We start from the raw sequence: 144,179 nt of genomic DNA on the forward strand, positions 1-144,179 counted from the left end.
AGGCTAAGTGTTTTTTTAGTTTTTGCCGTGTTTGCTTCTCTTCTTTTAGAGAGAGCTGCAGGATGTTGCTCACCTGTGGGATTGTCACAGAATTCGCTCCAGTAGGAATGCAGTTTCCCCAAGTGGACAGCCACTACTGATGTACAGACTTCCCCACCTGTTTGGGGCAGTATCCCATCAGCAGATACAGGCTTGTAGAGAGGAATGCCTGCCAAGAGGTCCACATCCATGTGATGAGACTGTTTTTGACATTTGTTGCCTTGCAATGTCAGAAACTTACCTGCACCCACCTACTTCTTGAATTCTACCTTTTCTTACAGGCCTACGTCCAAATAACTGACTGACCCAGCTGCTCTGGAGAGAGGAGTTATTTTATTTTATCTGAATACGTTTTAGAGGCCTGAGGAGGTAAAATACCAAAATCCAAAATAAATAAAGCAGAAATTATAAGAAAGTTAAAAAATCACAATATTAAGTTTACAGTATTTCACATATATTTTTGTGTCATATCCTGTCCTGTCATCTTGTGACCCTTTTGATTAATCCAGTGACTTCTTGTGGGGGTCCAGACCACTGACCCCCAGACCAAGAATAACTGGCCTAGTAGGCCTAGAACCACAGTATACTAATACCAGCAACAAAAAGCAAAAAAAAAAACCTGTCAACAATGAACATGTATTAATGTATTAATGATAACAAAGTGTGTTACAACTACTTTGATTCTTACACTATTAATAAGATGTCTCCCTGGACATTCCCATACAACATGTGAAAAAGAGCCAAAGGTTCCCTGGGGGCAAAATGAGCAATATGAGTCTGAAGTTAATCCCATTTGATGTCTGATTCCAGGTGTTAGATATGCTCTGAGACAGAATTTTAAATCAATTTCAAATCAAATCAAATCAGATTTTATTTGTATAGCCCAAAGTCACAAAACACATTTGCCTCTGAGGGCTTTACAATCTGTACAGGGAGTGACACCCTCTGTCCTTAGACCCTCAGTTCGAGTGAGGAAAAACTTGCCCACTAAAAACCTTTAACAGGGAAAAAAGGTGGAAGAAACCTCATGAAGAGCCACAGAGGAGGGATCCCTCTCCCAGGACGGACAGACGTGCAATGGATGTCACGTGTACAGGACAAATCAACACAAACATATTGTGTATATATTGATGATTATGGTTTTTTAATGCTCTAATAACATTGTCCCAAATCGTGTTCCATTCTAAGTTTTGCCCCAAATCTGATAAATCCCCGTCCCAGGCATATATTTCTGAGAATTCAGCTTATCATAAATATATGATACTATAGATAGGCTTTACAAGCTGATCTTATCCTAAAGTTGAAAAACAGAGTATTCATATCGTGCTACCAGATCTTGAAAATCAAGAATATTATTAGCCTTGCTAATGTCCTGGAGCACTTTAATACCTGTATTCTCCCAACCTCTATTAGTAAATGGTTTTCCTGATTATTGTTCCATAGTGGGGACGATTTGTACCACACATTTTTAACCTTTACAAATTTTTCAGCTGCTCTGAACACCTGAAGCACATGGGACAGAATTTGACCATAATACAAACCACTTTTTTTGGAAGATATACCCACAAGAAGAAAATTCTGCAACCTGGTTGGTGCTATTAGATGCTGCTCTATACTTCTCCAGGCAGGAGTTTCTGCCAGTATCCTGTTGGGGTTGCAAGTGGCAACATCAAACTGATGAAGGTAATGCACGGTCATTAACATTCATTTTAATGACCGCTATTCGTACAGGGAAGGATGCTGGTAGGTGTTTCCACCTGTTTATATCTTCTATTTTTTTCAGAATTAATGAATAATTTGTTTTAGCCATATCTGATAAAGAACTACTTATTCTGATCCCTAAGTAAATGATTTCCTTTGAAACTTAATCTGAGGAGGAAGAGATCATTTGCTTTGGTCTGTATTAATCAGCATAAGTGCTGACGTTGAGAGATTAACTTTGTGTCCTGACAAATATCCAAATCGTTCCAGTACCTTTAAGACATAGGGTAGAGTCTGTTGAACATCTGCCATATAAACTAATGTGTCATCTGCATAAACTTTGAATGTGATGTTGCCCCTATTGTTGGTTAGGGGAATATGTGCAGAGTTCCTAATTAAATGTGCAAGTGGTGCTGTGTCCTTTTCTGTAATTCAGGCTGTTCCCAGACAGACAGAGACCTGAACAGATGACCGACTTTCAGATCTGCCAGACTAGAGGACACAGTAGTCAGTGAATTTAAACTTTAAAATTGTCTGTTAGTTGTTATTTTTGTCCATTAATGCCTGTCTAATTAATGTTTTGTAATCAACATGGCAGTGGCAATTGCAATTGTACCTGTATTACATCTGAATGTCATTTTATTATGAAGATTATTGAAAGTCGTTAAGTATGTGTTTAATGTATATAAACTGTGGGCTTTGTCAAAAAAAAACCCTCTGGTTCAACTGAACATTAACGTATCAATGTCTGAGGGGCTGTGGCACATCAAAGACACACTTTTAAGAGCACAAGCAGACAGCTATGATTTAACATTGACATAACTGCTCTTTTCTAATGTATAAAACTATCACACTGAATCATATTGTCAAACACCTGACCATAACTGACAACTGGCCTCTGGATTTACTATAACATTACCATATATAACATTGCCAGCAAACTCAGCAGCCTTTGAGCCACACGGTATATTTCCATTGCTCAGATCTGAATTTGCTGATATGTGATATAACCACAAGATTTTTTTTTCTGTGTCAGGCAGATAACTTACTGCAATAGCTTCACATCAAAATTAGTTTTAACAATTTGAACTGCATGGCAAACTGCAGCAAGATTCCCTCGAGGTTACCTCATGGCTTCTTATGCACAGTTAAATAGCTATGAACTGTACAACTTCTGGAACAGGCTGGTATAAAAAAGTGCGATTTACCTCAGCATTTCTGACACAAAACATTTCTTCAAATCTTCTTCTGCCTACGTTTAAAATATTGAAGAGTGCAGTTTGGTTACATTCAGAATGTCAATATGGACCCTGCCTGGAGTGTACACCAATTACATTTCTCACTACAATATCCATAGTGTAACAGTTACTCATCATTCTCCATCTCCACACGTAGCTCTGGGTAGGAGTTATATGTACAGGGTAACTCCAATACTGATCTACAGGTGTGTGCAACTGGTTGACGCTGGAGTCCCTCCAAAGCTGTAAATAGGACTTTTATTTTTGTGACACAGATTATATCAGAGCCTGTCACAAATCTCAGCCACCTTCTGTGGCCTACTTCATTCAGTCCTCGTATGTACTGCTGTAAAAATCCAAGGGCTTGTCTCTCAGCTGGAGTCTCTGGACTTGCTTCAGTTAGCTTCAAGACCTTCCTGCAAGTTGTTTTTTTTTGTCTGTGTACATGCTCTGTATTTTTGCTGTTGGGGTTATGGTGGTCTTCAGGAGTTGTGCTGCAACTGCTGACATGTTAACATGACATGTCAAGAGCATACTTTTGCTGCTGGAAGAGCTTTCACTCCAAGGCGATCCAGCAGATCTAATGACTTATCCTGGCCATCACTATCAAGGTCTCTCTCTAAGGCAGCGGTTATGAGCTCTCTCTCACACTGACTCAGGTACAGCATCAAAGATTCAAACAGTGAATCAGTAGACACAGCATGCTCTCCAAATATTAGTGCTGTGGTAAATGCTGGGGCAAGGCGCAATGGGAAGTATCCCTGATCCAGAAATCCCTTGGCCAATTTTCTTCCCACAGCTTTCCACTCTTCCTCCTGCCATTTTGGTGACAGGGATGGCACCCTCATTTCCACCAGCTCTGCTGCAGAATCCAAAAACTCAGCAGCATAGGCATCTCTGGACACACCATCAAAGGGTACTTCAAAATCGACTCATCTTTGAACTGACAAATCATTTCCTCTACAAAATTTACTCTGTGAAGTTTAAGACTCACGTAATGTTCATCAAAGCCTGCATCAAAACTTGAGTAGTCGTCAGTATGTTGATGATGGTCCCCTGAAACAGGGGTGGATGTGGAGGGGGCACCGTTGATGACTTCCTCGGCTGGAGTGAAAACTCGGACAGCATCATCCAGCTGAATCTCTGAGGGTGGGTCATTGTGTGCATTACCACTTGAATGGACAGCATAGTCAACACAATCTCCTAAGACAGGAGTGGATGTGGACAGGGCAACACTGAAGACTTCAATTGCTGGTGTGAAGACTGGAACAGCGGCATTCAGTTGGACCTCTGAGAGTTGGTCACAGTGTGCACTTGAATGGACAGCATAGTCAATATCATCTGCTAAGACAGGAGAGCTTGTTAGTAAAGACAACACTGATAATATCCTCAGTGGAAGAGAAAAGTGGAACAGTGTCATCCAACTGGATCACAGAGGATACACCTACAAGGCCACCAATGATCACCTCTGAATTATCAGACTCACAGGTGAGATCAACAACGTTTGAGTCTTCAACTGTACCAGATTGTTCTCTTTGTGGTTCCTTCAGTCTGGCTGGCTGTTCTTTGTGCTTTGATGACACTGTGTACAACTCACCAACAGTACTACTCTCATCAAGGTGTGATTCCTTAAAGTCATATCATGTAGGAAGTCTTCCCATTTTCATTTCTTCGATTCACCACCTGGGAAAAACAGTTCTTTGGCATGTGACAAAATATCTGTTCTTTGATACCTCAAGTACCCTGGTGCCACAACCAGAACGTTTCTCCATTTGTTTTCCCTCATGGACCCACCCTAACTTAATTTTTCTTGAACCCTTAACAGCATTTGTAAAACGATCACAGCTTGTTTGTTTTTTTTGCACTCTTTGCAGGCCGGGGTCCCTGTTCAGACTCCTCATCATGACTTGCTGTTGCTGTCCTGAGTTTCTTTCAAAGTTTTTTTAAGAAGGGACATCCTTGAACTATTGTCTTTTTGTTATTCTTTGTCCAGACAGTATCGCCTCAGAGCAATCCTGTCCCCATAAACTGGTGCAAGGTAGGCATATTCTATTTCTCTAAAAAGCGATGAGTCAATCTGTGAAGAAACATTAAAAAATATAAGCTAACTGTAAATGAACTGCCTGAGTATCAGTATACTGTTATATACTATGGCTGAAGGAACCTCTGCAATTCTCTTAGCATCTTAGAGTAAACATTGTGATTCTGCAGTGATGTCCTGGCCAACCTCATCCTCTGCTCCCCTCTCCTCCTACAACTCCTCCTCCTCTCCATCCTAACTTCCTCCTACACCTCCTCCTCTGCTTCTTAACCTCACCCCTCCTCCTTTGCTTCTCTCCTCATCCTGTCTTTCTCTACCTCTTCCTCTCCTCCTCCTCCTCTCCTGTTCCAGGAGAGAGATGGACTGATCTAAAATCATATTTCACATACATATGCACTGTGTGTGTGTGTGTGTGTGTGTGTGTGTGTGTGTGTGTGTGTGTGTGTGTGTGTGTGTGTGTGTATGTATGTATGTACTTCAATAATATATATTTTAATTTAAATTGGAATGGTTTAGTGTAAAAATGATCTTCCCCTCTAATTTTACAAATCATATTACATTTGGAGTATCAGTCAAAATAATTACAGTTAGATATATTTTTGTTTAAATTGTGCAGCCCTTTTATATACCAAATAACTGCAATCATGACTTTTCCACACTTGGGTTCTTGCCATGAAAAGTGGAATTAACCTCACCTTGTCTTGTTGCATTTGGTCAATGTCACAAAGCCACAGTCGTAAATAAACCAAGCTTTTAATTTACTCATAGACATATATATGAATGTACCTCTTCGTGGATGTGCAGGTAGTGGCTCTGAGTGAAGCAGTTGCCAATGTGGCACCTTTCCTCATCTCATAATATGAGATCTTTTCTCGTAATTATGAGATTTTTTTTTATCCAGTGAATGCAATGCGCTTCACAAGCTAACACTGTCACTACTGTCATCATCACATAATGGACATGTGTCCATTTGTTTTAATGAGTTCATTCTTCATCCATTTCCTCCTCTTATCTGGATCCAGGTAACAATAATTTATTTAATCATATCAATAGGAATTATTGTTGTATACTGCTGGGATGTATTATTAAATCATGTGCAAGATTCATAATTTCATATGTGACCATGAAATTAGCATTCAATTGTATTTAATGTTACAAAAAAGTTTAGATATTTGATTTCTAAAATCTCCTAATGCAGAGACAACATCCTTTTGAGCATCCATCAGGAGGTGGTGATCAGGGAACGCCTCACTCAAATGATCTACTCTGTTCAGATCCTGCAGAGGGCGCTCTCTATCCGTCCTGTTTCCATTTGGACCGTTCAGGATTATTGAATGAAATGAAGCTTCTCTGAAAATGAACTAAAGATTCAGAACTTCAGGACTTTATTCAATTTCAGCTTTATGCTCTTAATTCTCAGATGATTAATTAGCTGATGAATTAAACGTGTAATCTTTGTCACATCATCGTGGCTGAAGATTCTCTGGCTCCCGCCCTCCTCAGACTTAGTTTATGTGGGTTTGTTTATTCTTTTAATATAGTTCCATGGTGATCTTCTAATAGTTTATTTTGTCCTACCAACAGTGTATATGATATTTAAGCTTTCCTGCTATAATTTCAGTCAATTTGAACAGGTCAAATTAGTTTTTGGATATGAGTTGGTCAGTTTTATCAGCCTATCACAGACATATCAGCATTTGTGTCCTTGTCTGATCTATGAAAAGCTTTAAGAAAAAGATGCTCAGGATCATTTTGATCTTATTGAATATTGGTGGAAATATTTTACTCCCCCTCTGCCCCAAAAATCCAGTATAGCTTGGGCTTTCATTTCTTTTCTCCATGAACTGATAATGCAAAATGGTTCATATTTACACATGTATTTTTACTGCTTCAGAGAACTGGCAAAAACATATTTTGGGTAACAAAATAGTTACAGTAACAGACTTTACTTCCTTTTAGACATAAATGAATCGTATGTAAGTGAAGTTAAGTAAAAATGATTTGCTTTGGTTTTTCTGTGAATGGCGCTGGGGGACTGGCCTGGCCTGGCTCCAGCAGGCCTCTATGGGTGGTCCCACATGCTGTACAAAAACAGGGCTGCACATATTTACAAAACTTCACCTCACTTACAGTACCTGCATCCGTCAGACGCACAACAAATCACGTCCATTCAAAGACACACACACACACCTTTGAACCACTTGGCCATCACGACGGTGAGACTCTGACGAGGAGTGAGGCCGACACATGCCAGCAGAGCCCTCCATACCTCCCGCTGGCAGCGCTAACAAAGAGTTCCTCAAAGGCAGCACTGGCTGAGGGGGAGAGAAGGGCTTTTTTTTCCTCCTCCCCAAAAGCTCTTCTGCGTGATTTCTTCCTTGGAGTGCACACTCCTGAACTTTCAACAGCTTTCAACTGCCTAATGACAACGCTTCCGCAACTTCTGACTCAGAGAGCAGAGCCATTGTCACAGCTACAGAGCTCGTATTGTCCTTCCAGCCTGGAGGCCTTGGCACTCAGATGCAGACCAATTAATTCACTGACAATGACCACGTAGAGTTCTCTTCTTTATTTCTGTATGTGCTTTTTTTACTAGAGTGTTTGCTTTATTTCAGAATTCAGCAGGAACTTTCACTCTTTTACAGGCTAAAGTGCTTTAAGAGGAACAAAACCTCGGAATACGTGTCCTGCACAGATAATCTTAGCAACCATGATGCATTTAGATGATGGCAGGTTTTTTACTCTGCTGAATGAGGGAAGACAATCCACAATGATAACATGTTTTTAAGACATCACCAAGCTTCACCATTTCTTTCAGAACTTTGTGTGTGGTTTCTACCTGCTGCATCCAGAGGATATTTTTCTGGTTGGTGGTGGCTGATTTGTCTTGATGATGAGAAAGCGCTACCCTGCAGGCTCCTCTCTCTCCTCTATAAAAGGATTAGTAAAGTCTGGCACTCTTACATAACTGCTGCAAGCTCCTGTGCCGAACAGGCTGAAGACTTTACGTGCTCAGTTGCTGCAACTTCGACGAGAAAAAGAAATTCTACCACCAACTGTTTTAACCTTTTAATGTCTGTTTCACAGCAGAGGCGTCAAACACAGGAGGGTCCTGCAGTGCTCTGGATGGATAGATCCATGTGTTCTTACATATTTACTGAGCTACACACCACATGCTGCATTGTTGGGGAAATGGAAAACACCATGTAGCCCACATATGTAGTGTGGTTGTGCTAGCAGCATGACTCTAGAGACAGAGTTAGTTCTGGACAACTATTGGATGGATTTCCATTAAATTTGGTTCAGACATTCATGGTCCTCAGTGGATGCATCCTCATGACTTTTCTTCTAGCACTGCCATCAGGTTGATGTTTTCACTTCTCTGGTGTATCTCTTGTGACTTCCAGGAGATGTATCCTAATGATGCTGATGATTGAAACCAAACTAAAACCCATCAGCTTTACTGTGGCTCTGCCCAGAACTGAATAAAGTTAATCACCAAGGCAAAACCAAAGACTGAAGACTAAGACAGGTTAAGACAGACAAAGACTAACAAAACAGTGACACACAGACCAAATCTCTGACATGTAGATCAAATTCATGTGTTTTATTTAACGTCAACATCAACCTCTGTTGGCCTCTACACCTTGTTGCACACTGCGCTGTATCAGGTTTAGTGGAGATTAATGGTTTTTAGGTTCCTCCTCAGATAGACACTTTTAATATTAGTAATGCCACAGATCTTATTAGCTGGTCTGATGTGTCATTTGTTCTCACTGTTTGTATTAAACTGTCATAAATAATTATATATCCATGTTTACATTGCTAAACATAATGTCTTTAAAGATAAATTGTCATTGCTTGCTTTTTTATGTGCAGGTTGTCAAATATCCAACTCTGAGTCTAGAGGTGAATCTAATTGTCTGGGAATGTAGAACAAGGACACAGTCTCTGAAAAAAAGAAAAAAAAACCCTCCAAATGTCATTTTTCACCACAGATGAAATTTCATTTGTCTCCATTGTATTGTTGTGGTGCAGAAACAAAGCCTGACTGCGTTAAACCAAAACTGTCTGCATGGTCAGATTTCACTTACATTTCAGTGTGAAGCAGGCTTTTAAAACTATTAAAGAATGCTGAACCAGAAGACATCATCCTTGGTACAGTGTGCCTTATTGTGAGGACGATGTGAACTGAACTCTGTCTTGGCTTAAACTGTTTGGTTGCAGTTATGAAATATCGCATTTGGCGGTGTCCTTGAATGCACCTATATAAAAGAATAGTCTCTGCCTGCATGCAAAATAACTGCATAATGAGGCAGCAAAATGTGGAAAAGAAATAAATTAAAGGAAGTTTCTCCAGGTTAGTCGTTATCTGCTGAAATAAATAGAGACCAGGAATGAAGCCAGAAGATCTGACTGAAAACCACTGGAAAGAGACAATCTGCAGTGACATAATGTATGGGAGTTAATGGGGTTTAACAGGCAAAACCACTATTAGTAGAATGTCACTGAGGTGGCTGAATGTAAAGGATTTTTTTTGTCATCATCATGTTTGTTCCTGCTCTCTTCTCCTTCTTCTCGGAGCGGACGTGCAGAGTTGCAGAGCTCTGAATACGTGCATGTTCCCTCCTGAGAAAACCATTTATTGAAGCTTAAGCATGACTAAATATATCACAAGATGAAAGTCATTGGGCATGTCAGAGGCACAAAGCATGGTGGGTAATTTAATGTGACAGCAACCCCCTCCACACACACACAGACACACAAACACACACACTTGGCTGAACTTGACCTTTTCCATCCTCCCTCGGTGTTCATTTCCAGAAGTTAATGCTGCATGTTGCACCTTCTGCAGGGTTAGTCAGCACTGATACAAGAGCACTGATTATCATCTTCTGACACTTTTCAGGTATACCTTCAGTGTCATGGCAAGCCAAAGTTGGTATCACCATTCTGGAACACTTTCCAAAAAGGTGTGTTTTAAAATAAGCTTATGAGTTTTAACTAATGGTTTTATTAATGTTTAAACAGCTGGTTTGTAGATCAGTTATACTTGTGATGTATACTTTAAGCCATCAAGTCTGTGGTTATAAATGTTAATAAGTCATTCATAAAGGGTTATTAAGATATTGTTGTTGTTTTTTTTTTTGTTTTTTTTGGCCTTTTAAACTTTATTTTCGATAGAGACAGCTAAAGAGTAACAGGAAATGTAGAGAGAGAGATGGGGAACGACATGCCGGAAAGAGCCACAGGTCAGATTCGAACCCTGGGCTGCCAAGGACTGAGCCTTCAGTCAGTCAGAGTTAGTTCTTCTATTAGCTGTCTGTCCACCACTTTGATCCTGATTTTTACAGACCTCAGAAGATAATTCTAAATTGTTTAGTGAAATGTCTTCACAATAATTTAGATGAATTAATTTGAAATTGGGTACAGATATTTATGTGAGGGATGAACACTATGATTTTGGCCTTTGTCCAACACTTTGATTTATGACCAAATACCCATAAAACTCAGGAAACTCCTCCATCTATAAGTACTAGTAACTAGCTAATTTTATCATGCTATCACACTAAACTAAGATAGCGAACATGGTATAAATGATTGTGTTTAGATTTGCAAAACTTTCACAAGATTCTTACATGTTGTTTCAGGACACAGGAGACGTTTGCTTTCAGGACTTTCTGTTTGCGCCTCATGTGAAACCAAAAGTCAACTTTGATTTTCTCATTCTATCCCTAACTTTTATTTCTAAACCTAACCAAACTTCATCATCCATGAACACCTCCCTCATTGACTTTGTCACTCATATACCATGTTACTTTGGGCTTTGTCAATTGCTGTCTCTGACTGCAGATGTGCTTCAAACTCAGCAGAATATTTTTAAGTGAACATGTACCAGAGTTCACAGAGTTCAACTAGAAATGCCTGGTATAAACATTATAGCTGCTAAACATTACCATGTTAACATTCATTATAGCAGTATTATAACAGTTATCATAAGCATTTGAACCTAATGAAGTTAGAATTAAGCTTAAACTTTGCCCCAGTACAGCCTTTATAATAAATATGGTAGGTTCAATCATTAAAGTTTGATCAGCGATGGCGGTGATGGTTTTCAACAAAAGTGATTTTGTGATTGAGTAGTGATTTTACTTTCTGTCTTCATTTTCTCTTCTAAATTGCTTTGGCCAACCTTGTTTGAAACATGGCTGACCACTGGTTAAAACTGTTTGTGTTTGTCCCCCATTAGACTTCGATACCACGTTCCCACACTTCAGAAGTTAACATGATGAATACATTCTTATTCTTACCAACAGGAATGGTGGCCAAAACTAAGAAAATGAAGTCCCAGGTTGCTTGAAATGGCAATTCCCTGTAAAATATTCACTAATTAGTCAAAGATCTTTTTGTGCAGGAAATCAATTGGGCCTCCAAAACTCACTCAAGCTTTGGGAAGAGTTAAATGGGACACCAAGTAGAGAAGAGAAGGGAAATTCTTGTTTTTTTTTCTCTAGGAAGTGGTGTACTCCACTGTACTCACAGAGGCTCCACTGTTTGGTGCCCAGAAGAGAGCAGTAAGACAGGCGGAGGGGCCCCTTCCCTACAAAGTGGAGCAAAAACACAACAATCCCTTTATTCAGCTGTTTGGACCTGCCATCTGAACAGCAGCTTGTCATTAAATTAACATCACAGCAGGCGCGCGCCCTGGCCCTTGCTTCCCAGAGCATTGTGGTGCACTGAGGAGGAAATTCATTCTTTTAGAGGATACCAGGTCAAAAAGCAGGGGTGGTATAGATTCGTCCCAGCGGCCTTGGCGTTGAGGAATGGGAACAGTCGCCGCGCTGCTGTGTTCATACTCGTGAAGCTGAGCGCTGAAAGGACAACCTTTTAATCCCTGGCAGCCGTGAAGGACAGAGACAGATTTGCTTTTTGTTTGTGATGTTGTGCCACTTTCTACCACATCCACCCGAGGACAGGACTGTAGCCCACACCGAGGCCTCCAGGACCACTGGTGAGGCTGCAACACATTTCACTGCAGTGACTCCGTGTTGGCCCAGATCGTAGACTCATGTGTTGTGCACCTGTTGGGGAAGTGTCTTGAATAAGTTCCCCAATGGTTTACCAAGGAAAGATTTGTATGGTAGTAGAGCAGTGCCTGGCTCAGCCACCAAAGCAGTAAATTAGCTCTGAAACACTGTTTAAATGAAACAAAAGCTAAAAGTCCAAACTCAGATTTCAAAGAAAATGGAATACTGTCACTTCACCTTCTCCATACTTAAAAATAAATACATTTAGTCATCCTATTGATGGGTCATGGACTTCAACCTGTGTGAATGGGTTCATTGATTTCAGTCAGCCAATTCTCTTTGAAAAAAGGGAAGAGGAAGAAAAACCTTTCTGGCAAAAGATCAAGACCCCAGATCACCAGAGGAAGAAAGAGAGAGAGAACACTCCATCTGCAAGAAAATAAAAGAGGAATACCCTAGGTTAAAAAAATATTCATATTTTGTTTTGATGTCAGTCACTTAAATGGACTATATTGTACTATAAATCAGCATCACTCCATGGACTGGTTTGGATCAAATATCCAGTGGTACATCCAAAACTGTAAATATAACAGATTTGCTATCATGAAGGATTAGTTCATTTTGACAGATTAATAGAGATGTTTGCACTGTAGCTTTGAGTTTCCAGACTGTGAAAAGATTGTGAACATAAAAACGATCGTGTCTGGATAATGACCCCAGATTTGCAAAACTATCACAAGATTTGTAAGTGCTGTTTCAGGACTTTCATCTATTTTTACAGTAAAAACAACTTGCAGCTGTGGTTGCCAGAATTTTACCGTAATAAATACAGTATAACCTTGTCTAATATTACAGTAACAGGACATTAGTACTGTTAATTTAACATTATAACATATAAAGTTGGTGTTTTATTCCGTATCTTAAAATCTTATGATGTCTGTAGATTCTACGGCCAAACCATGACAGTAAAAGGCTTCATGAGCACCGGCTGTACACTAAGATTGTTTTGGTTGTGTGTGGTCTTGATATACATGGTGAGGACACGCACTGTACAGAAAAACCTGACCAGTTTGGTTCTTTCACAAAACTGCTTCATGCTCCAGTTCATGCATATCCACTTTGGAGTACAATGCCTTTTTTGAATGACCAAACACATCAGGTGCTGTCTTAAAATGTTCCCTTTCAACAAAATAGACCATATCCCATAATGTCCCATTCTTGCTTTGCTACATACCTAAAAACATTTGCATCTTCACTGAGTTCAGAACTGTATTAGACCGAACACAGCAGATGTCTTTCCACCATAATCCGAGGTTTCTGCCTTTTAAAGAAAATGTTTCCTTGCGACTGTCACCAAAACCTTGGACATAGTGGGAATTGTTGGGTAAAAAATATTATAAAGCGTTCTGTCCAGACTCGCTTTCTGTGAAAAGTGACGTGAGGTAATTTATTTATTTATTTATTTTATGATTTGAATTGAATTAAATTTAAAGTGTTATAATGAGCCTTTACTCATAACTTCTACAAACATATTGCAGATGGAGAAAACTGGTTTTGATTTAGACCTTTACAGTACATCATCCAATATTCCTTATAATACTCCAGGGATAATAAACCTTGTGTCATGTTTTTAACACAGCCTCAGCAATTATTCATTTAGATTGTTTAATCAAAACAATCTGCTTCCATTGTTGCTTCTCTGCCTTCCCACTCACAGGACTCCTTGTCTCTATACTGGCTACCTTGTTGGTAAAACAAGGGGCAGCACAGACCACTGGGCAATCAAGTTAGAAAGGCTAGTGAAGCAAAAGAGGTCAGATAGATGAACTGACCACAACCCTACTGTGTCTGTTCCTTCCAATAATGTCGCCTCCACATGACAGACCCTGAGGGGAAAGTCTCATAAGGACAACTTTTTTTTATTTTTCACATTTTGACTTCCAAAATCCAGAGTGCAAAAAAAACAAACGTTCCTCTGGATTCAGTTACAAAGAACGCTGTTATGTTGTCTATCACTGTCAATAGACGACTCATGTGAATGTGGAACTGTGGCATTAGTCACGCTGGAGCGTCAGGGCCCTACTTGGAAGCTTTCGACTGTATTTGCTGCAGTCTGTCTGGTCTTATCTTGCCGCGCCACTCTGTCTTTAATCTTGTTGCCTCAGAACTGCATCAGACACAAAGACGTGTCTCTCGGGAATGTCTGGGAAGAAGCAGGACAAGTGATGAATGGCAGCAGGGAGTGCTGCCAAGGCTAAAGCATGACGGGATGCGACCCAGGGCTCTTTTAAAGGGGCAGTTTGGGGTTTTTAAGGAGTGTTTCTGAGTTCAATGACTCCAAACATGCCAACACCAGTTGTTTTGTTCTAGGGTTTGTTACAGTATAGCAAGACTGATGGGAGTCAGAGTGGCTAGATGCAGTTTTCTTAGAATGAAGGTTTTTAACTTGATACAACAGATAACATGTAACTGTTTACAGTCGGATCTATAACTGACAACACTGGTTGGCGACGCCAGAATCCTGTGGAGCCAGTGTAGCAGAGCCAGCCTAAGACATTTTTGGTTGTTGACCTCCCACCCACCAGCCTGTGCCACACAAATTACCTCCACTACAGTGTGGGCACATGACACTAATTTATTTCAAAGCATGAATATATATTTGCTGATAAACCAGTGCATTTAGGAGCGGCCCTTGAGAACTTGCGACCACGTCTAGCTGTGATGTAACATGGTACTACAGTGCCCATGTTGTCACCATTAGTTGTCAGACCACGCCAGATTATTAGACTCAGCTAATCTTCAAAGTGATTTCACTTTGATTGTGATTGTGAGTGATTTCAATTTCAGAAAAACAAAAGAAAATGTATCCATGACCATGATGAAGACCATGTGATTGTCTTAAAAGCTACAGAACAGATACTAAATGGACCTGGAGCTGACATTGTTTTGTCAACTCCTGTTTCCATGGGATGTTATTTGAACGCCAATACCTGTGTGTTCATTCATTTAAAGATGCTCTGTGGCATTTTTGGTGCCCCTTAAGAGGAGCAGGTCGTGAGCACTTGGGTGATGTTCTACAAATTCTTGCCATCTGCAGAGGACGATAATGCAAATGTGTAGTGGACACAAGCCATACTATTCCACTGACAGCTAGTGGCAGCGATGAGTCTGATGTAACAATGCCAACAATGTATTCATCATGTTCGTTTAGCCTCAAGGTTTTGTGGGAAACCCTAGATATAAACATAACTACTTGCTTACATGTGAACTCTAGTAATGGATATTATTAAGAAAGAGGCTCTGATGCTGTTTGTTCCAGTTTTTTATTGTTTCCTGTCATTGAACATGAATACTTCATCAATGCACCTGATAGCTAAATCCTATGGATGGAAATCCATGGTTGCAGATAGGGACAATGAGATATCCAGCTATTGTACTGTAGACACAAAACTCACTACAAATAACTACAGGGACATTGTCACTGTTTATGGAAACTATGCAGAGACTGAAAATGATACTGAGAGATTACACAGGATGCTTTGCAAATATGTTAATGTGTTAGCATGAGCATGAGTTTTGATGAGTTTAAACGAGTTGTGGATCCAACTGGGTCTGTGCCTCGTCCTCATGAAGGTTGCCGAGCTTCATTCCCGGTAGTAAATTCGTGTGCACACTACGTCATCTGCCCCAAAAGTCTGGAGGACACAAAGAGAGAATTCTGCATTTTAGACACCTGACAGTGATCAGTCCTTACAGTTAGCTGGCAAATATGTATTTTAAAGTATTTTAAATAAGTAGAACCAGGCTCAACATTTGCTGCAATGTAACAATTGTGTTTCATCTTCCTGACTTCTGAATCAAGGTGTGGGGCCACATCAGACAATTTCTGTAATGTTCTAACAACACCGCTCACCTCATGCATTGATTGGACAGCTTTTCTCTCAAGGTGCCTTTTTTTCATTTTACACAACTACTTTTACCACTTTTTGTTCATACAACCAAATACACAATGAATACCTTCAATTAGAGACTGTCCAAGTGTGCACCCTTATCCCTAATTGTACCAGACTTTGGAGAGATTAGGGTGGCAGTGTATGTGGCCATACCTATCAGGTATTAACACTTTTGTCTTTAAACATGGCCCAGCCGACACATTGTACAAATCATATATTAGTTTCTACTCTTTTCTGTTCCCCTTAAATTGTTCCCCTTTGAAATAAAAGAACAGATATTGTAAAAAAAAAAAAAAAAAAAAAAAAAAGTGGAGTTATGACAGTATTGCCATTTTGTTTGCAGTATGAGTAAAGTAAAATTCGGGGGGTCTCAACTGAGACAATGGAAGTAGCAGTGGTGTGACAGGTTCCTTTTACTGCACCAAACAGTGGCCCATCTGATTGGGGGTTACCAAGCAACAACCTCCATGGCGAAGCCATTGTGGAAGTACCAGAAATTGCAGTTCCTCAAACATCCACTTGACTGGCTACAGAACGGGTCAGTCTCCATAAGCCCCCACCAACACTATGTTTATTGTTTTTTTTAAAGAAAGTATACAATCACAAGAACAGTAACATCACAAACATCCCTCCTCCCCCCACCCTCAACAGCACAAACATTCAAATGAAGAAAAATTAAATAAAATAAATTAAAAAAAAACAAAGAAAACAAACAACACAAAACAAACAAAACAAAATAAATAAATAGTTAGGACCCCCCCACACACACACACACACACACCCCCACCCCCCCACCCCCCTCCCCCATTCTCTCTGTCTCTCTCTCTGTCTCTTTCAGGATTATGCCTGGTCAGGCACGGTATTGGTTGAAGATGTGCTCTGTCGTCCAGCAGATTCTCATGGATCGTGGCTGCTGCTGTGGTCCTGCATGACGTCCACTACATATATTATTACTGTCATTACTGCTACCATATCTCCATTACAGTTTATAGTTAGTTAATGATTTGCTGCCACTGTGCATCTGTGTATCTCTATCTCTATCACAGGTTCCACTGCTACTGTAATCATTTTATCATTCATTGTAATTCATTGTCATTTTATCATTCATTGTAATTCATTGTCATTTTATCATTCATTGTGATTCATTGTCATTTTATCAGTCATTGTAATTGTACAATATTTTTGTGTTGATTTGTTCTGTACATGTGACATCCATTGCACGTCTGTCCGTCCTGGGAGAGGGATCCCTCCTCTGTGGCTCTTCCTGAGGTTTCTTCCACCTTTTTTCCCTGTTAAAGGTTTTTTGTGGGCAAGTTTTTCCTCACTCGAACCGAGGGTCTAAGGACAGAGGGTGTCACTCCCTGTACAGATTGTAAAGCCCTCTGAGGCAAATGTGTTTTGTGAATTTGGGTTATATAAATAAAATCTAATTTAATTTGATTTGATTTTGTTTAAATTAAGATGCTTAACAGCATGGCTGCTTTGATTGACTTGCAACAGTAGGTGCCATTACAGATGGCTGAGCATGAGATGGTTTGAGCAACCAGGCGACATTCAGCCTGCCTCAGGTCCGCTGATCTTTGGCAATTTTTAGATTAGCCTTACATTTCAAATACGTCATTGGCTGCATATAAGGTTAAAGTTCACAAAGACATGATAACTTGCTATTGCCACACACATGTGAGAGAAAAGCAGCTGTAGCAGCTGACGTACAGTCCATGCCCCAGTATTTACAGCACCCCTCTCAGAAAACAGTTCCAACATCCCTGTGCCTAAAGCTAAACCTCAGAACATCAAGGAAATTCTATTAAACAATGATGCATGTGTCACAACATGTCAAAATGATGGCCATGAATCTGGGTTATATGAAAACCGAAGAAACGGCTCAATAACTGATTTAAGCTTCTCTTGAATGCACCCACTTGAGTACAATCGTCTAATGTGCCATCATTTTCCGATTTGATTTCAGGATGATGTAGCTGGAGAAAATCCACACGACTTTGCTTTTAAAGTGTTTTCAGACTAAACCAATTAAACGGATCATGCAAATCGTATGGAAATGTGCCCCAGTTACAGTGTGAACTGCCACAGACAATAAGAGCATTGCGTTATGATCGCTAGGCCTCCTTTGAGTCTGCAGCTGAAGCTCTGCATTTGTTGGGTTTTCTCTGTGTCTGGGGGCTTTTTTAGAAACAGATATGCTTCGCATTCAGACAGCGTTGGTGATGGTTTTTCCAGTTGCTTGTCCCGAAAGAAAGAGGTTGTCTGGGTGCAAAGATGACTCATGCCTATGTTTCTCTGGAGGTTTAAAAATCTTCCAGGATTTTAGTGATGTAGTATTTATTCAATCAGCATCACACATTGAAACATTTAAAAAGATATTTATATAAGATATTATATTTCAGTGCTCTAATTGGCATGTCATTTTTATAAGCAGGTGTTCTTTAGGTATGCTGTAAAACACAGCACTATGCACTATTCTGAGCTTCAGAACAAGTCTCATAAAATGAAAGAAACTGTACAGCAACTCTCCAATGTCTGATTGGTATAACTTGCATCATTCATGCCTCACCATCAGTGGCTCATTAATCGGCTGCTTGGCTACAAGCTGATTAGCGTTGACTAGTCCAATTACATTGATGAATATTACAACCTCTGAGTGAGACTCTCAGATGGTCAATGCATTGCTGCAGTAGCTCTCCCCACTACTCCAGTGTTTATGTGTGCTTGTTAAGGAGGGTTAGTTTTACCAACAGAATCCTGCTCAGACTCTCCCAGGGGAAGAAGAGCTCTTTTCAGCTGTGTAACCATTTGCTGTGAATTCATACATGGGTTTGGAAATTCTTTTTATATAGAACTAATATGCAGCATATGCAAGCACATTAGGGTTAGGGTTACACTTTCTGTCTGCCTTTGTTTCTTTTCATCCTCCATCCTCCTATTACCATTGGAGCTGCTGTGGCACCAAAACTAGGACAGTTGTCTCAGGTGAATGATGACAAGATTTGCTTGTTAGTGTTGTCATGGCAGCAGTTCAGGCTCCATGCACTTGAATTTTGATTTGATTGAATGGTTTTCCTTTCTGTAAACTCTACACTACTTGATAGAGAAATGTGGCTCTGCCAAGCTTGTTGCAGTTGATGCTGATAGAAAAAGTCTAAAGTGGGAGTCGTCGGGCTGCACTGTAAACATGGTCTGTCAGCAGGTTGTATGATGGCGTGACAGCAGGGAAGATGGAGGTGAGAAGAGCAGCAGAGAAGCACAGAGACACTCGGCCGCGGTCACAGCTCGGCCAGATCAATCTCCATTTGTACCTGAATGCTCCAGCTCCTCCAGGGCAGCTGGGCCAAAGTGTCTCCAGTGAAGTATGTGCTGTAACACATTCTGCTTTTGTCACCCAAATCTTAGAAAAGGTTTCATATGATCTGCCTTCTTCTTAGTCTGAACAATGAAGAGCTTGTAGTGGAATATTGACATACTATTCAAGCACTAAAGACATAACTGAAGCTGCTCTTCTTTCAGGTTCTTGCTCCTGGATGGTTCTTCTAACTGCTTCTGGAAATATAAAGCTGCCCAAACATCCTGTGATAATTCCTCAACATCTAAACCTATTGTTGTTTCAGGCTTTTGCCTTTTGGACATTCATCTTAAGTACTTGAGGAACAACAAAGCAGAGTGTGGGAGTGTTGAAAGTGTTGATTCCCTGAGAATCATTCAGTCCATCAGTCTTGGACAGCTCCCCTGCACATCGTTCGAGGCGCTTTAGACCCATTGACTTCTGCCCATATTAATCTGGTTAAATACAGGGGGTATTACTGCAACGTCAGCGTAGCAGTTCCCCTTGTTCTCCTTTCACATCTCTCCGCAGGGTGGATGAAAGCTCGGCTCCTTGGGAAACAGCCTCTCTCATTTCCTTTACGGATGAATCTCCAGGGTGACTTCATACACTCCCTGCCTCGTTTCATTAACCACTTCTAAAATGGAGCACACTAGCTCCTCGAAAATTCTATCTTAATGCATCGGATGTCTTCTAAGTCTCCATGTGAACAAGACACCTAACAGACAAACCATACAGATGAGCTACCCATCAGATCCTACTCTCTCTGTACTCAGAACAGTGTTGAATTCTTTTTTGGTCTACTCTTTGTTTAGCTTCAGCATAATCTACTGAACTGTGATCTTTGTAAAGTGGGTATATTGTCTCTTTCTAAGCAGTAAGATGATGAGTCATTGCTGTGCGCTCACCAGTATGAGCTCATTGCCGTTCAGCTCTCGGGTCCAGTAGGTTTTGGGACCATCACCATCCACCAGAGTTTGCTGACAGTGGATCTTGTTCTCTGACTCCCAGGTGGCGAGGCTCTGTGGGTGAAAGGGGACAACAAGGTGGGAAAGTCAGTATGATGGTAAAACACATTAGCAAGACGTATCCTTCAAGGATAACTTGATACTAGCTCACACTCCTATTTGAGTGTCCAAAAACTTTTGTCCATATATTGTAGAACATAATTTAAAATAATGTCTGCGCTGAACTAATTCTTCCATGGCCACACCTCAATGAACAAAGCAACACGACATTATAAATCAGTGGACTGAGCCATTAGCAGACAGAGTTTAAAAAACTAAAATCCTCTTAGCACTTTGGTCAGTCAGGGTCTCCGTCTGCTAATTCACTTCAATAATATTTCAAACGACTTCAACACGATTAGTCAGACTTTGACTTCAGGACTAATTTCTTCTGAAGTAATTGGCTCAAATTGCCTATAAGAGAGATGAGAATTCATAAAAGATCAGGACCAAGGTGACCCTGTGGTACTAATTTGTGTTAATGGAGGAGTTTATCATTTTGGTCAGCTTAGGGTCCATGAACTGTGCTCGTATTTCATTAACTGTAAACTGTCAAAGCTGTTAGAGGGATACTTCGACATTTTGGGGAATATGTTTTGTAACTTTCTTAATAAGGTGTAAAATGACGGGATCATACCACTTTCATATTTGTCCATTAACTAAAAAAAAAAAAAAAAGATTGAGCCAGGAGACCACCTGTGAAGCTGTTTAACATGCTTGTTTTTTTAACCCATACAAAAAAAAAAAGTATTTAAACCAATGAATTATTGAGCATTAATAAGGTGCTGATAGGCAGATTTTATTTCCGTTGGACAGAGCCAAGCTAGCTGTTTCCAGTATTTATGCTAAGCTAGGCTAATGAGTCTTCAGCTTTGTAGTTAAAGGAGTAACACTTTAGTTTTCAAAGATAATCCAAAATCCTAAATCCATACAAAACCTGAAAATAATCAATTAATGTGCTTTAAAAAAGCACAGAAAATGTCCATAGTCCTATCTAGAGTCAGTGTTTAGTCTGTCCGTTCTGGGCCACCGTAGAAACATCATGGACAAGGTTATATAACGATTCTTATTTTCAGGCCATTATATAGTAATGAAAACAGTTATGAATATAACATTTAATTTCATGTTTAATGTCATATTGTGTAAATAGAGCCTCCTAAATCTGACACACTTTAAGTTTTGGCTTTGCGTTGCTGTCTGACTCTGATTGACTCTTTATTTTCCCACGCTACTGAATTTTGTTTCTTCCTCTTAATAAAGCCAGCTGCATTTTCCTTTTCAGCATAGCATCTTAAGCTAGTGATCCCGCTCCAAAGCCTGGAGCTGATCAAAGCTGCCAATGCTTCATCCAACTCAAGCACAACATCTATAACCAACAAAATAAAAAATCTGGACAGGCTTGTTATGAAAACCCCTGACATGCATGGCAGCATTTGTGTAGCACATGGACAATTTGTTTGACAATTTGTACAGTTTAGCATTTTATAAAGCAGCACAGCTCAGGATGAAGCAGCAGCCGCAGTTTCTCAAAGGCAAATGTTAATCACCATATCAAAGGTAAGGAAAGCCATCATGGATCCCTGCGGGCTGCCGTCCACAGACTTTGCCAAGCTGAACAACAGCAGGGTTTTTCTATGGCTTCTACAGCTCTCCCTCTGATTTTTTTTATCTAATAAAGCCGAGCCCAGAGAGTTGATTAGCTACGGCTCCATTTGAACGTAAGCATCAGTCTCAGCCTCTGACTTGGATGGATTTTCTCTCATTCTCTTTATTGCACATTAACTCTCAGACAAATTCTTTCTCTTCCAAATAACACAGGAGAGCTTCTGCACACACATTTGAGACCAAGACAAATTCATCCTGCTTTTTTCTCTTAGCTTTTTTTTTTTTTTTAACTTATCACGACATCTGCTGCCTTTGGCTTTGGTTCAGTCTCTCACAGACTTTCGTGTCTCTGTTGCTTATCAGACACAACCAGCGTGTCGAATAGTGGGAGAATCTCATTTCCTGCTTGGTTTAAAGTTTGTATGTTGGATTTTTCAATATTTCTTTCAGATCCTGAAATAACACACAAACCCCTGTCTTAGGTTCACATATCTTTCTCACATCAGTGTTTGTTCATCACTTTTCCCACCCTCAGCAACATATACCTTACCTTCAGCACAATAATGTGAAGCACAGATGCTCTTTATCAAATTAACTCAAATGACAAATACAACATCTGAGTGATGAAGACCCCCCAGTGAGAGGTGGTAGGGGATGCACAAGGCTGGGCTTGTTGCCCAAGTAACACTTTATTTTCCATGTTGGCTGAGTTGCCTCTATGGAGGAAAAATATTAATCATAATTTACTTTTGTGGCTGCATAAATATGAGTAGCATATAACTGCTTCTTTATACCAAATTAAATCATCTTATCATTCAAATATTTGTTAATTGATGCCTCTGAGGGACAGCCCAGAGCCATAATGTAGCAGGTATTGTCAATTGTCATTGGTATAACCAATGAAATGCCATGAGAAAAATCTCCTCATATGCTTCTGAACACTGCACAGCTTGTCATGTTTGCATCATGTTGCACAATATTGGCTGATATTATCCCCGTTATGAATCAGTCTTAGCTAGCTAACATTTAAGCAGCAGGTTTAGGGTTCTCTTTTTTTTTTATTACCTCAAAATGTCGTGCGCATGTCTGTGGTGATTCATGTACATCTCATTTTCATGGATGTATTATAAGAACTCAAAAATGGGGCCCATTCATCTGCATGAAGATTCTTCGTAGAGTGCATAGTCCAAAAAAGTTTTATAGCTTCTGGGTCTAAGAAAACAACGGGTCACATCACAGTTGCTGTGCTATTTCATCTTTACAGACTTTATGTTGTACCCGTTAAAATGTCTTTAATCTTGTCTTGATTTGTAATGTGATTACAAATCAACATAAGGAGCAGAACAAGAATTTTTCAGCCTTGAGAGTAATGAGACACAGATTCTGCAAATGAGGTTGCAAATCCCAAACCCAATATTTCACCCTCAGGATATATTAGAATGAGTCCAAAATTATCAGTCAACCCTCTCTCTTGTCTTTCAACAGATTTGTTCTTCACAGGCCTGTTCTGGCCTTTCAGCCTCTCCATGCTGAATGGCACACTGTTAAAAAAATCATCCTTGAGTCTCAGCCACACACAAGGACTCTATCTGTCCTTGAAATACATTTTATCTATTTACCCAAAATCTGTGCAAAGCTGCTGAGCTTCACAGATATGAATGACCTTCATCACATCACATGATCACCTGCAAAGGTTATATAGTCATTCATCTGGAAGTACATATGCAGTCTTGTCCTTGTTCTTTGTGTCAGTATATGATGAAACTTTAGTGGATGCCGCATCTTCATTTTTTTCTTTCCGGTCCCTTTTCACACAGCATCTCTGCCCCCTTTACCTCTGCATGTAGCACCATGGCAGGTGAGTGATACTCAAAGTCTGTTTCTATAGCAACCAGAAGTTAGATAATGAAGGGGAAATGAAGCACACGTGTTCAGATTAAAATATTGCTGCACCACAGATGCTGTTTTTCTTCTCAAAACTTATTCAGCATAACTCAAACTCAACATTTATGCCCATGTTTATCTTAAAGCCACCTTCTACCTTTATACATCAGATCAGATACATAATCGCCTCATTATGACTGAAGCTTGTCTGGTGTCTCAGAGACTGATGGGAAGCCTTATCACTCTCTCCTCCCGAAGTGAGAAGAGGCGGTCTGATCCCACCGACTACGCAGATTAACTGGAGCTTTTTAACCTTGTGGCTGTGTTAATCAGCCCTCTGCTCTTCGCCAGGCACAGATCAGCGTGTAATCCGTTTAACCACAGAGGCAGCTGGCCTCAGCCAACACCCACTTAGGGCCCCCCCGCCAACCACCACCTGAGAGTCCGCCAACACCCGACACTGCCCCCCTCTCCCCCCTGGCACATGTGCCAGTATCAGTGGGCGCCGCCTCCTGCAGGTTTAGCTGCACTCTTGCGTATGATTGCAACACAAGAGCACAATGTGCTTGAGAGCCACCTCCTAGATTTCTTCTTGGTAAAACACAGACTAAAAATAGAGAGCAGTCAAACATTATCAGGAGATTTTCTTCATCACTGTCCTTCATACACAACACAAAAACAGCAGCACTGTGTTCTGTAGCACAGTATTTCCGGTCATGTGCTTGCTGTGTCGAACATGTGCCCAAAGTTCAACCAGGTCGAGTGTGCTGAACCTGGTGGTCTGCACATTGTGTCTGAAAGAGCTCTTACTGTGTCTGCTCTGTACTCCAGCACATTGGATTTGAAATGAAACAATGACTGTGGGGTCCTAAGCTTCACTGAGGGTGTTTAAATCCACATCAGATGAAAAGTGTAAGGAATGTAGCTCGTTCTCGAAGTCCCATAATTTGAGGGGACAGAACAAAATCAGATAAGTTAACCTAAACTTAAAACTGGACTAATCAACAATAAACTATGTTCCAGGTGAACAGAGTTGTGTGTAGTATCCCCTGTCACACCTGAAGCATCTCAACATTTTAGCTTCTTTCAGCTCATTGTTTTGGTTTTGCTGTTTTCATTTCAAACTGTAATAACTTTATTTGATATGGCGCAGTTGTGTAAACTGTTGCTCATTCAGACATCCAGCAGTCACAGAGCAACATTTTCATTCATTTTGAGTTATTTGTCTGGCCAACTATGGGTTTGGTCTCTACAACATTTCCTCTATGGAGGCGCCCTGTTAGCTCTATTGGTAGAGTGTGTGCAGTCCTTGCTGCAGTGGCCCAGGGTTCAAATCCGACCTGTGGCCCTTTGCTGTATGTCATATCCCTGCTTTCATGTCACTTTTCTTCAGCTATCTCTGCCAAATAAAGCTTTAAACGCCCCCCAAAATGCTCCACTATGTACCAGCTAGTCACTAACTGTGTGTGTCTGTAGTTTGGTGCTGAACAGGTAGTGTACAGTGGGGCTTTAGAGCCTTTCCACTGCATTATCAGAGCAGTGAGAGTGAATGAAGCAAAGGGTACTGCAGAGCTAAACAATGAGCTCAAAAACTTGCCTTAAAGCTCCAGAAAGCTCAGACGAGCTTCATATTTAGGTGACAGATCTCTCAGAATGTTCCACATTTTTCTGCACATACTCAACGTCTGCTATCCATTGAGGCTTTTTGTAATGTAATGCTCTGCCATTCATGTACTGCAGTGATATTTGTGTTTTTTAGCTTGGTTTGGGTACTCTTTGCCTTCTGTCTGATCTTTAACACTGAAACAAATGATCAGTTGGAATCCAAAATGAGAAAAACAGTTAAAAAAAACAATCCATTGTGCTGCAGTGCAGAGACAAAGCAGAGAAAAACACATCATCCTAACATCTTCTGACTTGCACTGTACCATAAAGGCCAACAAAGTGGATGATGACAACACCACTTATCAACCTTGTAACAGAGAGGCGTCATGTGGCCAAAACTCACACCAAGGGCTGTCTAGCCCTGCCCAGCACCCAGCATGCTCCAGGGCACAGACAGAAGGAGCCACACTGTCTCCTGGGATCTGAAATAGGTCATGTCTGCTGTCCCTGACTGCAACATGTAGCTGATCTGACCGTAACATTTAGCTATTGTATGCTGTAATTTACGAGCGTTATGTGAATATGTGCAATTTTGCATGTTAATAGGTGAAACAGATGAAAGTCTTAATGAAGTCTGTGCTGCACATGCCCAGAAGGGCATTGTGGTTTCCAGAAAATACACGTCTCCAATTTCTCCAGTTTTTGGCTGACTTTTATTGACTTAATGTAGTGCATGCACGCAAAGACATATTTTTCTCTTTCCATGTGCAATATTCTCCACAAGCATGAATATCACTGCCTTCTGTTGCCCAAGAATAGCGTGAATTTCTGTTCTGCATTTGAGAATAGAACCTGAAACCATCCAGCCCTTTTGGGAGCAAAGCCTTGGAAAAACATATGGTTTATTTGTTTTGTGAAAAAAATGTGTGGTCAGTAGTCAGCACTGCAGCTAGGAGAGGTGAAGTGCCTTGCTCAAGGATACTTTAGCAGGGTGGCTGCTGAAATCTGGACCATTCAGTCAAAAGATGTGCTCAGCAGGTTTCAATGATTGTCAGAAACGCACTCACTAAACGCCTCAATTACATCCAGTATGTTCATGTAAATCACATTTGCTGATGGGCACTTCAAAAACCAAACCATACTGTACTCAGCCTGCCTCAAACCTTTCTAAAAAAATGCTTCAGTCCTCCAGCTTTAAAGAGCAAATGTTGTTCTATTGTGTATGATTTATTACACAACTTTTTTTCCTTCCCATGAAATCTGAAGCTAAACGCAGCCCCTATTATGTTCCATTTTGTCTGTAGTCTGTAAGTAGACCTTTAAAAAGCAGTAGTGTTGTAAAATATGTCTAATCCCCTCCATAAAACTCCCCAAAACTTGTTAAGTTATAATGTGACTGTCAACAACTCCTCATCCTGCATCTGTTGTGCAACTCCCCTCTGCTACACTGCAACAGCCACTGCAACCTGTTCTTTATATGCATGTGCACATACAGATGGATAAATATTCTGCAGCACTGCACTCACCTATTTCACATTTCATATCATATACACCTAACTGTATGATATGGTGGCATGGCATTTTCAGTAGATCCAGGAACACAAAGAGAAAATACATTTTCCAAAATTCTAACTATTTCATGTTATGTACTCCTCACCCCACTTCACCCCAAAATTGGGAGATGGTAAATTTCTGATTGACTCTGATTTTCTACAGCTAAAAAGACCTGACGCTTAATCCCTGACCTTGAGATTCTTATCAAATAACAGAGCAAAACTACATTCGAGTCGATCCATGACGTAAAACCACTTTAAGATGCAGTCTTATAAAAGTAACAGTAATTACTGTGTAATAATGTCCACCTAATATAACACTTTCTATAAACAGACCTACTTCTTTTGACTGTTTTATGTTTAAATTGTTGATCCATAGTTTGCATGACCAATACTCTCTCAATATGTCTCACAGTGAACTTGCCTTACTGTAATGAGGGAGCTGTAATTTAATATGTTGTCCCCTCTTCTGTACGTTTGAGATATAAGATAATACAGGATTACATGTTAATGCTGACCTCACTGAAACCAAACAAGACCCTCTTTTCTCTCCAGCTCAGACTCAGGTTGCTAAGCAGAGAGTGATAAACAGATGTCAGCCTCTCGACCATAAATGCAAGATGCTTGTTACATAAAGTGACTCATTGGCAGTGTGTCTTTGCCATGACATCTTGTTTCTAAATTCTTGGACCTCCATTCATTGTGGAGGTACAAGTACAATTGTTGAGTGAACTCAGTGACTTGTTCCAATAAACAAAACACAATACAGCAAGAACAAGTGATTCATTGGTTGTAGAATCTAGATATTTATTACACAGATGACTGATGATCATGATCATATCAGATGTTTCTAAGAAATGTGTAACTATGTAACACGACACTGCCTTTATGTTGTAGCTGAAATCTCTTTTCCTATTTTCTTTTTTTTTTATCAGAATTTGTCATGAGTTTCAAGAATCTAAAAGACCTTGATGTACCTGAAAACTAAAATCATACAGGCCCACTTTCCAAACCTGTGTAAGAGCTCTGACAGTGTATCAGGACTGTGAGAATCCCCCCTCGGGGATGGAGGAGGTTCAGAGAGAAACTCTCATCCAACCAAACTCAAGCTGCCCTTAATCCAGCTGCAAGACGTGGGGATGTTACCAATGGATGAAACTGCAAGGAGGTATTAATTTTTCAACAACAAAAGCACGCAGGTAGCTTTGAAGACCTTGAATGCACTGGAGAAGACAGAACGCATCCTAAAAATACAAATGACGTGGACAACACGGAGAACACATTCAGTCAGATATCTACAGATGTGCTGTTCCCTTTGTTATTACAAAATATGTAACCATTGACAAATGTGTGACTATTGGAAAGATAAGTATTTACTATATGTCCAAGAATATTCAATAATGTTAGATTTCATGATGTTTCTTAATTAAACATTTACAGTTAAAGTAAGTACAATACCAGTGCTGCAGAAAATATGATACTCAGAGTGATTTAAACATCTCTGTAGCTGTCCACAAACACATATCAGCTTCTTCCTATCACTTGTGAAGACATTGTGTTGATCTACATCAGTTTCTTGGAAGTCTATCTTAACTTTAACCATAATCCTAAAATAAACAGTTGAATCGTAGGATTCAGTCTTTTGTCATTAGATGGGAATTAGAAATTCTGCTTGCCTAGTGGTTAAGACAAAATGTCCCAGGTTCAGCTGTGACAGGAGAGTTTTGCATATATGAGTGCACCATATATCGAAAATCTGATTTTGCAGCACTCATTTACCTTACACTTTCGACCGTCCACTGTCTCCTCGTCGAATTCTTCACCGATGTGGAAGTTGATCTCGGTGGTGCGCACACTGGTGGATGTTTTGATATAGAACTGCTCCCCATCCTGACGGATCTCCACATGAGGGTTAGAGGCCGCTGCCACAGCCACCTTCCTCAGCATGGTGTTCACCCCTGATCAGGAACAACAACAACAACAATCAGAATTTGTAAATGAGCAACGCCAAGCAAAATGACAATAATGTGTATTACAATGTTTCCCATTTGATCAGAAATGCAGTTTCATGACTGTTCTATTTGGTTAGTTAGTATATGTGATTTTGTTTTTAATTTAGAGGCCACCCTTAAAGCAGCTTTATAGTTGTCACAGACAGAGGTCAAGAGTCATAGATTGACGACTGACCCATTAAATGAAAATCATGACAGACAGATGTAGCACAAAGGAATGAAATAGGTTCTGCAAAACTAAGACATGCAAGAGAAAATATGCTGCATTTCAGCACATCTTCCACTATGTTCTGTTGTCTTTTTTTCTTACTCACCCTCGACCCCACACAGATTTAGATCTCTACATGCCCTCGTTGCCAGCCTCTATCAGACTCTAGACCTAAAGGACAGAAGCAAGTCTCCTTGTGTTTCTGTGTGTGGTGAACGTGAACATCTCCAAGCTTAAATGACAATGAAATGTAGATGTTTCAGAGCGAAAACAAAATAAATGACAGAAATCTGTGGAACTTTGGAAGTGTGTGTGTGAGGGATTATTCGACGGTCAAGAAGTAATAAGTAAAGTCCTCAGGATATCAGGGCTGGTCGGCGCTGCTCTTCTTTTGTCTGGTGGTTGTGAGAGTGGTGATCCGGCATGTGGCACTGCCCGGACTTGTGGCAACACTTTGGCACACCCAGTTTGACACTAGAAGGCCATCTGGCTTTATGTCCTGCCAAAGTTATGGATCTTTTATTTTTTACTGACCGCTCCCAACACTGGTCATAACTAAAGATCAAGTATTTAGTTTTGCAAAGTTTTCATGGATTTCTGAAAAAGAAAAAAAAATCATCTAATTCATTTTGAGAGATTCTCCTCACCACACAACCCCTGTGGGCATAGCAACATATTAGTTTGACAGCTTACACTCAACCCCACCCAGGATCTTAAGGCTCACGCCATGTGTTTTTATAGGATTAAATATGTATGAGGATCAGTGAGCCAAGCAGCCTGTCCTTGTTGCTGAAAAATTGAGATGTTCCCAAAATCTTATTTGTTTAAATTTTGAATGTAAAAACAAATTAATAAAAACAAAATGAGCTCCAGTTTCTGGACCACCATCATTACAAGCAGCCAATAGTAAGGTTATGGTCTTATAGAAATGTGTGTCTAAGGTTTCTTATCCCAATGCTCAAATTTAACTTCAGCTGTTTTTTGGTTTTGCATTTCTTGACCTCATTAACTTGGCATTTAGGCTCAGTAATGAAACTGAACATGAAGCGCAGTATTTTTTACATTTTTTGATCAAATGCAGACACACATGCCTGCTCTCAATTAGCAAACCATGAGTCTGATCAGTTCGTACAGCTCTGTTCACAGCATGTTCCTGTGCTATCTGCACCATGGATATAACAATCCTCTCTGACTGTAGGGAGACCTCAGACTCAACAGATAATTATGAAGATGTTGATGTAAAGTGACGGCCCTGCAGCACTGGAATCCACTGTAGTTGCCGTTCATAGTGCTCCATTTGACCGAACCCTTGTGTGTTAGCGAGTGAGTGATCTGCTCCAGCAGATGTTGTTAATGTGTTCATGAACATAACGTGCTAAAAATGGAGAGTGAGTGATTTCTCTTTGGATTTACAATCTAATTGGAGAAGTGGTTTCCTTATGTACCATAAATCCAAAGAAAATATGGGCATGGCTGAACATTCTTACGGAAAAATGACTTTATGTCTTTAGGGGGATTTTAGGTGGAACTGCAGATTTTTCAACAAATGAAGTGAAAACAACTCTGTCTATACTAATCTGTATTCAGCGCTAAACCTAGTCATTCATAATCTTTAATAACAAGTCCCTAATATATACTTTTTTTTTTTTTTTTTTTTTTCTAAAACAGCTAGCTTTTTAGAAAATGCAGCTCAAACATGACTAGATAGTGAATGTTGCTGGGGGCTATTTTTAGCTGCGGATTAATACACATTTGGTATTTCCAGCAGCAGGATGGTGTATTTGGGATTGATTCACAATAAATATAATAGGAATGGCTTTAAAAATGGGAGGTAGGTTTTTACATTAGTTATCAAAAGGAGATCACATAGAGTATCCTAACTATGTAAAAATAACAAATGCCTTAAGACAGTCCTTTGTTTATGTACTGTATATGGTGTAGTCTGAAGTTATGTCAAACACTAATATTTGACCCTCTTGGTTCAGTTGTGGAGTATCTATGGAATCAAATAATATAATCATGATCCCATAGGCATCCAAGAATTCAGAGAATCTAAGCAAGCAAACTGTGGGGTGAGGGGGAGGCCCCTTTGCATTTACTGACAATGAAAATAAAGATATCCTTTCAATTGTGAAACTGTACAAAGCTGGTGTAAAGACTTTCAAAGCAAAATATGCACTCAGATACTGGTTTATGAGCACCGTTAAGTGCTGCAGCAATGCACCAACAACTAAACTGTCAATTGTTTAAGCTTTATACCGTACAAAACTCAACTTTCCCAGAAACAACAACAACAAAAAACAGGAACCATTAATGTCTAAAAAGTTCTAATTGTAATTCAGATTGGTGTCAAACAGTTCCAGGAGAGTTGCTGAAGCAGCTGACTGCACACACAGTGGGACTTCTCCCTAAAGATTTCGACATTATTCTAAAGACACACAGCCTTTTTTGCTGTGCCCCGTCTGTTTCAGCAGTCCCGGCGTGACCAAAACGCTGCCGCAAACACAATTGAGTGACCCAGTTAAACTGGTCCAAATCTAAAACCATCACAATCATCAGTTAAGACTATGATGGGTGGAAAAGAATGAAAAAGATAGGGCATGAGAGAATAGCACTGGGCTCCTGAGACCTCCCCTGGCATTGCTAATGCATGCCCTACTTAAATGCTTATCATGAATAATGCTGTGCCCCCTCCTCTATTCATGCAACAATACCCAGTCTGTTTAGGCTGGAATTCAGCATCCAGAGTTTCATATCGCCTATAAAGCTGAGGGGTTTCCCTCCAGCAGCATCTCCCTGTAGATCTTTGCAGCATTCTTTTCTCAGGGTGCTTCTCTGAACAATAAGATGTTGTTGGAGGTCAGGCATGCCATTCTCAAAAGAACAAGACGAGCCTTTTTCTATATGGACATGATGGATAGTCAACCTCATGCAGGGATGTAGCGCTGGCTATGGAGGGGGAGACAGTGGAGGGAGATAAAGAGACAAGAGAGGGCTTACCCAGGGCTTTGAGAAGTTCATCAAAATTCTCACTCTTCTTCATCTTCCAGGTGCCGGCAAAGTTAGGCATGTCTGCTGAGGCTGAGTACCAAGGGCTGCCGAAAGAACCTGTTCCACGCTCTGATGCCTCTCTTCCTCTCTTTCCTCTTTGACTCTTTCTCACCCTCCTCCTCCTTCCCTGTGCTCCTGTCTCCTCTGCTCTGGGCTCAGCCTCGCGCTCACACTGTTACACCCAAGTGTTTCTGTGGGGTCTTAGACTTTTTCTCCTCACACACTCTGGCTCCGTCTGTGCGTCTCGGTGTGTGCTGGCAGCAATATTGTGTTTAGCTCCTTTATAGCTACTGTCTTTAATGGAAGTCAGAGGAGGTCCCTCCCCCTGAAAGCTCTGTCCCATTAACACAGCAGAGCAAGACTGACGTGTCCGCTTTCTCTGGGGAGCAAAACGACTAAATTGATTCTTTTAGAGCGTATTTATAGTGCCTCAGTTTGAACACCACTTCATTATGAATACTCATTTTTAAAAACATGGCTTGCCTTTCATAACTCTTTTTTTCTCTGGTTTAAATGATGAAAAGATGGTTCAAATGCTCAACTACTATACTAAAACTGTACTTTAACAGTACTTCTGTGGGCTCTTCTGGATTTTCTAGTCCGACTCTTTCCTATTCTGTTCTGCACTGTTGACCAAATAAGCTTTATTTGAATAAATGAGCCTAAAAACTAATCCTGGACCGCAAACATAGAGCAACAACAAAGAGCTACTTCATCATCTAGATGTTTCCTTGTTGATTGCTCCCGGACATTAACAGGAAAGTGTGCATTTATTATATACACATTGTAATGTATTAATTATGTATTATTATGGAAAGTGTGGTCATGTAGTGGATTTAGCTTTTAGCTCCTAGTTTGCAGCAAATAATTGTACGTTCTAATTTAAATTTTGTTCTGCATTGTTGACTAAACAGCCACAGCCAAGTTCACAGCAAAACTTTGAACAAATTAGCCTCAAACCAGCCGTGTACCACAAACACGGATCAAAGACATGGTTTATATAACCGATGATGAATCGTCTACATGTTTTTTTGTTGATTCCCCCAAAGATTTAACCATATATTATATGTGCATTGTATTGTAGTGAATGAATTATATATTAGTCTTTATAATTCTGTAAAGGGACACCAGTTTGATCATTTAGAAAATGAGTCTGCATAGTGCTGTTAGAAGATAATTATCAGTGTTTCACCCTCAGATCACCACAGGCAAAGGCTGAATATCAATGTGTAAAGTATAAAAAGTGAAGATGAACTTTGCTGCACTGGAATCTAACAAAGTGTCTATTTCTTTTTTTAAAGATGTTTTAGTTTTTTTAACCTTTATTGGATATTAGCAGCTACAGAGTGACAGTGGTCAAATTCAAATCCAGGGCTGCTGTGGCGAGGACTGGGCCTCTGTACATGGGGCACACACTATATTTCTATATAAGTATATGCGGTGTCGTTTAGCTCAGTTGGTGGAGCAGCCGCCCCATGTGTGAAGGCTCAGTCCTTGCTGTGGAAGCCCAGGGTTTGAATCCAACCTGTGGCTCTTTCCCGCATGTCATTCCCCATCTCTCTCTCCCCACATTCCTGTCACTCTTCAGCCGTCTCAAAATAAAGCTTGAAAAGGCCAAAAAAAAATCTTTATATATAAGTATATATAGAAGTTCAATATGTTATTAAACCTGTTCATCTTATAATTAATGAACAGTATTTCTCTTCATAAAAAAAATGTCATATACACGTATTTATCCTGTAACACTGACTAATAACAATAACTTGAATTATAACATTATTAGTACATGACCTCACATTATTATAACTCTTATTAGACATAGGTCGCTAAAAGCAATGAACTTTTAAACTTTAATACTTATATAATCTAATACTTCATTCTACTGGGACAAAGCTGACAAACAAGAATATTTAGAAATAGATTTAGTCAAAAGAGTATTAGAGTGGCTGTATATTAGTAAAGTATATTATGTGTGTATGTGTTTGTATTGGATCAATACAATAATGTACCTGTTTTTCATGGTGGACAAGTAGGCAGCTAAATGAAGACACTAGTTCTGTCTCATCTCTCTCTTTGAATTCACCTTCAGTGTCCTCGATTCATTTCTACGTCCACAGAGGATCCAGATCAAAATGACTTTGAGCGGAAGCTGCTGGATATTAACACCCAAACACATCTGATAACGGTCGGACAGTTTCCAATGCACTCATCTGAATTCAAACATTTCATAACTGAATCTTCAGGGTAGGTTGTTGGATCAAAAACACTTTCTGAAAGAAGAGTCTGAATGACTCAAAACAGAATTTCCAGAATCTCATTTCCACTCACAGTCTGCCAAAACCAAATTCCATCATCAGGCTAGACCGATCATTAAAAAGCCAAAAGGAGGAAAATGGTGATAACATCAGGAGCTAACTTCTTACAGTTACAGTCAGTCTGTGCTTAAATTACATTTCTATACATTTAAAGACAATTAGAAACATGAAACATCTCTGAAAGTTAGTTTGTGGAGGACTAATCTACAATTCTGACCTTATTTTTTCAATTACCTCCATCCATCTGATCCATGTTTTTAACCAGAAATTTTAAAAGCATTTCAAAGTTTTGTTTTTGTCTTGAGGCAGTAATACATCAATATAAAGAGGATTGCAAGATTAGACGGATGCTTGAATGTTTCATGTTGTTCTGCTCTCAGAGCACTTCATTTTGTCATATCAAAGATAATGACAACAGAAGTCCTGCTTTCCTTTCAGCATGATGCAGCTGATGCCATTACATTAGGTTCATTACCCACCGTTATTATTGCCCTGAATATACGAATGAATCACTTGGCTGAAAATAGCAGCACTGTGATTGTTTGCTGCCTGCAGGACCAACAAGAAGAAAAACAGGTGGTTCTTCTGTTCACAGCTCAGAGTTTGACCAGACAGTGAAACAGTCAGCTGGAAGAAGGTAAACTTGGATTTAAAGTCTCCCATTTATGATTTATAAGCAGTACACAAACGTGATCTAACATTTTGTAGATGTACAGATAGGACATTTTTACATGTTTATGAATGCACAGTATTCGTCGACAGTTATAACTTGTCCTATATGAAGACATATTTTATATGATTACAACATATTTTACATGATTAATAAAGGGATTTGAAATAAAATAATGTTTCATGAATGAGATAACATACACAAGCAACACATTTACAAAATAGATCAGGCTGAAAACAGCTGTGTTCCCACTTGTAACTGTGTATACTGTTTCTTCAGTTTCCTAAAACATTGTGTGCTCTGTCTTGAAGACCATAAATATTATAATTTTAATGGGGTTTAATGGAGCGTTTAGATTTTTACAGGATTATCATATACAGAGAGATTGTATATCAGCTTATATAAGGATCATTTTAGGGCTTTAAAAAAATCCCACCAGCCTCTGTCTGTCTATCTGTCTATCTGTCTCTCTGTCTGTCTCTGTCTGTTTCTGTCTGTCTGTCTGTCTGTCTGTCTGTCTGTCTGTCTGTCTCCTCTAAATAGGACATCTCTCGTCTTCTTCATTCCAGCTGTCAGAGGAGTTTCACACTTGTGTCCTCTCTCTCTAGAACTGCCCATTTCAGCCTCTCTTCAGGAGTTATTTAAAACATAGCAGCTGGATCATCAACTCACCACGACCTGGAAATACTCTCTGCCTCTATTCTGACAACCATCTTCTGAGTGTGTGGGGCTCAGAGTGCTGCTGCTGCAGTAACTGTCAAAATATAAGAGAGAGAGAGAGTTTTACTCCTCAGGCTCAGGCTTCACTCTGCACCACTGAGGTTTTATTTTAAGCCTATATTTATTTTACTGTAGTGAAGACAAGCAGGGGCTCCTGAACATCTTCAAGTATCATCTAAGTCAATTATTGATCATGTGTTGGCTTTCTGGGAAGCTTGGATGAGTCGCTGCCTAAATCAGTGTGTCTAAAAGTCAGTGTGTGTAGTGACATGAATTCAGTATAACTAAATTTAAAGTGGGAAATCAATGAAACACTTTCAAACAACTGGGAACATATAGGCTCCACTTCTCTTACTGTGGTCACTGAATAAACTAATGAATTATGCTATATTTTCATTTTATTGTATATGTTTATCACATTTGTTTGTTGTGTTATTATCTCTAACCTACGTTTTCACTGATTTTTTTTACCTATGGTCAAGTTTTGTATGTCCTCTATAATTTAATGTATTTATTTTTTTCAAGTCAAATCAATTTTATCACCAATGCTGCCATATGTAGAGAGAATTGAAATAGTGTTTCCCTCATATCCCTGCAATAGACATGAAATATAAAATATATACAAGTTAAAAGATATCTAAGAAAAATATGGCAAATCTAAAAGATATAAACAGTATAAATATGGAAGGAAAATATAGAAGGACATTCACAGTGTGTATCTGGCCGTATAAACAGAATGAATTTAACTAATTTATTAAAACTGCCATCTAAATGTATCATTCTGTAAAAGCTTTATTATTATTATTATTATTATTATTATTATGATTAAATAAAATAAATCTTTTAAAAACTTTCTTCTTCACCTCGGGAGACGCTGTAGAAACGCTGGTCCTCCACACGCCGCTGGTGGCGGTAGTGCGCATAGTGCGTCTCATACGTCATTCCGTCAACCCAAACGAAGAAGACGGAAGCGGGAAGTCACGTCAGATGTTGTCATGGCGTCTCACATGTAAATCACCGGGCTGCAGAGACTGAAGAAAACAAAACAACTTATTGAGAGATCTGAAGGTACGTGGGCGGATACTGTATCATACAAAAACCACATTTTGTGAATATAGTTAACTCTGTAAACCGAGCCAGTTAGCAGGGAGATAACTGTGATGCTAACTGCGCTAACCTGCTAGTCTGAGTCAATGGTCGGAGCTAGCTCCTGTTAGCCAGCTGCTGCTAACAGCTCTTTAATGTGAGCACAGGTTCAAACACACAGTTTGTTATCACGTGTCTGACCTCTGTGTGACTGCAGCAGGTCCACACGTGACGTCTTTATGCCAAACAAACAGTGACGTCAGAAACGTTGCTATGTCAAAGTGCTAACAACACTCTGATACAAGTGAAAGTACTGCACTGAACATGTTGTTGAAGTAAAAGTATCATCAGATCAGGTTTCACTTCAGGTACTGAGAGCTAAAGTAGCTACGCAGTGTGAATGAATGACGTCTGACTGTTACTGTCATGTGTGACGTCATTAGATTATGATTTTACTGCTGCACGTGGATTATTTTCACTCTGGATTCATCTGCTGAGTCATGTCTCCATTTGGTTTGTAAACATGCTGAAAACAGTGACAGGTTCTGTCCGAGCAGCAGTCCAAATGATTCAGATATAAATAACAATCATCAAAAGGGAAATAAACGATTACCAGTTTTTAAACTGACTCATCGGTTTCAGCTGTACTTGTATATACTGCTGGTAGAACTGATCGGTAAGTGATGCAGTCAGATAAATGTTGTGCAGTAGATGGAGTAGAAGCAGATTCGAGTTGTACAAGTACCTCACGTATTTTTTTCTGTGCAGCACTCGAGTAAATGTATGTGTTTACACTAGTTACATTTCAAATTAGTCCTGCTTTAAATGAACACACTTTAATGTTGTTTTCAGGTTAAAGGAATCAAACTGTCTCGCTGACTCCCAGGACCAAAACATGAGCACTCAAGTAAGCAACAAACTTCAAGTCAAATAGTTTTTAATCTGTCTGTTCTCTGGGTGAAACACTAACTGTGAGTGTGCTCTGATTTCAGTACAGCATTCTTTTCAAGCAAGAACACGGTGAGTGACGCTGATGGACACAGCTCGCTTTGCACCTTACTTATTACACTTTAACTCAGTTTATTTCATTTCAATTCACTTTAATTGAGATTTATTTTGCTCTGCATTTACACACACATACATTTTACATTTATATATTATATTATATGTTTTTTTTGTTACTAGTGTGCTACATGTTTTCAGTGTTTCAGTACAGCTGTTCCATGAAGTGACCCTTTAACTGAAACTCTGAAAAACTGAAACTGAAAAAAGTTTGTTTTTTACTTTGGTACTTGTGATTTGTTTTTTAAATATGCAAATCATCTTGAATCATATTAACTTTCATTTTAAATAACTTTAACAACAGTTTGAAAATTTACCAAACCTCAAAATAATCTTTATTAACATACATACATACATACAACAGACATGAATGAGTTAAATAGTTTTTTGTGTGTTTTTATGGGAATTGTTGAGAATATTAAAAACATAGAATAATGCCAGGCTCATCTTTCGAATGCTTTTCACATCAGTGCTGCAGTTTGTTGGTGCACTGTGATCAGAGTTGGAACCCGTGTTTGTGTTTCCTCAGCTCACGACGATGCTATCTGGACAGCAGCGTGGGGGAAAAGTGAGGCGGACGGGACAGAAACTATTGTGACTGGTTCACTAGATGATATGGTGAAAGTCTGGAAATGGTGAGTGTGTTTGTAACACGAGTCCTTGTGACAATAATACTGTACATTGTTCTGAATGAGACATCTGCATTTTTAAAGGCCATATAGAAATGAATAAAGACAGACACAGTAATATCTTTAGCTGCAATCAGCATCGTTCATAAGGACTTTACAGATGCACCACATGGGGTGAGGTGTGTGTGGACAAGTGTCATGTCTGTGAATTCTGGTTGACTAAGTTCTTATTGAACGGTAGTGGCAGTGAGGGTATTGATTATGACTGAAGGTGGAGGCTGCAAGAGCACACTTGGGACATACAGTATATACAGTATTGGTATAAACCAAGCACATCAGATCTGTAAAGTCCTACAATTTAAATTCCATGTCGTCACATGTGGACAACATCTTATTGTTACAGTAAAGAATAAAAATCTGTGATAGTGACAGTCTTTTCTATGAATCATTCTTCTCATAAATGTCTGTCGAATGTGCCACAGAAGTGTTATAACAGAAATAATTCCACATCTCACGATATTCATCAGCAGGTGGAGTTGTCTTGGAATTGTACATGTTTAAATTTCTTGACTCTGTGACCTTTTCGTCTGTGTTGCTTTTAAAAAGTCAACTTTATGTGACTTGACTTGAAGCGACGTGACGTGACGTGACATGTCCGTGCAGGTCAGACGAGAAGCTGGAGCTGCAGTGGACTCTGGAGGGACACCAGCTGGGCGTGGTGTCAGTAGACATCAGTCACAATGGAGCCATCGCTGCCTCTAGCTCTCTCGACGCTCACATCCGTCTGTGGGACCTGGAGTCAGGAAAACAGATCAAGTCCATGGACGCCGGACCAGGTAAGACTGCAGGATCAATTTTTATTGAGGGATATTGTTTTGAGTAGAGAGATGATGTTTCCCCTTTGTGCAATCAGCATTTTTGTTTTTAGTCCATGTCTAGAGTTGAAATGAGTAGTTGCTTAAAGCAACGTTGCATATAAATTTTGTTTGTATTTTTCTGATTTAGGCTCCAAGTTTTACAGTGTAATCCCACTGTGGTAAATATGTTTAGCTGTACACGTGTATTTGTTCTGATTACATTACATATGATCAAAAACTATCGAGTCAAGAATTTTGCTAACAACCAAACATCAACAAGGTCAACAGCACAGACACAGCAGCCAGCTAATAAATAGCTAACGGCTAAAATCATTTACTCTTGTCCAGCAGCTTCTTGCTCAGTCACCTTTTCTCATCTTGCAGTTCTCCGTCAGCTCTTTGGTCTCATCGCTATTAGCTATGTGTTTAGAAGCTGATGAACCTGGTTACATAGCCTAGTTGTCCAGCTCCTGTTCTGGCACGACATCTGGCTCTGCTCCCTGTAACTGAATATATTTGTGCTATATTTAGGCACGTTATTTGATTACTTCTTGGGCTTTAGGAACTTGTGTAATTTCTTGTCAGATTTCTTAATATTTTACTACTACTACTACTTACTGGAATAAGGTCACTACAAAGGAAACTGTCACCCAGATTAGTATTAAAGCAAACCTGCAGGGAGTGACAGCTCGTCTGTTGAGTGTGTTTCACTCTTTCAGGAACCCCATACACACACAAACACGTTGTTGTGTTTATTGTACTTGGTATTTGTTCTCTATTTGGTAGATTTGGATTCTTCAGAGTCCTGCTAATGTAGGACCTATTTCTAATATTCAACACTTAACTGGTGCATGAGGCAGGTTTGGTGCGTTCAGGGGTAGTTAGAGTCGTAGGTATAAACAGTAATTTGCATGAATTTGCAGCAGACGTCGGTTTGATGTGTTCCACCTTCTCTTTGCTGTCTTCTCCAGTCGATGCGTGGTCGGTCGCCTTCTCCCCAGACTCCAAGTACATTGCCACAGGAAGCCATCTCGGCAAGGTCAACATCTTCGGTGTGGAAAGCGGCAAGAAGGAATATTCTCTGGACACTCGAGGAAAATTCATCCTGAGTATCGCTTACGTAAGGGACCATAAATTGTCCTTGTGGTTGGCTGGGTGGTTTCTTCTCCAGCTGAGTCTCCGAGGGCTGAGACCTCACTGTCATCAATTTACAATAACTCATCTTTATTTTTTCTCGTTCACACCGAGCTCTCCCCCTCGTTTTAACTCTTAACCCTTTTCTCTCCAGGTCCAAAGGTTGTTTTAAAAGGCTGTAGCTCATCCAGTCTCATGTTTCTGCATTTTGGAAATGTTCTTTATAATACATAACTCCCTTTTTTTCCTCTGTTTTTGCCCCTCAGAGCCCTGATGGAAAATATTTGGCCAGCGGAGCTATTGATGGAATCATCAACATCTTTGACATCGCCACTGGAAAGCTGCTCCACACACTGGAAGGTGAGTTCACATCATATTTATATTTATTATTTAGATCAGGGACGTCAAACATACGGCCCATGGGCCAAAACCAGCCCACCAGAAGGTCCAGTCTGGCCCGCGAGATGACATTGCAAAGTGTAAAAATTATGTTAAGGAAAACATCGACTGGTGAACTATTTCCTCAATAGAGATTAAATAATCAATCGATAATGAAAATCTCCTAGTAATTACAGCTCATATCACACTGAAGCAAACACGAGACAGTTGATTTAAAGCTCGATCACTCGCAGCTGTACCTTTTGTGTTCTGGTTCAACAGTTTTCTGGATAAGAAACAAGAGAAAATGAAACAAACATAATGATTTCTTTATTTGTACGTTTTGACTTTACTGGTCTGGCCCTCTTGAGATTAAATACAGCTGTATGTGGCCCCTGAACTAAACTAAAGTGAGTTTGACAGCCCTGATTTAGATGAATGAATTAATAATTCTTTTTTATTAATTAATACATGGAAGATTTTGACTATAAAATGTCAGAAAATAGGAAAAAGCTATGTGCTGTTGTCACATGGCTTGTTTTGTTGTACACTCAAAGGTCACCAGTTTACAACGTAGAACAGAGAAAGCTGCAAATCCTCACATTTGAAAAGTTCACATCTCTCTGATAAATAACTTCAGTTAATGATCTAATTAAACAAATATTTCTTTTTAATCCACTTATCAATTAATCCATCTTTTTAGCACTAGAGGGGAAGCAAATCCACATCAGATTAAATAATTAAATGATGAATATATGCATGAGGAAATGAGCCTTGAACACCGGCATGGCATGTGAAGATTTCAGTACATGCAATCAGCATATACATATACATATCACGCTTATTAAGTAATGAGGATTACTGACTGGCTTGTCTTCTCCCTCCTCAGGTCACGCCATGCCCATCAGATCTCTCACTTTCTCCCCCGACTCTCAGCTCCTGGTCACGGCCTCTGACGACGGCTACATCAAAATATATGACGTGTGAGTTCAGCTGGCAGTCGTGGCTAAAAGACGTTTATTCATCTCAAAGGATGTTTCCGTGCTAAAGATGCTCAGCGTACATAATAAACTAGAAGAGAGGAAGGGAGTGAAATGATGTGTCAGCGTTATCATGTCACCAATACACAATCAGAAGAAAGAAGCGTGTTAGCTCTAACCAAGTGTGTTTTACAGGCAACATGCCAACCTGGCCGGCACACTGAGTGGACACGGATCCTGGGTTCTTAACGTTGCCTTCTCCCCAGATGACACACACTTTGTCTCGAGGTAAAATACATGAAGTGACGAACACTGAAAGCAGCGCTCGTCGGCTAAAGCAATTTTTCAATTTCCAGCTCAGACGGCACGAAGCTCGATCCTAAAGTGTTTCTATCTCTCTCCTCTGTCGCTCTCAGCTCGTCCGACAAGAGCGTGAAGGTCTGGGATGCGTCCTCCAGAGCATGCATCAACACTTTCTTTGACCATCAAGACCAGGTGACACAGATAACCCTGTAACTCTACAGCCAGTGTGTTCTAATCGAATTCAGAGTGAGAAAATACATTCGCTGTAGGTGCTGATGTGTTAGAGGGGGGGGGGGGATCAATACGGCCAACGTCACACACATGGTGGCCTCTCGCATGACCCTTCACTGACATTTCAACTCGGGCAAAACCAATAATCCCAGCTGTCATTAGATCGCTGGTCACAGACGCCTGTGGGAAGGGAGATCTGTTCTCCAACAAAGCCTCTAATTGAAATAGCACGTCTCCTCAGAGAGCAGATCAGAGGCGAGTGACGCTGCCGTATTGTTTTGTTTGTGTCACAGTGGAAATGACTGCAGAAGCTGTACATCTACAGTGTGCAGCGCTGCTTTGTTCTGCTTCGTAGAACATCTTGCAGTCCAATAAAAAGCATTTTTGTTTTCATTATTTCCTGTTTAAAAAAGCTTCATACATCATGCCATTGTTACTGTTTGGAATATTGTGTTGTCGTTTGACCCTTAATACTGTCAGACAGCTCCTCTCAGTCTCAGTTTTTCATATTACTGAAACCACGTTCCCATCCTTCCCGCCCCCTGTCGTCTTCAGGTGTGGAGTGTAAAGTACAACAGCACCGGCTCAAAGATCATCTCCGCTGGTGACGACCGCGCCATCCACATCTACGACTGTCCCATGTGATGGATGACGTCTGCTACGAGCTACAAGCTGTTAACTGAGATCATGCATTTGAAGTTGGTGTTTGGGTGGAGGCAGGAGGAGAGCTGTACATTTAAAGGTTTTTTTTTCTTTTTGCACTTACCAATTGCGGTCAAATAAAAGGGTTGCTTTTGTACTTTGGTTTGTGTTGTATTTTTTTGAAGCATACAATATCATGTTCAGGTCAGTGACTTGATTTGGGAACAGACTTCCAGTGTGTAGAAAGTATAAAATGGATATATCTGTAGGTTCCAAATAAGATCTGAGACAAGACTCAGATGTATCCGATCAGAAGTAATAGCCCACTCCAGTTACAGGTTTGACTCATTTCCTTTAAAGGGAATTAAATCTTTACTTTCATCATTATCATTTTGTTTTCCAGCTTATTTTCCTTCTTTCTGAGCTGCATTTGAGCTCTAGTCATTTTAATTGTCTTATAACCTAGTGGTTGGTTCTTGAGGTTACCTTTCAGTTCTTGTAGAACAATAATAGACTGAGAAATTAATACTCAAACACTGGGGCTATAGCATCGGTCAGCATGATTTCATGGTGAGAAACAAACTGTCAGATTTATTCCTTGAGTGTAACGGGGGCTTAGGCACATTAGTGTAGTCTCCCTCCTCACACAGCTTTGTGTCTTCCCATCAGCAGGAGATGAAGTATGATCAGTGCTCCCTCCAGTGGTCCAGCAGGTGTACTGCAGTCTCATCACATAGTTTATGCAGCAGATGATAAAAGTAGTAACTAACCACTGCAGTGACTCAGTACTTTATTTCATTCAAAGTTCTGCATTTTTTAAAACAACACAAACTGTGCCTTTGATAATACACAGAGCAGGTAGATGATAGTTACAGGTGGAGCACTTCCTCAGTGTGTCCAAAGGTCCATTCAATTTGCTTTACAGAAAGAAATCAGTCCAGAGTGGAAGTCCATCAGTCTTATCCACAAACAGGAAAGTGCTCTTACAAACACTGAAACGTTGAACCGTTAAAAAGAGACAGACACATCAGAGGTTTTCTGGCAGTTTGAGTCATTTCTAACGTTACAGTAGCCTCGATCGAGTATTGATGAAATCTGAAGGCAACTTTGGAGTCGAGCTGTTTGTGCTGGTGTTGATGCTGCCGCCTCTACTCTCCCTGTGTGTGTGTGTGTTTGTTTGTGTGTGCTTTAACCAAACAGCAGAATAGTGTACTGGTTTACGTTTCTGCCCTGTGACCAAATGGCTGCAGATTTGATCCCCAGTCTCCCTGAACAGTATAAATAATACAGAGAGCACAACAGTATTAACAGTAGTGAGAAATGGCTTCCTGTTTGATGACGTTACATTTACACCTCTCTCCCCTCTTCTGTCGGGCTCCGCTGTGTTTGTACGATTGATTCACTCAGACAGGAACAAAAAGGAGCAGAAGCAGCCGCCTGATTGGCCTGATCAACTTATCCACATGTAGAATTCATTGTTACGCCTGCACCTCTGACTTCATGGGGAAATAAATGACAGGACAGACACAGCTACGTACATCACAGACAGACAGGCCTCATGTGGAACTGTACAAACTTGGGCCGTGTTTCACAAAGACCTCTCCAGATAAATCTAGTGTACTTTTGGAAGTCTTCTGTACAATTTAACAGCATTGCTAGAATTAAATATCAGATCTGATCTCTTCATTAAGGCCTGAACTAAAAGGAGAGTTTCAGCAGATGTTTCACACCTTTGTTTTATTTTCACTGGAATGCTCACAGATATTTTCTGCTTTTAATGTGCTCGTCGGACAAATAAAGACTTTTGTATCTCCAGATTTTGGCACACTGAACTCATGACACCGACCCCATCATGAATTCCCTTAAAAAACATAGTCTCATTGAAAAGACTGAACTCGGCTAATGTGAACTCAAGGTGCAGTAAGTGTTTACAGGCTCCTCTGTGGAGGTGAAGTATGCATCCTAAAAAAACAACAACCCTGAACTGGTACGTCAAGAAAATACACTGGTTCGGCCGATCCACGTACAGGAGGCTTTGAGCTAAAAGGGATTTGAGTTACAGACTATTCCTCAAGAGGAGACTTCAGTCATTGGTCAGATTTGAAAGAATTTTCATGTTTTCTTTGTTTAAATGGGGAATTTCGTTTTGGCAAATGGCAGAACATTGTCTTCACTTATATAGATTCATATTTCACAGTGGCAGTTAATAAAAAAAAAGCCAGTAGAAAAGGTCTGACAGACAGAAAAGGCCAAAGTAATGAAGAACCCAAAGACAAACAAACATCACCACTGCTGCATCATACCTGCATTAAAACAACACGGATCTAAAAAAGTGAAAAGTTCCTGTGCTGCCCATGTTGACGTGAAGCCACGTCCCTCTCTGGCCATTCACCAGTGTCTGGTCTCTATCAAATCAGCTCGCAGGCTCAGTCTCTTCAGGGTCTCGTATCCCACCACGATGAGCACCGACGTGGGCAGGGAGGAGATGATGCGTGCCGACAGCCCCTTGGTCATCCCCCAGACGCCCTCCTCTGCCAGCAGCTGCTTGAAGGTCTCGATGACAGATGAACGTCCTTCCACCTTTAACAGAAAAGGGGAAGTATGAAGTTTATGGTGAGCGTGGGAGTTCGTAGAGGCAAGATTTCAGCTACACAGAGTTATATAAATACTAAATTAAATGAGGAAACTGATGGAAACAGTAGAATCCTGCCTGCCGTCCAATCAGCTTGCAGTTGCGCTGCAGCCAAGCACAAGTTGTGAAACTGTTGCGAAATGTTAGGAAAGAGGAAGTGTAGCTGCAGAGAAAAGCAGCTGACTCCAGCTGTATGTGAGGCACCTTAAAGCCTGGCTCATCCTTCCAAGAAGAAAAATGTTGAACTCATTGAAAAATATAAATAAACACAAATAAAATGACAGCTCTGATTTGCTGGCTCAGTGTTTACCTGTACTCTTGCTCGAACCACATCCATGGGGTTGGTGATGGTGGAGGCTGTTGCTGCTGCCATTGGTCCTGCCAAAGCCTGCAGAATCAGATGGGGGCACTCACTCGGCGCCAACAAGGACAGCTGCTCTGTGAAGACAAGAGAGTGCAAGATAAATGCACTGAGAGCATGCAGATTTACTGATGGTGGCCACAGCTGATATTCCTGTGCTTCCAGTGTGGCCAGAGGATACCCAGAGAACGGATAGCACATATCTGGGCTGACTTTCTGTAGTCCCCCATAACAAAGAAAATTCCTATGAAGCAGATAAAAAGCTACATCATCTTTAGAAAATAGGCAATGGGTTGTATTTCGCCTCTTTTATGGCCCGGGAGACTCGGTTCGATTGGGAGCGGGGAATGGCTACACTCCCTGGACAACATCATGCAGTTACAACAGCAGCTTGTTTGGGGGTGGTTTTGCCCAAAACTAGGACTGACTAGGAATTTAAAAAAGCACCAGGAAGAAGAGAACCCGGCTCATCGACTAGGTTTCTGATCTTTGGTTCTCTGGATAGTCTGTTTGCTTTCCCACTGTAAGTGAACCACACCAGGGTTCACTTGCAAGCGGACTGAGACCCAAGGTTTTTAGGCGGACCTGAGTTCGGATGAGCTTTCACACCTGCCCAAACGAACTGGACTATCCGAGGAAAGGAACTCTGGTCCGTTTAAAGCGAACCAAACAGCGCTGGTGTGAAAGCGCCCTTACTCTCCACACAGACTGTTCAACTGAAGCCCACTCAAATGTGACTTCACTCTCGGTCCCTTGTCTACAGACTCTGCATCTATATGCAAATGTATGTTCATAGAGATGAGGTGTTGGCTTACCTGCATAAAAATGATAAAAAGGCCACCAGAGAGCGCTGTTTGGGATGTACGTGAGTAGCGATGCCACGTAGCCCCGGTAAAATCCCCTGAATCCATCAGCAGCAAATATCTGCACTGTAATGTCGCGAGTCTGCCCAAAAGTCAGTCTGCGTTTGCTTGCCGCGAGCACCATTTTGGGTTTGGGCTTGAAGCGGGTCAGGTGTTCCCCTTGCCCTTGCATCATCAGTTGCTGAGACACCACGTCTATGGGCACGGTGATGGTCTGAGCCACCAGGGACGCTGCCCCACCTGCCACCACTGACTTCACTGTGTTACTGGGCGAGTACTGGGACACATACTTGCGCACCAGTTCATAGGTGGTGATGTAAGCCTGTCCTGAGACCAGGGTGAACGTGTTCACCATGAAACCACGGTAGAGGCCTTGCATGCCCTCGGCTCGCAGGATCTTGCAGAAAGCATCAAAGGTGCCGGAGTAAAGGACCTTCCCCTTCTGCACCTGGAGCCGAGTGCGGATGAGGCTGAATGGGTAGACGGTGATTCTGGTGGTCAAGGTCATGAACACACCCAGGGAGTAGAACTTCCTCTTGTCCAGGTCCTCCCATTCGATAATTTGGATTGCACCTTTCTGCTGCATGGTGCCGGCTATGGCAGCGCTGCACCCCTAAAGCCACATGTCTGCATTCGTCGGCCCTCTGACTGCCATCACACCTGAAACCAAGAACATTCAGCATTAGTGAAGCTGGGATTGCATGTGAGAATCTGCTGAGTTCATCCACATATATATTCATTCATTCATACATCACTGTTTGATCCCAGAACAAAATCAGGCAGAACAACACTAACTACATGTTGAACAACACAGTGCTGTATCACAGTGTAACAATACAAAGTAATCACATCTTGAATACGACAGCAACAAACTATTATTTCTATTATTAACTAATCTGAAAATGATTTTCCTGATGAATCGTTTGGTCTGTTAAATGTCAGGAGGACAACAATTCTGAAAATTGCTAATTTTGTCTGAGTACCAGCACAAAAACCAAAGACTCACTGGAAGCAGTGAATTAATATTCTGTTAATCAATTTACCAATAATCATTTCAGCATCGTGGAAACTGAACCTGGCAATGATCTGTTTGTGTTACTGTACTGGTCTGGCAATCATTGATTTCAGATAGAGGTCATGATCTAAGGCAATTAACTTTTCAAGCAAATCATATCAAATCAACAAAGACAAATTTGAGCTATTTTATGATCATGTTAAGGTTTACAAAGTGTAAACTATGCTGCCTCTACTACACATCTGTTTAATATGCACTTATCTATATATAAAAATAATATCTGCAGATACATCAAGCCTGGTTGATTTCAACAGTCCATTTTCAGTCTGGCTCTGGCACAGACTTGAGTCCTCAACAAGTTTCATAAAGTTACACATCGAACCAATTTTCTCCTTTCTACAAACCTAAATCCACCCAGGAGAGTTTGACCACATGTGTTGTCTTCATGCTGTTACTGAATCTAATGCAAACACATGAAATGGATTTTAAATGAGGAACTCGTCGATGCCTGAGCACACAGAAGAAACACTGCCTGAGCATTTAATATCCAAGTCAGCACCTGATACATCTGACAGACCTGACACAGCTGTGCTAATAGAAACATGTCTGCAGAATGCAGAGGCTGCAGGACAGGAACTAGCATGCTCCTACAGCGTGGGGAGTGTCTAAGTGGTGCACAGTGAACACAGGGAAGGCCTGCCACTCTGATCTGTACTTATACACGCCTTTAGCTACACGTTAGCAGCCTGGCACCGTTTCATAACAACGCCACGTGAAGGTCCAATAGGTCAATCGAATATTTTTTATTGTTGTCTGGCAGTATTTAGAGAAGCACGTGCAATGTCACGGCATGTACTCGCGCTGCGTTCAGTTGGCTAGCTAGCACGAGCGCGATACCCTTCAGCTGTGTTTAAGAAACACAGCCGAGATTTCAACGTCAACACGCCGAGTAAACGTACCTGTGGAGGGGACATGTAGCTCGGGTTCGCCCTCCGCCTCCTCCACGCTCACTGTCGCGAACTGGGCCGCTTTGTTGAACTCATACGAGGCGGGTCATGTCTTCCGTCCATTACTGCTGCGAGCAAACATTGTCAAAGGTGAAAGGTCACAAGCTGTGCTACACCGCGGCGTCTCGTTACCGCCATTCCACACTATCTCACCTGTCCCCAGGTGAACAGTGTGGTCTGGGATGAGCTCAGCCTCGCAGGTGACCGCTGTAATGGCTATGTTTACTCAGCGAGCGGTTTGTTTTACTAATTTGACGACGGTGGTGCGTTCATGGCCCGATGAAAACGTAGGAGTTGCCATAAATTTGTGGAACCAGTGAACAGTAATATGTACGAAATATAATATTAATAATAAAACACTGACATAATTAATGTCAGTGTTGAGTAGTGTTTTTATTTCACAAACCAGCACTTACATCTGGATATCAAACTACACTGTAATTAATATCTCACTTTATACATAGCATATTGCTCTGTAAGCTTCAAAAACTACATTTTTATAGGGTACATTATAATTTTTATTTGCGAACAACGGCACAAATAATAATAATAATTTACCCTAATAATAAATATAATAATAATAATAATAATAATATAATGACTTTCAGCGTAGAAAGCGGTTGGAAGTCGGAGGTTCTTTGAAGGCAGCACGAGTAGGAGTAGAGACATCTGCGCATAGACATATATACATAGACATATATACATAGACGCCGCATTGAGCGCTGAATCGTACGTCAACGGGTCCGCCATATTGGAAATGGCAGGTCTGCCCGTAAACTAATACAAGGAAATGGACTGAACTTCATAAAGCGCCTTTCTACACAAGTTCTTAAGTTAAGCCTTTTACACCCATTCACACACACACTAATATATCTGGGAAACAAACAGGCACCAAAAACAACGTATGTTACTTTTAAAGTGATGATTATAAATGTTTACTCCTTATGTAAGCACCAAACCAACGTATGTATTTTTCTAATGCTGAGTGTTTACAGCTACTAATGTATATTAGTTGTGTGTGTGTATATATGTATGTATATATGTTCACGTGTAATGCTCTTTATTCAGAAAACCCTCATGTCACATCTACATTTCAGGATCTGGTTATTATAGACACAGATTAAATGTTAAATATAAATATTTCAATATTTATCATCACAGTAACAGTGTTACACACATTAGTAGCTGTAAACACTCAGCATTAGAAAAATACATACGTTGGTTTGGTGCTTACATAAGGAGTAAACATTTATAATCATCACTTTAAAAGTTACATACGTTGTTTTTGGTGCCTGTTTGTTTCCCAGATATATTAGTGTGTGTGTGAATGGCTGTATAAGAGGCATTAACTTAAAGAACTTTGTAGAAAGGCGCTTTATGAAGTTCAGTCCATTTCCTTGTATTAGTTTACGGGCAGACCTGCCATTTCCAATATGGCGGACCCGTTGACGTATCGCGACCAACGACCAACCCGCTCAATGCGGCGTCTATGTATATATGTCTGTGTATATATGTCTATGTATATATGTCTACGCATCTGCGCAGACGCGCGCGACATTAACAGTACTTTTAAAGTCCCAGACATGTAATGTTCACGGTGAATCACGTGTTTACAAACTGCAGCAGAGAAATGACAGACCATCAATTTAGATATTAATACACAATTTATTTCTACATTGTTTTTTGTTTGTCTGGAAGCTATAAATATGTATCTCCTTTGTTGAACATGAGGTTTAAAGGTCCAGTTTGAGTTGCATCTAGTGGTCTAATCGCTGCATTGCAATCTCCTCACATCACCCTCACCCTCTTTGTCTAGAGTCAATATTTAGTTTAGTCTGTCTGAACATGCTGTTTCATGAAGAAGGGCCCGCTCCCACTGTAGATAGAAAAGGTTAAAAAAAGAGTGACCTGGAATAAAGTGAGACTTCCAGTTTTATTGGTACTAAATGAAACAGTCCAACAGCGATGTAACTATATCCTGTGTGCAAAGCAAGAGGCCATGTAGTTTAGGCCATGATTCATTTAGTTAACTTTGACTTTTATACATTATCTTGACAATAACCCAAAAAAGATATTGCTGTGAAGAAAAGAGAAGTTATTATTATTATTATTATCACCATTATACTTAAAGAGAAATGCATAAATAACCCAAGGTGCCATCTCCATGTCCATTGAGAAACCTCCATCAGGGTGAGGACAGTGACAAGTGTCTGAAAGCTCCGGTAAAATTTGGTAAGCTTACCTTTTGTTTACATTTTTTTTTATGTCTATCTACTGTTTGTGACGTCAAGCACGAACCTTCGGGCGCTTTAGCCTCGTAGCCGAATGGTATGGTTGCTAAGCAACACATGAATCATATATTTCAGAGCAGGGGAGTGATTATATGGTTTTAAATGACGTAACATTAATGTTTTAAAGCGTTAAAATGTTTTTTTATCGTTATATTGTCAGTGATAATGAGTGGGCGTGGCCGTATACGCTGCGCTCGGATTGGTCGGCTCGGTGACGGCAGTGCAGTCGCGATAAACAGGTCGTGTTGATTTCAGGAGTCATCATGGCGCTCACTTCCCCAGTCAAAGGTAAAGAGCTGTCTTCTGCTAACCTTAGCCACCAAGCCGACATCCGACCAGCTGTAAAGACAGGGCCCGATTAAGAAACACTCCCGGTATCTGAATGTGTCTGTCGCTTGTTGTTAGTTAATGTTACATAAAGTGTACCGGCGGCAAACTGCGGGGAGACATTGAAGCTAACAGTAGCTAGCTTGGCAATCTTTGCTCCACAACTAAGCGAGTTACAGCAGCCACACCGCGAGCTGGACGCATTCCCTCCGCTCGAAACGTCAGACGTGTAGCGTGCTTTCCAGCTAAAGTCAAACTGTGTGCTCGTTTCTTTTGTCTTATCACCTCAAGACGTCCAGCAGCGGCGCGATAAATGCTCAGTTAGCCTGAGTGCGCGTCACGATAAGGACCCTCTGTCTGACTAGCCTTGGCTAGTGTGGTTAGCTGTCTTCCATAGTCTGCCACCGGGACACGAATAAAGATGATTTAACGCGTCAGGCAGCATTGTCATCAACCCTTATATAACGTTTGCATAACGTTGGCTTGTTAGTACAGCGTGTGGTTTTAAAGCGATATTGATCGCAGCGACAGAGCACAACAAGACAAGGGCTGCCTTCTCTCTGAAGAAATAACATCTGTTGAAAATGGGACAATAACACAGTGCATGTGACATTAATAAAGTCAGACGATAGTGCAACATTGAGTCAGTCTTGTTATATAGTTTCTGTTCGATGTCTTATAATAATGGAAATGTTCCATAAGTCTTCCACATCGACAGAAACAGGTGATCATAATTTGATTTGTGTAAACAGGATCTGACTGGTTCAGCCGGTGTCTCTGTTCATCATGTATGCTTTGCATTGGCTTATTCATTTGAGTTTTTGCATCCAGTTCTTTAAAACAGGTGAGTGGAGGCTGTTGTCACGTGAAAACAATGGAGTGATCTGACCAACAGAGCCTCCACGTCATGAGTTCATAAATGGATGCTCAGATCGTCCCACATCATAAACACAGAATAGGTTTTTAATCCCTTCCACTCATTTCACTACTAAATATGTTGTGATGGAGTCGTGAGCGCAGACACTGATCTCATGTCAGTGTTTTTTTAAACTGGTTCATGTCTGTGTAGGTGAACTGAGCCAAATTATACTTGTGTTTATTTTTCTGGTTGAGCAGTAGCAGTGATATGCTCCTGCTGCAGCGCCACGCCACTGCTGAAATACTGCTCAGAGGAAATACTGCAGATGGAAAAGATACCAAGCTCCCAGTGTGTCATTCACATTGCTTTATTATCAGAGTGTAGAAATTAGACCAAACCAGTTCTGTCATGTGGGTTGTTTTTTTTTGTTTTTTGTGTGTCTGAGGTTAGACTTTCACCTCTGCAGGACTGTAGAATTGTTTTTGAGGATATTTTTCATTTTTGTAATGACGTTTAATTCCAATATATTTAGATTTGGGAAGTCAAAGTATATAATGATTTAAAAAACAAAACAATATTTGGTCAGTAGTGAGGAAAGTCCAGCATATTTTCTGCAGCGTCATAATGATAACAAAAGCATTTAAACATAGTAACCTGAGAGTCCAAGTTCCAGCATGGTGTCCTGATGGGAGAGCACAGAGTAGAGCTGTGCCAAGACTCCAAAGATTACTCTGTCCACAGAGAACATGTTTTCTCTTCCATGAGAATTTCATCAACATCAAACAGCTACAAGCTGAAAACTTTGCCACATCTGCATCTGTGTTAGACGTGTGAGTCTTCACAGGCCTGTCGACGAGTCTCAGTGTATCTCTCCCAGTTTACTGCACATTTCTCAGTTAATGCTGGCAGTCAGATGAATCCAAACGTTTGTATTTAAAAAGCACTTCCAAAAGTCAGACCACAAACGTGTGTGAGCTGTATCGCTTCAAATCTGTGTCACCCGCCTCAAAGCTGGACAACCAAATGAACACCGCCTCTTCGATTCTTAGCTGATTAGCTGCTCATTGTATTCTTTATGGATGACGGCGAATGTGAGCTCATTCCTTAAATCCGATTCCTTAAATTAGTTTGTTTGTGTTACTGAAGTATTTCGTTTGTGTGAGGCTGATTTCAAATAGTAAGTTCAGAAAGTACAAAATGTGCCATTCACTCGCTGCTGCTTTGTCTCTCTCTGCCAACATATTAAAGTAACATTTGCCCACAGTTACTACATTACTTTACAGCTTTGTTAGAAAATCAGTGTTTGTTGTTCAGCTGCACACTCCTCATCGTGTCCTTAATCTTCCACGTCCACATCATCATGCGTCTTTGAGAAGCTTCCACATTTGTGATTGTAATGTACCAATCTGATACATTTATGTATTATTTATATAGTCATAACCAGAAACAGCTTTACAGCCAACATGTTCTGCAGGCCTGCAGCAGTCTGTGTTTTCTAACCTTTTTGGTTGAGGTGACCACATCCTGCGTGAGCTCACTTTACTACTTGAAGGAAGAAACCAAAGCCAAGATATTGTTTTCATTTCTCCTTTCTCTGTGTTTACATTCTGCTCTGTCACTACATCCACCAAGAAGCTTCTTTACAGTACAGTCTAATGCATTGTGGAGGCCAGCTTCTCAGCTATTTGCACAAACTGCACAGGAAAATGGAAGCCTCCTGTCAGTTTCTTAGAGATGATTGTTTTGAGGATAAATGTTAGAAAGGTTGGGCTCAGTCTCTAAGTTTACTCAGACATGCTGAGGCAAGAGTTGATCACATCGATGTTTGTTTCCGTCTGCAGAGCACCCGTACAGCCATCTCATCGAAACACTGAAAGATGGCACCAAGTTCTTCAGTCCACAGAAGTTAAATGATCCCAGATATGGTGAGTTCGGAGATTTGAAACACATCTTTCATTTACACGGAGTCATGCTACATAATGAGGCCAACAGTGTAATGTATGTATGCGAAAGAACATTTCTAAGTATACCTGTAGATGAAGGTCATTCATGAATCAACCTTTTAACCTCTGTTGCCTTTAAATGCCTGTCCAGTTATAATTAAATAATTAGAGTTAATGACACATTGTTTACTAGGGGAAATGAAACCACCCTCATTTGTTTGCTCCGTGTAGACAAGCTGCCTCTGTCCATCCGCGTCTTACTGGAGGCAGCCATTCGTAACTGCGATGGCTTTTACACAAAAGAGGAAGACGTCCAGAACATTCTGGACTGGCAGCAGCAGCAGAGCAAAGCCGAGGTGCCGTTCTCTCCGGCGAGAGTCCTTCTCCAGGACTTCACGTGAGTTTCACCATGATTTGGGTGGAACAGCTGATCTTGTGTCATCGTGATCTCTCTTTGTGTTCCTCTACATAAACAAGTTATTCACATTTGATCAAATCAAACCAACATTTAATTCTTTTCCTTTGACAGTGGTATTCCTGCCATGGTGGACTTGGCAGCCATGAGGGACGCTGTGGCCAAACATGGCATAGACCCCAGCCTGGTCAACCCTAAATGCCCCACGGACCTCATCGTAGATCACTCGTTACAGATTGATTATAGCAAATGGTGTGTTTACATTCATATTTCCCCTCTAATTATTGACAAGAGTGAGAGCATTGACCTGATTTCTTTTTGCATCCACAGTGCCATACAGAATGCTCCAAACCCAGGTGGAGGGGACGGCCCAAACCAGAGCCAGGGTCCTTCCAGATCCACACCCTCCAGGCCTCCGTCCCGAGGAGGCTCACATTGTGGGAGCCAGCGGGGCCCCTGTAGTAAAGCTGCCTGCAGCGACCCTCCAGCCTCCTCGGGTAGACCTTCAGCATCTGTCCAGCAGATCGAGAATACACCCCTCCTCTGCCCGTTCCACCTGCAGCCTGTGTCAGAGTGAGTTTGATATACGACAAGTGTTACGACCTGTATTTCACATGACACACTTCTCTTTATTGTTTAAGCCCTGGAAGTGGAACCAGTTGACCATCACTGATTAACAGATTTCCCATTTCAGCTTGTTTACTGTTGCTTTCTATTTTTTTTCTGCAGACCTGAAACAGCTCTGAAGAACCAGGAGATGGAACTCATTAGAAACAAAGAGAGGCTTCGCTTCTTTAAGGTGCAGCAGAGAGCAAACATATTGTTATTACATCATAGCAGACAGCCAGAGGGAGACAGATGTCTTCTTCAGAATCATTTTATGAAATGTACTTACTGGCTTTCTTGTTGAGAGTTTGATGAGAAGATATCTGCTGTCACGTCTGTACACTAAATATAAAGCTACCAGCAGCCGCTAACGTAACTTAGCATGACGTCTGGAAACAGGGAAATGTTGAACTTGTTATTTGGGAAAAGGTAGAGTTTAAAAGTATATTTAAGCAGTCTTCATGTTGTCTTACATTTGATTTTGGCTCATGGAAACCTTCTCGTGTGCGTAAACCAAACAGTGGTGCTCTAAAGCATTTAAGAACGTGAACGTGGTTCCTCCGGACGTTGGCGCAGTCCACCAGGTGAATCTGGAGTATCTGTCCAGAGTGATCCAGGTCAGCAACAGCTTCGTCTACCCCGACAGTGTGGTGGGAACCGACTCACACACCACCATGATCAACGGCCTGGGCATCCTGGGCTGGGGTAAGCCAACTTTAAACTTTGAACTTTAAACTTCCTACCAACGTACTTGATTTGAACTTTGTTGACTAAGTCACTTAGTGACTCATTTCCAATGTCTGAGGCTTGAGGAAAGTTTCCTGTTGATTCACTCTACATTGCAATTTGTTTTTAAAAAAAATGTCTTTTCTTTGTGTCCATGGCGCTTTCCTCTTTCAGGCGTTGGAGGAATTGAGTCAGAAGCCGTGATGCTGGGCCAGCCAGTGTCTTTGACCCTTCCTCAAGTAGTTGGTTGTAAACTGGTGGGCTCCATCAACCCCCTGACCACCTCCATAGACATCGTCCTCGGCATCACAAAGGTAGCACCTCTCTGCTGTCTTTCATGTGTGCATAATTTTTTACCAGTGTTCAGTGGTATGCAATTTGCAAGGTTGAATTTTTAAGGACCTTAAGGAGGTCTTAAAATGTCCTGAATTCATATTTACTAATAGAAGGCCTTTAAAAGTATTTAAATATTCACTACTTATTTCTTTAATAAAGCATGGTTTAATGGGTTTAATGCGTCTCAGTAGAATCTCTCCGTGCTCTATCATTCCGTAGCATTTCTATTTTTGACGCGAGCCGCTGCTAAACCTTGTAAATTTCAACAGAGCAGATCGCACCAGACAGGAAATCCGACACAGAATCAACGTAATAAACTTCCGCCCCCTTTCAAAATAAAACACAATACGCAGTTCATGTAGCTTATCATAACTTCACATCAACGTTACGTCATGACCGGTGGCACCAGGTGATCAAAGATCGATCAAAGGGTCTCAACATGAACGACAAGAGACTAATTGTTGAAGTGGAACAACACACAACACAACAGATGCTTTTTATAATCCCTTCCATGTCGGAGAAGCAAAGTCAGCTGTTTGTTGTTGTTGTTTTCTTTATACACAGTTTATCGCAGGGTCTCGTGTACGTCCAAGATTATCTCGTGATCTCGTGTGAATACGGCAGGCTCGCTACGCTGCCAAGACGCGCCCGGTATGAGTTGACGCAGGGCAGAGGAGGCAGGGTCTACTTGAATCATCATACTGATGTTATTTTTTGCATCAAAGGGTTGAATTTAACATTCATAGTGATTTACAGGAGCAATAAAAATATCAAGATATATATCGTGTATCGCAATATAGCTTAAAAATATCGAGATATTGGTTATAGGCCCAATCGTGCAGCCCTAATTAAATCATATTCAAATGAATATGCTAGATCATCAGTTCTTAAGGAAACATGCTAAGTTGAAATACTTGCTTGTTGACAGCCAAAATGTTCTTATTTTGAAATTTACCGCCCGTCTCTCTGTTTATGTTTTGGCCTTTGTTATTCTGATCAAATAGTTCTGTGTTCGATATCCGGGGTTGCCAGGTATGAAACAAATTTGTGGCATAGTTATATAGTATTTCATATTTTATAGTGCACAAACTCCGTCTTGATAGTGCTCAGTTTGAGTGCTATTTGACAGCTGTCAGTCTGAGGGTTTGGGGGTGCAGCGGTTTGTGGAAGGTGCTGACGGTGTGTTTAGTTCAGCTGCCCCACACAGGGGCAGCGGTTGAGAGAATAATTAAGAAAACTTAAAACCGAATGAATGCAGAAATCACGTAACGGAAATGCTACTGCCAGCGAGTCTAATGCAACACTGACAACTGTTTATAGAATAAAAACTAAGCCCATAACAGCAGCATCTGCCGGTGTCTGAGGCCTGCCTGCAGACCTGAAAATACTACAGTAATTACGGTAATGTTAGGTGACTTAGTGCACAGTAACGTGATTTTACATAGTGTACTAACATAATCACGTTAGGGTTTCTCATCATGTTCATGTGTTATCTAATGTCAGTGCATGTAATGTTAGGCTGCTCTCGTTTCCTGAGCGAGATCCATAGGAAAATACTCCGGTAACGGGACACGGGACGTCTCTTATATGCAACAGCAGCTTGTCGCTATGACAATATATGTAGTCAGATCTGAGTTTACGTGTGTTGGTAACGGCGCACATGGACGAGAGACACCTGCCTGGGTGTGACCACCTGCTGGGTGCACCGTGCTGCCTCAGATAGTGCCACGAACTGAGCTAGCCCTTTCTCTGTGTGTGTGTGTGCTGGATGTAACCACTCTGAAACAATCTCCCTCACTCTGATTTACTGCCTATGTATCTCGACCAGTGCTCTCTCTCTCATTACAAACCAAATTAAACTTCTTCATGTCACTATTTTACAGCGTACATTGTGAGTCAGACTCTGACTTAGAAGCTGATTAGGATGAAAAAAATGTTTCTAATTGTGTCACTGACCAAGCTATACACCATGAAAGTAATGCAGTTACAATATTAAGCAGTTTCAAGCTGTTTATTCAAAATCCAATAACTTGAAAACCTTGAATGTATCAATACAATGAAAGCGTTTCCAAGGATTTCCAGCACTCATACGGACCCAGTTGTCCTTAATAGCTGATGATATGTTGGTTGGCGTTCGTATGGTCTTTAAACCGCTGCACACTAGATGATGGTAAACTTACACTTTTGACGTGAAGTCGTGCTCCCAGCTGCTCCTTTCGTAAGGTAGTCCGCCATGTTTCGGAGGCGGAGACACAGGATTTGGAAATCCGTATCCAACCAGGTCGGGATCACGGTGATCCACCCTGCCAGCGTTTGGAAATACTCATGACTACCATGACTGAGAAAAGGAGGATTTCATTATCCGGATTATTCTGATCCAGATTACAAGTGTTGAAACACTGGGCCCAGTATTTCAAAGTAAATCTGATTCATGTCATTGCACCTTTTCTCAGATCTTATTACGTGTTCGGAATATGAAGATGAGGAGCAGTGTAGGAAACAATGCCTGGTGGATAATTACATTCAATCACAGTTAACTTGCTGATACATGACATCTTGAACCGAGAATAATATTACCGTTATATAAACTTAATGAATGAAGACTGTCACAAAAACTACACTTCCCACGGTCACTGTTCCAAGAGCTGCTCTTTTCTTTCACTAATGTAGTCCATGCACTTTTTATTTATTTATTTTTTATTTTATTTTATTCTTTTTAGCACTTACGACAGGCTGGAATCTCTGGGAAGTTTGTTGAGTTTTTCGGACCCGGTGTCTCCCAGCTGTCAGCTCCTGACCGGACCACCATCGCCAACATGTGCCCAGAGTACAACGCTACTGTCAGCTTCTTCCCCGTCGACCAAGTCACACTCAAGCACTTTAAAAAGACAAGTGAGTCACTTGAGTGATGCTGATTATAAATAAGAGCTAAATCGTGCAGTGGTTAAGCCGGGTCATTGGACAGTACATGTCCATGTTCTTAAACCATAATCTGTTACATCTGTAACATCGTCACCAGGTTCTGTCCTAGGTCCCTAACGTGTCCTCGTCTTCCTTCCAGATTTTACCCAGGACAAACTTGAATTGCTTGAATCTTACCTGAAGGCTGTCAAACTTTTCCGAAGCTATGAAGACCCCTCAGAAGACCCCCAGTATTCTGAGGTACTTGTTCTAACAATAACCCAATGAAGTTAATGTGTTTTTGAATGTCTTTGCATTTTGCTTAATTAAGCAGAGAGGAGATGATGTTTGGAAACGCCTCAATGAAATGTACACTGTTAATGTTTGTGCAGGTGATTGAGATCAACCTGAGTTCCATGGTGCCCTGTGTGAGTGGACCGAAGAGGCCTCAGGACAGAGTGTCAGTGAGCAGCATGAAAGAAGACTTCCAGAGTTGTCTTGATGAGAAGGTAACATACAAAAACGCACAGTCCTCTGATAAGTATTTGAGTTCAGGGTTCTGCTGGTGTTTGGAGCATTATCTAACGAGTACTTTATTTCCTGCAGGTTGGCTTCAAAGGCTTTCACATCCTGAAGGAGAAGCAGGAGACCCGGGTTCCCTTCCAGCACTGTGGTCAGGAGTATCATCTGGCCCACGGCTCGGTGGTCATCGCTGCTGTCATCAGCTGCACCAACAACTGCAACCCGTCTGTCATGCTGACTGCAGGTCTGAATCTGATGATAGCTGCACTCTCATCCCACATTCCACTGCCTGAGACTTCACTGCCCTGTGTGGCTACATTTCATAACGCAGCTGTTTTTGTGATTGACAGGTCTACTGGCCAAGAAGGCTGTGGAGGCGGGGCTTGTTGTCAAGCCTTACATTCGGACCAGCCTGGCTCCTGGAAGTGGCATGGTCACTCACTACCTCAATACCAGCGGAGTCCTGCCTTACTTTAGCCAGCTGGGGTGAGCATGTACACACAGTGACAACACACACACACACACACACACACACACACGCACACACACACACACACACACACTCATACACTCATACACACACACACACCCCTTTAACGCTGAGGCATTGACCTGGAATAAACCTGTATGTGCAGTTTCCACAGCTGTAGCTTTGCGACAGAAACACCTCTCTGTGACAGTTTAGATGACCTGATACTGCCATATGATCATTTACATCTTTGTCAATTAAACTACACAGTGCCATGGTCTTCATTTTAAACCTAATCCACTTTCCCATTTCTATCAAACACATCTTTCACTCTGAGAGAAGAAGTGGTCCTTCCCATCATAAATGTTCCCTGTACTATATCTAACCACTGTCTCCGTCTGGTTGGCTCCATTTCAAGCCATTGTCCTGAACCGGCCTTCCTGTCAGCTGTGAGTAAAAGTAAAAGTGGTAGAAGTAATCATGTTCCTCCAGCAGCCCTTTAGATACATGGCCCAGGTACAACTGAACAATATAACCTGCATGAAGGGAGGATTCATTGCAGAACCGTTGCATAAGACTAGGTGTACCTAATAAACTGTCAGTTGAGTGGAGGTTTATTATGATCATATACTTAAAGGTCCTCATAAACACAGTCAGAAGTGGACACAGGTGCACACAGACACAGAAGACTTCAGAGTGACTGACTTCACACCGTGCTCTCCTTCATGTCACAGGTTTGAGGTGATAGGTTATGGCTGTGCCACCTGTGTAGGGAACACGGCTCCGTTACCTGAAGCTGTTGTAGATGCAATCAAACAGGTAAGACCTCCATAAAGCTTCACCAACATGTTTCTGTAGATCTTTAAAAAAAAAACTGCTTCTCTAAAAGAAATCAATTCTTGATCATCTAACTGTGTTTCAGGGGGATTTGGTGGCCTGTGGTGTTTTATCTGGCAACAGGCACTTTGAAGGCCGCCTGTGTGACTGCGTGCGTGCCAACTACCTGGCCTCCCCTCCCCTGGTGGTGGCTTACGCTCTCGCGGGCACTGTGGGAATCGACTTTGAGAAAGAGCCTCTGGGTAAGGAAGGCACATGTCAGGAGCTCTCTTAAGCTGCTTCTCTATAGCCCGAGGCTCATGAGGGGATTTCAGGACTTTAGGCTGATTACAGTGAGCACCCAGTGATTCAGCGTGTTGTGCAGACATGCATCAGCCATAGAACAGATGACAAGGGGAGCAGTGTGAGTAGTTTACGGTCTGAACCACATGTTATCTGGTGGTGATAACCTCATAAATAATGATCTATATTGCAGTGAAATTAACCAGAAAAGTAGCATTCATTTACGGCTTTAGCTAAGGAGTTCATCTTTCTTTTGATACAATCACTTCACTTTTGTAATTCTGATTATATGAATATATTAATGATATCACTTCTACTTACTAAAGCAACACTGCGCTCACGCTCCCCTTTTCCCCTCTGAGCTTCCTGTCAACATCCTGTTAGCTCTCTTTGCTGTTAGCTCCCGTTCTGGCATGACACTCTGCTCTCTGTCAGCATTCCTTCATGCCCTGGGCCTGAAAACCTCCTATTTCCAAACACTAACACTCCCCCCGGAGCTCTGAGCTCACAGTTTGGACAGCCTGGCTAACAAACTGAGCTAACATTAGCTAACAGCAGCTACAGTTGGCAGCAGTTTACTTCACTGTCCATCAGGAAACTTAGAGAGAGTTGAGGCGGAGCAGCTGCAGGACATCAGAGAGAAAAGCAGAAAACATTTTCTCCATAAAATATGATCCAGTTTCACCAAAATCAGAGAAATAGTTGGTTATGTGTGTGTGTGTACGTTAGCATTACATACTTCTTGTGGGCGGTCGTATGGAGCACAAAGTTACATAGTGTGAGAACAGACGTACAGAGTGAGAATGAAGCATCAAAATGAAATCTGGTATTTAAAAGTAAATACCGTTCATCAGACTTGTTTTATCATTGACACTCTTTTGTACGGCGCTAACTCTGAGCCTCCTGTGGTCAGTGTAGGTGTGACCTCAGAGGGGAAGGAGGTTTACCTCCGTGACATCTGGCCGTCCAGGGAGGAGGTCCAACAGACTGAAGAAGACACAGTCATCTCCTCCATTTTTAAGGATCTCAGGGGAAGGATGGAGGTGAGGACATAATCTTTAATATCATGTAAATTCTAATTTCATGTGACTGAAGTACATTAATGATGATTTCTCTCCAGAAAGGGAACACATTTTGGAACAACATTGAATATCCAGAGTCTGTGGTTTTCTCTTGGGATCAAAAGTCCACATATATCCGCTCACCATCTTTCTTCAGCAAGTTGGTGAGTCCTCAGACCTTTGTGCTAATCATTATTTTGCACACGTTGAATAAGTACAGCGGCAGCTTAGACAGTAAGCGCCTCCTCTGCCCCTGCTTGTCTTTCGTCTCAGAGTAAAGAGGTTCCGCCTCCTCAGTCCATAGAGAGCGCTCACGTCTTACTGTTCCTCGGGGACAAAGTGACCACGGACCACATCTCACCTGCCGGCAGCATTGCCAGAGTCAGCGCCGCCGCCAAGTACCTGCTGAGCAAACGGTCAGTTTAGACCACATTTACTGACTTCAGTCATATCACGTCCATGTCCTCAAGTCCATGAGTTAGCAGGTCTCAGCACAGGTTCACAACACGTCCGAATACTCTGAATAATGTCACTGTGTGTTTAGAACTGCACACATTCAAATGTATTCACCTAGCACTTTAAATATTTCTATCAGCCTGACGCCACGGGAGTTCAACTCGTACGGCGCTCGCAGAGGGAACGACGCAGTGATGACCAGAGGCACGTTCGCCAGCATCAAGCTCCAAAATCGATTCATTGGCAAACCAGGCCCTAAGACTTTGCACATTCCTTCAAACCAGACGGTGAGTGTGAACTTATTGAAGTCCAAATATCTTTTTATCACATATGTCACCTGTATCCCAGTACCTTTTCCAATGAAGAGACAAAAATCCATTACTTAGGTATTTTTTGAGCTACTCTTTCCTGGTTCCTGATGAACCATAAAGAGTTGTTGATGACTGTGTACTACTTTTACATCCAATGAAACGCGGGATGTCTGCAAGAAAGCCATCTCGGTAGACTACTGTATTCTTAGCCAGGCCGCTGGTTTTAGAGTTTGTGTTCACTGGAAGGTAGACGCTGACACTAGCTCATAGCGCTAGCTGCAATGCATAGCAGTGAGGGTGTAATGCACGTTCGCTGTTGGCTACTCTAATTCCCAATCAAAATCTATGAACCTTCCTCATGTGACTGTTTTCACAGGAGACACGTCAAAGTGGGAACTTAAAGAACTCACTAGGGAGTGATCGTTAGAAAAATCCTTTCATAACCAATCCACTCACCTTTGAGCTGTAGCACTGTGTGTTTTAGCATTGTCACTTTCTGCACTGTCACGTCAGACTGGTTGCCTTGTTTTTTTGCAGCGTCAGATCTCCCGATAATAATGTTTCCTCTTCCTGTCTCTGATAAGCTGGATGTGTTCGAGGCAGCTGAGCGCTATCAGAAAGACGGCATCCCACTCATCATCCTAGCAGGGAAAGACTACGGCTCTGGAAACTCCAGGGACTGGGTAGCCAAAGGACCATACCTGCTGGTAAACTGCAGGACACACACACACACACACACACACACACACACACACACACTACACTTTCCACAGCGAGCAACCTGATAGGCAACGGGCTACAGTTTGGCTATTAATCATTATTCCTGGCTTTGTCTGCGGTCCTCAGGGTGTACGTGCAGTCATCGCTGAGAGCTTTGAGAAGCTGCACAAGAACCAGCTTGTGGGAATGGGCATAATGCCGCTCCAGTTCCTGCCCGGCCAGAACGCGGACTCTCTGGAGCTCAGCGGGAAGGAGAAGTTCACCATCACCCTGCCAGACAGCCTAAGTCCGAGGCAGCAGCTCACCGTCAAGGTAGGAAACAGGCAGTCGACCCTGAGCTGTGATAACTCACACACTCACACAAACCAGAAACTTTGTTCAGTATCCAGGTGAACCAAAACAAGGTAAAAGAGGCTGAAAAGCTCCGTAAAGCTGCACCTCTGGGTGATAATAGCTCAGCGAGTTCACTTAAACAGTCACCAAATTGCTTCTTCTCCTTCTATAACCAAGCTTTGATTGAGTTATTTCACAGATATTATATAAAAGATCTTAACTGCAGCAAACGTTTAATGTTTAAAGTGTTTGTGTGTCCTCTTGCAGACTAGCCAAGGAAAGTCCTTCTCTGTCACCGCACTGTTCGACACCGAGCTGGACGTCATCTTTTTCCAACACGGAGGGCACCTTAAATATGTCGCTCGGACTTTGCTCTGAAACAGCGCGCAGCCTGATCTCAAACCTACTGAATGTGCCGAAGGTGGATGAACAGCAGCCCCTCATCATTTCTCCAGTTTGTCTTCAGCGGCATAAAGGCTGACGATTTGCCTGTTTAAACGATGAACATAAACGATCAACATTCAGACTTTCAGGAGTCACGAGACGTCTGTTTTCAGACCTGTAACTGAACTGCTTCTCCACCACTACACGTTGGCTGTTTCTGCACTGCCACCAGCAGCATCTCTCCTCACAATAGAGGCAAAATAAGCGCAAGAAGACCTGGTGACGTCAGCTCAATAAGGAGATTGTACCCGAGATGACCTAACATCTTATGTTTGTGTGTGTTTTATTGTTGGAGAATTTGCAGAGCACTGAAGGGACGTTTGTTTCATCGAGGACTTGAGCCAAGAAGGATGAATCCTGTCTGCTCCTGTCGTTTAACTCAAAGAAAAAACAAAACGACCCTGCCTTGAAAGGCTAACATGGTGCTAGGTACTACAGCATGAATACGTTGTTTTAAAGGTGCAGTATCGCCCGTTTTTCCCCAACAAGTAAATTCTCGAATCTTTTGAATTTGCAGAATTGATGTCAGTTGCCCGTATTTCTTCTTGGGGCCAAACAATCTCATGTAGATTGAAGTTCTGTTCTTGTTTCATATTTCTGCAGCACATTAAAGGTCAATTCTAAACCAATCAGTTTATATCGACCCACAAACTTGTGAGCACTTATTTAAAAAATATTAGTGTTGTTGTATTGTCAGGTAAATGGTGCTGAGGTGAATGGTAGCTGTAGTTTCACTTGTCAGTTTAATGTAGTCCTGTTAAACGTGTGATTGAAAACAGGTTTTGTGACATCACAAAGCCTGAATGTGACGGCGTCCAGTTAACTCTTCCTCTGCAGCCGGAGACCTCGACTACCTCCTGCAGTGTTCCACATGATTAGCATGAATATTTCTTCAAAGGGGAACTCCACAGCAAACACACGACAGTCCGTTTACAGGTCGAGTACGACTGCGGAAAAAAAACTGACTCAAGTGATGTCAGTTCTCTCCAGGATACATTAGTGACTAGTATAACACACATGGATCTCCAACTGAGATATCAGCCCTTGAGTTGCATTATGGGTAATGTAGGCAAAAAACAGTCCAGTGTGTTTTACACTGTCGATTCAACGCTAACACTGAATTGGTGAAGTATTCTTTTAAAAATAGTCCTTTAACGTTTACTGAACAGCTACACAAGCTACAATTACAGGTAATGGTAGTTGAAATGCTACGTCACTGAAACGTCCCATTACGCAGCAAAAATCTATTAGCTGCTGGTCCTATCTGACCAGGTGACTCAGCAAAACTGACAACTGTTTCCAGTCTTGCTAAGCTAAGCGGCTGCTAGCTGTAGCTTCATATCGTACAGCCATGACAGCATCTCTGCGAGAAAGTGCTTAACTCATCTATTCATTTTCCATATGTCATCATGCTGTGGAGGGCTGGAGCCAGTCCCAGCTGATGAGTGGACGAGTGGCGGGGTACGCCCCTGAACAAGTTCATCACAGGGCTGACACATAGAGAGAGACACAGACGTGGGGTGAACATGAAAACTCCACACAGAAAGGTCCAAACCAATCACAAACTGGCAGGTTCAAACCCAGAACCTTCTTGCTGTGAGGTGACGTGTTAACCGCTGCACCACCATGCATGATGAGATCAAATCCATCCTCATGAGAAATGACTGATAATCAATGCTTCATGGTTTAGCAGCTTCTACTGCAGTTTGAACTGACTGATGTGAATCTGAAGCGAGCGGACACCGACCCTGCCTATAAATACAAGACTTGTTTAGTTTGTAATCCACCATGATGACCTGTGTTGAGGTACTGAACTCATCCTCTGTGTCTGTGTATGATTTGAATATTTGTGCATGTTCAAACCATTCTGGTAGATAATTGCACATTCTGAACTCATCCATCCAGTTTAACATGTCACCTTGTGTAGGATGTGAATTGGAGCCTTTATGCATATATATATAATTTAGAGAGCATGATATTGTGCTGGATGTGTTTAGGAGAAGTTATTTATTGATACCTACACTATTCTGTAATATGTTGAAACCATTAACTGCCTGAAACTGTTGCAAAAGTGTGTAGTTTATGTTTCTCGGTCATTTGAAGTGAACACAGACGTGTTTTGCCTTGTCAGACTGCCAAAACAAGCTGCAACAAGTAGCAAGCCTGCATGTGAAGAGAATATCTGCCATAGTTTCAACCGTGTCACATTACAGGACATGTAGAGTTTCTTAGTTCCTCAGCCGGGCCAATCCATCTTCATTCGTTTGAGCGGGTTGTTTGATTGTTTCAGTGATATCTGGATGGAACGTTGTGAAGTGTGAAGCAGCTTTAGGGAAGTATGCAAACCGTGTTCATTGCTGCAGATGTGGAAAGTTGTGGATGTCTGTAATCATATTGTACATAATTTTTAAATAAATGGTAAAGCAAAGCTGCGTCTGTGTGCTCTGTTAGAGGGTTCCTACTCATGGGGAGCAATTCTAATAAACTAACCCTGTCGATGACTTCAAAGGCTGGCGGGGAGAGTCTAACAAAGATGCTGCTGAGTCACATACTAAAATAAAACGCAGGATCCAGTGAGTTTATGAATTCAATGAGATAATCACAAAACTGCTCATCAAGAAAAAATATCTTTATAACCTGACAGATGACAGTGGATTTCTTTTAAAGCAATTCCTAATTTTATTTAGATAAAACAACATAAACAAGCATTCATTTATCTTAAAAGTCCATGTTAAGTCAGAATAACTGTGTTCTGAGTTTGTCAGATCAAAGAAGAAAGTGTTATTAACCACCCAGTCAAATTTGAATGATTAAAAATTTCAACAAGTTTATGAAATTAGGTGTCAAAATCAGGTAAAAATAAATTCTCAGCTCCAGGACTGTGGGGGCGTGTCCTCTGAATGTGCTTAAGCCACACCCTCATGTGGGAGCAGTCAAGCAGCCATTTTAAAGTGACTGAAATTTGTCAGATGAGTTCAGAAAATGACATGACTAACTTTGAAACACTCTGAGCGAGATGAATTCATCTCTGTCTCTCTGCTCAGGGTGGCTTCAGCGTGTCATCGAGCCACCCTTTAAGGACCGCCCACAAAATCCTGGACTAAAAACTGTTTGTACCTCTAACTGCACATTTCAGTAATATATCGTTCAAAGTCTTTTCACATATTTTCAGCAACTATTTTCAACGTATTTAATGTGTTTTGAAAGAAATCTCAGAAATGCCTTCACATGGACAAAGAATTTGACTTTATAGTTTAGACTTTACAGAGTTTTTGTACTGATATTTCTGAACATACCTCTTATATTGTTTATAGGTTAAATTCCAGTTGGGTGTACTGGTGTTCATCTAAAAGACGACTGATTTTTTAGATTTGAAATGAATGTTGATCAGTGGAATAAACAGTAGAATTGCAGTTATTTAGTGTCACCTGTGATCCAAATGTATTTTTCAGATATAAAGAATCTAAAGAAACACCTTCTTAATCTCACTCACATTTATCAGACGAGGGGTTGTTGTCAGATCAGACCACCTGTTAACCTGCACCACATGTGGAAGACAAAAAAGTCATTATAGACAACAGATGGTGCATTAGAGATAAATGTGTCCACGAAATGTTGTTACTAACCATTTGATTGTGCAAAAGCTTGTTTTTGCTCTAAGCCTCAAACCGATTGACTCTAGATGGCGTCATTGTAAGTACTTAATGTAAGTCAAATGAACAAATGAGACACTGAAGTCTGAAGTTCTTCATGAAATTTCCAAGTGTAAACAGTGCAACTTTTATTGATTTTGTTTTAAAAGAAATCTCTGACAGTGCACATTGCTGACATTGCTCTGCACGTTGACAAGTGAAGACATACAGTATGAGGCCGCACCAGCAAACAGTTTTCTTTGAGTGCTGTCTAACAACAGTTGAAAGCAAGCGTGCATCACACTGTCCAAAGAAAAACAGAAAGAGAGAAAACAAAGAAATGTCTGCAAGTTCAGTGACGACAGTGAACGATAGTGTGTGTGCAAACGTGAAATTAAAGCTGTAATCAAAAGACGGCAGCTCCGTGACGTGGAGCTGTGATGCAGGTTTGTTACTGTTTGATGTTAAAAGCTGTCAGACTGCAGAGTGAGGCTGCAGGGAAGAAGGTTCACTATGACATCAGTACGTTTAGTATTTGACATTAATCTCATGGCTACGAGTCAAAATAAAAAAAGCCCAGTCAGCACCTTGTGTGAGTTTCTGTTAAGGACCATCCTGGTGTTTTTTTTTGACATGTTGTACATTTACTAGAAATCACAGTATTGTTTAGTGTTGATTAGTCATGTGAAGATTTGCTTCTTTTCTGTTTTTTGGAACTTAAAGGTCCCCTGTGGATTTTGCTTTTTTGTCAACAAAGTTTACGTCCATCATTTCTCACCAAAGTGCATCTTATAGGTCTAACAAATGTCTGTTGGCACATTTCTGTCATCCTTGGCATGTGTTGGCAGGACTGTGTGTGAGATCGTAACAAAAACGGAGAGCCAACCTTTAAAACATCGCTCCGTAACTGCTCAAAAACTCCACAGGGTGCCTTTAATAATCAAACTGCTAGTCAGATAAAGACGACACCGGACCATTTTATAGAAAATGATTAAAGAAAATGACTGATGATGAAAATAAGTGTTAGTTGCAGAATCCTAACATCCAGGCAGCCTTTGGTTTCAAGATTACATTTCACTACAGCATGAAATCTCCTTGAAGAGATGTGAAACTTGATTGAGAAAGCTCATCCATACAGCCGACATCAGCATTTACTACAAGTTAGTCACTGTTGCTCGGTAAAATGTCACTTACAGTAATGAATTACCACACAGTGATGACACACACAACCTCGGACATGATGTTCACTCGTTTTAAATCTCTGCTGGCTCTGATTTTCATACAGTAGAGAATCAAAGACTGACTGGAATGTAAAAACAAACAAACACTTAATTTGCAGTAAATGTAACATGAAAACACCAGTATTGTTTTTAAACCTCAGCACTAACACTCATATCATTATGGCTGCTGTTGAAGTCATTAACAAGCCTCTGCACATGGACTTCCTCTCAGGCTGGATTACACCAAAAAACACCGTTCGGACTTAAAAAGGCACAGACATCGTGTAGTTAGAAGTTTGCACTATGATTGAAATCCGATCTAAAACATGAAACTCACAAGCTTGACCTACAATGCATCCCTTGACCACAGCTGTAGACCCTGCTAATCTAATGCCTTGACACCCTGCACCCCCTCCCATCAGCATCATTTTAAATGTGAAAGAAACAAAAAAAAAAAAGGTCAAACATGGCTGGTACTTAAGTACTTAATCCACCTGGTGGAAGTTCATAATTCTTATATTCATTAACTGTTTTTTTTTTTGCTTTTTTTTTTTTTATCCCTTTGAGTCACTAAAAAAGAAGAAACAGAGCGAGACTCTTGGCCGCTTTCTTCATCTGGGTCCCCAGAGATGTGTGATGAGAGAGCAGCCGCGCTGTAAACAATGAACCACTGCTGATGTGAAGGAGCTCCTGATCACACGACGGAGAAAATCCTGAGAACAAGCGACTCTGTTCATTTCCCTTCTCCTGTGGAAAGTAATGGAATCATTCATCTACACTCTTCTCTCTTTGTGTCCATATCTTTGTATATGCAAACTCTTTTTTTTTTTCATCTAATAAGAAAATATTTGTGGAAGGTTAAATGAAAATATACAATTATTAATACAATAGTATACAGAGCTATATGTTAAAGGTGATTAAAAAAACAGGTTGATTGTTTCTCCCTTTACAATGCGCGCATTTTCCTTGGTTTAAAGGCAAGAGGTAAAGTGTATAAGAAGAAGGCAGCCTGCTCGGTCGTCAAAAGGCTGGTGCTCGACCATTAGGCGATTGCTTTTGCTTCTGGTAAGAAAGCCTCCCAGTATTTGATCAGCTGGAGGGGAAGAAGACACAAACAAAGTGGTTAATATTTAAGATTTACATCACGTCTATGCATATTTCATAAGTGAGTTGAGTATTTGTTGCTTTTTTTGTTTAACATTATTAAAATTGAACATTTAGCAATCTGAAGACACGACTCTGACCTCACTCTGACACATTTTTAGTATTTGATGATATTAATATTTGTTGAGTAAGTGTGTACTATTTAAAGGTGTTTTTAAAACATGTATGGACACTTTCATTAAGAATGAAATGATCATAGCAGCAGCCCTAATCTGTTTCTCTATGTTTTAGGTCAAAAGTCATTCATGTCTCACTGCTGAGCTCATGTTTTATTTTTTCTGAAATATTACACCTTTTATGATCCACGGATGATGTACCGCACCACATCTCTGCACCTTTTTACTCGTTTCTTTTTGATCACTTCTAATTCAAACTTATTGTACTGCTGCACTCGTCAAATCTTTCTGGAGATCAGTCAGGCAATGCAGACGCTGTACAGACTTCTAAAACTAAAGTGAAAACAAGAGCTTCCATAGATAAGTGAATATGTCTCAAAATCAAATCTATATATAACTGTACACTGACCGGTTTGACAAGAAGAATATTTGATTATGGAAATATTACATTTTTATGTTTGAACAGAGACACTCACCTGTTGCTGAGACTGAAGCAGAGCCTCCAAGTACTTAATGACCTGTCTTTTGAAATTCTTGGCCTTTTCTTTCTGTGTGATTCAATAACAAAACATTCATCAATCTTTAATAAACGTTTCCAGCTGTCCAGTAACTGAAACATGCAACGAGAACAAGCGTCAAACCTCAAAGCGGACCACTTCCTTGCGCACAGTCGCGGACACTCTTTCAAAGTCTCTCTCGTACTGCGTCACCTTGGCCTCCCACTGTCAACAAGGAGAGATGAAGAGTGTAGATGATCACTGATATGTGGAAGTTATTCAATATTTAAAAAGAAAAAGTCATGCTGAGTTCAAATGAGTTTTAGTCTGAAGTAATAATGACAATAACCATGTTGGGGTTTCTGTTTTGAGGAACAAAATGATACAGGGACAACATTGATTATTCAAACATTGTTCTTCCCGTCCTTCTGACTTATTTCACTGTGTTGATCTTGGCTGCTGTTCTACCTCAGCGATCTCCTCTTTGGCCAGCTGCAGTTTGTCCGGCTTGTTGGCCCACAGCAGTTTGGCCTCAGTCTCCCTCTTCTTCTGCAGCACGGCCTGAGCATCCTGCCAACGCTGCCACGCCTTCATCCGGTGATCAAACGACCCCTGCACGCCACACACACACACACACACACGGACAGGCTCATTTCATGTTTATGTCTGGATATTTACTTTAGCTGTGTAGCTGAGCCTCGTCTTCAACAACTGAACAATGACGTTCAAAGAAACCTCCAGTCACAATTAAAGGTCCAATGTGTCACTCTACAATATAGAACAGAATATTTATAACTCTGTTTTCATTAGTGTATAATCACCTGAAAATATGAATCATGTATGTTTTTGTTACGTTAGATTGAGCCGCCACGTTTCTACAGTAGCCCAGAAAGGACAAACTACACACTGACTCTAGATGGGGCCTTTCACGTGTGTGTGTGCTCACTGTAGTTTCTTGGAACAGGAGGGTGAGTGGATCAGCAACTACACTGCTAGATGCCAAAAAAATCCTAAAAATACTGTGTGTATCTCTATGTATTCATACACTACTGTCTACACTGTACATGTCTGACATATATCGTATTCATATCTAGCTGAATATATAATGTACAATGACCAGTTGCATAACTTGTACTATTACTAAGAATTGCAGTGATACCTGCAACTTTCAGCTTTCTCAAAAGAGAAAACAACAGTTTGGACTAAATTAGAATAATACATTAATAATTAATAAAGTGTCATACCTAACCTCACAACTGAAGATAGGAAGACAAGTTTAAGATTGAAATTACATTTCACTTAGACAGAAAATTAAATATAGAAACTTTAAATTATGAAATCACTTTATCACTATGGATGTTTAAAAAAAATAAATAAAAAAAAATTAGATGTTCTCAGTACCCTCACGGCTCCAAGCAGGCGGATGTAATCTGCGATGACTTCTGCAAAGCTGAAGGTGTCGTTCGCGGCCTGGTCCTGATGCAACTGCTCCATCTTGTCCTCCACCTCCGCCAGCTGAGAGAGAGCTCGGGACAGAGCCGTGTTGTCCTCCGCGCTGCCCAGCATGGCCGTGCTTTTGGCAAAGCTGGCCGTGTTTAACGAGAGCTCTGGAGAGGGAACGAGACGCACCGTGAACATCTGCACACTACTTTGTGAACATAGCTTTGTGTAAAAACAACATTTACTGTCAACCGCTAGTTCCGTTCAATTCTACTTTTTATTCAGGAGGAGAAAAAAAAACATGAGCCCACAAATAAACTCATAACATCTCCCGTCAAAACTTAATGAATGAATCTCTAAAGATGAATCCAGTTTGTGATATCAGCTGAGGTCATGGTGAAGGAAATGACGAGTTAATAGAATATCTGATTAATAAATCATCAGCACTCTAACCACACCTTTGCACGGTTGGAAGGGGGGTGACTAACCTTTCCTGTGGATGACCAGGTTTTCGACCAGCGCGTGGAGCTTCCTGAACTGCTGGTCTGCAGACTCCACCTCCTGCAGTTTCTCCTCGAACCACTGCAGCAAAACACACAGTTAGTATGACGTCCAAGCCTCGGTGTGTGTTCTACTTCCACCCGGGGCAAAGGACACTCACAGACAATATGACAATGATGGGACCAGGCCAGTCAACATGTGTACATCTGTGGAAAACACTTCATCATAGGTTCATTCATGGTGTGACAGAGTGTGGAGGGGAGCTGAATTAGTGTTTAACTGCAGGAGAGAGAGAAGTGTGCGGAGGCAGTGAGGTAATGAACACGGCTGACGCTCGTGCTTTCCTTTTTAATGCAGTAATGCATCAGGACTGAGAGAGGACAGATGAGTTAGCCTGTTGGTTACACCTGTAAAAATATACAGTCCTCTTATAAACACCTGCATTTAGAAAGTAGCAGAGGATATTCTAATAATGAATCTTGTAAACAGCCCAGGAAACGGGGCTCAAACAGATCTGTTGTTTTACTTCTGCTATCGACCACAAACAACTATCAAAACAGAAACAGTTGTTCTGCTTCACCACAGTGACATCATTAGTTTACAGCGTCGTCAAACTGGACAAAAATGTTATTTTAATGAGAGGAAAAGTGAAATTAGCTGGAGATTAAATGAAGCAGGTGGTCAGGTGTTCTTTCATATTTTCAGCATGATAGCGAATGACTGTTTAATTTACCACCAGTCAAAAAATAGGCTCTACTTTCACCCGAAAGGGGGCATGATGCGAGCACAAAGCACCTGGATTACATATGCAAATGATAAAGAATTATGTTAGAATTGGTGCTTTCAGCTTCCTAAGAGGAAAGTAAAGGAAGACGGCAATTTATGCAGTTGTACTTGAACTCGAACCGAGGGTCTAAGGACAGAGGGTGTCACTCCCTGTACAGATCGTAAAGCCCTCAGAGGCAAATGTACTTTGTGACTTTGGGCTATACAAATAAAATTGACCTGATTTGATTTGATTAGATTACTCTTTTAAATGTATTCAGCTGGAATATACACTTGAATATTTGAATAATCTCAGTGTGTGTGTGTTTGTGGTACTTTGAGCTCTTATTTTTTTCCTGCACCAACCTTTGACAAATTCGCTCTTTGATCAGCATGAGTGGTTACCTCACCTTCAGCATTCAGTGAACTGTGCTGACACCTACTAAATATACAAAGGTAAGCTGACCTATAGCAAATGGACAAAAGCATGTGTGTGCCTGTATGCAGAAATACTTTTATAAAGAAGAACAAGTTCACATTGTAACATTCTGACTAATGTCAATTGGACGTCAGCTTTAACCGTGAGGCTGAATTTCTCTGCCTGTTACAGGAAAACACAGATTCCCGTTCTAAAAGTGATCAGAGTGCCGTTGGAATGAAAACAGACGAACAGCCGGAGCGTCTGTTTGCAGCTCAACTCACCACGTCTGACTCATTCATCTTGATGGTCATTTTACTGACAGCATCTGTTGCTTTGTTGATCATTTTCAGGAAGCCGGCGCCGCTTAGAGCCTGGGTGCTCACTGCTCTGGGCAACTGAAGACACACACACACACACACACATTACAATAAAGCCATCACCAGATTGTACTTCAAAGATGTAGTAAACCTACACAAAGGATCCAATAGGTGTGAATGGCAGAGGAATAATATCTGACAGCGTTCCTTCAATTTGAACAGACATTTCTAGATGCAATAAAGAGAATTTAATTGAATTATTCTGTGCTGAAGTTGTCGTGACAGTCGAGTTCATGTTCTTAAAGAGTTCAGTGTTTTACGGTGGCTCAGGCACAAACTCAACTTACTTCTTCTCTCTCCAGGAACTCTCTGACGTCAGGATCTTGGAGAAGTGATGGATGATTTACCACCCGCTGCAGATACCTGTGGAAAGAAGAGAAAACTTTCCCCGTCTGTTGGTACGACAACAACATAACAGCTTTATCATTTCATTCCTTCTCTCTTACCTCTCCAGAGCGCCTCTTCTTCTCTCAACAAAGTCTGCAGAGGAGGAATCTTCCTTTCCCACCTTCACCTTTGTCATACCTGTACGACACATTGCCTTTTCTTATAGCTGATGGAGATGACAGATTTAGGGTTTATCAGAGGAAACGGTAAAAGGCAGTTTGCCTACCCAGGATGCTCTTCTCTGGTGGCGGAGGCACGATGAATCCATTTGGTCCATGTTTCTCAGAGAGCTTCTCGTAGAGGCCGAGGAAGTCGCTGAAGCGTCGCCTCACTGTAAACGTCTTGTTGCGGAACATGGACAGTGAGGTCTGAAACACAGTTCATCATCTTCATTTCTACTGTACCACTGTGTTTGAATCAATGACAGGCTGCAGTGTAGGGAATTAATCCATGTTAGGGCTGCACGATATGGCCTATAACCAATATCTTGATATTTCTAAGCTATATCACAATACACGATATATATCTCGATATTTTTATTTCTCCTGTAAATCACTATGAATGTTAAATTCAACCCTTTGATGCAAAAAATAACATCAGTATGATCAAGCAGACCCTTCTATTAGATTAGTAATGGCTGCGCCGCGTTTTAGCTGCGTCCTTTGCCCTGTCTTGGCAGCGTAGAGAGCCGGCCGTATTTACACAAGATCACGAGATCACCCACCCTGCGATAAACTGGGTGGGTGGGTGCTGTGAGCAGCACCAGGAGTGAGTGACAGGCAAAACTCTGGAGAATTAAATGCCGACGGCTTAAAACATTTACGTGACAAGTACTCGATGGTCGCGATATAGTTATTTCATACATCTCACATAGAACAAGCCGCGATATATCGAGTATATTCGATATATCGCCTACCCCTAATCCATGTGTTTCCTCTCTTGACACACAATGTTTAGTAACTGTACTAACTTCCTCAGCTTCAGATAAGTTCAGTCTTTACCTGTGTGGATACTTTGTAGGCCATGTAGGCGTTCATCCCATCCCCTGCAAAAAAAAAAAAGGAAGAAGGTTTTGACGTTAAGTTAATATTAACCTAACAGCTGCTTGTGAGTTTTCTTTACAGTTTACTTTATGACTAGTCTTGAAATGATAAAGAATAACCTCTGCATGCTTGATGTCTACAGTGTATAGATACTTCAGATACTTCACCTATTTTCTCAGGGTCTTTGACAGAAACAAAGATGTCAAATTTGTCTTCCAGCTCTTCTTCTTCCTCTTCTTCCAACTTAAACAAATATTAAACACAAAGACACTTTAGTTTTCAGTCATTGCTCTGTAGCAGTCACACTGGGAGTTTCACTCTGGCGTTAGACGTGTGTGTACCTCCTCCAGGGCAGCAGACTGTGGCTTTGTCAGACTGGCAGCAGCTGACAGAGAAGAGGAGGCGGTGGACACAGATGGTTTGGCCGCCGCGTCCTTCTTCCTCTCATCCCGCGGACTGTCGAGAGAAAGCTCCACCGTGGCTTCTGTTAGAGATGAGAAGAGACGTGAAGAAAACCAGACTGAGTCAATACATGCATGCATGTACATCCTGGCCCTGTTTAAAAGTCAGAGAAATGTCCTTAAGTGGTGGCACTTGAGTCAGCGTCAGTTGGGGCTGAAGGTTTGAAAATGAAAACAAACAAAAAGTGTCGTGCGTGGAGTTAAAGTGAAGTGAACTGACTGAGGCTAGCACCTTGAGGCTACTAGTGTTACACACCCAAACCTCTGTCAGTGGTTGAGTTGCATTGTGGGTAAGGTATGCACTAGGATCTGACAATTAAATTGTTGTTATATAACAGTGATGGTAAAAATCCAGTATTGCTGTTAGAAGACAGATAAATGGTATGTCGTGGGTTTAAGGTGTGACCATGAGTTGTATCCCTGGTTTGAGTCTGGCCATGAAGCTTTTGTCTGGTGTTGTCCTCCCAGTCTCCTCTCATTTCCTGGCAACCTTTTAATATCTACTATCTAATAACAGCAAACACCCCCCTGAAAGATAAACACAGTGAAATATCCTGATATGACCATCTGCTGTTTGACTTTTTACCTCCAATAAATCTCTTACTGAAACTAAACAACATTTCCTTTCTTCTGTTTGGATCTAGAACTGTTGTCACTCGTCCAAATGAACTGAAATAAGAGGATAAACACTCGAGATTTAACATTCTGTGTTGAACACACTCTTTGTCAGAAAACACAATCCAGAAATCCTGATCATGTTACATAATAGGAGAAACAGTAGACCTACCAGCAAATATGTCTGTCTCTTCTTCAGAGTGGACTCCGTTGGTCTTGGAGTTGACAGTGCTGGTGTTTCTGATGCTGGGCACTGTGTCAATGGCTTCCTCTGTGAAAAGATCACCAGGCTCTACAGGATTACTGTCTTGCAGTGGCCCGCCTATGTTGCTAGCATCCCCAGCAGCTTTTGTCATGACAGGCTTGTCCTTCTGCTCTTTGCTGACGGTTTTCTTCGAGGTGGCACCCAGTGGCTCGCTGAACAGATCCTCGTCAGCTTCACCAAAGAGGCTTTTCTGTGGCTGCTTGCTGGATTTAGCCTGCCGGGGTTCCATGAACAAGTCGCTGCCGTCATCTTCGAACAAGTCGACTGTCGCCCGGCTGGGCTTTTTGGCTTCAGCAGCAGGTGGAGCAGCACTGAGGAGGTCGACCAAAGGGTCAGCAATTTTATCACTGCTAGGTGGCTGGTGTGCGTTACCAGCTGACAAGTCAAGGCCGAGGTCGATGATTGGAGGGGTGGCGCCAGGTTCTTTTTCTTCCTGTTGAGCATGACTTCCTGTTTTCTCCTCACCAGGTAGATCTGTGGCATTGTTGGTCACTTCACTTTTATCTGTTGCTGCCTCGACCGTAACATCTGCCAGCAGAACTTCCTCTCCCGGCGCTTCAGTTTCACTTCCAAATATGTCAACAAAGTCTTCCGTGGGCTCATCTAGAAGAATTTCAGTTGTGTCTTTTGCTGCGTCTGCAACGGCACTCGCAGCTGCGGCTGAGTCATCGGGGGAGTCGGTTAGGTTATTCGTTAGGTCGACAAAATCATCCGAGGGTTCGCTGACTTCTTCACTCGTGGGTTTGTTTTCTGCTTGGCTGCTGACAGGCTCGAATAAGGGGTCACTCATGATATCGGCGGGGGGCTTCATTAAAACGTCACTGGGCTGACTGGCAGGTGGCAGCGTGGGGTCCATTTCGATCAGTGGAGGGTTGCTCTGAGGAGAAAAGGCACAAAGAATTAAACTTTGGTAACTGGTATTCAGTTTTATCGAAACAAAAATGTGGATTTTCACTGATTCATTACAACAATACAACTTCCACAAACTTATCAATAATAATAACAGTCAGCCACATTAAGTGCTGAAGAGGTTTTTGTTTTTTGTCAGACATTAGCAGCTTTTAATGGACTTTACAGGAACCAAAGGTTTGACTGTGAGCTGTAGTTGATACTGTGAGCAGTGTCTGTGGCTCCTTCCTCTAAATTTACGAGCGAGTGGCCTGATGCTTGTGTTTGTACTCGTTTGCATGGCTTTGTTAAACTCGACTCTGAGCTGAGCCATCAGATGACACTCATGAGAGCTCCACTTTCTGTGGAGGATATAAAAACTTTATAGACAAAGCCATTCCAGGCAACTGGGTGTGTAACTTACAACAGAAAGATTCCTTTCAAATCAAAAAGCAAGCAGGTTATAATGAGGAAAGCAACGTGATGCTGAAACACACTCAAACCACAGCAACAGGTCTTGCTTAAACTAACTAAAGTTCAGTGTCTCTTTCTCTGCATGTAAATGTACAAATGGCAGTAACTAAAAGATCCAACAGAAAACTAACCACACTGCAAACCACAGTAAGTGTATTTCCAGCAAGTTTACCCCACGGTAGGAGACAGTAAAGATAGTTATGATGTTAGTGTTCTAGTGCTAACTAACCAGGACAATAGAGTACACTGATGTCATGTTTGTCATATATTCGATGGTTACAGGGAGTGCACCCATAACCAGGTGATACAATTATGTAGCTAAGTCAGAATCTATACAACAATTTTAACATGTATTAAACTCAATTTGATGTTCTTCTTTCTTCTTTGATTTTTAATATTCATTTCAGTTAAGACTAAAATCTAATTCTGAAAAAAAAAAGGTTAAGGACACTTAAATAAAATAAGCTTGACAAAACATCTTAATTACTCATCTACTTTAAATCACTTTATAACATAAGAAGAAATCTAGTTTGATTTTCCGATCTACTAGACACTGCAGTAGATGAGCCTGAGTGCAGCATCAGCATTTTTGGAATCATAGGTCAAATTATTGGTCATGATTTTTAAATCATCCCTGATCAGATCCACTTTCCACTGTGTTTGTACTTTTATGGATATATATATATATATATATATTTTTTTTTAGGTATGCCTGGTTCTATCTAATGCAGAATGATACAACATAAAGCATGCTTAGTTTTTCTCAGAAATCATTGTGGCTGTAGTTTGTGCATACGGTGGAATATTTGCTCACGTACTCACTAATTATCACCCTGAGTAATACTATGCAAACACTTCCTGTAAGTTCACCATGCAGCAGGCCACACATGACCACCACCACCTGGTCCACCTCCAAGTATGACTTCAGCTCCGAGGCTCTGTTCAATCTAACATCCACAACTGCTGAGTAATGCTTTCCGTGCAGCACACACAGAGAGAGAGAGTGAAAAAAATCAAAGACAGCAACTTTCCAATCTCTCCTCTGAACTTTGACTGTGAGGGGGAAAACATCCGGGTTCTGACCATGTGACCACAGCAGCTCCTCTCACATGACAGGAGGCTGCTGGAGCCAGCTTTTTAATCCCCCATTCAAAAAAAAAAAAAAAAAAAAAAAAAATTGATTGTGTGTTTTGGTTTACACAGAATCGCGTCCAAGAATCGTGGCTTTGCACAGTCAGAGCTCATTATCAGCAGATTTAGGATTAGGACAGCTGCTTTGCTTCACCTATGCATGGCCTAAAAAAAAAAAAGTGTGCACACCCAGGCTGAGCCTTTTTTTTTTTAGGCCATGCATAGGTGAAGAGGAGGACACCTCCACCTTCAATGCACACCAGGAAGAGGGGAACACAAAAACACCCACACAACATTAACTTATACTAGATACGCTCTGTGTTATCTGCTTTCCTGCTCTACCTCAGCACTCACTCCAACTTTCCGAGCCCTCCGTGGACATTAGTCCCACTGTCAGAGCCCAGCACAGGCTGCAGCGGTGAGAGGAGGTCCACCAAAACACTCTCTCTGCTCTAATAAATCAACTTCTGCTCAGCGCTGTCGAGGCTGAATGATCTGACACGACAGTCGCTTGTGCCAACATCATCTCCTGAACGTTTCCTCAACGTTAAAACAACATAAACGTCCCTCGACAGCCAAACAAAACTTTTTGTTGTTGTTAAATTAGCTCTCCCTCGGTGACGTTAGCTGTTTGACAGTTGGTGTCAGTTAGCCAAATCACAGCTTAGCACAGCTAGCCCGGGACAAACGTTAAGTTGACGCGGACAGACAGACAGACAGAGAGACAGACAGACGTACTGCGCCCATGAAGATGTCTTCCCCTTCGTCCTCCTCATCGCTGTCTCGGCCTCCGACGTCCTCAGCGTCCAGCACGTCTTGGTCCTCGGAGTCCGGGAACGGAGGTGGACTGCGCTCCGAGCTGGTCGCCATCTTCAATCTTTTTTCTTTTTTTTCCAAACACAAGGGGAGGCGACGTCAACCGCTGCCCTCCGCTCGCTCCGGCACACACGGACACACGGCTCTTCCTTTTAGCTGCTAAAGCGTTACCTCCGCGGGCTCTTGTAAGGCTCAGTGCGCCGTGGTAGTTGTAGTTCACCTCCAGCTCGAACTAAAGCAAACAGCGCGGCTGAGTGGAGGAGAGGCTCGGGACGCACACACCGCCGCTGTCTTTTCACTTCCTGGTCCTCCTTCTTGTCAGGGTAGCTTCAGTGTTAGCTCAGTCAGCCAGCAGGCAGTCATGAGACAGGAGCAGCGGGTCAAACAGTGACATGGACAGACAGGGCTGCAGTGGGGTAGTTAAACTGCCCTCAGCTCTGTGCCCATATTAGACACGTCCGACTTCGCGGGATGCCTCGTCACGTGCATGGCGGAGACGCGGAGGTGAGAGAGCCGCTGCTCACCGAGGAGTGCCCGGAGCCGAGCGAGCCCGACTCGGATGAAGGTAAAGACCTGTTTGACTGTGTCGCTTCACTCCAACGCTGACTGACAGACACACGGAGAGCTGGAAGAGCTCAGTCAGTAGTTATCACACTGTTTGATTAAAGATGAAGTTCATCTCATTGTTTTAAGGCTACAGAGCAGCTTTATGTCTGCTGTCATGATATTTTATCTGCAGATTATATGACACATGATTCTGCAGTGCAGATATTCCTCCAACAAAAAAGACAGTTTATTGAAGTATTGTTCTTCTTGTTGTTCATCACAGCCACATACAACAGTAACATGCTTTTTAATGTCTGATCAGTGACAGGAGACATTTTACTACAGTACACTTACACTAAGCACACTTATATACTTTTCAATTATTACCATATATCTATATAATATATCTATATATATATATGTATATGTGTGTGTGTGTGTGTGTGTATTATATATATATATATATATATATATATATATATATATATATATATATGTATGTATGTATGTATGTATGTATGTATGTATGTATGTATGTGTATGTATATATATAACAAACAAACAGGTGTTCCCGTCACATACAGTGCTGCTGCAGATCAACCAGTAGATCTATAGAAAAATATCCAGCAGCATTTGTCAATGAAAACAAATCTGAGGGCTCCATACTCAGATGTGAAGTAGTTAAATGAGGGCACACAGAGGAAAACAAAAGAAGGAGACGAGCACAAGAGAGGTGAAATCAGACACGTAATAATAGAGATAATATCATAGTTCATACTGAGAGCACAAAAATGGTTAGGATTAAAAATCTGTTTTAGAGAAGGCCCTGTCCATAACACAGACAGTCTTTGGTCAGATGATGTCTAGTAGAGGATCAGTGAAGCTCATGCAGTTTCCCCATCAGCTCTAATTAGTCTTTCCTCATCCTCAGCTATAATTAACTCTAATCATCTCATTTGTACTAAGTTTGTGGCTCGGTACCAACAAATGTCTTATTTTACCTTCTTCTGTATCTGGACACACCGTTTCACATGAGCTGTTTGTGCGTCTTTTAGGTGAAATCATTTTCGAGAGGAGGGCAGCAAACGTAACACATGGTGCTGGTGCAGGTGAAAGGAGAAGGTTAACGTACGAGGAAGCAGTAGAGGAAACAGGTGAGTGTGATGTTTTGTGGGGAAATCCAGTTTTAGGGATTACATGCTTATAAAGCTTTGACATGTAGATGCATACACTGCAACCAAAAGTCACCTGTTATTGATACTTTCCTTCATTAATAGCGAACCCTGAGCCTTCATACATGGGGTGGATGCTCTACCAACTGAGCTAATCGACACCCCCATTAATGGCTCTTTTAACAGACATAAAGCATATTGCATATGGCATATTTCAGACACCACATTAAATCCATGTTTAAACTGCATTTAATGCACAATTGTCCTCACAGTGTTGCATGACAGTGGTGAATTAGTTTTCCAGTCCAGAGAGGTGAAGTGACCCTCGATCATTATTCAGCCACAAGGCTGAGCTCTGTTATCTGTAGTGACTCAGTAAACCTTGGGACTCTAAACAAAGATATCTCTGCATGTGGTCAGTCGATCCAGTCTGCAGGTAGTTATCAAAGTACCTCAGCAAAAACAGGTTAATACAGTTTAACATTCACAGTTCTAACACTGACAGGCGTGCAGCAGTCATGACTGTCAGGATGTTCAAACTTAAAGAAGTTTTCCAAATGACACTACCGATTGGAGGACTGGACCAGGTGCCGCTCCCATCAGGATCCAGGATCACCAAACTTCAGTTTCTGTTTTGATGTTTTAAGAACACTGACACTGAAACAGGAAACCGTTCCTGTTTAAATCTGCTTTCGATGCTCAACTTCCATTGTTTTTAACCGGTCACTGCTGATTCCTGATATTCTTATTTCAGAGGTTCTTTTTCTGTCCTTTCAGCCTGGTTGAATGGCTGCACAGTGTTCTGTTCTCCACGCCCTGAAAAAAATAAATATTCCAAAAAAAAAAAAAAATCTGGGTCCATTATTGTGAAAGAACTGCCACATAGATTTTAGTTTCGGTGACTGTTCCAGATCCAGAAAATAACAAAGACATTATTGATTCTTACACAGATACCTTCTTTTTTTGTTCATTGTCTTTGTTCTGCTCTTTGGCTCTCAGGTTTTGGTTTGTTCCACTGGCTGCTGTTGGTGGTGTGTGGTTGGGCCAATGCCAGCGATGCCGTGGAGATCCTCTGCGTGTCTTTTCTCCTGCCAACGGCACGCTGTGATCTGCTGCTGAGCTCCTCAGACATGGGCCTGCTGACTGCCAGCATCTTCCTCGGTGATTTAACATTTAATAAATCAGTTGTCTTCTTTTCATTTGATGATCCATTGTTTCAGTCATTTTACAAGCATGGATGGTCAGCATTGCTCAAAACAGATGTATATTATCATCTTCTTACTGTTGTATACCTCTTGTCTAGGAATGATGGTGGGCGGCTACTTGTGGGGATACTTGGCTGACCAGAGGGGGCGTCGCAGGATCCTGGTTGTATCCCTGACAGTGAACGGGGTGTTTGGAGGTCTGGCCAGCGTGGCTCCATGGTTCTGGCTCTTCCTGTTGCTGCGGTTCATCAGCGGCATTGGGTGATTTGCATGTTTTTACATGTTTTATATCCACATGTAGTCATTTAGCTGACAACAACACACTGAACACGGTCAGTGCTTACAGAGATATAAAAGACCAGGCTAACAAAAACATAACTATTGATATTTTTCGGGTGATTATACATTCATGAAAACATAGTTCTGAATATTATATTCCATTTCTGTCATCAGACTGAGCAGTGTGACCTTTGGAACACCAGAAAAGTCAACTGATAGGTGTTCTGTTCTGTTCTCCTCTGCAGGGTCGGCGGGTCGATCCCCGTCATCTTCTCCTACTTCTCAGAGTTCATGCCTCGTCTGAGGAGAGGGGCAATGATCAGCGCTCTGGCCACTTTCTGGATGGCAGGAAACATTCTGGCAGCAGGTGAGACGATCCACAAACAACACGAGAGCTGATATTATGAAAAACTTCAGTCACATGCTAATATTTGGTGTGCACATAGTAAGTTGCCATGTTAAGTTGGCACTTCGGCCCTTCATAGCAGGAAAGCATAGATTATTGATAACATTACTGATGGCTCTGTTCTGTTCTCAGTTGTTGATGGAGAATAAACAATAGCAGGACTAAACACTAGCCGGTTAGTGAAACGGAAGCACTATAAAACCAGATATACTCTGTATAACAAAGTTATCTGTTAGCAGGAGTTCAGATTAATACAGCGAGGGAAACAAAGGGTGAGCGATGCTGTTCAAACCAAAGAGATAAAGAGAAGAGTCTTAACCTAAATCAAGGGTCTTCAAACTGTTCCACAAAGGACCGGTGTGGCTTTTCCTTCCAACCAAACAGCAGCACACCAGACTTGACTCATTTAATTAACTGATCTCAGTCTTCAGAGAGTTGAGTGGTCAAACTGTGTGCTCTTGGTTGGTTGGAACGAAAACCTGCAGCCACACCGGCCCTTTGTGGAACAGTTTGGAGACCCCTGACCTAAATGAAAGAAAACCCTCACTATCTAACCTTTACTTATTAACCAAAGTCACAGAGTGGCTCAAAGTTATTTCTATGTGTGTGCTGTCAGCAAATCAACTTTACCTGGTCCAGTCTGCAGGTAGTTAACAAAGTACCTCTGCAAGAACAATCAACAATAAGTTGCATACTGCACATTGGAGGACCGCACCGTCCCCATCCTCACAGTGCTGGTCCTTAAACTGTGGAACCTTCTTCTGGAAGGCAGCAGGGAGAAGAGTACATGGGAGCAGTGTGATGGATCATCCTCAATGCTTCTGGCCTTGTGAAGACTGCACATGTTGTAGATGTCCAGGACAGAGGGGAGAGAGACCCCGATGCTCTTTTCAACTGTCCTTACAATCCATACAATACTCCCTCTGTAGAAAGTGGTCAGAGCAGAGAGTGGTAGGAGCTCAGTGGCAGCAGTCTGACAGACTTCCAAAATGCACAGGATTCTAAATGAGAAATGTCTCGCCTAAATGTCTTATGTGTTTCTGTCTGCAGGTCTAGCCTGGTTGGTGATTCCAAGAACGTGGGCTCGTTTTTCTCTGGGCTCTTTGGATTTTCAGAGCTGGAGACTGTTTGTGGTGCTTTGCTCTGTTCCCAGCCTCACCTCAGCCATCCTCTTCAGGCTGCTCATGCCCGAAAGCCCAAAGTTCCTCATGGAGGTATTTTAAAGTCCACACTAGTTCTCATGTCTGCAGGCCGATTTCTTTTTTTTTCTTCTGAGCCATCTCTGTGATTTCTGTCTTGCCTTTCCCAGGCTGCCCGGGAGAAAGAGGCCACCCACGTCTTCAGGCTGATGTTTGAGCTGAACATGTGGGGAAAGGGGAAAGAGTTCCCGGTATGAACGAAATGATGTTCCTGTATGTGATCAGCTACATTAGACAAAAACACGAGTAAGGTGGTGACAACAATAAAGTGTATGAGAGAGATGTGAAATAAGAACCCCGAAACAGTTAACACATTATAAAAAGGGAAGTGTGCTGTTTGTAACGAATGTGTCCTTTTTATGTGGTTGGTTCAAGTTCTCTAAACCCTTCCTTCCTTCCTTCCTTCGAGTGTAACCACTGTCACCTTGAACTCTTTTGAAGGACTTTGGTTTGTGTACGAGCTCCAAACAAAGAGGAGAGCTGGAGGAGAGCAGATCTCACAGAGGTCCACACAGAGGGAGGCCTTCTCGTGTCTGGATGATCTTGAAAAAGGTAAATGTGGCAAACACTGATGATGATGAGTGCTCCTCTTCTCACAGACTCCATCACTCTTCATTATTTGTCCTCGTGGTGCCTGAAGCAGCACGGCTGGATTAACCTGCTAACCTGTTAAGCCCCCATTCCTCTGTATTCAGTGTGTACGTTTCTCAGTGCTGTAGGACTACCTGGAGCGTGGTTTAGAGTTTCAACTAACTGTTATGAACATGCTTTTTTCTGTAAAATGTCAGTCAATACTAAAATGTTCTCATCCAAGTCTTCAAGATTCATTTTAATAACCAGGGATTAATTTTACTGCCATCACATAAACCAGAAAAAATCAAATTTCCTGTTGATTGACTTCCTTCCAGGTTTACTGTGTGTGTTTTGGCTTGTATGGCTTTATTGGATAGGACAGCTGTAGAGACACAGTGTGGGTAGAGAGAGAGGATGACATGAAGCAAAAGGCCACAGGACTCAGCCTTTTGTATGTGGGGTGTTTCTCTCCACCATATTATTTAACAGATTCATTCAGTACCCTTGTTAAGATAGTCTTGATAGATTGATGGTGGTGCTTTGGTCGTGCATATCCTCTCCATTTTGTAGAGACTGATCGATGCCAACATTGGGGAAATATTAGATACATCAGAAATTCTAATAATCAGTATATTGGCTGATATTTTACAGTGATCCCTCAAACAGTTGTGACAAAGATATGTAATGAAGGCAGTGTGTCTTACAATGACACAAGTGCACTGAAACAGTAAACGTCACCATGGATTCTAACAACTCTATATAAATTATTAACATAATGAATAAATCTAAATGACTCAGGCACATTTTGGACAACATACATGCTGATATCCAAATATCTGCCTACTGTATTAACATGCTTTAATATTTTAATCAAATCTAAAGACAGTGGGACTTGACCTGACCTTACATCCATTTAAAGAAGTCATTAATATCTATTTTTAATTAATAGTTATTCCTTCGTAATAGCTTCTTAATCATCTCATTTTTCTTTGTAAATCTAAAAAAATGTGTTTTGACTCTCAGGGTTTGGTCCCGCTCAAGCAGATGTTTAAAGGTCCGCTCAGATCCAGGAGCATCGTCCTGCTCGTCGTCTTCTACTGCATCTCGTTTGGGTGAGACTGTATTCTCCTGTTGTCAAGACTATGTGTGTGTGTGTGCGACCTCAGGGCTTTTATTTATCACGCGTGTTTCAACAGTGCTGACGTGATGAATCCACAGCAGGCAGTGACAGATAACCACTGAAGATGTTTTATCTCCTGCAACCAGAAATCATGTTTAACTGGAAAAACGGATCAAATGGATCAAAGTAGACTGTGTGAAGGACTCAGGCATTAGTAGAGTTTTACATAGAAAAACTGCCAGCTGTAGTTTTATTGTAATGCAGTTGTGTCTGTGTGTGTGTAGTTACTACGGGCTGTGGATGTGGTTCCCGGAGCTGTTTGATAGAATCGAGGAGGGCGGCTCGCCTTGTGCCAACGTGTCCCTCCCGTCTCCACTCCACAACCAAAGCTGCTACCCAGTGAAGACAGCAGGTGTGCTTCTGTTTCTGGGATGATGAAAAATTTATATTGATTTATTTTTTTATTATCCTACCGTCAGTAAACACAACCACAGATTTCCAGCTGATCACAGGAGAAAATAGACTCCCTAATTGTTAGCAATTTAAATCATTATTTCCAGGACCTGTTCAATGAAACAGTACTGTGTATTATTGTGTCCTGCCCCACTGCATGCTGGGATAGACTGGTATAAATTGGATGTGTCCTCACTGAACCTTCGTGTGTATGTGTGTGTGTGTCTCCTGACAGTGTACATGGAGGGCTTCTTCATCGCTGCATCAAACCTACCAGGAAACATCTTCACCATCCTCATGATGGACAGCACAGGAGGGAAAGCTCTGCTGTGTGAGTGTCACGTCCTCTTTCAGTGTGTGTTGATCACCTGAAGTCTTTTGGCACATTGAGACGGTTCAGATCTGAGTGAACTGTAAACTTTCATCCAGGTTGTTGGCTTCAAATTTGATTTATTTTTGACTCCATATGAACTTTGACATATACACACCAGCTTTATCAGCATATTAAAAAGAAAATGATCAAAAATCATCACCTGTGCATCCACGTAGAGAGGAGCCTCTCTAAAAATGAAATACTCTATAAGATTATTGATGTTGGTTCGTGCAGCACCTCATCGCCTTGGTCATCCAAAGTATCAAGATGCTACACACCCATCAGTTTAAAAATATGTATACTGTAATTATTTTCCATCAAGTAAACATTCATGAACCTGTCCTTTGTGGGAGGCAGACAACTTTATGATTTCTTCAGCACCAATCAGAAGATATGCAACAAGTCAAACAAGACAATCCCTCTAACCTGTGTGTTTGATTTAATGCTGCTGTTTGAATGAAGATCAAACACATCTCCATTTTTAAAGGTGTTTGTGAACTAGTTCATTCAATCACAATCCAACAAGTACATGTGAGCAAAGCAAACATTATTTCATCATTTGTTTTTCTTCCCAGCACCGTCAGCTTGGTTCAGTCTCCTGAGACTTGTTCTTAAAATGTGTAAATCTTTGTATCTGCTCACATCATCTGGAGTCCAGCAGTTACCATCGTTCTCTAAAACTACCATCTAACTTTACGTCATGCAGCTCATGACTCCTGTCCATCCACACAAGCAGCCTCAATGATGTCTTCATTGTGTCTCCAGCCTGCAGTCTGCTGGCGTCTAGTCTGAGCGTCTTCCTCATCTATGTGGTCCAGACCAAAGTCCAGAGTCTGATCCTGTCGTGTGTCTTCAGCGGCGTGTCCGTGATCTCCTGGAACGCCCTGGACGTGGTGGGAACAGAGCTCTACCCGACCCAGCTACGGTACATCTTCTTAAAACTGAACTCCATTCCATGACGGCGGCTGAAGCAAGGCAGGTTACAGTCTTCAGCTGCTCACATGTCCTGCTGTTTCTCTTTCTCTGTCTTTCAGGTCCTCTGCTCTCGGTTTCTTCACAGGAGTGGCTCGGGTGGCAGCGATCATGGGTAACGTAGTCTTTGGAAAGTTGGTGGACACAAACTGTGCCATACCCGTCCTGCTGGTCTCAGCCCTGCTACTGACCGGAGGACTGGTGGCTCTTCTGCTTCCACAGACCAGGCAGACGGAGCTCACCTGATGGAGCGCAGACTCTCCATCACATTAGTTTACATGAAAAAACTATTTGCTTCTATGAAGACTTCTCTACAGAGAAGTCTTCATAGAAGCAGACTGGTGGATTCCAGAGTCCTGTGCCTCGTGCTGTCTCTCTGTGCCTTTTTTCATGGTGCCTCATTCAAAACGCCAACAATGAGATGATGAAGAAGAAGAAGAAGAAGAAGAAAGGGAGAAATGCACACAAATCAAATCCTCACAGCCAGAGTACAAACTGTCAAGGACGTCTTTAAAAAGTTTATAAACTCTACAAAAGTCTTTTCTTCTAAGTCAGAAAAGTCAAGTTGAATCTGAGTTTTTGGAGTATAACGAGTGATTGATTCATTTCTAAAAATGTCCTCGCTTGTGTCACCCTGAACTCAAAAAGTATCTTGAAGGAAGTTTTCAGGCTTTTATGTGGCACGCCTGAATTTCTAGTTACTCTGGTTTTAGGTACTGTTGTTTAAAAAGTTTGAAGAAAACGCTGCACATTCCACATCATCTTTCCTACAGCGTGTCTGTAACTCAGTCTGTAAAAGGCTGCACAGCTGACGTCATTTATTGGCAAATGCTGCTCTAAAAAAAAAATCATGCAAATCTGTAGCCAGTCTGTCATATTCCTAAATTAACTGGACCACTTGGTCCAGCATTCCTGTGGAAGACCAAAGATTTCTAAATTCAGATGACAATCGTTGTGAAAGGACCAGATCAGCAGTGTTCACTGTAATGCCGCCTGTTCTCACAAGTTTCAGATAGTTCTTGAATAAAAATGACTTCATCTCAACTGTTTGTGTTCTGTTGTAATATCAACTTCACTCTAACACAGCTCAGATTTTACTTAATAAGTATCCAGTTTCTCAAGTAAAAGCAGCAATGCAGCAGTATAAAAATACTTACTACGTGTAAAAGTCCTGCATTCAAAGACATACTTTAAGTATAAGAGCAAGAGTACTCATTCTCCAGTAAAATGTCTCCTCAGACTGATGACTATGATATCAAGCATTATTTTACTGGTGGAGCTGGCTTGAACTACTGTATATATGTTGGTGGTTGCAATGTGTTTGATAATTTGATTATTTTACGTTTATGTAAAAGATGAGTCTGAAAAGTAACTACAGCTGTCAGATAAATGTAAGAAGTTGAATATTTCCAAAGTTTTTCCTCACTGAGGAACGTCCCTGACATGTTTGATTTTTTTAGGGAAGCATTCGGGAAAATATTTTTTATATTTACAGCAGTGTTGTACAAAGAAGCCGCTCTAGTGATAGAAACAGGTCGGGATGAGTATAGTTTCATAAAATACAACAGTATATTTACATTACAGGAGTGTCAAACTCATTTTAATTCAGGGGTCACATACAGCTTAAGTTGATCTTAAATGGGCCAGACCTGTAAAGTCAAAACATACAAATAAAAAAGTGATTTTGTTGTAGTACATTCTGAAAATGTAATTTACACATGTGCATTGTAACCTACAGATGACAGAACATGATGAGTGCTGAATATTATACTCTACTGAAACCTGCTGCCAACACACTGAGCACACACAGGTTTACGCCTGCAGATAAACAGGAAACTCTGTCCACTCTTCTCCTTTTTGACAAACACATGTTAGGTAATGATGGAGCCACAGAGTGTAACCATGACAACAGAACACTTAGACTAAGATCATAATAATGCAGCATCAACCATTTTGCCTGCCTGACAGTGTTGTGTGCAACCCCTGGTGGACACATTTCAAATAGCAGCTGCTTTTTAATGAAGAATTGCAGTTAAAGGTTCAGTGTGTCAAATTTAGTGGCTTCTAGTGATGAAGTTCCAGAATGCAACTGACCGAATACCCCTCACCCCACCCTCTCACGGACTCCGTGGAAGAGGACCCGCTGCCACTGTAGATATAAAGCCTCATTATGAAGTAACGTAAATAAAACAATTCTTATTTTCAGCTCTCCTTAAATGTTACACAATGGCCCTTTAATGTCATTTTTGCACTTCCCAGATAAAACTGGCCCACCAGTTGCTCCAATCCGGCCTACAGGCCTTATGTTTGACACCCCTGGTTTACAACTTCCTTTTTTCAAACCACTCCATGTGTTGACTGTTCCTTCAATGATTAACTGTCAGTTTGAGGTTTTCATTGTTCGGCAGGTCACGAGACGGAAAACACAAGAGAAGGTATCTGTAATTTTTATTTGTATAATAAATAAACTTGTAATACTTCAGGATCACATTTCACAACCACACACAGGATATGATAAACCATCCTTTGAATATCTGAAAGCAGATGAATGAATGAATTATGATTCAGAGCATAATTGTATCCTTTCTGTCAGAGCAGTAGACTTTTACATTAAAAGTAGAATTTCTTCCTCTTTACATTTTTCATCATGACTGCTGAGGTGACGTGAGGTTCCCGCTGTGAGTGGTTTGATGGTAAACGATGCAACAGGTACAAAAAAAGGCCAAAATGAAACCATCCTCTGCTGCTCTTCACTTTTCTATGACGAGGGCTGAAGTCTGACTGTACTCCTTTGGTAAAACACAGCAGTTACACTTTCAACAGTAAAGAAACAATAAATAATAAAAACACACACACAACGTGTTAAAGATAAGGAACGTGCAGGCGCTGGACGCACGAGGGTCCAGAACAAAAGAGAAGCCAAAGAGCTCTGACCTGAACTCAACATGGAATCAAAGGCATGAAAACAGTGTCGCCTGACAAATGAGATCAACGTAACACTCAACTTGAAAACGTTTGATATGATCATAAGCACTGTTTCAATCATAATCTATATTTTTATTATTTATAAGCTAAATGCTAACGAAACATGAATCATATTTTGGTAAACGTTTGTGAGCAGGTGTTTAACACGGAGGCTACATTCAAATGAAGTTTAACTTCTTTTTTTTTTAAGGAAATTAGGTTCTTTGCTTTCTTGTCAAACATTAGATGAGAAGATCGAGCCACTTTGATGTGCGCTGAACATGGAACTCACTAAAACTAGCACCCCGTTAGCTTAACACAGAAACAGTTAGCCTGGTTTATCTTGGTTCTGTCCAAAAGTGTCTAAATCTGTCTATAAGATCGACAATTCACATATTATATCTTGTTTGTCTAATTTAAAGATCCAACTGTAAAAACGACTAATTATGTCCTCTTGTTAACTTTAGGCAAAGCCAGGCTAAGCTAAGCTAACTGTCTCCTGACATCAGTTGTCTCTAAGTCTGATCTAGCTTCTGAGGCTAACTCTTGGCAAGAAATAAATAAATAAGGATTTTTGCTAGAATGTCAAACTTTTAAGGTCCCTGTGTAGAGTCACTATTTAATTTGTCTGTTCTGGGCTACTGTAGAAACTTGGTGTTTAAATATGGCTGCCTCCATGAAAGAGGACCCGCTCCCATTGTAGATATAAAAGGAGAACTTTTAAGTGACAAAAACAAAAAGATTCCTATTTTCAGGTGATAATACATGCATGAAAACATTTATGAATATATATATAATATAATATTCCATGTCTGCCATATTCTAAAAATAAAGGCTCCAAATCTTACACACTGAACCTTTAAAATCCATCAAAGGTTATCATAACTTTCAGTCATGACAAATGAATGGCCAATCAACAGAAAACTTGTTAGATATCCAAATAAGCAAACAAAATTAAAACATCTCTGGTTCCAGCTAACAGGTAAATATTTGCTCATATTCTCATATTTATTAATTTTATTAAATTGAAAATATTTGGGGGATTTGCAGAGGAAATACGTGCATCAGAAACCTGTGAGTTTTGTCACCTTCATGAATCTGTAATAATAATAATCATAATAATAATAAATCCATTTTAATGTTTGCAGCTTCTTGTCCGGAGGTGATGATTCAAATGTGCTTCATGAGGATTTCAAGTCGAGTGTCATTCTGAACCATTTTCAAAACAGCTAGTTAATGTTTACCAGGTCAATATTCAGTGTCATCTCACACACACACACACACACACACACACACACACACACACACACACACACACACACACACACACACACACACACACCCAGACACACCACACCTTACCTATAGTAGTACTGTATTACATATTGCAATACATACAATAACATTTATACATCTGCAGACTTTTTATAACTTCCCCACGAGCATGTGCGCTATGATCCGTTCCTCTTCCAGTAAGTGTTGACTTTTTAATTTATAAGGTTGTGCCAAAATGGAATGATTCAGTTATAGGTAGTTGTTGTCTCAGTCTCGAGCCTTCATGCTACATTCAAGTGATGACAGATGTCAAAGAACCGGATGAGAATTGAGTTTACTGATCTGGTCTGTGTTGTTTGTGGGGATTCATATCTACACTTTATCATCTATCACTTATTTTATCTACATATTCAAATAGTCAGAGAGCTAATGACTAACAAGCGAAAAATGAAAACTTTTTGAGATTTGTGCATCCACCCAGAATAAGAATGACTTGTCTGGCAGCTCATTTCTAAACAAAATAAACAAAATGTTCATCTTCATCTTTGAATTTATTTTCTCAGAAAAGAGCTCCTGATGTTCTGACTCAAAATTCTCAACACGAGGTTCACTAACTTTGTTAAACTGCATCTCATGGCCTTCCAGACATACGTAAGATCACATGACACGTGCTCATAGTCTGAGGTGGGCATTGCTGGATGTGAATGGCCTCCTTTATCTTTCTCCTGACATCAATAAAAGATCTTCACAGCTGATGCCTGGACTCACAGACAGCTGGTGCTCTCTGTTAATGAACCAACAATCTCCCAGGAAATGTAAGATCTGCTGCAACTCTCACTGATTTCACCACAAGGGTTCAAACTTTTGTCATTTTTGTCACATTAAATCTTATTCTCGATTCATTCAGGATGTTAGCAGAACTGACATCCATCATGAACAACTCCTCGCCTCTGTGGAGGCCTTAAACAGCTCCTTCAGCAACAGACTGCTACTCCCTCCATGTAAGAAGGAGATCTACCACAGGTCCTTCATTCCAACAGCTGGCAGACTCTTCAACACTTTATCAACCTTTGTGTCTACGAGCTCCGGTGTATTATATTATATTATTCACTTCAGCTGCCCTGTTACTTTATTACTTCTGTTTTGAACTTCTGTTTTATTTTAAATTCTGTGTTTATGGAAGCACTTTGAATTCTCAGCCTGTGACGAGTCAATAGCTCCATCTGCTGAGAAAGGCCACAAGATGCAGCTGAAAGTTTCAAACCTCGTGGACCTCGTGAAAAGACAAATGCATGACGATGCACAAATCTTTTTTTGTTGACTCAGAAATTCCAAAAAGATCAAATTGAAAGAGGGAAAATCTGTTTCAAAAGGATATTTTTCCTTGAACAGGAAGAGAGGGGTTTCATATCAGGTTCAACATCAGTCATGTCTGATTGTCAAAGATATCACGTACAGCTGTGGCATTCACTGGATACACAGGTAATTTCTAAAAGTAGAGTGCTCTGGAACAACAAACTGGAATGAAACATTCAGACTTCCTCTCACTGCTTACAGGAGAACAGAGGAGACGCGTGATGAGTCTCGGACGACGTGTGAGGGGTGAGTCGGCGTGATGGGGGGCAGAGAAGGTGGAGCACACGTCACTGCGTCAAAGCCAGGAGGATGTCTTTCACCAGCATGGTGCCGATCACCATTTTCTCACAGTTGACTGTCAGCTGGGCGCCTCCTTCTTCTTTGGTCGCCACGGTGACCAGCACCAAGCTGCCGCTGGTCACCGTCCTGCCCGCGAACCTGTGAACAGGATGTTTAGGAGGAGGAACAGGAGGACTGAGGTCAAAGCAGCAAAGATCGGAAGTAAAGAAGTCGCAGAGATAAAGTGGACAAAGTCAGTCTGCAGGTTCAATCAAAAACAAGATGAACAGTCTGACTTCATGTTTTTATGTAATATTACACAGAACAATAATCTGAGTCTTTTGAACATCTATAAATGATGCTGTCACTGGTTCAGATCAAACATATAAGAACATATTCTCAAGTATTTTGATCAGATCTAGTGATTATGAGAATTCAACAATATGAATATTAATACCGCACAACTCAGTTCTGTATGAAAACTGTGTCCTCGTGTTCATAACCATCATGTTAATTGGCCAAATGGGGGCACTATAATGCCATTTCGAAATGATACCACTGATCACTTATTAGCAAAAATAATAAATAGACCGAGAGATGAGATATTTTGCCTGCATGTTTTGTGACGTTTGAAACCATTGCAGTGATTGGCCAGATGGGGGCACTATAATTCATTCATTATCCATGTGTAACAGTTTATCCTCATCAGGGTCACAGTGAGGCTGCAGCATGTCTTTAAAACTGACTTCAGTGCAGCTGAAACTTTTTTTTACAGCTCGTGATTTGCTGGCATGTTACTGTCACTCATGTATTTGGATAAAAACACACAGGAGTGGCTGTGGCTCAGGGGGCAGAGCGGGTCTAAGAGTCGCTTGCTCGATTCCAGGATCCCTCAGTCCAGTTCAAGTGACCTTGGACAATATAGTGAACTCATGGCTGTGATGCTGTGTGAGTGTGTGTATATGGGTGGCCTTAGCATCATCGTAAGTGCTTTGGATAGGAAGTACTGTATTGGCCCTGATGAGCAGTTGGCAGCCTCTACATCAGTGTATGAATGTGTGTGGATGGGTGAATGTGCTGGTCGGTACACACATTAAACACATTCCACATGTGAGCTTCACTGACTGAAATGCGTGAGTATGAACAGGATCTCCTGCTAAACTTGCATTTTGCATGATGATGCACACTCTCAGGATCACGAGTTAAGATCAGTGTCAGCATCATCTCAGCTGGAGATCTGGAGTGGTCTTCTCACCTGCACTCTTTATCTGAACCACAGGGCACTCTGCTGAGGTTGGCGGCGGTGGTCACCCTCTGGACGATGGCGTGTTCGTTCCGGCACTTGACGTCCAGGGTCAGCTTCTCTGTGATCTCGTTCATACCCATCAGCTGACCTGTAGAGAAGCGAGCAGGCCGCTGGTCAAACCGGACAGCTCCAAAGTTACTGCTGCTTATTTTCTCTCTCTCTCTCAGAAGCACAAGCAGTTATTAATACACCAGCACACATCAGGGTGCCGCCTGCACAGCATCAGCGTGCTGCGTTTTCTATATGAACTCAAATAAATCAACAATCTTTGAGGATCTCTACCAGCTACAGACATATACAGTATCATATACACATAGTGTATATATGGCTAGCATCTCCTGCAGTCCTCATGGAGATTGATGTAATATTCAATACATCAATTATTACAAAATGCTACTGAAACTTAAACTGGAATGCACTGATGCTTCCCACTGAACACAGGAGAGGAATGTTTGGTCGGTTCAAGCAAAAAGTTTAAAGCTGTGTTTCAGTTTGAAAGTCGAGACTCTTATTTCAAAGTTGATCATTGATTTTTGAGATTTGCAGGTCAAAGAACATTTTTGACATGATTATAGAATAATGTGTCGCTGACACAGACAGCTCCCCACTGCTCTGTCTCTGCAGAATCATCTTTTTCTCACCTTTCCTATCACCTGACCCTCTCCACCAACCCACTGACCTGGTCCCACTGTCCCTCCTCAGCCTCTCCTGCACTACATATACGGCTTCATTTCCACTCATTCTTTGCCAGATTGTCACTGTTCTCACCTCAGCTTTCAGCCTTTTGAATATTTCTACAGTCTGCTTGTCTCGGGCTTCAGTCTGAGTTCAGACCAGACCAGGATGATTATATTTCATTGTGAAGCAAATTTGGTGCTGAAACAATTAGTCACATTGCAGAAAAGTCATCAACAACAATTTGATCAATTTGACTAAACAGGTCAAATTATGAAGTAAAAATATTAAACACTTGCTGATGCCAGCTTCATAAAAGTGTGAAGAATTTGATCTCTTTTCTGTTTTGGACTCACAAAACAAGCAATCTGTCACCATGTTCTCACATTTGATAGAATAAAGCAGTGGTTTTGAGCCTTGAGTGTCGGGACTCTCCACAAGCTAAATTTGATGGGTTGTGAAATGATTTGCTGACTTGGATCTTCTTCAGGCTCTCAGGAAAGTATTCAAATAAAACAGTTAAAATCTCTGGTTGAGTTGGCCGGCCAGTATCACCAGTCATAAATATGCCTCAAGGTGCTTTACAATCTGTAGGTTACACCCTGTAACCTTAGGGCTCAAACTCTTTAACCTGGGCCATAAAACACCGGACTAAAAAAACATAATCAGCAGATGAATCGCTGGTGAAAATACTTTGTTGTTGTTAGTCACTCGTCAAAATGTCTTTTGACCTGCAAATCACAAAACCAATCTGTGCTTGCCAGGTTTGAATGTGCAACAAACCATTCAGTCAAAAACAAATGCGACACCTCAGATTCCCATCATGGTCAGTGGTTCTCAGCAGTTTGAAGCTCAGGGAACAGAAATATGAGCGATGGTGCACATGATCGAGTGCTGCTCCGAGCCTGATGTCATTAGTGTTTGTTCACATGGAGCTCGAAGAGTGAATCAGGATCAGTGGATGAGCATTTCCAGTCATTCCTAGCAGTGTGTGAGCGGCCTCTATAAGATGCAGGTTAGTAACAGGTGAGTCCGTGTGCAGCTACACACCTGGAGATGCAGTTAAGTGTTGGTTTTACCAAGGCGGGAGGGGAGGAGGAGGGGGGCGTCAGCAGGAGAGGTTAGAGGAGGAGGAGGGGATTGGGAGGGAGGGGTCTGTGTAAGGTTGAGGTTGGCTGTAAGGCAGGTGGGCACACAGATGGCTGAGAAAAACAAATCTATCAAAGCCAACTTACCTATATTGTGTAATAGCTTCTCTATTGAGGGACAGTACAGAGAGGGAGGAACCGTGGATATGACACATGTTTAAAGAGTCACTATGGGATCTGGCTCAGTGTTAGTCAGGATGGGAAATGAACACCAAACAACAGACACATGCTGGAAACTGTTGTCTGTAGCTGCTCTACCAAACACGGCTCACATCATGATGGATTTAAAGTGTCCAGTAGTTAGTAACACAGGATCTGTGCTAATGCACACACCTGCAGCACCGAGCGCACTGCAGTACACCTGACCCACACCTGACCTACACCTGACCCACACCTGACTCACACCTGACCTACACCTGACCCACACCTGACCCACACCTGACTCACACCTGACCCACACCTGACTCACACCTGACCTACACCTGACTCACACCTGACGCACACCTGACCCACACCTGACCCACACATGACCCACACCTGACCCACACCTGACCCACACCTGACCCACACCTGACCCACACCTGACCCAGACCTGACTCACACCTGACCCACACCTGACCCACACATGACCTACACCTGACCCACACCTGACCCACACATGACTCACACCTGACCCACACCTGACCTACACCTGACCCACACCTGGCCTACACCTGACCTACACCTGACCCACACCTGACCTACACCTGACCCACACCTGACCTACACCTGACCTGACACAAAGAAACATTCAGAGCTGAGTGTGTCCTACAGTTAAACATCAGTCCGGTTGTTAGTTCGTGCCCTGATAAGCTGGTTTTGTGACCAACAGACACAACGTTTATTTAGTTTAATTATTTATGAAATATTTATTCTAATTTAGAACTTCCTGTATATTTCTTGATAATAGTGATATATAATATAGTGATTATATATCTGACAAAAAAGTTAGTTGTTAACAATACATATATATATATATGTGTGTGTGTGTGTGTGTGTGTGTGTGTGTATATATATATACATATATACACACACATATATATACACATACATATTACATGTATATATTTGACGCTGGTTATAGTTTGGATATTTATATTTTTATACTTTATTGTTAAAAAAAATCGATCTGTCTGTCTTGAAAATATGCTGAGCCATTTTCTCCCTCTGCTTCCTGCCTGACGAGCTGGGAATCCTGATTGATTGATGTAATGAGGGTGTCATTTAGGGGACTGATTGAAGATGATTAAAGCTTGGCTGGCGAGAGCTTTACACTAGGAGGATGGCCTTGGTTAGCAGTTCTTGGGCTGCTTCCATCCTCTCTATGTTCTTATACTGCTCAGAAGTGTGACAGACAGTACTCAAGGTAATCATGGGACTTTTACATGTTGTCTAAATCAAATGTTCAGACAGAACTTGGGAAGAGGCTTGGATACTCTGCACCCTCCGACTGGAATGTTTTACAACTCAAAAATCCCCCAAATATCTAATTATTTGAATGGTTTAGAATCCATGTAGACCCGCAGACAGAATCGTGGGGGTGTCTAGATTGCTATGTTAATTTGTGCTGCTGCTGTCTTGGACTCTTTTCCTAGTTAAAGAAACTGTTTCTGGTTTTTATGAAGTCAAGTTAGATAGCAAGGTTTCTTTAGCCCTGTAGTCTGCCTGTTTTATGTTGCTTTCTTTCCTCTTAACAAGCTCCAGTGCAGTAGAAGTGTTTTTGGATCATTACATTTCATGTCTTTATTAAATACATTACTCCTCTGAGCTCATGATGATATTTTATCATCTTAATGTGACACTGTACGTTTCATCCTGTACATTTGTTCATTATGTGGAAATTAGATGAAAGGTCTGAGCTGGACTGAACCACGAGAAGGTCTCATTATCATTAATGAAGTGTGATCCAGTCAGCCCTGATTAAAGGCTGCTGGTGCAGCCACTGAACCGCTCACCAATACTGCAAGTGTGAGCATTAACACAGACCTTTAGTTTGCTGCAGTGATGAAACTATTGTGCAGCAAACAGTTTGAAAGGCGACCAAGGTTTCTTATGAACATAAAAAACACCATGCAATACTGTGATTGTTCATGTGACAATAAAATAATACAAATCAAACAATTTAAACACAAATACTTCAAAATGACTGGCATGTGAATTACAGTTTGTATATCACAGGGACAAAATCTTCAATGAAATGCTGAATGATCTTATCAGTCATGTTATTAACGGACCTGGTTTATATTCAGTTACTGACTTACACATCAGAGTGTCACAGCACACTGGCAGCAGACCTACACTATGATCTCACGATAATTAAGTGTGAGAGATAGCTAAGGGAATAATGAAACATTTTGTCACATTGTTCTTGGACAAACTCCCAGATAAAGTCACGACTCAGGATGAATATCTTTTTAAAATACTTTTGGCTGTTAGCAGAAATCTATCACACAGATATGGCTGCTGGCAGACGCTCAAACAGAGGACAACTGGACTGCAACTCACTGTGTAAAACTGACTGTTACCATGAGAGAGGACCACTTGATCAACTTATAAAAGACTACATCTACTGTAAGTGCCTATGAGATCCAATCAGAAGACTCTTTTGCCTGAAAATATGACAATAATGTAACTGAATAAACTGATAGAAGTAGTGAGAAATCACTTGTGTACCTCTACACATTACAGACATACAGTAGTAGCTGACTCCCCTTTTCATTTTTTTCCTGTGATGGCAGTGAAGTCATAGTGTTTTAATATTCTCTCTTCCTGAACAGAATCACCTTATTTCCTTCGATCACTCACCTTGCTCCTTTTTGAACTCGTTTTCTGTCAGGAAGATAGGCCTCATCAGCTCCCCGACCGGCGGCTGAATCGACACAAAGAATTTCCTGGTGTGAGTGCTGAAAATGCAGAGAGACATGAACAAAAGCAAATGTTTTAGGGATTATTGTTATTTTTGACTTCTGAACTTGTGTTAATTGTTTTGTTTCCTCAGTGCTGTACACAGAGCACAGATCCTGATCCTGAAATTCTGATAGGACACAAGCCAGCAAGAAGCCCAAAAATCGAGTCTCATTTCAGTGATGGTTTTATTCATTACTCTATTAGTCCTGTCTCCACACAACACTTCCATGAGAGGCCTGCAGAGTGCTGAAACAGTAACACAGAATCTCACCACAGCTGGAAGTTCGCAGCTTGTGTCGAGTCACAGAAATCGATGCCCATCACAGCTGTGGCCGTCTCACCTGCAGGCAGCAGTTCTGTCAACACACAAGAACACAAACACCTCTGCAGTCAGCAGCTTTCATCTGAGATTAAATACGTCATGCACCGCAGACTGTGTTGAAAAAAATCAGTATGGATATTAAAGTGACCCAGACCTTTACTGGAGCACCACCCTACTACTGTCAACTAGAGCACATCATCGGCATATTGTTTATTCCAACAGTAAGTAACACTTGTTTGGGAACAAGACAGCCGCATTGGCCCTGTCACTCACCAATCTCTGGAAACTCTTTGACCCTCATCCCAGACTGCAGCTTCACGTCCTCCATGTGCAGATTTTTGGCCTCAGAGGTGGCGCTGTTGGTGAACTGCATCTGCACCGCCACCATGTTCGCGTCAGGGCTGAACGGCTGTCGGCTGAAGCAGTACTCCACAGACAGACCCTCCCCCGTGATCCGGTGCAGCAGCTCGTAGTTCTTCAGTGCACTGGAGGGAGCAATGGTCTGTGGGCAGAGGACGAGATGAAGAAGCATTAATCCAAGCATGAGACCCAAGACCAAGATCATATTTTGGTGGTACGACTCTGCTCTGTGTTGCACGTGAACAAATCTAAGCATGCTTGATACAGACTGTCCCTGAGCTCATACACCACATTTAAGGAGCATAAATACACATAAAAGACATTTAAAAAAAAAAAGCTGTATACTCCATATTGTACAGTATTTTCTTTAATATAAGATTTATCCAGGCATCATCTCTTTTCTATAAATGTGTCTGATAGTGTGATGATATTAATCAGGAAGATATGAAGTACTTACTGCTGGGGCGAGAACAGAGTCAGACAGAGACAACCCCTCCAGGTCAGTCACAAGGCTGTTGGACAGGAAGGTGTTGACGGGTGTGACTTGAGGAGAAGGAGCAGGGTTAACTGGGAACAGAGACGAGAGACAGACTCAGCCTTGACTTCAGTCCTCTGTTTGTTCCATCATCTTTTGTAGAAACGAGTTTATATTCTTTTTTCTCAGAATACCAGATGACTCTTCGATGATTCTTAGAAATGATCACATGGTTTACACACTGAGGGGAGCGTCAATACAGAGATGAAAAGACTCACAATCATCAAGGTCGAGCAGAGACATTTCTTTCTTGCTTTCTTTCTTGTTCTCTTTCTTGACAGGCTTAAGAGGAGGTTTGGATTCAGCTGCCTGGATGGAGACAAACACATTTGTATGTTACTGTGTGCTGATGAGGAATGCTTGTGTCAGTTATGAGAATACAGGTTAAGATTTAAGGTTGGGTTTAATGTCTTTTTTAGGGTCCTGATATGGACAGATACCTTTTTTTTCTTTCTGACTTCAGTCTCGGACTCAGACTCTTCGGACTCTGATTGGCTGCTTTCTGACTCGCTCTCCTCCTCTTCCTCGTCAGATTCAGACTCTGAGTCACTCTTGGTTTGGACACGTGGTTTACTCTTCCTCTCGTGCTTCCTCTCCTCTTCTTCACTGCTCTGCTCACTGGAAAGGAAAGTTTATTAGTTGGGCCTCAGTCATGGTCTTGTGGATGATATGTCTTCACACAATCATAAATGTAATATTCACAATATTCACAATAAAAAGAAACTGAAACATGTCCTACCTCTCGCTTTCTTGCACCGGTTTGCTCAACTCTTTCTTTTTCTTCTTCTTGTCCTTTTCCTGCTCTTCCTCCTCCTCTTCCTCAGACTCAGAGCCTTCCTCGCTCTCTTCACTCTCTGACGCCGACCTGCTCTCCTCGCTGGGGCTGGCGCTTTCCGAGCGGCTGGCAGAGTCCGACTCTGTGGAGGAAAAGGGTGAGAGGGTGAGCAGGTCAGTTCATTTTAAAATAGAAAACAGGGACATCAAGGTCTGCTGAATGTCCACTGATATTTACATACATAGTGTGGAGATGAACCTCGAGCATACAGACAAACACAAAGAGCACCAGCTCTACAGTAACTTCTTGACCTGTGAAATTCTTATTTACTCCTCGACACTCACCAGTGAAGAAGATAACTTTTTTATCATCTCTTGTATTATTAATGGCCCAGACACATTTTTTCCTCAGGCAAGTTACAATAAAAAAGATTAAGCTGCACCACTGACATGTTCACAGTTTGAAGTCAAACCTGAGGCACAAACAAACACAAACACAGACCACTACAGACAGATTAACAGAGAGATGTTTCTCCACAAAACTTGGATCCTCTTATTAATAATTTGGACCAAGTCATGGATGTTTGTATTCACATCAAAATATTTTTTCACTTAGGGCATCAGCAGAAACTTCCCTCTCTCTCTCTCTCTCTCTCTCTCTCTCTCTCACACACACACACACACACACACACACACACACACAGCCAGCAGCCCCCTGAAGTTACCACTGTCAGCTGACTCTGTCGGCCCGGACTCTCCCTCCGAGTCAGAGTAGAACGGCTTCTCCACCTTCTTCTCCTTCCTCTTCTCTCGGCTGCTGCACTTGGTCCATTCGGGCACCTGGCAGAGGAAGCAGAGTTCAAACAGTAAGCCATCAGCTCTGCCTTGGCGACAGACACAAGCAGAGACGTCGGCAGATTTACAGTAGCATGGCCATGAATGCCTCTGCCTGGGTGTGATGCAGCCAAATGAAGCCAGCCATCAGACCTGACAGTCAGGGAACAAATCCAGTACACACACTAATGCTTGTATGGACTTTTTCCTCTTTTTTTCTTTTTTTGTTGTTGCACAGATAGATGTGAGCACCAGGTGATGCCTTCATGACCAGTCGCAGAGATGGTTTTCTTTAAATACAGGGAGCAGTTCCATTAAGAGAAGTGATGTCTTTGAGGAGTGGTGACTATCCTCCAGCACAATGAGCCTGTCTGTGTCTCTCTTTCTGTGACCAAACTCATTAACTAGAGCCATCAGCTAATGAGTGTGGACATCTCCAAACGTGTCGGAGGAACGCACGTCTTGCTAAAAGAATCACTTCTTTAATGGTAGAGACCGAGGAAGAGGGTGCTGTGTTTCAGGTGGCTTTGGCTGAGCTAAGCACAGGATAGCAAAGTACGTTAGGCGGGGGGTGTCAAAAAGCACTTGGGTTTTTGTCACTATATGGGTTTGAGGCTCGAGGAGGTGGGCTCTGTGCGGCTAACTGACTCACACTCGTTAGTGTTGTGACTCTTTCAAGCAGCGTAAAAACCTGGCAGATGTGGAAAAGAAAAAAAAGATTGGGATGGAGGTGAGATAAGGAAGAGAAAGGTTTAAGAAAGAAGTCAGGAAAGCAGGAGAAACAGGCACAGGAAGGTTTCTGGGTCTAAAACGAAGACGTGTGAGAACAGTTTCTCATATCACAGAGACAAAAATAAACCCCAAGTTCCATCACAGTATACTTAATTAGGTAGCAATCAGGTAGCTAATAAATGTTTTTTTTTTCTTTCTGGTAAAATCAAAACACTCCAATATAACTTAATAATACTGTACATACTTAAATATATATATTTAAATAAATAAATTCAACAAAAAGTCAACATTAACAATCATTACTTACTAATACGTCGAGTAAATACATGACAATGTGTTTAGTATAAATGTCTTCATCGGTAACAAAGCAGGATGTTGTACTAGCATGAAGAGTGGAACAGGAGGAACAGGAGAGGGAAATCACATCACACAACAGCAACATTTGTGACACATTCACAAACCGTGTCACAAATTTCACGTGAGACCAATCAGGTGCAGAAGAGGAAAAACAGTGGCCCGCTAACAACCTCCACTAAAGGTCCACTTACCAGCTCCAAAACAACCACCTCGTTCTACCTCATTCAATGCCTGGACCATAATAATATCACCTGACCCACTCTACTTCCTTAACCACACATCCACATGGTCCGATGATCATCAACACATGACATCTGCTGTTATGTTGAAATGATCAATGTTAAAATATTTCATTATTCTGAACACACAGGGTCTCAGGACAGAGGGTGTCACTCCCTGTACAGATTGTAAAGCCCTCTGAGGCAAATGTACTTTGTGACTTTGGGCTATACAAATAAAATCTGATTTGATTTGATTTGATTTGATGATGAAGACCATGGGGTATGGTCAAAAGATCTAAGTCAGGTAAGTCAATGAATTTTGCGTTAACATTGTTAGCTGCTGTCATCAAGGTCAAGAATAAACTTTTAAACCAACATTGAATGGAAGTCCTCGGAATAATTCTATAATAAAATGTAGGTTTGAACTTCTACAGTTCTTCACCAGCTGATAAAGACCATGGAAGAAAATTCCAGGGCGGGAAAGTAAGTGGTCGAGCTCAGCTTTTTAATCCTTTTGTCTTCAGTCAGCTTCGTCTTTACTCTACATCTGCATCAAAATGATAAAGAATGATGTCTTTATATGTGATGGCTGTCACATTTATCCTCTGTTAATCTCATTAATCCTTTCTCGTCAGCTTCTGACCATCATCAGTTACTACATTATGACCACCAAAGAGAGATTACAGGAGGAAATAGAGAGCAGTCATCAAAACAAACACCACCGCACTCCCAAACTGAGGAGGAGGAGGAGAAGGAGGATTAGGGCGGGGGGCACCTCTCGCCAGTCTCCTAGCAAGCCGATCCTTCCCTCGCTGTTGTCTATGACTTCCTCTACCTGTGGAGATGCATAATGTGCAGAGGGAGAGCCTGTCAGAGAGGTCGAGGCTTCAGATGATCCACTGACCCTCTTGACGTCTACACCCACAACGTGAGTGGATGTAATGGGACACGGTCTGATAACCCAGCGAGGTTTCCAAGCAACTGAAACGCTGCTTCAAGGACCATACTGGTATTCTTTGCTTATTTTTGCTCTTTAACTACAAATCATGTGTGTTATACATTATTGCAGACCATTTTCAAAGCATACTACATGTTTTCAGATGGACCTTCCAACCTGAGGATTTTAGGATCTAGTCATGTGTAGAAAGGGTTCATGTTGACGTGTGAGCTGTCACTTATCACCTCCAGGACCTTAAAATGACGTCACAAGCTAATGTGATTAAATCCCTGCCAGACCACAGCCAGAAAGTAACAGAATTACAGACATGAAGCACGTTTTCAGAAAATCTATCGGATGTCAGAGCTCGCTGCTGTCCTGTCACATGATCTAAAGTCAGTGTTCGCTGTGATGGGTCGGATATCTTTCAACTCCTTGAAAGGGAAACAGATCTCTGCCTGGAAGGCAGGGAATCAAATTAGAAGAGAATGAAATGCTTTTGAAAATGGTCGACAGTAATGTAACTTATTTATTTACTCAGCAGCCTGACACTGATACTAAACTCCTGGTACGGGCTACCAGTCAAATCCAAATCAATCTCAATGCACCTGTGGCCTCATCTTGAAATCTGCATCACAAATAAACGACAGGTTAACGGTGGGTATGAAACATTGAGCTGTGAGTAAAAACATTTACTATCGTGACAATAATTAACAAACACGACGACAAAATCAAGCCTTGAGGTCACTCCCGACATGTCAAGTATTTTCATGAGGCAGGTCTTGATTTTGACAGAAGAAGAAGTGATGCGTTCAAGCTTTGATTTCATGTCTTTGCATTTGGATCACATTGTTGGTTATGAACCGATGGCACATGGAGTGAATGGGATGGAGAAGAAGAGGAGGGAGTTTAGTGAGTTGAGATGATGCTCGACAGAAGAGCATATTATTGCACTCAGATCCAATTGGATTTGTGCTAATTGAAAGTTTGGGAAGTAAGTAGGCCGGAATCAAATGGACTGATTACAGATGCATATAACTATTGGCTGCATCTGTACTTGGTATTAGCCTCTTAAACACCTCTAGCTCCTAGCAGAGACAGCAGGAGGTGTGGTTTACTGTTGTCGATGCTGATTTGTAGTAAAAACATGTTCCCTCGTGTGTCACATGTGCTATTGGCTCAAACACTGGTGAGAAATCACCTGGACAGGGCGCAAGTGAGCTCCTGCCCAAAAGATGGAAGTGCAGCAGATAGGGCGCTGAGGTCAATACTGCTGACTGTTTTCATAGTGAATCAGGTTTTAAATAGAGACTATAATCCTCTTTTCTCCTGTGTGACTCATCTCCCTCCAGTGGAGGAAGAAAGAGTTCAGCAGCGTCCATTTGGAAAAAAGGACGCATGTTACAGATGAGCTGTTAATGCTAATGAGCTGTAAGTGAATGAAAGATGGCTAGTGGAAGAGGAATTGATGTTATATTGGAGTTAATGTTATACTGGATGGTGAATCTGTCTAGCCCCTCTGAGGCACTGCTCTGGGGCAGGAGCAGCCCTCGCTCCCCTCCAACTTTCGGGGCCCCCCCGGGAGACCCCAGAGGGCCCCTGTGTCTCTGTAAGTTACTGTTCCCACTGCACGCACAGACTCCTTCACCTCCACGTTGCGCACGGAGGGGTCTGGGGCGGCTTCAGGCCAGTCAGGCAACTCCTGGTAGCCGCCAGCTTTGGCATTCAGCAAGTGGGACAATGAACCCAACTGGAAGTGGTCTCGATCTGCAGAAACACGAGAAAAAAGGAATCCAGAATGCAATCTGCACTAACAAACAGAGGAAGATGAGCCATGATGTTATTTTTCTCTATCATGCCCGTGTGTCCACATTTCACTGAGCCATATCTCCAAGATGGAGTACACTGATTGATGCAAATTGGGGCAATCTACTCTAAGTGTTTTGATTTGCCTCTGTGAGTTCAGCTACTGCTACTGCTGCTGCTGCAACCACTGGTCATTGATAAATAGGACAAATAAGTAGGACAAACTGACTTAGTGTGTTTTCTTCACCCCCTGGAGAGGCACACCTTACAGTTTGAAAACCTCTGCACTAGACCAATTCTGGTGAGGTAACTGTATTCTGGCATACTGAAATACTTAAATTAGTGCAACAGTGATTCTCCTTAACTTGAATGCCATCTGTTCAATGAACAAATGAAATGAAGCTCTATTATTTAAACAAAAGTTGGCCTTTTCTTAATATGAAAAAGTGAGATGATTAGAGCACGTTTGACCAATCCCTGTCTCAGTATTGATGGTAATCTCAAGAATTATAGTGGGACTGTTAGAACTTTCACTCTTCCCTCTGAGCTGTGATCAGCTGAGGACTTTAAAATGGCGTCTGTACCTTTAAATGGAGACTCGAGGACTGGTGCAGGTTTGAGGGCGAGGAACAGCTTCTTAGCGTATTTGCTAAGTGCTCCGCTCTTCTCGGTGGGCACAATGAGCTGGCGAATGAAGCGCGCCCGGTCGCGGATATCGTAGTTCTGGTCATACTTGGCCAAGTTGAGAACATACTGTGTCAACAGTTTGGTCTGAGAAGAGAAGGAACATGAATGTGTAAGATAAAGACAGCACAGTTATCCATTGTGTTTATTGCATGTATGTGTGTGGTTGTGTTTGTGGAGGGGGAGACACAACGATGTCTGATGTGATGACCCCAATGTGAATAAAGGACGTTCTGAGTAGATAATAGGGTGTTTCTAGGTGAATTAGCGGATTGTGAGGTGGTTGCTATGGTGTATTTTGTATTTTGTAGGGTGTTGAAGTTTTAAGTGACAGTGATAAAACGCTGTGCCATTCACACCTGCTTGGAGTTGGTGAGATAGAGCTTGGCAGCTAAATTAATGATCTGTAGCTTGACGATGTCCTCCTCGTTAGTGAACGACTTGGCCATCTTCCTCAGGACATCTGGGGCAATCTTGGGGACATGCTCACAGTATTCTCCGATCAGCCACAAGATACTGGCCCGAGCCATCGGCACCTGAAGACAATTACAATTAAATGAATTGGTTGTGTACATCTACATCTTCAGCTGGTAGTACGGATGTAACTCACAAAAGTTTTTATTAGGTATATCTTATTTGGCAAGCTTGATATTTACGCTTACATTTAAAATCCAGACATTGGACTCTCACCTGGATGTTGTCTATTAGTTTGGCCATGTGCTTTATGATGTCGCTGTGCTTCTCAGGCTGCATCTGCAGCAGCTTCTTAATAACAACCACCGACTCGGCTACGACCAGCTCTGTACGACAGGAGGAAGAATCGCTCATTGGAATTGATCGTTTAATACATTTTCCTACATCATCATCCAAGATTGAGTCACTAAAATGAATTCAGTTCAAATTCAGCCATTTTTTATTCACTGAAGAAATGCTCTGAGACAGGTTCCTCATTTTTACTCATTTGTTTCAGTTGAATTCATTCAATTAATTCAATTAAATTGAATTAAATGTCAGCTTAAAGGTTCTTCTTTCTTCTTCTTTTTCACCGTGTTCAATTTCGTTTTATTATTTACAAATACACTTGATTCAATTATTCTACTGACCCGATATCCAGTTCTGTTGGCCACAACATTTCATTCCTATACTGCAATACGCACCGCATAGAGAGACTTACCGTCTCGGTTGGACAGCAGCTGCACCAGGCCGTTCAGGCATGTGTCCCTCACCTCTCCGATGTTAGTAGCACAGCGGCCAATGGCTTGGATCGTGGCAGCCACAAAGTCTTTATCCATGCTTTTAATGTATGTCTGCAGAAAATGAAATTCACTCAGTACAGTGAGACATAAAAACCGTGATGGGAGACATGCTTCACCCTTCATTAAGCATCCCGAGCTCTGTTTCTCTGTTTACCTGAAACTCTCTGAGGATGGTTGAAATGTTCGTCTCATTGGCCAGATTGGTGAGAACCTCCAGCTGCAAAAGACAAAAAAAAAGCACATTTCATTTAAATGGAAACAAAAAAATCAATTTCCTGTAATTACTGAAGAGCTTTTTTCCTATAGAGTTCTTTACTTCCTGGGACCTGTGCCAAATACGTCTTCACACTGATGTCTACATCTTAGAAACTGCCTCATTCTGACTCATGAGCACTGATAACATCCTTGTTGGACAGAACTAACTCTGTGATGTACTTGTTATATTTTACATTACCTCATTGCTCCAATAACTTAATGATTAGAGGCAGGCAGCATATACTGCTGACACACTGTATGTTACACTATACTATACATGCCTTAGAGTAGAAAGAATAAATCTTTAGTCAATTAGTTTAATTAGCATTATATTGATTCAGTGTTATAATTCAAGAGAGAAGGAGAACAGCACAAGAGGACAGACTAGAAAATAACCTTAAGGACTTTGATCTGGGTCGGGTCTGTAGAGCGGATGTAGAAGCTCTTCAGGTACGGTTCAAACATCCCCTGTGGAACATAAAGACAGCCTCAGTGCACTGCAGCTCCATCAGCATTTCATTTCAAGCTCCACAAACACACGGAAACTACCAAACAGCAGCAGATGCAGCTCACCCTTCTTTTGATCGTCATTGTCGCCACGTTCTGAAGAACGACGTACTGGACCTCGCTGGAGGAGGAGACACAAACAGGAGAGAGAATAGAGACAGGTGGATTCAACAAAGAGTCAGTCACATTTCCAGCACGGGTCTGTTTATAATCAGGACAAGACCAACAACAAACACTGAAGATGCCGTCGGCTAGCTAACATATCTGAGTCTAAACAATCAGTCATGTTGAGAATACACACAGGCTGCCGCTTTGTAACTAAACTGGAATTTTTAAACATGTGGCTAAATGAAAATGTACAAATTTAAAATCTGTTAAATAAATAAACAGAGTCTACACACACTACAGTAAAACAATACAATAAGATAATGGAATTATCGCTGATAAATTATCAGTCAATAATACAAATATTGAATTATTATGATTTATATCCCTTAAATGTTAAATGTTAATGTTTCATTAAATAATAAACAAATAAGTGAACATTTGAAGATTGTTGAGCTGTTGTTGTTGTTGTTGGTGTTGTGTTCACAGCATTGATGTCAGTTAGATTTAGTTTGATCAGAGTTGGATTATTAAAGCATGCATCTTTGTGCTATACATCTCAGCCTTTCATATTTTCAAGTGTTCAGCTTGAAGCTGAACTGAAGCTACAACAATGTCAAATTATCAGTTATCTTATCGGCTTCAACCATGAGACGCTGGTTACTATCAGTAATGGTATCAGCTGAAGACAGAGTACCCGAACAAGACCAATAAAAGATGGTTTGAAGATCTTGAGCAGCTCTCTCGTTGTTATTCTTCCAGTTGTAACCTGATGTGGTTGTACGGGCTCCATTGGAATCATTTAGTCAAATGAAACATCTCGTACAGTACAATGGACTCCTGACAAATCCCCTGCAGAGAGATACTGCGGTTTAGTTGCTGCTGAATGATGATCCCATTACGGCACACCCAGAGCCACAAGAGCACTTGTTCGATAAGAAGCTGACAGTCTGCAGGACTTACAGCCAAGAGGCCACCGATGTGCCATCATCACTCTTTATGCTTTATGCTTTCATGTTTACCTCAGTCTCTCTCAGCTCCCTGTTTAATTTCACGTCTTGCTTCAGGGCTGCACAGATTTATTTTACTGCCCCCCCTTGTCTTTTTTTTTGGTCATACTATTTTCCACTTTGCTGCGTTTCATTGTCATTATAGCTTTCTCTTCTCACATTCAGCTCTGCGTGTTTTAAATTTTAGATTTTTTGGCACTTGGAATTGTTTTTTGTCCTTTTTCAAACGAGACTCATGAACGCAGCTCTCATCATTTTCAACTTGAGCTTCATTCTCAGCTACAGTAACGCTATGAGATGGATTTCATTATTTCAAATCATAAATCCACAAATCTCACCTGTGGCTCCTCAGGAGACGGACCAGGGCCTTGGCGATCACCCCAACCTCTGCTTTAGGAGCAAGATGGAAATAGAGTTGAGCCACAGCCATCACCACCTGGAATGAGAAAACAGAGGCCAATGATGAGTGATACAGTCTCACAATATAAAAAATTAATGTCTGAATGATGTTTTCCCTCTGGTGTTGTGTTCAACACCTTGAAAATTCATTAATTTCCAAAGCTACAGTCTATTACCAATGCATCACCACCTTCCACTGCCGTATGTTGCAGTGGAGATGTGGAGAACGTCTTGGATTTACTCTGCCCGTGTTAAATATGTATGAAACACTGTTTTTCTCTCTTTTTACAGCTCTCAGCCAAAAGTGAGAAGATGAAAATTTATTCCAAGAAATAATCTGACAAGTCGTTTAAAAGAATGGGGCTGTGTTTTCAGTCTTTTAAGCGCACCATTTGCATATGCACAAAGGTTCAATCTGCATGAAGTGATTTCTTTCAACACAATATTGATTACCATATACAGATGTTGCTGTGAATGCATTAGCATTAGCATTAACCTTGCAGTCTGGCCATGTTTCTGGCCACCTGGCATAAGTAAGCCCTTTACTCCCAAATATCTGGCTCTTACCTGCTAAAGGCTGCACTCACTATGTTCATCTGTCTGCTGTTTGGAGGTGAGCAGGTAGCGTACAGTGAGTTTATATAGAACACTGCTCCCTGCTGCATTCAAACACAACGCTATGGGAGTGAGCCAAACAATGAGCTGAGACCTGCTATAAAGTCTAATTATAATCATTAATATAATAATTTATAAAAATAATAATATAATAAGATTTGAGTCATTTTAGCACCTTGTTAGATTAAAAGTAAATTAAAGATTTTTGTAATAATTTATATGGCACCTTTTAAAACAAATCTAGTGAATGAAACATTTCACAATGTCATTTCAAATTAAAGTGATAAGTGTTAATATAAGTCAATGTCTGCCATAACTGCTTTAAAATAAGTTCCATAACTAGGACAACGCCTCAAACTCAAAATCCCATTTCTTTACTTAAAGTAGTGAAGCACATTGTAACCGTTCACTTCCTCTCCGTCTTCCTGCTACCATCTAACAAACTCCTCCATCCATCCATCCATCCATCCAGGACCCTTCATCCCTTGATCTCCATCTCTCATCATTCCTACAATACATCATGTTGGTTTACCTCCATCCATAATGTGCAATAAACCTAAAGTCCACATGGATATTGGCATGATCTTTGTTAGTGAAGTAGTATGAACAGTAGTAGTAGATTTTGACTTCCAAAGCCGCCCTGAACACGGCTAGAACACAGAGCAAATGAAAAACCTCAAACAAGTTATCCATTTAAAGACATTACAGCAAACGGAAACCATATGTTTTCATTACTTAAAAGGCCACACATTAAATTCAAGATACAGAAATACATTTGCTGGGTTAATCTTGAAGCACGCAGCTTGACTGCAGCAGCACAGAGACAGAATTGAAGTGTAACGGGAGAATTTCATAACAACTAACATGGAACTAAACAGGCCCTCCAAGGTGACCACAGCAGCACTAATGCAGTGTGATGATTTATTAATTTCCTTCTGGAAATTATCACTTGTCCCCATTTTACAGGGAGAGGTCAGCTCTGATTAAGTGTTCTGCTCGGGGACACTTGAGCTGGACTGATGCTTGTTACCTGAAGCACTCACAACAACCTGGTGCTCAATGGTGGAATAATGGAGAGAAAACATGATGTCGACCACAGCAACATGAAAGGACGAGTTCACGTGCTGTGCTGTGTTAAACTGATGCAGGGTGTGTGTTATTAAGAAGTGCAGCGGCCTCACAGCGGCGTTGCGGCTCTGCAGGAGCGGCTTGGTGTTCCTCAGCAGCAGCCGGTGGTCGGGATCCATTACATACGGCTTCCTCTTGGCCATGGCGGTAGCCTCAGCCTTCTTCTCTTTCTCCTCCTCGTCCTCGTCCTCGTCTTCATCTGAGCCGTAGAAGGTTTTGTCAGCTCCTTCCTCCAGCAGGGACTCCTGCAGAGACAGAGGGTAATAAACAGTGTGCTGGGTGACAAGCAGAACAGAGCACAAATCTCTCCCTTGCATAAAAAACAGTGCCTGGCTGCTTAAGTCTGCAGATTGTAATTTGCTCTTGAATATATTTGTTAAAAAGAGCAAACACTGTTTGTGAGAAGCATTATCATCACACTTCACTGTGTTAGACTAATATGTACTGCAAAATGACTGCACTGGAAATTACCACAGTAACAATGTTCAACACAGCATGAAAAATGACTCAATTTGTTGCTAGTCACTTGTGAGAAAATAAGTCGACAGGTGGGTCTGAACAACTGATTGGAAAAAAATAACCGAGCTGGCAGCGCTGAAAGAGGAAAATAATGAAAGGATGGTTTCAATTTGTACCTCTGCACAGTCACCACGGCAGAACTGCATGAATATAATTAATCTAAGAAAATAAAAGATGTATTATTATATATTATTATTATATCGTTTGCATGGACATCATAATTACATCATAACACAGCAGTATATATCGTATTCCTTTCTGTGATCAGATTCATTGATAGACTTTCGTGTGTTACTGTAGTGTACACTTAAATACATTAAAGAGTCACTGGAAGTGAGTGGAGCTGTGCTGTACTTCATATTTTTGATTGTATTCCTAATTTAATAATTCATTTTCTGTATCCACTTCCTTCTCATCAGGGTCACAGCGAGGCTGAAGTCTGTCCAAGACAGCAGCTCATCACAGGGCACATAGAGACAAACAAACCATTCACACTCACATTCACACCTTCTTGCTGTGAGGCGACAGTGCTAACCACTGCACCACTGCCAACCCATTCTAATGAATGAGTGAATTTGTAATTATATTATATGATTTTAATTTACTTTCCATTGTAAGTTGTTGTCTGTTTTAACAGAACTTCTTGTTGCTTTTTTGTTTGTTTGTCTTTCTTAGTTTTGTTTCTATTTTTTACACTGTACTGTACTAATATATGTATATATAAATGTTCAAATTGTTTGGTCAAATTTAAATGATTAAAATTTGTATTTGAGTCAGAGATATATTTGCTAACAGTTGCTTTTGGTGCTGAATAAATCACTGATAAATGATCAAAAAACTGAAAATAGTCTCTTAATATCTCCTAATTATCAGTTCAATTATTTTATGTTTTTTTTGGTTTTTGGACTGTTGGTGAAGCCAAAGACATCACACTGCGATCAAAGAAACTGGGATTTTTCTTTACCATGTTCTTTCACTTTATAGACTAGATTACTAAAATAAGTCATTAATAAGTATTGTCACTTGTTGCCCTGATTAACTGACATGAATCTTATTACCACAGAAGAATCAGTGAGCAGAAGACTGTACTGACTGTGTGTTTCTTACTCACGTTAATGTTTGGGTTGAGGAACTGGGTCCTGGCGTAGCGGGTCAGCATGTTGATGATGACGACCTGCCCCCACTCCTCCACATCGATCAGGAGGTTACACAGCTTCCTGTAGTTCTTGTGGATCAGGTCGATGCGCTCCGGGCACACCTCCTCGAAAGCCATAACAACGCTTCCTGCCACCAACTGCAGGGCACACGTTCAGTAACAGGTGGTGGTGTTAGGACAGTGTGATGTCAGGAGAGTACATGTTATCTATAAGCACCGCCGTCCATGCACATCTTTAGTTGAACAAGAAGCCTGTAAATGGTGACTGGATTCTACAGCCTGTGCCTGTTTTTGGCACATTTCTGTGGAAATGAGAGCTGAAGAGGCAGACTGGTTAAACGAGTGATAAGCCTTAAAACAACTGAGGCGTGGAATGCAAGCTGGTGCTGTGAAGCTGCACAGAAGCTGCTTCTGACGTTCTGTGCTCTCTGTGTTTTTCACGTTTTCTGCATTTGTTAAAAATAAAACATGGATCAGTGATGCACAAACCCACCGTGGTTTTGTCAGCGAGGAGTTTCTCTATGACTTCAATCAGCTGGTCCTTCTGTTCTGGATCCAAGCTGAGAGCAGAGAAGAATAAATCATGTAGCGAGACACACTGGCCAAAGAGGTAGCAACTATTTGATCTTACCATTTTTTACTCTCCAGTATAAAACAAATGGATTACAGCCAGAGCAGTCAAGGATTTCTGGAGGATATAACTTACAGGGTTTAAATTTAGCAAGTCAACAACATTTGATCTCAGCCTGGTGGTTCTCAAACTGAGGATCACGACTCTCTAATAGGCTGCAAAGTGAATAATAAATTCTCAGATTTCTAACATGCACACAGTACTTTAATGTATAATTCATGCTTCTTTTAAGCCTTGTAAAAAACCTCTGTTCAAGCAGCAATATGCTGTATGTAACTAATAGTAAGTGAAATAATGTGTCTTCCACCAGGTCCATCACCTGTAGAGTTTAGGGATTGCGTGAGCAGCTGTCTTCCTGACGTATGGAGACATGTCGGAAGCAGCCTCTTTGATGGCCAGCATCATGATGGGAACGATGATCGTGACTCGGATGCTGGAGAGGACTCGCAGGGCGCTGGCTCTGATCAGCTGGTTTGGATCCTGCAAAAGGTCAGAGGGAGAATTTCAATCTTCTGCCTTCTGGTTGACGAGGTTCATTTGACTGACTCACATGGTTCATTCGAAATGTGAATATAAAAGACCATAACCATAATCATCTTAGTTTAGCGTGTTAGCATGCTAATTAACGCTAAACCAAACATACAGCCAAGGCTGATGGGAATCTAATTCATTTAACAGGTATTTGGTCATAAACAAAAGTACTGGTGAGTTTTATCTCGCAACAAATAGACTACTTTCTATCGTAAATAAAACTCCTGATGTCTCCATGTTCGTGATTTGGGAGGCTCTGAAGGCCTATTTACGAGGGGAAATTATCTCGTTTTCAAGCTATGAAAGCAAGCTTAGGAAGAGAAAAATGTCAGAAGTGAAGCAACGAATAGCTCAGCTTGACAATGTGTATGTTACTTCACCATCACCTGATATTTTTAAAGAACGGCTTTCATTGAAAGCAGAATACGATGTTCTCGCTTCTGCTCAGGTTGAAGACCTCCTGCTGAAATCCAGATCCACGTACTACGAGCATGGGGATAAAGCAAGCCACATACTTGCTCACTATTTACGTCAGACAGTGTCCTCTCACCAAATTCCACAAATTAGGACCTCATCAGGTGTTACATCAGATCCAAAATTAATTAATGAACATTTCAGACAATTCTATATGTCTTTATATTCTTCTGAAAATTCGATCGACTCCTATGCCTTCGACCACTTTTTTAGCTCTCTTAACATTCCTAAAGTAGACCCTGAGTCTGTTAAGACTTTGGAAGGACCAGTCACTATTGCATCTTTTTCTATGCAAACAGGGAAATGTCCAGGTCCGGATGGATTTCCAATAGAATTTTATAGAAAATTATTTGATAAATTAGCTCCAATTTTAATGGACATGTTTAATGAATCTTTTTAGTTATCTAAACTCCCACCGACTCTCATGCAGGCTACAATCTCACTTATTTTGAAGAAAGATAAGGACCCTCTTCTGGCCGCAAGTTATCGACCCATAAGTTTGTTATCTGCGGACCTAAAACTTTTGTCTAAACTACTTGCCATGCTTCTCGAATCTTCTTCCCTCCATCATCTCACCGGACCAGACAGGGTTTATTCATGGTAGATATTCTTTTTCTAATCTCAGGCGGCCTTTTAACATCCTGTACAATCCCTCTTCGATGCAGAGAAGGCCTTTGACCGGGTGGAGTGGGATTATCTTTTCTATACTTTACAGAAGTTTGGTTTTGGCAATAAGTTTGTGAGACTGTTATGCACTTCACCCACGGCATCTATTAGAACCAATAACATCCTCTCTGAACATTTTCCTCTACACCACTCCACCCGGCAAAGGCTGTCCTCTGAGTCCCCTCCTGTTCGCTATTGCCATTGAACCTCGTGCTGTGGCCCTTCGGTCACACCAACGCATCAGGGGTGTACTCAGGTATGGTGTTGAGCATACTGGCTGTACGCGGATGATCTTTTGGTGTACATTTCGGACCCCTCGATCTCAATCCCAGCTACTTTAGATATACTAACCTCTTTTGGCCGTATGTCTGGCTATAAACTTGAGTGAGATTTTGCCCTTGAATCTAGCAGCAAGAAATTTCCCACTGCACAGCTTTCGATTCAAGGTTGCTTCGGATAGTTTTGTATACTTGGGTATTCGGGTCACAGCTCAGTTCAAGCATTTATTTAAATCTAACTTTCTTCCTTTGGTTGTTAAGATGCAATATGACTTTATTAAATTTATCCCTCGCAGCCCACGTCAATTCAAAATGAACACCCTCCCAAAGTTTTCCTATTTATTCCAATGTCTACCTATCTTTATTCCACAGGCTTTTTTTTCCAAGATTGATAAATGAATATCCGAATTTATCTGGAACAAGAAGACCCCGAGACTACGCAGACACTTGCTTCAGAGACTAAAATCTCAGGGGGGTCTGGCATTGCCAAATTTGAGATTTTATTACTGGGCCTGTAACCTAAGAGCAATCCAGTTCTGGCTTCATTTCGAGGGCTCCGGTTCTCCCCCAACATGGATAGTTATGGAATCCATGTCTGCCATACCAGCCTCTCTGTCTGCACTTGTTCATGCTCCTGTAAATCACCCCATTTCACCTTATTCAAAGAGTATAGTAGTTAAATCCACTGTGAGGGTATGGAGACAATTCAGGCAATATTTCAGCCTTCAGGCTCCTTCTCGACTGGCCCCACTAGCACCAAACCTGTTATTTCACCCTTCAATAATTGATGGAGCGTTCTCTTCCTGGCAGGTGCGGGGTATCAAAACAATCAAGGACTTGTATAACAACGACATATTTTCATCTTTTCAGCAGCTTTCAGACAAGTTGGCCCTTCCTAAAAATATTTTTTTCAGATATTTACAGATCCGTAGCTTTGTTAGGAATGTTTACCCTAGCTTTCCTAATTTACCAGAACCTACTGGCCTGGACCCATTCTTGACCCCACTGCCTGCTACAAAGGGCATGATCTCTGTGTTGAATAGTCTCATTCACTCTATAAACCCTGCCTCACTTCGTACTATTAGGACGCTATGGGAGAACGATTTACAATGTGAACTCGCAGATGATGTTTGGAATGAGTGTCTGCAGCTGGTCCATTCCTCCTCCATATCTGCTAGGCACGGGTTGCTACAGTGTAAGATTCTTCACCGCTGTCATTTAACTAAGGTCAGACTGGCGAAAATATATGGTGATGTTGATCCCATTTGTGACAGATGCCGCCAGTACCCGGCTACATTTCCATATGTTTTGGGCGTGCCCTTCCCTGAATACCTTTTGGTTGGAGATTTTTAATACTATTTCACAGGTCACCTCTGTTTCTTTCACACCATCGGCAGTTACTGCCCTATTTGGAGTTGCCCTCATCCCTGCTATACCAAATTATAAGAAGAACCTGGTGGCCTTTGTGACCCTCTTAGTTAGACGTCTCATTCTTATAAAGTGGAAATCCCTGACTCCACCAACCTGTCAAATGTGGATGAAGGACATTTTTTACTTGATCAACATGGAGAAAATCCATTGCACACTGAGAGGATCGTCAACTTCTTTCAGGAGAACATGGGGATCATTTTTTAAGTATGCAAATAAATTGACTTTTCCTAACATCCTGAACTGACAAACAACTCTTGGACATTGTCTGATCTGTTTTTAATGTCATGCTTCGTACAGTGGTGTGTGATTGTTCTCTATAATGTGCCTTTAATCTGCCATCTTTGTAGCTGTCTAACGCTTCATTCTGTATAGGTGACCTGCTTTTTTTGTTTGTTTGTTTGTTTTTGTTTGTTTTGTTTTTGTTTGTTTGTTTTTTATTTATTACTTGTTTTTATTATTGTTTGTTTATACACAAGTGTCTTGTACATTATTTGTATTATCTGAGTTTTGTGATAATGATAATGAGAAACTTGATACTTGCTTTCTTATAGCTGTCATTTATGTGTTCGAAAATTAAATAAACAAAGTTGGGAAAAAAAAATAAATAAACAAAAGTACTGGACACATTCTGATGTTGACCTGATGAAGGTGATGGCCAAGTGTTAAGGATGATGTATTAGTAGAAATATGGAATATAACTTGCATAACTATGTTTCCAGGGATATATAATGAGCTTAATATTATAACTTTATAACTACATATGCAGCGGGTTGTCTTACAAAGAGTCGGCCATCTTGTGCTGCCATGTTTGTTACAGTGGCCCAGAAGGGTCAAATGTAGAGGTGAAGAGGTCAAAAGAGGTGTTTGCTGGTTCTGGCTAACTGTAACGTGCTGATACCACTGTAACTTTACATCTTTATTGAATTAGATTTATTACAACATTAGATCCCTGGTTTGATAAATGTGTTTGTTTCTGTTGTCAGAAAGTGACATTAAAGTAAAAAACTGCTGTACCTTCAGCCCTCGCTGAAAGGTGGAAATGGAGAGCAGAGCGAGATCCTGCTGTTCTTCAGCATAACGCACCAAGTAAACGTAGACCAGCTTCTTCACCTGGAGAGAGGGCCAAACAGACGAATGAAAAAAAAAACTCATTTAAATCTGAAGTCAAGAGATAAAGTGAAGTGATGAAAACCTGAAAAAGAGGAGAGGAAAATTGCAATTTTGTTCAGGTGAGATAAAGCCAAAGCCCACAGGGCTTTTAAAAGCGATAAGATCACATGCATAAATTACAAAAAAGAAAGAAAAGCAACCACACAAAACCATACGAGCTGAAGAAAAGGAGCACACGGTAGGTGAAGCAACATGAAGTCGGGCTCATTACAAACCTCAATGTTTTTACAGGCCACATTTTTCACCACAGCAGGGAAGAGATCTGATGCATTTTTACCTCGGGCGATCATCTGCAGAGAAAACACACGCGAGAAAAGAAAAGGAATCAGCAGTGAGGATTTCACACGATGACAGGTTTTGAAGAGTTGCAATCATTTGAAGGTAGGCGGAACTTTTTTAAACTTTTGTTTCAGTCCCTTTTAACGCTTTTCCTTCCCTTTCATCATGTCTGTCCCGCAGGGGTGATGATGAATGAAGAGCCGGCTGTGGAGCTTCAGAGGAAAAATCTGACACAGATTGTGAATATTTACCAGCTGACTCTGCTGTTTGTGTCTCTTACCACTGTGGTTATAACATCTAAAACTACCTTTGAGTTATAGCTGAAAGATATTAAGTCTATTACACTATGTGATCACCATTGCTCACTGCAGCATTTATATTACTGAGATCTTTTATAAAATCAGGCTCTGTACAGAGAGCAAGAGAGATTTCATTTTATGATGCACATCGTGTTGGACATGATGGCTTCTCTCAAAAACTTTCCACTCCTTTGTCCTTCACTCATTGTGCAGCCGTACCTGCTAATCAGCTCCATCCCAAGGTAAACATTATTTATACTCACAGCCACGATCCGCTTCATCGCCTCCAGCTTTAGAGAGTCTTTGTTGCTGTCCAGCATTTCCTTCAAGTCGTCATGTCTGAGGGAGACAAACACTGAAAATTAGCTCACGGCTTGTTTTTGCGTGTTTCTTTCTAAGCAATGCAGCAAAAGAGTCTTAAGCAAAGACCTGTTTTACAGTTTCCTTTCAAAGCTCAGAATGTAAAAAAGTCTGCAAGCGTGACCCAGAAAAGATTCTCTTTGAAGAAGGAAATTTGAAGAAGTTTGCAAAATCTAGAAACTGCAGCTCATAAAAGTGGCGTCATTAGTAAATGACATAATCCCTGAAACATGTTGACATCACAGAATTATAGATATTTTAGCAGGAATGGGGGAAGCATTATTTCACTATCAGAAAGGTTAAACTGAAGATGTGACCTGGCACACCTGTAAATCAGCCTGTAGGTCTATAAATAATAACAACCAAACATTATGGAAACTGGAACATTATGGGAAATTCATCTGCAGAGTTCAGGACTAACTGCTGAAATTCATGATTGATTACCTGCATATAACTGCATGACCTACAATGACTGTACACATAAGTAAAGCCAGATACCTTTGAGTTCTCACAAAGTCAGTTTATTTCAATGAATTGATTGTTTCATTCATCTTTTTTAATTGGGAGGATTTGCTGCTTTTCTTTGTCGTGTGTGATATTAAAACTGGATATTTTATAACAGAAAAAAACAAGAAATGTGGCATTTTTTATTGTTTTACGACATTTTGTAGATGAATTAATAAAATAATAAATAAATAATTCAAGAAATGAATGAGATTTATCAATAATGAAAATACCTTGCAGCCTCAAGAACTTGATTAGAAAAAAGAAGAAATGGATCTTTGAATGTCTGAAACAATCCAAACCTTTTTCCTCTCTGAACATTACTGTAATACGTCCTCATTTACGTCCTCATGTTTGCAACAAAGATGTGTTCAAAGTTGGCATTTAATGTTAAAGTTCAAATGTTATAGTTCATATTTATACACATTATATTACACATGCACATTTTGTGCTTTGGCGTTTCACATACCTGCCCATTAAATATCTACATACTGAATGCTGAATATCTCATTTTATGATATATTACATACATACATGGCACACACACATATGTATGCAAATATCCTGAGCAATTATACCTATTTTCAGCAAAAATACTTCATATATATATATATATATATATATATATATAATCTATGCTTATAGATTTGATATTGTATGTTATACCTTTCTATACATGGTTTTGTACATCAGTCTATCAGAAATCCATTTACACACTGTTGTGTGTAAATGACGAGAGGTGAGTATGATGTTAACTAACTCCAAACTGAATGTTGTTATTGTGATTTTATACTTATTTTATATTTTATTTATTTGACAGATATTTCTCTAGTTATGGCCTCATGGGGGCAGTATGCTAATGCTAATGTTATTTAGCCATTAACACGTTTCATTTGTATTAAAGTATTATTTGCATAACAGTGTATGTTTAATTATTTGTTTGCTATAGTGACTTGTGTAAGTGTAATTATATTTATTTACACTGCTGTAATCTTTCATTTCAATCATGTTTTGAGGCAGTGTTTTTTAATTTAGTCTAACACTACACACCATGTGTGTATCATCACCTGCATAATAGAAAGGTGTATATAGTGTATATACTCTGATAGTGTATATATGTAGTGTCACGTGTTCTTACACTGTGTTGCCTTCTGTTGGGTCTACTGCTCTGTTAAACACTCTGTACAACTCTGTTTTTTCAAGGTGCTATATAAATAAAGTTATTATTATGTTCTGTGTCAAATATGTCTGACTTTTCTTTTTTCATTTTATTGATGTGTTGTATTCTTATCTATCACTCTTTCAGTGTGATAGATAAGTCTAAAGTTTATCAGCTCTTCATCCGATTAGTTTTTTTAAGATTTGATTATGAATCTACCAAAACCAAGTCAGAGCTTCACTAAATTTATTAGAATTCATCCCCTAGGCACCAAATTTTATCGTCCAGTCATTGTTGAAATATTGAAATATGGATGGAAAACATGGTCACCGCTAATGTGGCATCACAACCATTAAAAGATGTCAGCTACATGTCTGTGTCTTCTGTACCCAGTTAACATGGAACCCTGCCCTCTGCACACACACATGAGAAGCAGCAGATCCTTGTCTGAATGGATCCAAGCTGACATCTCCACCCTGCTGCATTACAAACATAAATAAACAACACCGCCCGTTTCTACCAAAGCTGCCAGGAGGAACATGCAAACAGCGGCGGCTGGAGATCAGACAGGATCACTGCCACGGCTGCCAAGATAAAGACGCGAGCCTAATTGAATTTTGACAGCCTAAATATCCGCTCCGCTGCTCTCCGTCGTCAAAGAAACAGAAGACAATTATTACTTCACCATCTTCATGAAAACGTGATTAGATTAAAGGATTAGTCCGTCTGCCGTCGGAAAGATTGTAGATGGATCCAATTTTTCTAGTAAGATGGAAACAGACTAAGACTCAGATATGTTTAATGTCTGATTGGTATAATGATACAGATACAAAGTGTCTGAGTCAGTTTTCCAGCCGATATTCATGAACAAACACTTTCAACTCAAGACCACTAAACGGGACAAAGCCAAAGATTAAACTTGGGGGTGTTAGATTTAAGGGTGGAGTTTGGTTGGTGATGGGTAAGCAGGCGGATTGAATAACTGCGGAACTGCCCCTCCTCCCATCACCAGTTTCCAAGGCAACAAAGGATGCAATAAAATGAAGTTAAGTGATTTCCTGCCTTCCTGCAGTGCCTTTGTTGCATCTGACAGTTTTTCCACTGGGGGCTGAAGGTCTGCGGTGCCGAGCTGCAGACAGGCAGACCTTCTGTGGGGAGCACAGGCTCCTGACTCATGCCACTCACACTGGCTACACTGGATCTCTTGTATAAAAGTAAATGATCTCATTACCTTTGCTGAGAATCTTTATAGTGCATGAGCAGGAAAACCCCTGAAATCACTTCAGTAGTGGAAAGTTCAAAGAAGAACGCATTGTTTTTGGTGTGGGCCACACGTTTTGGATGATATAACCTAAACTGTAATGTGGAGAAGAAAACAGACTGTCTTCTATATTCTATATATATCTTGAATTCTCTTTTTCCAGTAATGCACCATACTTAACATCATGACCATATTTAACTGGAAGTCTGTAATCATAATCATCTTTGTACAAAGTATGATCCATATTCAGACGCAGACTGAAAAATCCAAACATATTCTGTAAGGAAAACAACGCTTTCAGATTGAATAATTTAAATTACATAGATAAGATTTTTTACAAAAAGCTTCATAATGCAGCAATGTGGGATTTTTGAGACCAATATTAATAACTAATATGGCAGCTGATACAGTTATTTTTGGAGCTGGAATGAAAATGGATCTTTTCAAAGAAATACATATCTAAGTCAAATCTTCTTTAACATTGTAAATGGCAGTATGCTCTGCTGGATAAACTTGCTGTGGCACCAAAATATATTTTTTTGTATTTTTGTCAGCATTATATAAATTATCGGAAAAAAAAATGTTTTCATATTGGCACATACGCTGACAGAGATATGTAAATTAGACAATCGCCTGATGATGTAATTGGCCGACTCTACTTCGGATTTCAATGAATATTTTAACTCTTAAATCGAAAAAGTTCATAGATTATGAACCAGTCAAGCATGCATGATTCTGTGCTCAGATGGTGATGTCTAATATCATTTTAATACATTTCTCTTTAGTTGTTCTTTTTCATAACTAAGCGTACACAGGTGTAAAAACAAAGAACATAGATGAGACCCTCCCTGGTGTATTGTCTATCTTATAAGGGCTCCTTGGCTGAAAAGAAATGTTCATTTTTTTTGCTGTGCTCTCTATATACCACAGATACTTCAAACACACTGACACCAACACTACAAATGACTTTCCAAACTATCTGATCCAACCGCAGTCAGAAGTTTTACATAATTCCTGTGGGAGGCTGTTAGGTTATACTATATATTCTGTTCTATACAGTGTGTTTTGGTTGTGTGACAGCACTAAATGAGGCCATGCGGTCTGTGTGGAGGAGGCCGCTGCAGCTGATTTATCACGACTGTGCCTTAAGTTTGACATGTGCAGGCGCGAGAGTGTGTTTGCAAACGTGTCTCTGTGCACTTAGAGAGATATCTGCTTTCGTCTCCATCAAGCATCAAAGTGTTCATAATTTCACTGCATGCATGATATAGTTCACACGCTTCAAAACTTCAATTCATCAAAGAGTGTCAAAGTGAAATCTGACAGTATCTATAAAATGCTGTTTGTGACGGACTATTTTTGGACGTGAGCCGTGAACTGACGCTGCCTTCTTGGTTACAAATATGCGGATGTGTCTCAAAACAAATTCAAAGAGAAAATTCAGGATACATTGCCCAAAGCAGCGCTGATGCTCATTTCCAGCAGAAAGTGACGGTCCCACTGGTTCATGTTTCACTGCGAAATCGTGATCGTCGGTTGGATGGGTCACGGCCTCTGGCCAAGACTCCTGAAATGTGAACATTTCTATCATCTAGTCTCTTTATCACAGCCGGAAACTCCTCCATCCACTGCCTTTGATGTGACTTGGAAACCTTCTTCTAAACTGGTTCTTTCTTTTCGAATGATGAAATGCAAAGGTAGATGTAAACTTGAAATGATTTGCTGAAGTCGTTGCAGTTCGTCCTGAGGCTTAGCCAAAGTTCATGATGATCCATCACACTGTTGTTGAGATGTTCCACTCAAACCAAAAATGTTAACCTTATAGCGGCACTAGAGAAAAACTAGGATTCATCCTCTGGACACCATGAATGTCTGATCCAGATTTCATAATAATTCCTCTGATACCTCCGGACCAAGGAGCTAGACTGACTCTGACACTGCAGTAAAAAATCTACATCTAAACACTGTTTACTCTTGGCCTGATATTTTGTGTGGGTGTCTGAGCTTCTTTTAAGATTCACATATTTGCACTAATATTCAGAAATCATACAGAAACGAGTCTAATAGCATGATGCTGCTCTGACCTTGTTGTTTCCCTACATGTAAGACAGCTGGATGTTATCAACAGGCATTCTAGGAAACAAAGAAATCACAAACTAAATCAATACTTACAGGTCAATTTAAAAATTCACCGTGCACTCTGAATGAACGGTGAACCGAGGAACTGGCCAACCAAAGACTTCATTTGGGTTTTAGCACCTGTATCAGCCTCACTAATTAATAAAGTGACAGGAATTCGTGTAGCTTGTTTGGTGACTTTTGAATAGCTCGTTAAAACTGGGCTGAAAACGCTGAACACTGATGAACACGTTTGCCGTGGACAAAAATGAAACATGTCAAAGTAGAATTATCAGCAAGTTGCACCCACAGACAGACAGTCAGGTTACACATGCATTATTAGTAAAGGTAAAACAGGGGCAGCCTTGATAACTGAGCGAAAAGGTGGAGAAAGAAATGTACAATTACCAATTGAACAGCGTGTAAAGAAAGAAACATCTCTTTCACTGTTTTATACACTCAGACTCAAAATACTCAGGAACAAAAAAGGTGGCAGCCCCGGGTGCTTCACAGTCTATCTGCTCCACTGTGATGCATTTTAACAAACTATAAATGCCACCTGAGTGAATTATCTTCGAAATAAATCCTCATCTTGCGCACCAACAGGAAAAACTACTCTCTGACTAGGTTTGCACTTCTCTGCTCATGCCCCAAAGGGCCCACAGTAATACTAAACCAGCAACGGTTCTCTCGTTTCTCTGGATTTTGTCCCGTCCTGCCGAAACAACAGCTGAATTTACAAACAGCTCTGAATTATTTAACCTGCCGTGGTACAACAGAGTACACCGCCGGTCGGGTTACCTGGCACCAAAGCCAAGAGATCAGCAGGACTCTCCAGCCGGAAAGTCTCCATGGAAGTAGGCCCGGTGTTCAATGATGAGCTTCAGATGCCATTTTGTTCACCAAATACAGAGTTCTGCAATAATATTAAGGAGGAGTAGATATGGAAATGCATTTGCATGAATCACAGGAAAGAGTTGCAAAGCAGCCGGTGAGAAGTCTTTTAACAGTCTTTCAAAGTTTCTTGTTTTTTCTTGGTGGCAGATGTAGAATACGCCTCCTCAAACCAACCAGAGCTGAACTTAACAGGTACCACTTTATAGGTACGACTCAGAAAGAACCCAGAAGTGTAATTCTGTCTCTCTTTATGCAAATGTGTTTCTGAAGAGCACTTTGATGTTCATCTTAGTGGTTTTCAGTCTGAAGAGTGCAGCAGATACTGTGGATTTGGACTGATTCATGAAACAGTATGCAAGCATGTTATGGCAGCACTAATGCAGAAAGGCTTTTTATGTTTTATTACAAAGCTACAATGACATGGCTCAGTAAACTTATCTTCTCTCCTCTAATGCCATAAATGTCTGTCTCAAGTCCATTCCCTTTTCTTTCCCAGGTTTAATACCAGAGTTTTTATTTAATTAGTGATCCTTAAAATGAAGCAAAGTCTTCTCTGAAGTTCATTTCACATCCTGTATATGTACACAGATACATAAATGTATGTATGTAGAACAATGTTCCACATGGACTGAAACGATTAGTCACTTAAATTATTAGAAATTATAAGAAAGACTGAAAATAAATCAGCATTTGAATCTTTTGCCAAATATTACCTGGTGTTCCTACACTGTCTTTCCAGTGTAGATTTTCTTTTTTTGTTAAACAAAAGATATTTCAAAATGTGACCTTGGACTCTCTGATGGACATTTTCAGTATTTTCTGATTTTTTTTTTAACCAAAAAACTAAACGAATAATTCAAAAGAATCAAAATAATTATTAACTGCAGCCTTAAGCCTTTTCCTTTATTCAAACAGCTGTCGGACTCTTCCACACCAGCATGACTTCATGACTTTTTCTATGTTTTCTTACTTGTACACAATTTATTATCAGCCCTGTGTATATGAGCTACTGTGACAAGTGAATTTCCCGTGTGAAATCATTAAAGTCTATCTTATCTTATCTTAAAGTCTATATGCTGTATAAGCTATGCTAAAGGTTATATACTCTATACACTGGCTACACTTTTTATGTATGCACTGTGAGGTTTCATAGAAGTGGACTTCAACCTTTTTGGCTTGTGTGCAGCCTACTTGTCTTCTCAAGCTGTAAGCAGTTTAAAGAAAAAAATCAATAGTTTCGTAAGCTTGAAAAGACACTATGACCCTTTTTCTTGTGATCCTTTTGGGGGGGTCCCCCCCAGGCCCTGGTCCAACATTTAAACTGAGTTGCCCTCATTGTAATCTACCCTGAAAAGAAGCAGCTAAATGCCCTGACAGGGTTGAACGGGTCTGGATCCTCCTGGATTATCCTACCGCAAAGGTTGAGTTTGGAAACTGCCACCTCCGCCACCTTCCTCCAGTGGTCCTCGTTCTTCCTGGTCTCCACCACTACCGCCACCACTACCACTACCTCCTCCCCCTCCTCCTGTACCTCCAGATCGGAGGTGGCGCAGCTCATCAGGCTGCAAGGCGCTGTACCAGTTCTGCGGTGCGTTGTCAGGGGTCAGCACGGGGCTCTTGTCCTCCTCCTGGCCCTGGACCTGACTCTGCACCGTCTTCACCATGTTCACTGCATTCACCGGCAGCTGCAGCAGCCTTTGCATGGTGGTCATGTTTGAAACTTGTCTGAGAGCAACCTGTAGAATCCCAGGTACATAAAGTGAAAGGACTGCAGTTCTTAAGCCACTCCTCTGTTAATCAGCTGGATGAGATACTCCTTAAAGACAGTTTTCACACAGCACTGAGCAGCGTTGGTTAGATGCTGTGTCTGAAATACTCCTTCTCTCCGAGGTTAAGTACATCTAACATTTCTTACACGAACGATGCAACAAACCTCCTCAGAAATACTCCAGGGCCTGTGAAAGACTTCTCCACCGTGGCGAGGTTGAGATACTTCGCTGCCTGGGTGTTGTAATCCAAATCCAGCAGATCCCCAGTGCACTGTGGGGGGTTTTCTTCTTCTTCTTCTCTGTTACTGCTGAGTCTGTACGCATCCAGTGAAGCAGCAGACATCAGCTGCTCTGTAAATGGATGCTCGGCAGAGAGGGGCGTGGACTTTTTATTCGCCTCTCCTCTCCTGACTCCTCCCCGCTGCTCATGTGGCTCCTGCTGCTGCACCAGCCTCTCTCTGCCTCCCCGTGTGGATACAATATGTCCACATATACTGTATACGCATCTGAGCTCTCTAACAATGACACAGCCTCTCTCGTCTTCTGCCACGTTATCAACCCCCCACCCTCCCGATCTTTGCTCCGCCTCTTCACATTAACAGCTTGAAATCTGGTCTCCCTCATTCATGTTCAGCATCACTCCATTGCAGCTTTCTTTATCTGCCATCGCGTGAACTCCTACCAACCGACAAATACCCAACAGATGCTTTTAAATATTACTCACTCTTCTTTCTCATTATATTTCAAAATCTCCCTGTCTTATTCATTTTTAATATGCTGGAGGTGCTTTTTTATTTCCCTCTCTTACATGACTCAGCTTTCTTGGCCAGTGTCGTGATGAGGACAACTCTCTCTCTCTCTCTCTCTCTCTCTCTCTCTCTCTCTCTCCCACTCATTTCTTTTGGCTGGAATGAAAATAACCGATTTGAAGCACAATACACATATGCTCCTTCTGTGATCTCGAATAGCTCAGTCAGGATTTGCTCAAATTTGCTAAAGACTAATGAGATTCTAAACGCTATGATATCACCAAGTTATACACCGTGGGGCTGCAGCATGTACAGTGGATTACATCCACAGTGATGATCCTGGTATAGAGACGTGCGATGTTGGATATAAAGCAGAGAAAATGTCTTCCTGCAGTTATTTCAGAGAGTATTTGTGACGGTTTAACAAACTGGAGTCAGTCTTTTAGGAAGAGGTTTTTAGAGAAATCTAGTCTAAATAATCTCCATCTTATGATCTTATAATCTTTTATCATTGTGACTAATAAAAACTGTTGCTGTCCCCTTCTTGTCCAAACTTTTATGTCTGATTTTGGCTGCAGTGCAGCAGTATGGTATTCTCTAAATGGAGGCTTACAGTAACAGGCTATATGAATGCTTTAATGAATTAGTAAACTCCTACATAAAGCTGGATCATTCATATTCATTCCCTACTGGGACCACACTTGAAATAGTTTAACTTTATCAGCTGTATGTTTAATTCTGATACATGAATGTTATCTGTCAGGCATTGTTTCCTTCACATGAACACACAGACTCCACTTTTTATGTCTGTATGCTAAATAGCTTAGCATAAAGACTAGAAAGGAAGGGAAACAGCTAGCCTGGCTAGCAAACACACAACAGTAGCTTAGCATAAAGACTGGCTAGCTAACAAACATGATATAATGTGTTCATTAGTGACTTTTCCAGATGCTGGCAGGCACATTTTGTTACCTTCGGACAGATCCAGGCTAGCTTCCCCCCTCATGTTTCCAGTCTTTATGCTAAGCCTGACCTGTCGTCCAACTCTCTGAAAATGTTTAATACATTTGACTTTTATCAACTTCTTTTTAAGTGACGTCACACTGGAAAACAACACGTCATACACTGCTGATTTAAGATTGAAATGACACAAATACACATTTTCACAAAACATGAAGGAGCAACAGCAGCCACAAACCCACAGATCCTACTGAATCATCAGCCAGAGAAACACAGAAAGATACCACTTTGAGATTTAACAAGAAACTCCAGTTAAAGCTTCAATACCTGCTCAAGTCATATTATGCTGAGGGACAAAGGAGGAAATGTGTTGGGGTTTTTTTTGCTCAGAGTAATCTGCACAAACAACACGCACAAACTGACATGGTCTGAGGGCTGAAGCAACACTTCACATCTGCCATGTTTCCAAGGAGACGGCGAAGGTGAAGGGCCAGCGCCTTCACTGACATGTTTGTTGATCAGGAGACAGGGACTTCTGCAAACACAGACCTCAGCCTACAGCTCAATCAGTGAAGACAGAATCTAATCACAACACGTTTAAAACCAATGACTGGTGTTTGCAACACATCCAAAGGCCACAGTTCACGTCCACAAATGTAATCTGTCATCTACGAGCGAGGAGCGCCCTCTGCTGGTGAGCTGAAGGAGTGGTGTTATTAGTGTTACTTTGTAGTGTTTCGTTACCTGTTACAGCAGGGCAGCAGTAATGCAATGCCGTTACACGTGTTCCCAAACTGAGATACATGCACGGTGAACAGGTAAAACAGGCTTACATACACAAAGCTCAGATGTATATCCAACAGAGAGTGACACATCTACAGGCACAGCACAGTATAACTCACAGAGAGGAGGCCACTGATGACTCATATCAATGTGTTTAGAAGCTATCCAACAGCAAAGGTTTTATGATATTATTTTTATCTGCGTGAAACAACTATTCACACGACCAACATGTGTAAATGTAAGAATTTCACAGCACTGATGATGCTTTTAAAGGCCCCTGTGTCATGGTTTGGGGTTCATTTGTTTTATGTTTTATTTTGATAAATGTGTCTTGGTAAACTTTACTTCCTGTCTTTGTGTTAGTTTGACCTGTCATCCTTCTCTCGCTAAAGTCTTTAGTCCATGTGTTCCTCTGTTTCATCTCTGTCTATGTTTAAGTGATCAGCTGTTCCTTGCTTTCCTAAATCTTGCCTGTTATTTAGACTTTATTATTGTTATTTATACTGGTTTGGTTTGCCCTGTCTGATTTGAATCTGTACCGGCCTGACCACCAGCGACCCCTTTTTGGTCGTCTGTGTTGAACATTAAATCATTTTGAACTGCACCTGCTCTGCATTTGGGTTCAGTCCTTCATGTTTCTTGTTTCCCCGCTTGGCACTGTGACACCCTCCTCGCTCGTCATCAAGCCTTATCTGTGTTTTTGTGAAAAACAGCTGATTTCAACCCGAGCAGAGGTCAGAGCAGAAGAAGTGATGACACCTGTGCGTGTGTGCAAGATCTCAAACATATGATCAGTTCCTGTGTGAAGTGAGTTAAGTTTCCAAATGGTATGTCACCACCATAACAAATGCATTTCTTCAATAACAAGAAACAGTTCTACAGTGTAACCAAAACACAGTGTAGAACAGCCTCTCTGTACTGCTCCAGTAACAGTCCAAAGGTGGATGCTGGCACTCCTTAGGCCAAAAAATCAGCCAAACACTGATTTATGTGATGACTGATTTATTTCTTTATATTTTCTACTATGACCCATCCATCCTAAAGATTTGAGCTCGCTGTTATTTCTGAAAACTATTTTGCACAATGACTCTTTCATTCATGGTCCACGTAGCACACTTGTTTTTTGAGACTCTTATGAGACAAAATGTAATCAAATCCGTCCTTCATGACAGAAAAACCATGCCCATGGACATCAGCTCTGTCTGTAAGTCACTTCAGGTTGTGGGACTGAAAATAATCCTCCTGTGTAAAAAAAAAAGACACTCTATTCCTGGAAGAACAAATTGTTCCCATGCAGGACGCCTTACCGACAAGTTTTGCTCCATGATGAGATATCTGTGGATGCAACGTTTGGCAGCTTTATATTTGACGCTGTTCCTCCTGCTGGGATGAATGACTGAACAGTTTCTGACTAGTACATGTGCAGTCAGGACAATGAAAACCACACTTTGAATACATCAGCCTTGTTGCTTCAAAGTCTAATAATAATCTGATGAATCTTTAAATGGAATGTAGATATTCACATTGTTTGATGTTAGAGCGTTCTTGTGGTTTTAAGACATATACAGTTACCATATACAGTATATTTGCTTTGTCACTCAAGTGCTCTTTTTGAATTATCATTATTATTAAGTTCTAAGTTCTAAGTTCTTTATCTTATATAAGAGCTGTTAATTGCAGATTCAATACTCATCCCCTGAGTAATGACTCTGGGGATGAGTATTGAATCTGCAACAATTCTAACTCATATTTTATGGAGAAAAAGTTTTCTGCTTTTCTCTCTGATGTCCTCCAGCTGCTCCACCTCAACTCTCTGTGGTTTACAGAGTTTCCTTATGGACAGTGAAGTAAACTGCTGCCAACTGTAGCTGCTGTTAGCCAATGTTAGCTTACTTTGTTAGCCGGGCTGCCCACACTATAAACTCAGAATGTGGGCAAATAAAGACTGCAAGCATAGCCAGTGTTGTGCTAGAACCGGAGCTGGGCAAGTGAGAAAAGTAACCAGGACCAGCCTCTATGGACATAATGACAGAGGTGAAAAAACTGAAGAGGACATGACATTGATGAAGGAAGCTAAGACGAGAAAAGGAGAGAGTGAGTGAGCAAGAAGCCATCGGAGAAGAGTAAGGGTGGGACTGACTTTTAGTGGTTGGTGAGAGCTTGGTGAAATAAAAGACAGACGCCGAGCTGGGCTGACTGCTGCTGGACAGTCAGTAATATTAGCTGCTGCTATGTCTGCTGTTGTTGACCTTGTTGATGTTTGTCTGTTGGCAAAGTTGCTAGTTTTTGATCAGAAGTAATGTCACAGAACAAACACTCAGCTGTCCATATTTACCACAGTGGGATTACACTCTGAAAGTGGAGACAACAAAACACATTTGCTAGTTCCAGCTTCTCAAATGTTACAATTTCCCGCTTAGTTTTTTCCCTCATGTGGCAGTAAACTGTCTGGGTTAAGAACAGAACTATGCCGATCAATTGCCCAATATGCAAATATATCCTGATAATTCAAATAAAATGACAGCACAGAAATGCCAAGCTAAGTTAGAGGTCCTTTAGAGACACGTCTCTGTTACATACTGTAGTTCAAGAGAGCAAGTTATTATTTTATAAAAACAAATATAAAGAATCTGTATTAACATTGTTTTTTATGTTGTGTGTTTATGTAAAATAAATCACTGTCACTTAATATATTATCAGACCCCCACACAACAGCATCAGCTTTAGAAATCCAGTATTAGTCAGGCTTTACAATGTATGTTGGCATCAACAAACTATGATGATGAATAACAGATAATAGATATCCCTCATACCTACATACTTTTACTAAAGTAGCATTGTCAGTGCAGCATGTTCACCTGTAAGCAGGGTATTTTACAATGTGGTATTAGTACTCTTACATAGGTGAAGTAATGAAGTACTGCCTGCACTGTGTGTGTGTGTGTGTGTGTGTGTGTGTGTGTGTGTGTGTGTGTGTGTGTGTGGAGCTGCTGCCGCTCCGCGCGCTGTCCAGCAGGGGTGGTGCTGAAAAGCTCTGCTGCGGCCTGGCGTCCCCTCTGCCAGGCCTCTCACATCTCACCTCACATTATGGCGACAATAACAGCCTGAGCCTGGCTACCTCACACACACACCACAGCACGCGCATCATCTGACAGGCCAACGCCACACCTGGACCATTATTTCGTCATCCACGCGCCGCTTTAGCTCGAGCGACTAAATCACGGCGATAGATTCGCGCTCACAAAAAAGCAGACACCGCTTTCAGTCACGGGCCTGATCCCAAACAAAGTTCACTTTGGCTGTTTCTCTGTTAAATCCCGTCCACCGACATTAACAGACACTTTCTATGCGTGTTCACAGACAGGAAACCACATCCTCACCGCACCACCCCCGCCATTAGCTGCCCCGGTATACCCCACACTGTGACAAATAGCAACGGCGTCAAGCGGCACCGAGGCAGGTGGCTCCGTACCTTTTGTAGTCGGAGGAGAAAATCCCTCCGCTGGCCGGGTCGTGACCATATTCAGGCTCCCCGACACTGGACGAGCCCCCCTTCTCGTCGTTGAAAGCAGAGCTGGCGGACATTACCGTGGCTTTCTGTTGTTGTCCCCCTCACACAGCGGCGACGGAGATTTAGTGCAGAGGGCAGCGGGATATACGGCTCTTAAAGGCGCACAGACACGGCCGTTATCTCTAGGATGCTCGGTGCAGAGGGGGGTGGTGGGTGGAAGAGCCCGGGAGGGGGGGCGATGACGCTATGGTCACGTGATCTATTGTCAGATTGTAGTCCTAAAGCCCGGAAGAGTTTGGCACAGCTGTTCCCTAATGATTTCTACAATAGATTATTAGGACCCAGTCTTTTTACACTCTTTGTACTGTTCAACGAACAGCTGGGACAACACACACGGTCAACAACAAGCTCCTTCTATGTTCGACAGCTTCATCAGTGCTTTGGATTTTCTTGTTGCCATGAAAAACCCCCAGAAACCACTTGTGTTTGTTTGTCCTACAGCGCCTCCACCTGGAGGAGAGGAGCAATGAGCAGCAGTCACAGCAGTCAATGAAACAGCACACATTCAGTAAACTCACAGGTTTTTCTGTCAGTGATTCACTGAACTTCATCCAGAGGAGAAAATCTTGAAAACATGGATGTGTAAAAAATAAATGATGTCTCACTGTCACTCTGTCTCACAGCTATTGTTCATGTTCTCAGTAACACCTGAGCTTTTCCTTGACAAGTGAAAATGTGAAAAAAAAAGGTCACTGAAAGATTCATGAGTCTCTCATTTTACAAAAGGTTTTCAGGTCTGCACAAAGAAATAGAAATAAACTAGAAAATTCCGGCAGAAATTTTGAGAGTGACGAGTGGGCTGTTGCCGGGGGTCTGTAGTCAAAAAGCACACCTCAAATGGTCATTTTTAACATGTTTATTTAGACACAGGAGCAGCTAGCGCTCCCGCGCAAGCAATTGACATTAGTGTGTTAACAATTACCACATGTCTTTAATTTTTAGTGGCTAATGGTTAATTAGTATGTAGCATTTGCATTAATTAGCAGGGCCGCTAATGTTACCAGTTTAGCATGTCCTTTACAGTAGCGTTAATGAGCTAGCTGCTCGCTGTCCTCTGACGTGCTAGCAATTAACATGTATTCTTTCTTACTGACGAAATGAGTGCTACAGTAACGTGCTAGCAGTTAACATTAGCATGCGGGCATTAGCATGTTATCAATGAGCATTATTTAATTCTTAGTGGCTAATAGTAATCAATAAGCATTAGCAGGTTACATTACCAGGTTAGCATTAGCAAGGTTAACATTAGCATTTATTTTAATACTTAAGGGCCAATGCTAAACGTTAACACGCTAGCTGCTCTGGGTGTGCCATTGTCTGTCATTTAGACAGACAAACGCGCTAGCAATATCATTAGCAGGTTAGCTTTAGCATGTTAACATGAGCAGTACTTAATTCCTAGTGGCTAATGTTATTAACATTAACTGTTAGCAATGATCATTATTAATTCTTCGTGGCTAATGCCATTGCTAGCGCAGACGGCTAACAATTAACATTAACATGCTAGCTGCTCTGCTGTCTCTGTCGCGCCATTTTACATAGACAAGTTTCAAATGAAGCCAATAACTGCTCAAATGCCACTGGGCTTCGGCAACGTTGTCAGTTGGAACGGCAGTTGAAAATCCTGACAGGAGAGAGGGAAAATGCTGGACCAGCCCTCAAAGAGGAGAGCTCTATGGCCAACCGTATTTTCCAATCATTGAACCGACACTAACTGGGGGCATCGCATCCCTTCCTGATCGTTTTACATAGTTTTTTTGTGTCGATAATGAAGAAACGGCCCTCAGAAGCAAGAGAGAGAAACGTTACTTCTGCCTTCCTTAAGAAATTTACCTCCTCCTTTTTAAACAGGAGGGTGAATGAGGCTGAGGATGGGAGCTACCGATAGTTAGCCTGTATGGAGCCAAAACTATAAAGAGACAGCTATCAACAAGTGTTATCACTGCGATCACCTCGAATTTTCCTACATTTGAGGGATAATCATGTCTGTAGTGGGGCATTTTGAGGCCACGGTATTCAAATACGTTTTATTTTTTCACTGATTTTTCCTCCCTGCTCCTCACTCAAGCTGATGATGTCATCCACTCTAGCTCAACATTCCGCCACATACACACCCATTAAAACCCAGAAATTTGACAAAAACCTGCTCAACTTTGAGCCTTGAGAGTTTAAAAACGGTAAAAGCTGTCGATGAGTGTCGTGAATCCCTGAAAGATAAGGGAAGCATACCTCCGTTTTAAAGTTCAAATGCAGTCTCTCGGGTTAAAGTTAGCCAGAGCAGTTCATTGTTGAAATGTACTTTTTTTTCAGGCCTCCCCAGTCATTCCCTATGGGAAATTTTTCGCAGTTTTTCCAGAATAAATTCGCGAAAAACACGCGAACTCTAGAAAAGTAATAGCACCTCGATTCGGGATCAAGAACGCACGTTTTGATATATAATTTGGTTGGGGTCCTCTCACCGCTGCGGGCCGCTTTCATGTTCGAAAAAGGGCGGAAAATGAATAATAACTAGAAAATTAGCCGCAGAAATTTTGAGAGTGAACGAGTGGGCTGTTGCCGGGGGTCTGTATCAAACACAACCTCAAATAGTCATTTTTAACATGTTTATTATTTAGACACTGGAGCACTTAGCATGTATTTAATTCTTAGTGCTAACGTCAATTGCTAACAGGATGCAATTAACATTAGCATGTTAACATTAGCAGTATTCTTAGTTATAAAAATCAGGTGCTAGCACTGACATGCTAGCAATTAGCATTAACATGTTAATATTAGCATTTATATTTTATTCTTAGTGCTAATGCTAGCATTAGCATGTTACAATTACATGTATTTAATTCTTAGTGGCGTGCAGCCTAGCAATTAACATTAGCATGTTACCATTGGCTGCAATATTAGCAATTAGACATGTCTTTACACCATGAGCAGCAGCCAGAAAAAAAAAGCAACACCTCAAATAGTCATTTTTAACAGATTTATTTACACAACAATCAGGCAGTCCTCAAAGCTCACCTCATGCTTAACATTTAATTTAAAACACATTAAATACACAATTTTATAAATATAATTATTAACGTTAATTTTAAAATCCAATAAACACACTTGTTTATAATATAATAACTTAACATTCATTTAAAATAAATAAAAATAGTTATGTTATGATTTAAAACACTTTCACAAAATACATACAAATAGTCCATTTTTAACATGTTTATTAGACACAGGAGCAGCTAGCGCTGCGCGCAAGCAATGGACATTAGGTGTTGACAATTACAATGCTTTAATTTTAGTGGCTAATGTTAATTAAGATGTAGCATTGCCATTAATTGTTAGCATTGGCCGCTAATGTTACCAGTGTAGCATGTCTTTACAGCTAACGCTAATGAGCTAGCTGCTCTGCTGTCTCTGACGTGCTAGCATTAACATGTATTCTTACTGACTGAAAATGAGTGCTAGCATTAACGTGCTAGCAGTTAACATGCTGCTAGCATTAGCATTTTATCAATGAGCATGTATTAATCTTAGTGGTAATAGTATCAATAGCATTAGCAGGGTACCATTACCAGGTTAGCATTAGCATGTTAACATTAGCATTTTAACATTACATTTATTACATTTAATGGCTAATGCTACGTTAACACGCTAGCTGCTCTGCTGGTCTTGTCTGTCATTTAGACAGACAACGCGCTAGCAATTATCATTAGCAGGTTGAGCTTTAGCATGTTAACAGGAGCATGTACTGTAATTCCTCCTAGTGGCTATGTTGTATACATACATGTGCAGATATCATGTAGTTTAGTTCTTCGTGGCTAATGCTCATTGCTAAGCGCAGATGGCTAACAATTAAACAGTAACATGGGAGAATTAGCAGTGTATTTATTCTTTGTGGCTAGTGCAATTAACAGTAGCATGTAGCATTAGCATATTAGCAGTAGGCATGGATTTTGTGTTATTCGTGGCTAAGGGTAATGCTAGCGTCGACGTGCTCAGCAATAGCTTAGCATGTTAGCATTGTCATTATACATTCTTAGTGGCTAATGCTAATTGCTAGTGTTGACGGCTGCAATTACATGCAGTAATTTAGCTTGGGCTGCTAATGTTAACAGTTTAGCATGTCTTTACAGCTATGCTAACGCTAGCTGCTCTGGCTGTGCTTTGACGCACTAACAATTAATATTACCATAATTAACATTAGCATGATATCGTAGGGACTAAAAATGATGGGCTGCACTGGACGTGCTAGCAACTTAACAGTAGCAGGAGCGGGTGACGAAAAGAGGGGGAGCACAACGGGCTAGCAATTAACATAGCAAGTTTAGACATTAACATGTTAGCAAGATCATGGTATTAAGTTCTTAGGGGCGAAGAGTTATAACTTAACAGGTTAACATTAACATGTTATAGCAATGATCACTGTATTTCAGTTCTAGTGGCTAATGCTAATTACTTTACTAGGTTAACAAACATGGGTAACATAGATCAGTATTTAAATTCGTAGTAGTGGCTAATGCTGATTGAACAATTGAGCATGTTAACAATAACTGTAGCATGATCATGTAATTAATTCTTAGTGGGCAAATGCTAATTAACATTGCATGTTACAATAACATGTTAGCAATGATCAGTACTTAATCCTAGTGGTAATGGTAATTAAACATTAGCAGTTAACATTAATTTAGCAAGACATGTATTTAATTAATCTTCCTGGCTAATTGCTCAGGTTGCTAGCGGGCAGTACGGCAACAATTAACATTAACATGTTAGAATAACATGTATTTAATTATGTGTGGCTAGTGCTAATTAACATTAAGTTACATTAGCATATTAGCAAGGGCAGTATTGGGTTATTCGTGGCAATGCGAATGTGCTAGTGTGTTCGCGCTAGCAATAACCAGTTTGCAGTAATTTAGCCTGTTGCCGTGCGTAGATGTAGAAAGTTAACAGGTCTTACAGCTAGGCTAACGCGCTAGCTGCTCTGCTGTCTTTTGGCGGCTCTAACAAGTATTATGTACCTATTAACAGTAAGCATTATATCGTAGTGACTGAAAAATGAGTGGCTAGCACGAACTGCAGACAATGAACATTAGAATGTGGGCAGTAACAGGTTAGCAATGATCATGTATTAATTCGTTAAGGCTAATGCTATTAAAGTGAGCAGGTCGTAACATGTTTAGCAATGATGCATGTATTTTATTCTTATAGTGCTAATAGGGCAATTAACACTAGCATGTAACAATAACATGTGAGCAATGATCAATGTATCATTAGTCTTAGTGGCTAGGCCAATTAACATTACTGGTAACAAGACATGTTAGCAGATGATCAGGTATTAAATTCGTAGTGCAAATGCCTAATTAACATTAGCAGTAACAATACATGTTACAATGATCTGTACTTAATTCAATGTAGGGGCTAATGTGAATAACATAGCATGTTACATTAACATGTTAGCAAAGAGTCATGTATTATGCTCTTCCGGCCTAATTCTCATTGCTAGCGCAGACGCTAACAATAACATTAACATGTTAAATTAGCATGTTATTTAATTAGTTGTGTGCTAGTGCTAATTAACATTAGCGTTAGCAGTGAGCATATTAGCAGTAGCATGTATTTGGTTATCGTGGCTAAATGCGAAGTGCGAGTGTTGAACGCGCTAGCAATACCATTTGCGTAATTTTTAGCTTTGGCTGCTAGGTTAACAGTTACCAAGGGGTTGTGCCTTTTACGCTAGTGCTAACGCCCTAGCTGCTCTGCTGCCTTTGGCCCTAACACTAAGTAAGTATCGCATATTAACATAGCTGTATTCTTAGTATTCTTAGTATTCTTAAAGTAATTAATTGTGAGGGATTTAACATTCATGTGGACAACCCAATGAGAATACCTTAGTACTGCGTTTATCCTCATTAGACCTCAATTGGCTTTTTGGTCAAGTGTAAATAAACCGACTCATTGTCTGAACACATCCTGATCTTGGTTCTTTCATATGGCATTGAATGATAATATAAATACTTCTTCCCCCACGGAGATCCCCTCTCTGTTCGGCCATTTGTTTTATAACCTTTGAGTTCATACTTACCGGACTATAAGCCTTTGTGTAGAAGCTTCTACAGCAGGATGTTTATCTGATAAGTGCTGTAGCCAAATTTAAGGAATGATTCTTCAGGCCATTGAACAAATGCCATGTCCTACTGTAACAGAGGACTTGTCTAACTTCCGTTTAGGCCACCCAAAAATAGAACGATCTGTTGATAGTAATACGCATTACGACATCGAGACCTAATTGCACCTCTGAAAAAGAAGATAAGTTAAACAAAGAAAAGGGCTAGCACATGGTAAATAGCCAGCAGAACTCGTAAATTAAAGCAAAGGCACGTAATCTACGCAAATGGGCGTGCCACTAAACTGGAAGAATTTCATCTAGCTGGCAAAGATAATCTCAAAAACATAAGGAGCTTCTCCGTAATGGCCAGAGCAGCCATATACTCTTCTTTAAGTGAGGAGAATAGAACAACCACAGTTTCTCTATCAGCACTGTAGCCGATGCTAAACAAGATCACAGCTCTAACTGAACCAGCTATTCCTTTAGGTCTAGTAGCATATGAACTTCATGAGGTCTTAATGATAAGATGTAACTATTAGAGACAAAATCATCACACCTCGTCCCCAACGACATTGATCTGCATCGATACAGAAGTTTTTTTGAAACAGCGTAAACTGAGATGTAATTTGAGACGTTTTTCCGCCCATGACCTTCAAGCAAATACTTTTAATCATTTCTGCAGCTAAGCCGTCATGCCTGTGCTCTAGACTCATCACCAACCAGGGTGCTCAAGGAAGTTTTACCGTAGTTAGTAATATTCGTTTATTGGATATGATTAATCTGTCTTTATATCAGGATATGTACCACAAGCCTCGTAAGGAATGTAATTAAACATCTTCTTAAAAAAGCCCACTCTAACCCCAGAGGTCTAGCCAACGAACAGACCGATATCAACCTTCTTCTGTCTAAGATACTTGAGAAAGCTGTATACTAATCAGCTGTGTGACTTGTCTCCATAACATAGTCTATTGAGGATTTTCAGTCAGAATTTAGAGTGCGATCATAGCACAGAGACCGAGTTAGTCAACAGTACAAATGACCTCCTAATGGCATCAGACAAAGACGCATCTCTTACGTTGTCCTGTTAGATCCTTAGTGCTGCATTTGACAACCATTGACCCATCAAATTCTTTTTACAGAGACTGGAACATCGATTGTGCATCAAAGGAACCCGCCCTAAGCGGTTATATCGTACTTTTTTTTAGATCGATCTCAGTTTGTTTCACGTCCAATGATGATCCCTCCATGCAGACCAAAGTTGTCAGGGGTCCCACAAGGTTCTGACTTGGACCACTTCTATTCAGTTAATATAGGCTTCGTTTGGGAACCTTAGGAAATCACTCTATCAGTTTCATGTTATTGTACGACACCCAATTATATTTATCGATCAAGCCCGATGCCAACCATGCAGTTAACTAACTCCAAGCAATGCCTTAAGGATATAAAAAGTGGGATGCCTACAATTGTTTTGATGTTAAATTCAGACAACTGAAGTTATTGTAATTGACCAAACACCTCAGAAACTCTCTCTTCTAGAGACTTAGTTACTTTAGAATGGGATCACCCTGGGGGACTCCGTCCACTGTAAAGAATCTGGAGTTGGTTTTTGATCAGATTGTCCTTTAAACGTCCCATAAAACAAATTTTAGGACCGATCTCCACTTACGTACATCGGCTAAAACAGACGCATTGTCTCTTCAGGCGGATGCAGAAAAATAGTCCACGCAATTTGTTACTCTTCAAGGCTGGAACTATTGTAACTCTTTGGTTATCAGGCGCTCCAATAAGTCTCTTAAAACTTTGCAGTTAATTCAGTTATTGGTACTGCTGCAACCTGTTTCGACAGGAACCAAAATCAAGATCAACATCTTCTCGCCATTTTGGCTTCCTTGCATTGGCTACGATTAATTAGAATAGAATTTAAAATTCTTCTCTTACTTACAAAGCTCTTCATGGTCAGGCGCCATCGTATCTAAAAGAGCTCATAATACCTATACGCCCTCTAGAAACTGCGCCCCGTCAGGACGCTGGGTTCCTTGTGGTTCCTATAGTTCCAAAAGTAGATTGGGAGCCAGAGCTTTCAGCTAGCGGCTCCTCTTCGTGGAACAACTACCTTCTGGGTTCGGGAGGCAGACCGGCACACTTTAAGAAGAGAATAAGACGTTCCTTTTTTGATAAAGCCCCTATAGTTAGGGCTGCTCAGGTCATCCCTAGTTTATGCGGGGCCAGAG

General features: G+C 41.1%; 7 protein-coding genes across 15 annotated transcripts; 3 read left to right on the forward strand and 4 right to left on the reverse strand.

The window, feature by feature from the left end:
• Positions 1-15,354: 15,354 nt before the first annotated feature.
• crabp1a (cellular retinoic acid binding protein 1a) lies at positions 15,355-32,618 on the reverse strand. Its single transcript, XM_010735188.3, has 4 exons — positions 32,212-32,618; positions 28,771-28,949; positions 20,246-20,359; positions 15,355-15,742 (listed from the first exon to the last, which is right to left on the reverse strand). The coding sequence occupies exons 1-4, from the start codon at positions 32,279-32,281 to the stop codon at positions 15,692-15,694; spliced, it is 414 nt and encodes a 137-aa protein (XP_010733490.1). The 5' UTR covers positions 32,282-32,618; the 3' UTR covers positions 15,355-15,691.
• Positions 32,619-36,872: 4,254 nt separating this feature from the next.
• Positions 36,873-43,431, forward strand: skic8 (SKI8 subunit of superkiller complex). The gene is made up of 11 exons (XM_010735190.3): positions 36,873-37,035; positions 37,906-37,960; positions 38,046-38,073; positions 38,645-38,750; positions 39,408-39,580; positions 40,573-40,721; positions 41,002-41,095; positions 42,003-42,096; positions 42,289-42,381; positions 42,510-42,588; positions 43,183-43,431. Exons 2-11 carry the CDS (start codon positions 37,949-37,951, stop codon positions 43,270-43,272), a joined length of 918 nt encoding a protein of 305 aa, XP_010733492.1. The 5' UTR covers positions 36,873-37,035; positions 37,906-37,948; the 3' UTR covers positions 43,273-43,431.
• Positions 43,432-44,042: 611 nt separating this feature from the next.
• slc25a44a (solute carrier family 25 member 44a) lies at positions 44,043-49,423 on the reverse strand. The gene is made up of 4 exons (XM_010735192.3): positions 49,100-49,423; positions 47,078-47,785; positions 46,212-46,339; positions 44,043-45,849 (listed from the first exon to the last, which is right to left on the reverse strand). The coding sequence occupies exons 2-4, from the start codon at positions 47,709-47,711 to the stop codon at positions 45,658-45,660; spliced, it is 954 nt and encodes a 317-aa protein (XP_010733494.1). The 5' UTR covers positions 47,712-47,785; positions 49,100-49,423; the 3' UTR covers positions 44,043-45,657.
• A 2,052-nt stretch (positions 49,424-51,475) lies between these two features.
• ireb2 (iron-responsive element binding protein 2) lies at positions 51,476-67,414 on the forward strand. The gene is made up of 22 exons (XM_010735191.3): positions 51,476-51,726; positions 54,466-54,549; positions 54,799-54,964; positions 55,097-55,234; positions 55,313-55,555; positions 55,712-55,781; positions 56,110-56,293; positions 56,489-56,628; positions 59,371-59,542; positions 59,712-59,812; positions 59,944-60,060; positions 60,158-60,317; positions 60,424-60,559; positions 61,277-61,361; positions 61,465-61,621; positions 62,580-62,704; positions 62,782-62,886; positions 62,996-63,138; positions 63,318-63,465; positions 64,074-64,196; positions 64,336-64,521; positions 64,810-67,414. Exons 1-22 carry the CDS (start codon positions 51,702-51,704, stop codon positions 64,918-64,920), a joined length of 2,919 nt encoding a protein of 972 aa, XP_010733493.1. The 5' UTR covers positions 51,476-51,701; the 3' UTR covers positions 64,921-67,414.
• A 1,316-nt stretch (positions 67,415-68,730) lies between these two features.
• snx1a (sorting nexin 1a) lies at positions 68,731-81,595 on the reverse strand. Its single transcript, XM_027289224.1, has 15 exons — positions 81,122-81,595; positions 77,798-78,767; positions 76,891-77,033; positions 76,717-76,792; positions 76,508-76,551; positions 75,733-75,874; positions 75,566-75,644; positions 75,407-75,482; positions 75,024-75,137; positions 73,544-73,637; positions 73,017-73,222; positions 72,084-72,227; positions 71,760-71,840; positions 71,595-71,666; positions 68,731-70,931 (listed from the first exon to the last, which is right to left on the reverse strand). Exons 1-15 carry the CDS (start codon positions 81,251-81,253, stop codon positions 70,881-70,883), a joined length of 2,424 nt encoding a protein of 807 aa, XP_027145025.1. The 5' UTR covers positions 81,254-81,595; the 3' UTR covers positions 68,731-70,880.
• A 47-nt stretch (positions 81,596-81,642) lies between these two features.
• On the forward strand, positions 81,643-90,541 carry sv2 (synaptic vesicle glycoprotein 2). Its single transcript, XM_027289225.1, has 13 exons — positions 81,643-81,764; positions 82,801-82,899; positions 83,917-84,078; positions 84,221-84,383; positions 84,647-84,768; positions 85,858-86,021; positions 86,117-86,197; positions 86,448-86,558; positions 87,603-87,691; positions 87,984-88,111; positions 88,388-88,483; positions 89,291-89,450; positions 89,560-90,541. The coding sequence occupies exons 1-13, from the start codon at positions 81,671-81,673 to the stop codon at positions 89,741-89,743; spliced, it is 1,653 nt and encodes a 550-aa protein (XP_027145026.1). The 5' UTR covers positions 81,643-81,670; the 3' UTR covers positions 89,744-90,541.
• Positions 90,542-94,094: 3,553 nt separating this feature from the next.
• On the reverse strand, positions 94,095-135,998 carry ap3b2 (adaptor related protein complex 3 subunit beta 2). 9 transcript variants are annotated; one of them, XM_027289681.1, is made up of 29 exons: positions 135,750-135,998; positions 121,981-122,056; positions 121,355-121,429; positions 120,984-121,079; positions 116,909-117,069; positions 116,452-116,518; positions 115,914-116,096; positions 114,337-114,528; positions 112,480-112,577; positions 111,093-111,147; positions 110,916-110,987; positions 110,419-110,481; positions 110,183-110,315; positions 109,699-109,808; positions 109,368-109,544; positions 108,909-109,095; positions 108,155-108,285; positions 106,357-106,416; positions 104,924-104,962; positions 104,163-104,277; positions 103,403-103,580; positions 103,104-103,281; positions 102,882-102,972; positions 102,586-102,695; positions 102,042-102,270; positions 101,718-101,802; positions 101,345-101,442; positions 96,627-96,765; positions 94,095-95,566 (listed from the first exon to the last, which is right to left on the reverse strand). In XM_027289681.1, exons 1-29 carry the CDS (start codon positions 135,860-135,862, stop codon positions 95,380-95,382), a joined length of 3,498 nt encoding a protein of 1,165 aa, XP_027145482.1. In that variant the 5' UTR covers positions 135,863-135,998; the 3' UTR covers positions 94,095-95,379. The 9 variants fall into 9 exon arrangements, with proteins under 9 accessions (XP_027145482.1, XP_027145479.1, XP_027145485.1 ...); XM_027289678.1 differs by lacking the exon at positions 135,750-135,998 and adding an exon at positions 129,430-130,734 and having other exon boundaries at positions 94,095-95,530; XM_027289684.1 differs by lacking the exon at positions 104,924-104,962 and having other exon boundaries at positions 94,095-95,530.
• Between the last annotated feature and the right edge of the window lie 8,181 nt (positions 135,999-144,179).

This window comes from Larimichthys crocea, chromosome XVI (assembly GCF_000972845.2).
Source record: "Larimichthys crocea isolate SSNF chromosome XVI, L_crocea_2.0, whole genome shotgun sequence".
Taxonomy (NCBI): domain Eukaryota; kingdom Metazoa; phylum Chordata; class Actinopteri; family Sciaenidae; genus Larimichthys; species Larimichthys crocea.

Coding starts and splice junctions, on each gene's coding strand:
- ireb2 (XM_010735191.3), top strand. CDS start 51,702: ATGGCGCTCACTTCCCCAGTCAAAG. Junction 60,061..60,157: donor AGAGTTGTCTTGATGAGAAG/GTAACATACAAA, acceptor TATTTCCTGCAG/GTTGGCTTCAAAGGCTTTCA. Junction 61,362..61,464: donor TTGTAGATGCAATCAAACAG/GTAAGACCTCCA, acceptor ACTGTGTTTCAG/GGGGATTTGGTGGCCTGTGG.
- crabp1a (XM_010735188.3), bottom strand. CDS start 32,281: ATGCCTAACTTTGCCGGCACCTGGAAGATGAAGAAGAGTGAGAATTTT. Junction 20,360..28,770: donor TGGACGGTCGAAAGTGTAAG/GTAAATGAGTGC, acceptor TTTCACCCACAG/AGCCTCGCCACCTGGGAGTC. Junction 15,743..20,245: donor ACGGCAATGAGCTCATACTG/GTGAGCGCACAG, acceptor TGTGTCCTCCAG/ACTTTTGGGGCAGATGACGT.
- ap3b2 (XM_027289678.1), bottom strand. CDS start 129,728: ATGACCACCATGCAAAGGCTGCTGCAGCTGCCGGTGAATGCAGTGAAC. Junction 116,097..116,451: donor TCCTCGCTGACAAAACCACG/GTGGGTTTGTGC, acceptor TGTGCCCTGCAG/TTGGTGGCAGGAAGCGTTGT. Junction 101,443..101,717: donor GCTGCGAACTTCCAGCTGTG/GTGAGATTCTGT, acceptor CTGCATTTTCAG/CACTCACACCAGGAAATTCT.
- slc25a44a (XM_010735192.3), bottom strand. CDS start 47,711: ATGCAGCAGAAAGGTGCAATCCAAATTATCGAATGGGAGGACCTGGAC. Junction 46,340..47,077: donor TTTTTATCATTTTTATGCAG/GTAAGCCAACAC, acceptor TTGTCTTCACAG/AGCAGCTGTCCTTGTTGGCG. Junction 45,850..46,211: donor TGGTTCGAGCAAGAGTACAG/GTAAACACTGAG, acceptor TTTCTGTTAAAG/GTGGAAGGACGTTCATCTGT.
- snx1a (XM_027289224.1), bottom strand. CDS start 81,253: ATGGCGACCAGCTCGGAGCGCAGTCCACCTCCGTTCCCGGACTCCGAG. Junction 76,793..76,890: donor AGTCTGCTGCCCTGGAGGAG/GTACACACACGT, acceptor TATTTGTTTAAG/TTGGAAGAAGAGGAAGAAGA. Junction 75,875..76,507: donor CCTACAAAGTATCCACACAG/GTAAAGACTGAA, acceptor ACTGTGTTTCAG/ACCTCACTGTCCATGTTCCG.
- sv2 (XM_027289225.1), top strand. CDS start 81,671: ATGCCTCGTCACGTGCATGGCGGAGACGCGGAGGTGAGAGAGCCGCTG. Junction 84,079..84,220: donor GACTGCCAGCATCTTCCTCG/GTGATTTAACAT, acceptor CCTCTTGTCTAG/GAATGATGGTGGGCGGCTAC. Junction 86,198..86,447: donor GAAAGGGGAAAGAGTTCCCG/GTATGAACGAAA, acceptor ACTCTTTTGAAG/GACTTTGGTTTGTGTACGAG.
- skic8 (XM_010735190.3), top strand. Junction 39,581..40,572: donor GTCCATGGACGCCGGACCAG/GTAAGACTGCAG, acceptor TGTCTTCTCCAG/TCGATGCGTGGTCGGTCGCC. Junction 42,589..43,182: donor TCTTTGACCATCAAGACCAG/GTGACACAGATA, acceptor TGTCGTCTTCAG/GTGTGGAGTGTAAAGTACAA.